Genomic DNA, 134,966 nt, shown 5'->3' on the forward strand with positions numbered 1-134,966 from the left:
GCATGGTCCAAATGAGACAAAGCGTCAGCTTGAGGGCTTCTCATGCGCCGCTTCGAAGCAGTCGGGGGTACGTATGTATGTAAGACGGCACCGTTTTGGCCTTCTGCGTCTTACTCATTTCCCGAAAAGGGGAGAAAGTTAAACCAGCCGGCCTGCGCCAATCCTGGACCGAACCACATCCTAATCGCGTACGCATTGGTGAAAGATGAGAACGGCGAAGCCGTCTGATCAAACCAAAAAGCCCACGGCTATAGGATGGCAAGTCTTTGATCTTTTTTTGGGCATTCGACATCTTCATTGGCCAACCCTATATTATGATAAAGGATAACGACAGTTGAACGTTGTTGGTTTCGGGGATCTGGGCAGAAGGATGTCCCCACCCTAGTTAGAAGAAAGAAAGGATATGCCCGCGCGTAGAAGACCTAAAAAACCTTAAGCCAGAAGAGGCCTTTCTCTTGAAAGGCGTTTATTCGAAAGGAACAACCTCAAGAACCATAGGGAATGGATGCTAATGATATGCCATGAATGCATTGAATGGAGGAAGAGAGGCCACTCGAGGAGCATGGCTACTCTAGAGAGGGAAGCCTAGTTTCTGAATTTTAATCTAATATGTAATGTGATTCATAAACTTTTAATTTATTCAATATGGTTATTCAAGTTTTGATAAATCTTCAAACTACTAGTCCCTAGACTATATAAGATCATTTATATTCAAATTTGAATATAGTCCAGGGACTAGTTTGAATATATACCAAAAGTTTAGGAACCACATTGAATAAATTAAAATTTCAAGGATGATATTACTTGTCGGGCTAAAGTTCGGGACCACGTGGCACGTTGATCCAAAGTTCGAAGACTCTTTGCGTCATTTTTTTTCGTATTATAAATAGCTTGAAATATGTCATGTGCCGTATCTTCATCCCATCTCGAGACCTTTTCTCGGACCGAACCATAAGAGAAGTCCGGCTTGTTGTGCTAGAGTTTCAGTCAAGCCGGCGGTTCGGTTCAACTTTGAAGTAGCTCATATGAACAAATTACGGTCCTATTTAGTTCAAGATTGGGAATGAGCATTGGGGCTCTAAGGTCCCTTTGCAAAATACAAATGATGTTAGGTTCATTTTTTAATTCACTTTGGAGAGATGCAATTGCATCTCAAATGCTCTCCAAAGTCCTTTAATTCAAAGTACCTCTAAAGGTACTTTGAGCTAAAAGACTTTGCGAAATACAACTAATTTTTTTCTTTTAAATTTGTCAACTTAGCTTGCTGCCACCTGTCGCCGCCCATCGCCACCATCCACCAGCCACCGCTTGCCACCCCTTCCACCCATCACCGCCGACCGCAGTAAACCGCCGTCCATCGCCACCGACCGCTGCCGCCATCCGTCGCCGCTAACCGCCGCCTACCATCGACCACCGCTCGCCCGCTGTTGCTTGCCGTTGCCCACCATCGATCATTGTCGCTCGCCGACAATGGCCAGCCGCCCACCACCGATCGCCGCCGACAGCCGCTTGCCGCCATGGCCCCCACCACCATCGATTGCCGCCGATCACGGCTTTTTTTTAAAAAGTAAAAATACTTTACAAAATGCATTTTTCACCAACCAGCATTTACGTCAAAGTTGTTTTTCAATGTGTTTTTAAAATACATTTTATTAAATACTACTTGCATTTTGAAAAAAGCCTTTAGCCCAAAAGTATTTGTATTTTTTTCAAAGTCCCTTGGTTAAATGTTGAACGACACGGCCCTGCGAGGAGGCCATCCAGACCATTCCGGTTAAGAATCGCGAAATCTTGTTCTTCACTTCTTTGAGTTCACTCCCCTTGCACGCACTCTTTCAGCCCAGAGAAAGAACCTGTGCTTGACTTTGGAAGGACACGCAGTTCGATTCTTGTTAGAAAAACTAATATGGGAGTGGGCATATCATTTCTGGGTGGATTGCAGGCCACAGTTTTTTTCCTCTTCTTCGCATTCCTCAGAAGCTTCGGCTTCGCATTGTTGTCCCTACCTTTCTTGTACGCGTCTCTCGTGTCTTTGCTCGTCTCGCTCGCTTCCCACCCATCGATCAACCTCCCTCAGCTTCTGGGCAAGAACCCAGATGGGTCTCTCCCAGTCTGGTCGATCGTCGTCTTCAGTCCTTACTTGTGCTTCGCCTGGGCTTTCTCCGCAATCAGGAGGCTGAGGAGCGGGGAGGATCCATACAGCGAGATCTGCGAGGGCGTGTACGTCGGCGGGTGGCCGTCTTCGCTCGACAAGTCGCCCCCCGGCGACCCGGCGATCGTCGACTGCACCTGCGAGTTCCCGCTAAGGCCCGAGCTGCGCGGGCGCGCGTATTTCTGCGTCCCGACTTGGGACACGCGGTCCCCGGGGCCGGGGGAGATTGAGTCCGCCGTGAAGTGGGCGTGCGGGAAGAGGGCGCGGAACAGGCCTGTGTTCGTTCATTGTGCCCATGGTATGGAAGGGGATACTTCGGTCCTCATTTGGTGTTGTCATTCAACTGTTTGCATCGGCTCGTGAAAAGCCTCTCTTTGAACTCATCTGCAGGTCACGGACGGAGCGTGGCGGTGTCATGTGCTCTGCTGGTGGCTCTTGGGGTTGCAGAAGACTGGAAAACCGCCGAGAGGATCATCAAGGGGAGACGTCCTTACATCCGGATGAACACGCTCCACCGGAAAGCGTTGGAAGAATGGTCGAAGCGCCGGCTTTCTTCTCCCAAGAAGAAACAGTAGCCGCCGGAGATGAGATTCTGCGGCGGCACGAAGTCACCTGAGAAATGTCCTGAGGAAGAATTTTTGTCCTCAGGACATGTACTATTTACTTTGGAAGTTTGGTGAAACGAAACGAACAAAATACGGAGGGAGAACTTATCAAAATGCAAATGCTTTTTGCTTCGGTGTGTGTCTACAAGGCTGCGAGCCGGATAAACTCCTCTTACATTTCGAATTCGTCTATGTATCAAAAGAAGGATCTTTATGTACTAGTCCCACTACCATTTCACCTTACTATATTCAAGGATGGTCTTCTCTTGAATCTATGTCTAAATCGGGAAAACAAGTTATGAGTCACCCTTTCGTTTTTGGCAACAGAAAAAATTTCCCGTTTGGTCGGACAATGGCTGACGATATTAAATGAAGACTGGAAAACCGCCGAGAGGATCATCAAGGGGAGACGTCCTTACATCCGGATGAACATGCTCCACCGGAAGCCGTTGGAAGAATGGTTGAAGCGCCGGCTTTCTTCTCCCAAGAAGAAACAATAGCCGCCGGATGATGAGATTCTGCGACAGCACAAAGTCACCTGAGAAATGTCCTGAGGACGAATTTTTGTCCTCAGGACATGTACTATTTACTTTGGAAGTTTGGTGAAACGAAACGAACAAAATACGGAGGGAGAACTTATCAAAATGCAAATGCTTTTTGCTTCAGTGTGTGTCTACGAGGCTGCGAGCCGGATAAACTTCACTTACATTTCGAATTCGTCTATGTATCAAAAAGAAGGATCTTTATGTACCAGTCACACTACCATTTCACCTTACTATATTCAATAATGGTCTTCTCTTGAATCTATGTCTAAATCGGGAAAACAAGTTATGAGTCACCCTTTCGTTTTTGGCAACAGAAAAAATTTCCCGTTTAGTCGGACAGTGGCTGACGATATTAAATGAAGAAACAAAAGAGAGTCCAGAAAGCAATATTAACCACACAAACGAAAAAGTCAAATAAAACAAACGCCATAAATGCATTTGAAAAATCGAGGCCCACCAAAAAAAAGAGGGTGACAATCGTGGCCTGGCCTTCATTTTCTTCATTCTTCTGCAACAGCTGTCGTTCATTAATTACCAATAGTTATTACTGTCTTACATTGCTATTCACTCAACAGTTTTCTTGTCTGGGTTCCTATTCGTGCGACAGTTTTTCGTAATCCATCCATCAGGACCATCACTGTTCGCACAGAAGAGGCGGATCACAGGAAGATATCAAACCAAAAGGGAGCTCGTGTCAAGAGAAAATCAACTATCCAACACTGTATCTATCCAGATGGGTGCATCTCGCGAACGGTCACCGGCTTCCGGCACGCTGAGGATTACATTCTGATGAATCCAACATCATTAAAGCAATCTATAAATCCAAATCCATTTCCACTTTCCACCTATGTGACTCTCACATTACTAACTTCCGAGGAGGAGGAGGAGGAAGAAAACCATGTCCATCGCTTGCTTAGCCATAGACCAGTTTCTCAAGTCAATCCATGCCCTCAAGCTGTTAGACGCATTAAATCAGACACATCTTGGGCGTAAGTCCACTTCCGTCAATCCATCCCCTATGCTAAAACAGTCGAAGTGTGCACGATTTTTTTGGAAGAAAACTCCCCATTTGACCATATTTTAGAAGCACCTGATGGATGAATGTGAAAGATGGAACACAAAAGAATCGGTTATTTATCTCTATTGCAATCTACTCCCTAGATAGATAATATTTCCTGAGAACTATAGATTAAAGGGCCAAGAAAAGGGCATACAATTGAAAACCATTTCATTTATTTTTTAACAAGAAAAAACAACCTTGATGTCAACTGCAAATCTTTAAGACCGTGAAGGGGAAAAATACAACAACAAATGATTTTTTTTTTTAATGTATTCCGACAACATGGTACTCAATGACGAAGTTGGAACATAGCGCGTTGAACCAGACCCAAAAAAAAAAAAAATCGTGCAGATATTTATGATGAAGTTGGTGATGGAAACAACCCGACCATTCTTGTGAGCACATCAAATATAGCTCGAAATACGTCACCCACCATATGCTAGGGAAAAATAATCACCAACTTTTCAATTTATTCATTTTAGTCCCTCACAAAATCAAACCTGTCATCTGATAATATTCACAAATTTTACAGTTACAGAAGAATGCTATTTTTTATTGAGCTCTCTCTCTCTCTCTCTCTCTCTCTCTCTCTCTCTCTATAAACTTGACGATGGTCCCATTTAAATTTATGTCAGCTTATGTGATCTCTATAACATAGAGTAGTCCTCATTTAGAATTATATCCTGAGTCTGGCAGTGTTGCCATTTTAGAGGTTATCGTTTTCATAAGAACATCTGTAAGTCGTTATTATAATCATGCTCTTATTAATTTATTGTTCCTAAACTTTTACATAGATAAAAGTTTGTAGATTTTGTGTTTCATCTTTTCTTAATTAAATTTAGCTGCGGATGTAAGTTAGGCGATTAAAATTGCAGGAATATTAATCGATACAACTCTAAATAAGGTTCTAGTTTTTTCAATTATAGATATCATAAGCTTAAAATATATATAAAAGGATCTATCAGATCAAATAGAGAAAAAAGGTGATGAAAAGAAATCGGTATTTCTTTATCTATTTATAAATGGATTAAAAGGAAAAGACATTCTAAAATCTCAGTAATAATCTAATTATGAAAACTTAGTATGAAAGGACTGATTTGACTTTTTTTTATCAAAAGTTTAAGGACTATTTTGAATCAATTAAAATTTTAGTAGTCAAATTGAATAATTCAATGATCACATTGAATAGATTAAAGTTAAAAAAATTACATTACATACGAGTGAAAATTTAGAGACAATTTTTTCATCTTGAAACTTTTTTCGAGCCGAACCGTGGAAACTTCTAGCTTGATTTGCAGAAATTTCGGTTGAACCTGCTGTTCGCTTCGACTTCCTAGCTATATAGCATGGACACGCCTATGGAGGAAGTTTTCGCACGTCGGACACGTGTCGCGACCTAAAAAGTTCGAAAAATTTCTAGGCTAATGGATTATCAGGTTAATTATTTAACTAACCTAACTCGGACTCTCCCAAGTCCATACCAAATCGCAACTTGAGGTTCAAGTGATTAACATGCAATGTATTTTAATTTTGGAGCCGCCACTAATCATTTATGGTAGGTCGATTAGAAACCTAAATAAAATAGCGGGAGAACTATTTTATTCCTACGAACTAGAGATTAAGAGTTCGGGGATTTGATTACGCTGGATTACTCTAACGCCCTTTCGGTACCATTTTATTTCATGAAAAATCATTTGAGAAGGCAACATTAATTGATTTTAACCTAAGTCATTAACAAAGGTTATCATGCGGGTGCGCAATCAATTAATGAACATCCAGAAATCAATATAATCAAGGGAGCATGCAAATTAAATTATCTACATGATGCTATTGTTAAAAGATATGCAATTTTTAAATATGGAAAATGGATGAATGCAATTTTTTTAGAATTTTCGAGATTACATCATGCGACGGATATATTGTAAAAAAGATACGACAACCGAGCAATTCAAATCAATTTGGGAAAGTGAATATGCCAATCAATTCAATCAAGAAAGTGGATATATCAATCAAGTTTTGGAATATTCGCGAATATTTGAGTCAATCCTCAATTCGTAATCCTACGATTAATGATTGAACCCAAATCCTTACCTAATCGAGTATTCCATCAATAATCCTAAAGATGGACGTTCTCGATCGTGTGACAAGTTGCGGATTAAGAAAGAAAATTTTCCTAATCAATCTATATTTTGAAAAAATATCCACTTCGATGCAATATTCAGGATATGCAAATAAATTACAAAATAAGCAAGTGAATATATCAAAGTTTAAGATGGGAAATTTACCTTGTCTTGCAAAATTACACTTTCCTAATTTGAATTTCACCAAGGATTGCACTCCACGAACCAATTAGCTAGGGACTTGCTCGAGGTGATTCACGCATGGCTCAGGACTGGACTCGTTGGTGTGCGATGGACTTGCAGATTAGGACCGTCTGAGGTCTACGGACTAGTGGGATTCGTAGCTCTACTTTTGATGTTGAAGTCGTCCACTCACGAATTGAACATGAAGAAGACAAAATTTTCAGAGATCCACATGGCTTTCTTTTGAGTAATAAATATTACCTCTACTTTTCTCAAGTTTCTGTACATGTGTTCTCCAATGCGCAGCACATGTTCCCCTTTTTTTATGACGTGGGAGTAGCAAGCCAGGAGCAACTCAGCACAACCAAGACTAGCAGGATGTCAATGGTTGACTAGGGACTCTTCGTGGACCACAAGTCGCAGACTTCTCAGTTTTGAATTGCTTCTTGGATCCGCAGTTCATGAGTTGCGACTGAAGGAGCTTCTCGAGACTTGTTGTTCTTTGGATCTTCAAGCAGTAGCTGTGTGGGGATTGGACGAGGAAGGCGTCTCGTAGCTCCAGCAAGTGTAAGATCTAGCAGAAAACGTCAGGTTCAGTAGATGGTGTTGACCAGCAGCGAATTCTCTCCATCAATTCTCTCTCAAAATTCTCATGTCCCACTCCAAAAAATTCACCCTCTCTTCAGTCGCTCATGGGTCTCTTTTATAAGCGACAGAGTCTAGGTTAATGAGAAAGAAAGAAGATTTTATTTCCTTTTGTGGCTTTTTTTCTTTCTGCTCAAGCCCATGGACACGTGAAGAGATCTCTTTCCTTTATTTTATTTTTTTTGTGTATTGCAAGTCCATATGCCCTCAAGAAGAACGTGCCATGCTTTCATAAAAGAAATATTGCTCAAATAATAGGGTGAACTATGTCTTTACGTATGAGATTGTCTCTTGTGCAATATTTCTTTCCGTCCTCTCACCCGAAAAATCTGCATTTTCATAAGATCCGAGATCTTTTCACCAATGGGCTTGGACGAATTTTCATCATTATGGGCTTAGTCCTCTTTTTTTTTTTTTTTTTTGTGGCTATATACTGACAATGAAAGCAACCCCCTAATGGCATTGTAAATTTCGAGGATTTCCTCCAATTATTGCTAAAAATTACATGGAAGCTCAGGTCCACTGTTTGTCAATTTAGGCTCCATTTTTCTGTCGTCGATCCAAATAAATGTTAATGCAATGCTTGAGAAAAATTAAATATGTTATGCATGAAAATTATTTTTGGCGAGAACTAAAGTTAATTCTCATTTTTTTTTATGAAAAATGAATAATTTAAGGAAAATTAAAATTTAGGTGTTAACAACACGTGGTCAACACGTGCCCCGACATCGACACGGGGTCAAACTCACGGACATGCGCGAGACTCGCATGTCCGGGGTTAAAAGGGTCAAATTCTAAAAGTCCAAATTGTGACCTAATTTTCGGCCTCCCCAATCTGTCTTTGCTGAGTTTGCTCTTGTTGTCGAGCGTCCCCTCTCCGAGTCCTCTCTGTTTCGCGTTTGTCTCTCGTTGCTCTCGCTCCGTCGCCTCACCTCCCCTTGACGCCGATCTTCACCTCGTGGCTGCCACCCTCTCCTCGGGCCCTTAGCAAGACGTGCAAAAGATTTGGTTTTCATTCATAGCAACTTTCGTGTTCTATCAAGGAAACAACCACAATATTTAGAAGGAGAGACCAAGATGTGAGATATTGGTGGCGATGCATTTGACACGTTTGAAGGTGTTGGAGTGCTTCAAGTTGCAAGTCTTTCACTTGATGAGCCGGATATAGAGTCCGTTGTTTTGTCAGAAGGAGCGGGTAATATAGATAAATGACTTTTTGTTATATTTAATGATGAAATAGGTGTTTTTTTTTTTTTTTGGTTTAGATGTATTGTGTTGCGGCATTCAATCCGAAACTTTTTGGATCCTTTCCCTTCCTTTTGAGATTAGTGTGTGACGAGGAGTTTTGAGTTGAGTCGGATGGTGGTTGCTTTGGGATGGATGTATATGTATTCTCTTATTCGGATTTGTTGCTCTTCTTTTTGTTCACCGCATTTTTCGAGCTTGAGGTGAAAGCTTTTGGTCTGGTGATATTGCTTTTGTGTCGTGAATTAGCATGCGACTATTGGATCTGATTTGTTGACCCATCGCTTACGACATTTTATGCGAAATTGGAGGCCGTTTATATGAATTTGTGTGCTTGTTTAAGCCAAAAAAAGCATACTTCTTTTATGAATGAATTGAGCACGTTCCTTTTTTCTTTTATTGGCGATTATTCACCTTTCTAGTTAATTGGATGTCCACTACCTGCTTTTCGTGGGCGGAGATCTCTCGATTACTACTGACAGAAAAAAAAAAGATCACTCCGTTACTGGGTTTTTATTTTCCAAATTGCTCTTGTTGAGAGGTTTTCTCTCAATTTTGGTCTGCAGAGCTCTCAAAATTGGCTCCAAATGCTTTCTTGACCCAAAGGATCTCTTCTGTGAATGGCAAGTCCTCACTTTGCAAGGCGACTGGGGTAGTTGTTAACTCAAGTGGTTTATGCCGTGGGTAAGGACTCGATAATTGGTCCCAAGTTCCTTAATGCTAGTGTTGGCTCTGGTGACCTATAATATCGTGATGTTTGGAGTTTATAAAAATGATAAATTGTTACGTATATATAAAAATATCTATTTAATATATAATGTGTCTCAGTGTGTTAAAATTTTTAATTTTTAAAAAAATTACATATTGACGTGTTCTTGTCGGGGTCGGTGCTTCCCGATTACAAGAAAGGCATCACACCATCAGAGCATCCCGTCGATTGCGTCGTCTTTCGAAGAACTCCCAACTCTCTTCCGCTCGATTTGCTGTGTTCTTCCAAATTTTTCCTCTCTTCATTTCTTCAAGTTCATTCTCTTATATACACCTTCAGCCCAAAGGAAGAATCCGTGCTTGAATTTGTGAGTACTAGTAGTTCGATTCTTCTTAGAAGACTTATCATGGGAGTGGGCATATCATTCTTGATCGGATTGAAGGCCGCAGCTTTATTCCTGTTCTTCGCGTTCCTCAGGAGCTTCGGCTTCGCATTGTCGTCCCTACCTTTCTTGTACGCGTCTCTCGTGTCTTTGCTCGTCTCGCTCGCTTCCCACCCATCGATCAACCTCCCCCTGCTTCTGGGCAAGACCCCAGATGGGTGTTTCCCCATCTGGTCGATCATCATCTTCAGTCCTTACTTGTACTTCGTCAGGGCTTTCTCCGCAATCAGGAGGCTGAGGAGTGGGGAGGCTCCGTACAGTGAGATCTGCGAGGGCGTGTATGTTGGCGGGTGGCCTTCTTCTCTCGATAAGTTGCCTCCCGGCGACCCCGCGATCGTTGACTGCACTTGCGAGCTCCCGCGGCGGCCGGAGTTGCGCGGGCACCCGTATTTATGCGTCCCGACCTGGGATACTCGGTCGCCGGGGCCAGGGGAGATCGAGTCCGCAGTGAAGTGGGCTTGTAGGAAGAGGGCACAGGACAGGCCTGTGTTCATTCATTGTGCCTATGGTATGGGAAAAAGAAAAGGATATTCTTGTTGAGCAGTCGGTGTTGATCATGGTTTGTTTTCAACTTTGCCAGAAAGATTGTTGTGGATAGTGTAGGATCAATCATCTATCTTTTTATATTCCAGGATATAAATTCCAAAACTAGGCACAATGCTGTTATAGGAGTGTTTTAACTGCATGAAGCTTGATCAACGAGTAATAGCGAAGCACAGCTGATGCGTTCCTATTCTCAATCAATCTCTTTGTTAATTACTCTCCTCAAGTGATTAGGATTATGAAGCGAGTGTGAGATGTATCGAACCTTCAAGCAATTACATGATATCGAGTGGCTATCTCCTCCATTTAGTCTCTTGATACATGAGCTGTCTATTTCTACAATCATATCAAGCACACTTAGGGTCCTATGTATTAGTTCATATTATTGGAGGACGACACCTTTTTCCTAAGCCGCATGTGTTAACCTGTGGTGCTTCTAAGCTCAAGCTGTTCATTTTTTATGATATAAGTTGATAGATGTTTTGTTCAAAACCAGAAAAAGGTCAATACGTATGTCTAATGTCTAGATATCGTGTAAAAACATAGTGGCATAATCAAAAGAAAGAAAAGAAAACATAACAGATGATAGTTGTTCTCAGTCCTATTCCTCTTATTAGTTCAGATTCGAACATTGTTATATTTCATGTTATAGAAGTATTGTCTAAGAAATGCACATAGAATTACTTGAGCAAAAGATGATATCTCCATGTTGAGATCTAACAACTTGTTAGTGGAATTGCTTGCCTTCTGCAGTTCTGCATGTACTCTGTTATGGAAACTGGTTTCATACCTATCTTGCATCATAGATTCATAATGTCATCGGGCGAAGAGATACAGGGATAAGTTTTCTTACTAGTGAGATGAGATGTTATATTCTATTGGTGCTTGAATATATGAGACAACAAATTTAGTGATCTCTCAAAATGTTACATGATCGTTGATAATGTGGTTGAATTAGTGACCTTATGGTGTTAAGCATCCCGTACTATTGTCACTAGAGGAACATCATAGATTTTGCTATTAAGGAGTTGTTGAGATTGTCTTTCATGGGAGAGATTTCTTCCTTGAACTCAGAATTTTGGTTCTTGACATTACCGAGGGAGATGATTTTATCTAGATGTACATTCTATCGTGTGAAGTTTATGTTCATGTTTTTTCCTCTATCGGCACTTATTAAGCTAAAACTATTTGCATCTATCCGTGAAAAGTTTCTCTTTAAACTGATCTCCAGGTCACGGAAGGAGTGTGGCGGTATCATGTGCTCTGCTAGTGGCTCTTGGGGTTGCAGAAGACTGGAAAGTTGCCGAGAGGATAATCAAGGAGAGACGTCCTTATATTCAGATGAATGGGCTCCACAGGAAGGCATTGGAAGAATGGTCAAAGCACCGGTTGTCTACTCCCAAGAACAACAGAAATTGAGACACAAGATCTGCTCTCCTCAGGTGAATCTAATCATTCTTGATCGGACACGTCCGAATACACAGGACAAAATCTTGTTTGGGAGCTTTTTCCAGTTAAATTCGTGCTATCATAGAGTCTCATCTGTGACAGTTAGCGTCTCTCCAATTGCGTTGGAAATATACTCTCCCACCGTTGGAGCGGCTTTGCGATGACATTATCAACCGGCTCTGTGTTTTCACGAGCTGTATGGTGTTTACTGTTTTTCATGTGTGCGATAACAGAGCTTTTTATTTAGCCAATTCTGACTTGATAAACACGGGAAGCAGACGGGTCTTGTAAGTGCCACTGGCATGGCAGCCTAGTGACACGGTGTTGGGGGCAGGAACGAGACCTCTGTTCGAACCACTGGAAGTTCCAAAAAGGAGAAACCTGCTTGTGAAGCGTACATCTGCTCAATAGCAAGGAGAAACTTAATGCTGTAAGTGAGTTGTAACTGCGGATTCTGAAATCCGTTTGCTAAATTTTAGAGGTAGTGGAAAATTTCCGAATGTGCTAGCAATCGGTGCATATAGATACAGATGGTCCAATAGGAGTAAGAATTTTCAGGAGCATTTCGGACATTTTGTTTCTAACCAGATTAGCCATAGCTGGTCCACCTCCCTGGGATTGAGACACGGCCTCGATCCTACGGGAGGCAATGGTGAGAAATTTTCCACGATGGGCAAAACCTGGCAGAGAAATACTGTCCAAGTAGCATTTCCTTATGATAGAAATTTCCATCTTCCCATCACTACCTAAACATGGTAGTAAGTCAAGGATTTGTCCAATCGTCCAAACAAAAGATACATCTGCCAATCACTTGTGGCTGGTTCACATGATAAGGGGCAAAACTATCTGGCCATCTCTTCAGTTGCACTTGTGATTTAGACTTTAAACTCTAGTTTCTTCAAGTTATTGGCATCTACCTACCAATTACGAATTGCATTGCCGTTATTACGCATGGAAGCAATTCCGCTCTCCATTTTGTGCCAGACGGGAAAGCGGAATTAAGACTTCACAAGCAACGCCAATCGTCAAAGCCTGCTATGACAACAAATCTGCGTACTCCTGATTCGGACGAACTGAGTGCTTGTGTGAATCTACGATGTTCTGAATCCCATAGCTTATAATGCGAAAACAACCTGCTTGAATTAGAACACATCTCACTGATCCGTGAAAATGGACCCATGTTCAGGATACCCTACAAGCCAAGTATTGAGGGAAAACCAGACGTAGGAAGGACAAAATTACAAGCTCATGCTAATTACATTAAGAAAACAAAAACACAAATGAGAATATATGGAACTGACCACATAGCAACAACTCTGCCTGTTATTTACGCTGTGGGAAATACACATCTCTTCATGAAGCCAAATATACACAGAAGTTGCCCCAAGACAAAAGATCTTCAAACAAACAAAAGATTTAGCAACCCTCCCCAAGAAAAAAAGGGAGAAAAGAGGAAGCGATGCTATTTATTTCAGTCAGGATCTAACAAACAGTAGTTAGCTGAACATTTTCTGTTGATAGGGACAATAGGTTTTCTCCATGTACTAGTATATGCTTTGGTCATGACGCTCATCTGCGACATCCTCAACTGCCTCCTCGTTTAGCTGCCTCCGAACTACTTGTTGTCATGAAGGACTCTCCACAACCGCATTGCCCTTTAGAATTTGGATTGATGAAGATAAATTCAGACCTGCAGAGAAGCTAGTCAACACTGGGAGGCGAAATACAGGAGTATAAAATCACAAATGATCATTACAGACTGAAATGACCAAAATTTTCTCTCAAAAACTAAACAATCATATCATCAGTCAACCTAGGGACTAAAGTTTGCCCAAGAAAAAAAAACCAGGGACTAAAGCCCTGCAATTAAGGGCATCTTGCAAGCCCTCTATAACTTAATCGACTACACATACAGTTAGACTTTTGCACAAGTATCTGGACACACATCGACTAATACTTTTTCAATGTTTCTTTTCCGTCTAACATTTAAATTAATGTTAGGAATAGAACCTAGAAACAACTTCAACAGACATAGTTGCTGCTAAAGCAATTCCTTTTCGCCGGATAACATTGAATCTAGACTGGAATATAAGTGGTGAATAACAGTGAGTTGAATAAATTTTGGATGCTCAACTCATATATGGACTATGGAGAAAAAATAATACTTGCACATGATAGGGGAATAGATGAGATGCACAGCAGTTACCTGAGCTTGTCATCTACAAAGTCCATCTTGGTTCCAACAACATGCATCAGAGCCTTCGGTTCAACCAAAATCTTTATGCCCTTGTCTTCAACCAACTCGTCGAACTTGCCTTTTGTATCTGAAAATTAGTAAATAAATTTCCTCCAGCAGATGAGTAATCAATACATCACAAAAGGGAAGACAACAAGAGCATCAATCCCTAGCTTGAAACTCACAAGGTATGGTTTATCTACATATTCCTTGTTGTGGGGTCCTGGTACATGGATAGCAATCTGCACTTATTTTTCCTATTAATGTTTGTTCCGTCTCATTACACTTCCTTAATTAAGATGATTAAGAACTTCAGAGGACAATTCTCTGACAGCCCTCTCTTCGTATGAGGCAGTAAGTTTTCAAACCTCTCAGATGTGAACATAGGCATGTGCTAATGGCCAGAAATGACTTGCCTAATAGACGTGACTCAAAAAAGATAAATTAGTTAAAGAATCTAGCCCCTGCTTTTACATGCTATCACAAAACAGGAGCATAACAAAAATACATAGATGCAGATGCCTTCAATCTGGAAAAAATTGTAGATTTGGACTCTTGTATCATAACCACACAATCAACACGAAGCAAAAGTTACACCGAGACATTCTGATTCTTGAGAATATCCTGCGATTCCCTACAGCGTAAAGGTTTCGTTTTCCACACTGAGCAACATTAATTAAGCCTTTCCAGCTTTTGACCCAGAAATTAAGACTGGTCACTGAATTTACCAAAAATCATCACAAATCAAAGCCAACCCCAACTTAAGACCCAGCAAACCGAAAACAACATTAACTGTTTAAATTACTAACCAAAGAATTGACCTTTAGTATTTTCTTCAAACTGGACAGACCATTTTTGTTTCCTTTCCTCATATTTTTTTACATAGCCAAAACCCTTCATCTCACACCTAAAATCTCAAGGATTTACTTCTGGAACAGCAGTATAAGAAATTTGGAAAAGTGAGTAGGAATGCAGTTGCTCCCAGAGGAATCAATTTTACCACAAAAACCCCCACAAAGTGATGTACTCAAGTCCAAGCAAGAACGAAAACCAGGCAAAAATATCACAAAAGAGCAGTCACGAAGCCCACCCGCAGGTGTCAAATCGAATGGTAGAACAGACGGACATTCATATCAGCAATTTGACATTTTATAGAACAATCAAGTAAGTTTCGACCACTTCAAATGAGGTCAAGTGATTTCTCTATGAACTAGCAATCTACCAAGTAAAATATCTTAGCAGCACGCCTATTACCAAAAAATAGAAAGAAATAAGATGCAAATGCGGAAGTTGGATTCAGTTCATCGTCTCACGAAATCCTAATGCACTTTGTTTATCTCTTTTTTATGAGCTAGTAATCCGAGGAAATTTAGCACTCTAATGATGATTTTCCCATGAGAACTTTGTCATCATGTGACAAGGTATTACAGAACAATGTAAACAACCAACAATAATAGTCATAATTAATTGCAGGATACGTCATTTCAAATTTTCATAGACTTCACTTGAAAACTATGAAATTACTGCTACTCTGATTGATGGGTAGATACCTCATCAGTGTCATCAACTGACTTCTATTAAAACCAACTACGTGATGCAGATACACATTAGAAGCATGCTTTGGAGGATGCTAGTTGTTGGATCAGTATGCAAACATCATCAGTTTTACCATGTAATTTAGCAAATTGAAACTTCATGCCATTTAACATATCCAATTTCACGCTACCTGACTGACCCACTCAACATACAGTCGTGCCTCAATTCGCACGATACTCCCAACAGGTAAATATGGTATCTTATGGTGATTTCAAAAAATTAACTCGATCTCGAAACAGGGGCATCTAATGACAGCATCTACGATTATTCAACCGCAGACCCTGCACAAGCATTCTTTCTGATTCATTGAACCGTTCTAACCCATTCCTAAAATTTGTTCTGCCCGTCTCTTTATGCTACAGGTAAACAAGATCATAGGAATCAACAACCCCAGAATTGGCTGGGCATCTTCTTTCATACAATTTGATAGAACACAGCATCCACGAAAATTGAAACCTCTTAAAGTCATCCCCGAAATGCATTACTCAATCCACGAAAAAAAAATTAGAGCAAAAGAATTGCAGTACAAGCAGCCACAAAACTCGTCCTTCGTCGAAACCCAACCTTATCCAGATTTCAACATAAGCAGATCAAAATCGGTAGAAACAATCCAAAAAAAAAAGAAGAACACACAACTTCGGGAAGTAGGAAATTGTTGAAAGGTTACCTGCGTAATTGAGGGTATAGGACAAGCCGTTGCAGCCGCGAGCCTTGACGCCGAGCCGGAGGAAAGGGCGCTGGCGCTGCTGCAGGAGGTGGCGGACCCTGGAGGCGGCGGCGTCCGTCAGGGTGAGGACCTGGCGGCGCGCGGCGGAGCCGACCCTCTCCGCAGCCGCGGCCAGCTTCGAGGCCGAAGGAGCTGTCATTTCCCTGATGCTCGCTCGCTGATGAGAATTTGAGGCAGAGACGACGTACCGTACGACGAGAAACTCGACCGTCTGAATTAACTTCGGGACCGGGGAAAATGTATTCCAGAAGGTGATCAAATCGCACACGAGAACGATCACGTGATTGCCACGTGCTACTCTCCTCCTCTTCTCTTTTTTTCCCTTTTTTTGTGAAATCCTGTTTATGTTGAGCATGAAGGGTGGCAACCTTTTTTTTTTTTTTTTTTGCTTTATGGGTTCCAAATTAGGAGACTAATTCACATGCGATCAATATTTCGCAAAAGCAGAATATTTTTCTTATTAGATTTATCTACTATAAAAAATAATTTTAAATTCCATTCATTTCGTAAAAAAATAATAATATTAATCTTTATATTAGATTGATAATAATCGATCATCTAAAAATATTTTCATTTTCGATAAAAATTTATATTTAAAATTTTTTGGGATCATTTTTCGTTTATTCATGCAAATAATCAAGAGATTTTTGCGATCATCTTTCTTTCATTTATGTAAATAATATTTCGACAAAAAAAATGTAAATAATGTAGTCAATTATTTTCTAAGAAATCAATTTTTGAATAATTTATTTAGGGAGAAACCAAGGGTGATTAGTAAGTAAATCACTCGTTCGCCAGGCAAGGATGTCCGATGATTGTTGCGCGCTCTCGAGGACTGGGAAGCTGCTTGTGTACATCGAGAAGTCGCAGGTTACTCAAAACAACTGATGAATGTCAGTTCGATCCTGCTGCTACCGCTTTGACTGTAATGGCAATCGATCGGAGCGCAGTTCCAAATTGCAATGAGGCGGCGCTGGTTTGCTCAGAACGAGGAGGACAGATCGACTTGTGATGTGATGTCTTGAGACATCAGTTTTCTCTAGCTGCTCTCCAGCTCGCCGATATACTCTCAAATCTGCTCGTATGCTGTTTGGATTGGGAACCCATGTCCCACCAGTTCGATTCTCTTCAGAACTTTGATTGGTCGAGTCATGCGTGGGCGTTGCTGGTACAGACATTTCTGCTCTCATCGACAAGTTCGAGCGAGCAGAAGCAGAGAGCCCGAGTCGTGTTCCTCGAAGGGAACTTCGCCGCCCCGAAAGAACGAGTGGAAGCGACGTCCAACAACTGTAGCAGAAGACGCGGATGTGAGAAAATGGAACATGACTATCACTGCCCACATGCGTGACGGCCAGTGCGAGTCGGCTCTTCTCATCTTTAACTCGATGCCCCATCGGAGTGTCATCTCGTACAATGCGATGATAGCAGGGTACTGGCAGAATGGCGAGTTCGGTCGCGCTATAGAGATGTTCGAAAAAATGCCGGAGAGGGATCTGGTTTCTTGGAATTCTATGATTAGTGGGTACATGAGGAATGGAGATGTTTCTGCTGCTATTGCGTTGTTTCGTCAAATGCCTGCGAGGGATGTTGCTTCTTGGAATGCACTGTTGTCGGGTTACGCGCGAAATGGACTAGTGGATGAGGCGAGAGAGGTCTTTGACGAGATGCCTTGCAAGAATAATATATCTTGGAACTCGTTGCTTACTGCATTTGTAGAGAACGGTAGGATGGATGAAGCACGTAAGCTTTTTGAGTTTAAGACGGATTGGGAGGTAATTCCTTCGAATTATCTGATGGCTGGGTATGTCAAGAGGAGGATGTTGGTTGATGCAAGACAGCTTTTTGATCGGATGCCTTTCAAAGATGACGTTTCCTGGAACACTATGATCGCAGGTTATGCACAGAATGATGACTTGTCAGAAGCAAGAAGATTGTTTGAGGCCTCACCAGCTCGTGATGTATTTGCATGGACAGCTTTGATGTCTGGATATGTGCAAAAGGGGATGATGGATGAAGCAACACGTATTTTTGATGTGATGCCAGAAAAGAATAGTGTCTCTTGGAATGCAATGATTGGGGGTTATGTGCAATCAAAGGAAATAGACAAAGCGAGACAGTTATTTGAGGTGATGCCTTGTCGAGACATCACTTCTTGGAATACAATGATCGCCGGCTTTGCTCAGGCTGGTGACATCTCCAAAGCTAGATGCATGTTTGATCAGATGCCTCTGCGTGATTGCATCTCTTGGGCTGCCATTATTTCGGGGTATGCTCAAACTGGGCATTTTGAAGAGGCTTTGCAGCTGCTTCTAGACATGAACAGATACGGAGAATGGCCAAACAGATCGGCTTTGACTTGTTCTTTTAGCTCATGTGCTGAAATTGGAGCCTTGAAATTGGGACAGCAATTGCATGGATACCTGATAAAAGCAGGATATGAATCTGGATGTTTTGTGGCGAATGCACTTCTGGCAATGTACTGTAAGTGTGGAAATATTGAAGATGCTTACGATGTATTTCATGGTATAGCAGACAAGGATTCTGTCTCGTTGAATACCATGCTTGCTGGTTATGCAAGGCACGGACTTTTAAAGGAGGCTTTGATTATTTTTGAGTCAATGAAGGCAGTGGTTATCAAACCAAATGCTGTCCCACCATAAATGATGCCTTCTTCATTTGAGTTTATAGCTTCATCCTTTATGTCTTCAGATTAAAATGGGTATTACAGTCAATGTTGAATGAACGAGGCTGTTTCTCAAAGTAAACAAGTTAAAGCGAGTTGGTTGACACTACTAGGATTCAAGCTCTTCGGGATACCTAGAATACTTGATGGGGAGCATATAGGGTTGGCTTCTGTTGTGGGCCATATATTGCATATCTAGTTTTGGTTCTTACTTTGTTATCACTTGAACCAGAGCTGTTAAAACACTTAAAACTAGAAAAGAACGACAGATCATCCCCTCGACTCCTGCCATGTTGAATGAGGAGCTGACACGCGCATGATGTCCCTATGCTTGGTCCTCTCAAAAGGATCCTGTTCTTATAGAGGCTACATGGCCTATGAGAGCATATTTCTTGATTTCCTGAAAGATGAATAAATAAGAGGACATTAAGAAAGGGAGGATGTCTTGAAAGGAGGGGAAGATGAGCCATGAGGTAGCAGTCGATATGAACAAGATTTATTCCCTCCATTCAGAAATTTTGGAGTAATTTTGAATCCTTGACTGTTGTATGTCATGGCCAACCTTTTTGATAAGGTACGTGTATCCTATCACACAAGAGACTTCAAGATTTCTTACTTGCTGAATCTCCTATGGTTCATGACTTGGACAATAAAAAGACAGATTGAGGAGAACAGTCTCTGCGGTCTCATTAGCTTAGACTCTTCTGCTGAGGATACAGCGTGAGCTTCCCGTAATCATACTTGTATGTTTGTAAGCAAGCAGGGCGGTTACAGCGACTGTTTATTGCTGTCTTAATCTGGCTGTGGCCTCTATTCACGACCATTCATCAGCATAACTGAGAGTTGGCCCCCCAACCACCCAGAACAGTGCACATGGCTCTTCAGAAGGTGAGGTTCTTGGTAAGGTAACGTTCAATCTTTTACCCATTTTTTTATGAAGACATAAGATAATACGGGCGTATTGATTTCCAGAGTGCAGTATTCTCTTGCCTTTTTTTCTTTCACAATGAGCTCTAGTCGATCAAGGAGTGAATGGAAGTGATTCAGGTCTCTCTTAGGTAACGATTTCTGCAATGTAGACCTAAAGCTAGCTGAAATCAGTTTTGCTTCCAGATAAGACTTCTGGTTTATGAATCTCTCGGTCGGAATGGTGTGGAAGACGACGTTGGGATCTGTTTTAAAATATTTCGCTTCTTATTTTGGGGGAAGTGACGAAAAGTTAGAACTGGATGCAAATTAATGCGGATTTTTGTGGTATCACTGCACACTTCATTGTCTCTGCGAATGTAAATGATGCAACTGCTTACCTCTGTCGACGAACCTGCATTAGGATCTAATATTGTCAACACTGATCTATGACAGGTGGAGGAGGGTATGCACGTCTGCTGTTAATGGTTCATCTGGTTAAGAAAGCTTTATGTTTCGGTGCTACTTGGGGAGAAACATTTGGTATAATCCTTAGTCTTTACAAATCCCGCGACTGACGAGGTCGACCATCTATCTGAATAAGGAAAATGATTTGTCTTCCGACTCTAAAGAGTATCGGAAATGGTTCTGAGTGTGACCCATGTATCAGGAGTGCCATTCAGTGGTATTTGGAAGGAGTTCGACTTGATTGGTCGGAGGACGAATGTTGCTATTTGAATAATCTCAATCTGGCAATACAACATTTGTATGGGTGGGCTTATCTTATGTTTGTTCAGATTGTTTGACTTGCGCTGAGATGCCAATCCACTGCTGCTATGCCGTCTCTACTTTCTCACCGTGCTCTTTTAGGCTGCGTGTTATGGTAACGTTTCTGTTCCCATAATAACTTTTAGAACAGAAACATTTTTTTCTGTTTCTGTTTCTAGCAATGATTTTTGGGAACAGAAACGCGTTTAGTAATTGCAAAAAAAAAAAAATTCCGGAAAAAAAATAGAACAAAAACGCGTTTGGTAACTGCATAAAGTTTCTATTTTCGGAACAAAAAAAAAGCTTTTGGTAATTACAACTACCCTATCATGGGAGAGGGTTGCGACATTAATTAGGTGGAAGTACTTGTACTACCAATCGAATTATTAACATGTAATTAGCTCAATTAACTCTCTTTAGCGGGATTTCACTATTCAGCTGCAACGTTCGAAAGGGGAATTTTGCTTTGATCGAGTTTTACCCCCCAAAAAAAAATATTTTTAGGCTTTGAACATGTTCAGATATCTTTAATTTTGAGCTATTTATTTTGTTTTTCCTTTTCAAGTAGTTGTTTGGAATTTGATTCTTATTGAACATCAAGCATCTTATCTTCCACAATTTGTAAATGTTAACATGTGGCGGATTAGATTTTTCCACTTAATTGTTAAGGTTAAATTAGATGTACAATGTGATATTCCGGTGTCTCGTTACAACGTTGCGCAAAGCGAGGAAGTTGAAGTCACTCCAGAACTTATGCAGAATTCAGATACTTCGTTATAGTTGTGGCGATCCGACAACAGAGTTGAAAGGAACAACATGACGTCGACAACGATTTTTCATGGAACCCGACACATCATATCGGTCATCGCCACTTGTCGCCGCAATTTAGTCTGCGGAATACCAGGCGCTGTCATCCGAATCGACCCGTGATTGTTCGTGCACATGAGTACCCTCCGGTTCCATCTTCGTCCTCACTCTCATCCAAGTACTGAGAGCTCAAGGGATGCGCGGGAATTGCTGGCGCAGACAGTGTCACATCGAATGCTCCCTTCGCTCACGTCAGGCAAGTGCGAAGACGAGCTTAAAGCCATCTTGTTTGAAGCAAACACCACCGTCGTCGTCATATTCATCGCCGGAAAAGAGCAGACCAAAGCGAAGCCCGTGGGTCGTCTCGGAAGTCCCTGCCGTAATCAGATGGAACATGGCCATAACTTCCCATATGCGCAATGGGCAATGCGAGGCCGCTCTGAGGGTCTTCAACTCGATGCCCTGTCGGAGCACCGTCTCTTACAATGCCATGATCTCTGGTTACTTGCAGAATGACAAGTTCAATCTTGCCAGGCAAGTGTTCGATGGAATGCCCGAGACGGGGAGAGATTTGGTTTCGTGGAATCTGATGATCTCTGGGTATGTGAAGAATAGGGACCTTTTTGCTGCTCGGGCGCTGTTTGAGCGAATGCCCGTGAGGGATGTAGTCTCTTGGAATGCGATGTTGTCGGGTTATGCCCAGTATGGGTATGTTGATGAGGCACGGGAGATATTTAATGAGATGCCAACTAAGGATGTGGTGTCGTGGAATGGGTTGCTTGCGGCATACGTACAGAACGGAAGGCTAGAGGAGGCGCGGAGGTTGTTTGAATCGAAGATAGATTGGGAGGTGGTACCTTGGAATTGTTTGATGGCTGGGTATGTGAAGAAGAAGCGGTTTGTTGATGCAAGGGATCTTTTCGATAGGATGCCAGTTAGAGATGAAGTTTCGTGGAATACGATGATTACAGGTTATGCGCAGAATGGTGAGTTGTCTGAAGCAAGGAGACTGTTTGAGGAATCACCGACTAAGGATGTTTTTGCATGGACAGCAATGCTCTCTGGTTATGTGCAGAATGGATTGTTGGATGAAGCAAGAAGGATTTTCAATGAGATGCCAGAAAAGAATACAGTTTCTTGGAATGCAATGATTGCTGGTTATGTTCAATATAACAAAATAGACATGGCAAAGGAGTTATTCAAGGCAATGCCTTGTCGAAATATTGGCTCATGGAATACAATGATCACATGCTATGCTCAGAACGGCAATATTTCCCAAGCTAGAAGTTTGTTTGATGAGATGCCTCAGCGTGACTGCATCTCCTGGGCAGCCATTATTGCTGGCTATGCTCAAACTGGTCATAGTGAGGAGGCTTTACATCAGTTTGTAGATATGAACAGAGCCGGAGAAACATTAAATAGGTCGGCTTTTACATGTTCGTTGAGTGCATGTGCTGATATTGCTGCCTTGGAGTTGGGAAAGCAAATTCATAGCCGAATAGTTAAGGCAGGATATGTGTCTCGGTGGTTTGTGGGGAATGCACTTTTGTCAATGTATTGCAAGTGCGGAAGCATAGAAGAGGCTTATGATGCATTTAAAGATATAACAGACAAGGATATTGTCTCCTGGAATACTATGATTGCTGGTTACGCAAGACATGGATTTGGAAAAGAAGCTTTGGTGATTTTTGAGTCAATGCAGGCAGCAGGCATCAAACCGGACGATGTAACAATGGTAAATGTCTACTTGACCTTTTCTTTCAGCTTAGTTGAGTTGCTTTCTTGTATGAAAATGATCATGTGTTGCGAGTTATGGAAAGCTATTTGCCAATGCAGAGAGGAGGAAAAAAAAAGTTGCGAGTTCTGTAGTTAGCCTCTCCAGTGCTAGTGCTTATTGGAAGTTAGTCCCGATGAGATAATTATAATATATCAGTGCCCTTATGCTTTCATGATCCCAAATGATTTTTTTTTTTTGGGTCAAAATCCCAAATGAATTTGCTAGGTAAGTTTTATATCAAAGACGAAGTTTGGAGGCAAAAGAGAGAGCAAGCAAAAAGGATTCAAAATCAATGTTCTCCATAGTTAGTTTCACCTTCACGATGACGAATCTATATTCAGAGTGAGACTTGTTGAAAACGTGCCTTCAGTCGCAATGGTGAAGTTAAAAGTGAAGTTTCTTCTATTTTGCTACTATGGTTCTGCATTCACTGCGTAATCTTCCCTTATATTCACCTTCAAATCCATGATGAAGGTGGGTTTGACTATGAATTTGACTATGAACTCACACGTTCTTTCTTGAGTAAATTCACTGAAGATTTTCTGATGGTCAATTGGCACCTTCAAATGAGCTTTTACCTAGAGACTTTTACGTCTTCAGATTGTAAGCGTTGTAACTTTAAATTTGATGGTTTTCTAGTTTTATGTTACATTTGAAGCCCATAACTTCTCTACCTAATATCCTAGTGGTTTCTTTCAGGTTGGTGTGTTGTCTGCTTGTGCACATAATGGTTTAGTCGAGAGAGGGATGAAATACTTCCATACGATGTATGAGGATTACGGTATAACAGCAAATGACAAGCATTACACTTGCATGATTGATCTTCTTGGTCGATCTGGACAGCTGGTTGAGGCGGTTAAGTTGATGAAAAACATGCCTTTTGAGCCTGATGCTGCAACATGGGGTGCTCTACTAGGTGCAAGCAGGATTCATGGCAACACTGAACTAGGTGAGAAAGCCGCAGAGATGATTTTTGAGATGCAACCTGAGAATTCTGGCATGTACGTGCTCCTCTCAAACTTATATGCAGCATCTGGTAGATGGGCTGATGTGGGTAGAATGAGATTGACGATGAGAAACAAAGGCGTAAAGAAAGTACCTGGTTATAGTTGGATTGAAGTTCAGAACAAGATCCATACATTTTCTGTTGGTGACGCTTTCCACCCGGAAAAGGATAGAATATATGCCTTTCTAGAAGAGTTAGATTTGAAAATAAAGCTTGCAGGGTATGTTTCATCAACCAAGTTGGTTTTGCACGATGTGGAAGAAGAGGAGAAGGAGCAGATGCTAAAGTATCATAGCGAGAGGTTGGCTGTAGCATTTGGCATCTTGTCGGTTCCTGCTGGTAGACCAATCCGAGTGATCAAGAACTTGAGGGTTTGTGGGGACTGCCACAATGCAATAAAATGCATTTCGAAAATTGTAGACAGATTGATAATCTTAAGAGATAATCACCGTTTTCACCACTTTAGTGGGGGTTCATGTTCTTGTGGGGATTATTGGTGAGTATAAAGAGAAATCTGGTGGAAAGTTAAATATGCCATTAGACATTTTATAAGACGCAACAGATCTGCCTACACTTTTGGGAACTTTGTTGGCTGGAAAAGGGAAAAATAGAAGGACAGGCTATTTTTTCCGAGCAACACTGGGTCTAAGTTGCACTTGTAATTGATCTCTGTTTACGACCAAAAAATATATATATATATATATATATTTTTTTTTATCTCTGTTGGCTTTTTCAGCTGTTGATGGGAAGGAGGATATCCTTAAGTATATTGCGTGCTTCCATTCCTCGGGACTCGTCTTCGCAGCTTGGCCAACAGTTTTGAGAGCAAGTGAGAAGCCTTTGCGCTTCTTAATCATTTCAACATGCTCTGGGATATCATCTGCAGCTTCTATAGTTTCTCCACCTACATGCTGCTTAAACAGTTCGAGTGCCTTTTCTAGGGGCAAAGGCGCACCTTCTGTTTCTTGTTCGCTTTCATCTAAAAGCACACTTAGTCAGATCCGGTCGCGTGGATGAGCTTTGATTCGTTCTCCTACAGCAGAGGAATCCCTATATGCTTACAAGATCAAATCTAATCATATATCATCTAAAAAGAGCACGAACTTTCTCAGTTTGAGCAGCTCTCCGGTTCGAATCCGTTGTTCCCCATGCACCGCTGGCAATCTAAAACTTTTTCCATACAGCTTTCTGGATTTTCTCCGCCGTGGCACCTTCCTCGGACATGAAAGTCCAAACAATGGGATCATAGATGTGGTTGGACTGCAGGAACTGGTTATGGATCTTCATCGGCAGGGTGGACTTCCGACTCCACCCATGGATTGTATCCCAATCATTCTCGTGCTTCCGCTCTCATCTTCCACCCAACTCTAAACCACCTTGAACAGTACTTCGGCCCCACGTAATTCTTCATTGGGTTATCTCCTCCACTGGAGGATGAGCATACTCGCCTGTGACGACATCGAAGCTGTGACCCTTATCCACGAGTTATTTCACTTCATTCTGCTTCGTCTTCAACAGCTTGCCAAGGTTGAAGCTGGACACATGGTTCTTTGGACAGCAACTTCCAATACACTTCCGTCAATTCATTCTTGTCGCCTTAACAATGGGACCTTCTTCATGTGGCGTGGGCTTAATTATTGCACAGGTCGACTAATATCTCTGTGAGACAACTGATCAATCCATCCTATCTATTTCCTCGAACGTCAATCATGGGATCACCTGTTTTTTCTCCATTGTAGAATAGACGAGAAACTAGAGCAATTTTTAGGGGTTTTTGGAAGAAACGGTCACATGATAAGCGACGCAAAATTTTCATATTCCCCCTCCCCCCTACCCCCCTACCCCAATGGTTAGGAAAGTCCTACTCCCTAAGCACCTAGAAGCTTTCTCGCGAGATGAGACTTATCTTGATTTGATTGCATCTTTTCGCACTTAGGAGAGCTATTATATTAAGAGCTTTCTTTCCTACTCAGCTTTGGTCGTAATTTAGCCGGCGGTCCGAGAAGTGCATTATTGGAACCGAGTTCGAATGCCAAGTGGCTCTAGATTCAGGGGTTGCTGCTATAGCCAAATACGAGAGAAAGATCATTTTCAATACAATACTAAGTAGACAGCTATATTAAACCAAATGAACGATAACCATGAATAAAGAACAATGAAGTACCTTATTTTCTTTCAAAATGACGATACTTTACATGAAATGTTGGTTTGGATGGACGGCAACACCATGTCTTAAGTGCCAATGAGGCGTTGGGCGAGTTGATGAGATCCCTAAGCCTTAGACAGTTAAACCGATGAGATTTCAGGTTCGAATCTCCCCGGCCACGTCTTGGGGGACTTAACCGGTAACATTGGCATTCATACCCCCACCACTCCGAGGAATAATCCATTGCACGTGGGAAATCTTGATTACCAAAAGAAAAAAAACATCCTAAGAGATAAGTCTTTCATACTAAATGGGTAGTCAACGTGTTTAAATGAGGGGGGAAAAAGTGGAAGAGAGAGACAAGAATATTATCCTTTGAAAATTGTGACAACATTATCAATTGTTTGAATGTTGGACCACTTATCGACATTTTGTGTGTAAAAGAAATGCGACCACAACACAAAATAGTACGACAAAAGAGACAACGCCAAGGAAGGAAGGGGTGACGGGGAGAGAGAGAGAGTAAAATTCTTCGTAGGTTGTCAAGGCTTGATGTTTACAACAGTTACTTGTTTTTTATCCTCAAATTGAAGTGGAACAACAGAATATTGCCTGGAAAGTTTGCTTGAAGTGGAAGCGGGTATGCTTTTACCGCAAGACACGATGAAGCTACAAGTTTAATAAGCAGTATGGACGTGCGACGAAACAACATTACTATAGAGCAAGCAAACGGTGTTCTCACTTCTCAAGTACAAACATATTTTCCAAAGATCAAATAAATGAAACCAAATGATTCACAGCTCAAATTCATTATTCGCCAATGAATTATATGATAAGATTCGAAACTCAATCGAAGTACTGTCATACAGGATGATTATGAGCTTCGGTAATACGTTAAAACTAATCTTCAACTGTGGACAGATCACACCACCTGAGAAGCTAAAATCAAGTTCATGTTGGTTTGCACCATATAAACGGGAAAAAATGTAGATGTGAGAGTAGAATCCAATCCACCAATCTCTTCAGTACTTGGACATAATTTTCCTGAACAGTTCTTTTGGTGCTGCAGACAGATAGCAAACACATAATGAAGAAAGAAAGCAGAAAGCAAGATGGAAATCCAAGCTCATTCTATAAGTTACATATTGATATGCTTGTAGTGGATAGCTCACCAGGTAGCCCCGTGAACCTCTCATATTGCCCATACGCCTGTCCAATGAACATCTCCATGCCCGAAACAATGGTTGCTCCACATTCTTCAGCTTCCCTCAAAAGTCTGGTCATTTTCGGGGTGTACACAGCATCAAAGACTAGTGAATAATGCTTCAGAGCATGCTGCAGAGAGACAGAGAGCAACTTCAATTTGTTTGACAATATGGAATCGCAGTGTAATGAGAAATCTCACAAGGCAGAACTATTCGAGGGCAAAGGACAGTAAAACATTAAGGGTTGCAAACACATTCAAAGGGTAAAGTACATCAGCTTGTTCTTCTTAGATACCTAAACAAATTATTTAAATTGAATAAAAGGCAGATAAGTTGTGGTCAATGAGCACTTAGACGAGGCCAACCTTGGGAATTGGAGTTTCATCAATTTTAGGTTGCATCCCAATGGATGTTGTGTTTGCAAGAACCATCCCATCTTCTGGTTGGAAATTCTCCAAATCAGCAAGAGATAAGGCATCTCCTCCAATGGTCTCCGCAAGCTCTCTGGCTCGATCTTCAAAAAAGAGAAAAGGGCATAAATCATCATTGTACTGTGTAGAGGATCTATAATGTTCATATATTTCTTCTCTTCCATGTTGGGGTTTGAGAGGATGCTGCCATCATGCACGCCAATTGAAATCATAATATGGTGTCAACACATTGCACAACCCGATTTCAATATACTGTGAATGTGGTATGGCATAATCAAGAAATCAGCATACAGAAGCATAGTAGTCAACATACAACACAGTTAAAAGAGAGAACCAAGGAGAACAGGAACTCGTAGAAGTAAAAGGCAGAAAACATGCTTCTAACATCAGAGCTTAGCATTCTTCAATCAGGTCTCTCCCATATTTGTCAGAATAAAACAGTTGATTTGACATTGCAGAATAATTTATATGACATTTAGACGATAAATTCCTCCAAAAGTTTTGCCGATATGCTGACAAGAAATCCAGTGCTGCCGAAAATAAGACTTATCTAAAATTGTGAACCTTTACCGAGAAATGTGATGACTCGACGAAATAATAGTATAGAATGTTGGGTTATAGAATGCTTATGAGCACATGAACCAGAAGGTTTCAAATTCTAATCCTGTCCAGTCACATAAGTAGATTGCTGAATTATTAATTAGTGTATAATTCAATAAGTCGTATTGGCATAAGACTTAATTTCTCAAGGTCATATGAACCAATTAATTAAGCAAATACATTTACCCCTAGCTCTACATTTACCCCATGCAAAAGTAACTCACCGTAGGTGCGGTTGGCAATTACTACTCTTGCTCCCTTCTCTTTAGCGCCATAAGCGAGTGCCTTCCCAGCACCACCAGCACCAATCACAACAAACAACTTGCCATTTAAAGGTGAAGCACCTGCGCTGCTCCCATTATGTGAATCTGTAATAGTTAAGGGAGATGTCCAATTATGTCGAGAGAACTTGTCATAAGAATATTCTCAACTCATAAATAGACATTAAACCTCGCAGTCCATCCTCAATTGCAGAAATGGCTCCAACATAATCTGTATTGTAACCAAATAGCTTTGCATCGCTCTGCCTCCTTATTATGCAATTAACAGCCCCAATTGACTGTGAAGTTAGAAGAAAACAGAATCAAGAATGGCATGAAGCTTTAAACAGAGTCGTTTTCATATTTAAATAACTCTTCCGACTCCCAATGAAATACGCAGCTTGGTGACTGGGAAAATTGAAGAATTCAAATTTCGAGCCAGGGGTTTAGATGGAATTATTGTTGTGACAACTCAAATACTTCGGCTACGGAACATACATAAATCACTGGTAGCAGCTTAGAATCAATACCTTAGCAACTGGATCAACTTCATCACAGCACTTCACTGCAGCCTCCTTATGAGGAATTGTGCAGCTGTTCATTTTTACCAGGAAGGATCATTGTCTTATAGCAACATTGGATTATCATAGATACAAATCTCGCATGGGAACCCCATGAAGGAAAGAGTATAACTGTTACTCCATGCAAATGCTAGAAATAGAATATAGGATCGACAACATATTTTAATAAAATTCATCCTTTTAAGTAATTAATAACAAACAGCAACGAAAAAGAATTTTCCGCTAAGATGGTCGAAGAAGGTTACTTTCTAAAAGGCTAACAACGGATTGCAACGACGCTATAGCTGTCATACAAAGGACAAACCTGAATCCAGCAAAATCAGTGGATGAATAAGTTTGGAGAAAGCTGGCGACATCATCCACCAATAGATGCAAAAAAACACCATTAAAACCAGCTGATTTGAATGCTTGATTATATAAAAGAGGTGATTTGCTGTGGCCAACTGGCTTCCCGATGATACCAAACACTTTGGTATCAGGCCCTATGCTTCTGAAGTTGTACAAATCCAACAGATCCTTGATTGTTGGTTGACCAGGAGCTGATACTGCTCCTGACTCAAGTGTACCAAAGGTGAGAAAACCACCAAACTTTGCACAAAGAACCCGTGAAATCAAACCCCTTTCGCCCATTACGATGCCTATTACTGGAACCTGAAATTTTACAATATCACTTGGAGGGTTTTGGTATTTAAAACAGAAACTTGCCCATTTACTGTTCAAAGTGAAGAAGAATGATTCTTGGATTAAAAAATAGGACAAGGATGCAATCAGGTGATAATTTAGAAGATGCAGGAGGATATGGAACCCATGAGCTTCGCAAAATAAAGGATATTGCAGTTACAGATATCGTGACCAAGTTGTCAGGTGGTCCATATCATGGACCAGACAAGTTTATTCATAACATCTATTGATACCAAACAGATTCAAAGAACAAAAGGTCCTCTAGTTTCTGCAATTAAGTAAGAATTCTCAATTTCTGACAGTTACTTCCAAGGTTGTCGCAGATTCTTAGGTGCTAGGGAGTGTAATAATATAATGGAAAATCCTTAATCCAAGATACCCTATGGACCGTCACAATATGTTAACTGAAGCCACTGGACATTGTAAGAAAGACAAATTAAGACTGCAACGGATGGTGTCGACTCACTATAACCAACAGATTGAGGTTTGACACCCCATCTGCAATTTATGTGATCTTCAGGACACATAACATACACTAACATTTGACTGAACTATTCAGAATATGATGCTAACCGGGATTCGAAGTTCTCAGATACTTGATTTCGTTTGCCATACTTACGATAGCAAACTTTCAAGGCGTGGATGTGGTTTCCGCATTCCATGGTCAACAGAACTCGTTTAAGGAAAAGATTAAAAGACTATTCCACTCTGTTTATTAAGCCCCACCTGTACATTAGTCATCAACAATGAGCTCGATCATGCTACCTGAAACAGGTGCCTTATCTACCATACTTTACTGATAATCAGCTTGAGAGTACAGACATATTCTTGATTCTCTGTTGTATTCTTGACCTTTCTAGCAGTGGTGAAGGCTTTTCTATCTTTGTTTCTTAGACTAAGACTTGAAAAGCAAGGTAGCCACACATGCAGTTAGTTCTGCTTATGTCAGAGAACATGCACAAATACATAGTTATGTTCTGAGATGGCAGCAGGCATTGAAACTTGCGACAACATGACTCGGAAAAAGGTCAAGATGAAGAAGCATTGGCAGGCCACATACGCTGCTTACTTGGGAATGCACGGTTATGTGGAACATCCGTGCAACATCAGTAATATCCAAGGCAGTTGTAGCAATCTTCACTATGTCTGCACCTGCTGCTTGGATTCTTGCCACAAGATTGCCAAGGTCCTCAATAGATGGAGTGTTCTCATAGTTGTGCGAAGACACTATAACTTTGCACTTCTCCGGCTTACTTCCTTGTATAGATGCATTGAACTCAAACGCAACCTTCACAAAGCGGTCATGTCAGCCCTATAAGGTAAAGTTATCTAGATGGAACTCCGATTAATAACTCAGAAGCGGGTGAATTGATGCAACATGCTTCTTTCCGAGTGGATTTTCTTTCGAAGCAAAGTATAAACACTCAACAATGACGCCAACTCTAGCTAATGGCCTCTTGACCTGATAAACTTTCGTTAACATATTAATCAGGATGATACCTGAAGCTCGACATCAACATAATCAGCCCCCAACTCCATTGCTAATCGAAGGGTATCCAATCGAGACTTGTCGTCACCATCATACTGGCCACCTTCCCATTTTGGTCTAAGAAAGTACAAAAAAAGCATCGGAAGGCTTCAATATTCCCCACAAATTCACACCAGACTATACAGAATCTCCATGAAAAATCCATTCAAAAGGAGCTAACGGCAGACCTGTAAGTGAATAAAGTAGGCAAAGCAGAGGCTTTGATCAGGGTTTTCAAGTCTTCATGGGGACTGAAATTCTTCAGACTGTCCAATCTGATCTCCACAAGTTCAGCCCCACTAGACTTTGCCTCATCCAATTGGGTTACCATCTCTTTGACTGTCCCCGCCATTACAGGAGCACATATCAAAGTTGTATTCTTCTTCACCGCTCCACTATCCATTTCGAGCTGAGCAGAAGAAGTCGCAAGCTGAAACACAATAACCAGAACCAAAAATGGGCAAGAAATACAAAAGCTTTATTCTCAGATAACAAAGTCTACTAACACGGAATATCCACTAGCCTCTATCCAAATGCAATTTGCTTAAGCTGATAGAAAACAATGGATAGAAGCAGAAGTCAAGAAAGGCGCAGATAAATCAATCAATTGAACACCACGCGTCATCAGCAACAAACAAATCCAAAAGCACCCCAAGAAAGAAGAATTGGACGTAGAGAACCACTTTGCAAGTAGAACTAAGCCAATCAGCCAGCTGAAGAAACCGCGAGAAGAGAAAATCGAATATGAAACTCAGGAAGCCAACGAGATATGGAAGTGATGAATCCAGTTCGAGACAATGAACAAATCCCAAGACTGGCAAAAGCCCAAACAAAAGAAAACTGCAAACTTTGTTTCCCCCCTTCTGGAGTCAGAGGAACTAAAAGAGATTCATCATGGGTAAGGCAAGAAAAGTATCTGTCCTTTGTTTCGGTGTAGTGGGTAGGGAGATGATGATTACCATGACGCTACCGGTGGAGGCCATGGAGGCTGTTGGTGAAGTGTTGGCGAGGGTGTAAACAGCAGAAGAAGAAGCGACGACAAGTGTTGTTGCGGTGGCGGGTTGGTGGGGGAGAGGGACGGAGACGATCGAAGGCCGCTTCCTTGTCGGGGCATCGCGTGGATGGGGAGTCAACCCTTTCGGGTCATACTTTGCTTTCCAATTAGGCAAGCCCAGCATTCTCCGTCTCGATCTCGATCTGTCGAATACAGTGTAGACACTGGAGGAGGTTACGACAAGAATACAGGATAAACGAGCATGCTAATGCTGCTACTCTAAAGTTTACCGAGGCTAAGCTAAACCATTTTCCCCCCCGAAAAAAAACTCCTCCATGAAAATATTTTTCTCCCATCTCTCCTGCCTCCTCTCTTTCACATTTTCTTTCTTTTTAATTATTCTTTTAAATTTCTTTTTGTTTTTTATTTACTTTTTAGAATTCGTGATTTTTTTTTCTCTTTCTCTTTTCCTTTTTTCTCTATTTCCTTCTTCTTTGGCCAATCGCCGCCCTCGATCGAGGCTAGATCAAGCGAGGTGAGGCTTCGTCGGCCTCGAGTCAGGCCCGGCAAGGCAACGCCCCCCTAGATTGAGGCCGGGCCGGGCATCGCTTGCCTCAAGCCGGGAGGTGAGGTGAGGTGAGGAGAAAGGACCGAGAAGAAGGTATCACAACAACAGGTCGTCGCCGTCCTCAAACGAGACCAAGCATCGCCGGCGAGCTCGAGCCTCACCAGCCTATGGCGTGTCGCGGGCCGTCGCCAGGGCAAGCAACTGGTAGAAAACGGGAATAGAATAAAATATTAAAAAAATAATTAAGAACTAGATTTTTTAGAAATAAAAGATAAAATAAAAATAAAAAATTACTAAAATGAGTGTACGAATGATTATTTTTCATACCAAATGGCGAAAAATATTTTTTAATGCATTTTAGTTTTTAGCCAAACGCTCAAAAATTTCGTCATTTTCCTTAAAAATGACTTGTTGGAAAATATTTTTCAAAAATACCACATTTTTTGCGAAACAAACAAAGTCCGAATGTTGAAAAAATAAGTAAAGTCCATAATAACTAAAGGTGAGCAACAGAAATCACCCAAACAAAAAATCACTCGGACCGGACCAATCTAATAAGTTATGGACGGTTGTCCGGGGTATCGGTCGGGTGATTTTTGGTTTGGTTTCCAGTTCCAAGGATAGAATCACCCACTCGGACCAAAACCGATCATTTTTTCATTTCCTAAAATCTTTAAAGAAACCCTAATCAAGCATGGCCGAAATTTGGCGAACTCAGCCTTTATATTCTATATTCCAAAGCAAAAATGCTCTTTTGATGGGTGTCGCAATAGCTCTATTATGAAAGATATTCAGTCCATGCCCTTTATGCCATGGGCAACACATATGCTACGTAAAGTCGCCAGCATATGATTAACCTCTGGGTAATCCTTCCTAATTCTCATCTTTATTGAAAGAATGAGAAAATTAAAACTTCCATGGAAGAGAAGCGAACGAAAGGCTTTCACAAAAAAAAAAATTTCCTCCCCTTTGGATTTGTGATTTTTGTCGTCAAACTCAGCCGTCTGCTGGCTATGTACTTTACATAAGAGAGCCCAGATTTCCAATACACCATTTAAACACAAACATGGCCCGAATTCGGCATGAATCAGCTATTGAAAAATCAATTTAACATCAAGCACTTTTAGATTTAGTCTTTTAGATGGGCGATTATGTGTGATTGTTTTCTAGTTTGCAAAATATATTCAAATCCAACGCAATATAGCTAATGAGAGGTAGTCCGATGAATATGTTGTTAACAAAAGATTATAATGATAAATCGCAAAAAAAAAAAATGTATGCAACCAGTTTTATTGAACCACCAAGGAACCGGACAGGACCGCTCAAGAATCAATCACCTCTAATAATAACAAAGTGTGTTCTGCTCTATCATTGGTTTAAAAAAGAAAAAAGGGATAATGACACGAATGGTCCTTAAACTTTGATTCGACATGTAATGCGGTCTCCGAACTTTAACCCAATATGCAACGAAATTCCTGAACTTTAGCCCAATGTGCAATGTAGTCCCCGAACTTTTAATTTGACCAAAATGGTCCTTGAACTTTTAGAACATGTTCAACTTAGTCTTTGAATTATAGGAAGATGTTCAATGTAGTCATTCTATTAATTCAAGCTCGGAGATGACTTTGAACATTTTTTTATAGTTTAGGGACTAAGTTGAATATGCTTCAAAAGTTCAAAAAGCACATTGAACAAATTGAAAGTTTATGGATCACATTGCACATTGAGCTAAATTTCAGGATCATATTGGTCAAATTAAAAATTCATAGATCACATTGCACGTTGGGCCAAAGTTTAGGGATCATTTGTATAAATTACATAAAGACTCTCATGTTTTTCTAAAAATAAAATAGCGAATTCCACATGATTTAGAAGGAGCTGTGATTAGTTTATACATTTTCTTTCTTGGTAAGTCAAGTAAAATGGGAAATAGATTACGCAAAAAAAAAAAAAAAAACAATGAAATGCAAGGAAAATCATTGAATGGAAACTGTAATGTGCTTTTTTCTTCATTGGTTGTGAGTTGAGAAGGAACAAAACAAATTAGTAGAAGAAAAGAACCTTTGACTCATTCATCCCGCATATAGAAAGCAAGGTCATTAGGGAGGCTAACTGAGATTATGCCAACTAATCAAACCTGCATTAGGATAGCTTAAGCTTTTTTTTTTTTATCTTTATGGGTGCAACAACAAAGTAAAATACAAAGAAGAAATAGAATGAAAATCAAAGTAATGAATGATGGACATTTGACCCCCAACAAAAAAAAAGGGATGGACATTTCATGCTCTTCCAACAGTTACCTAAGTTGTTATGGACAGCTAATTTTTTGGACTTGTAAACAAAGTAAATGATAGTTTTTGCCCAGAAAAAGTGTTCCATGGTGGAATTTTTGGCATGTAGAACAGACTAATTAAGGTTAGTAACATAAGCAACAGCCAAAGACAAAGAGTTCTTTTTTGCAGAGTTCTATTTATTTTCACTTTTTTGGCAATTCATAACGCACTTTATGTTGCTACAAAAGTCAACATTTTGGAGGTTGAAAGAACATTATACCTACATGTCAGCATCCAAGCTATCATAATGGCTACTCCGGCAGGCCCTAGGAAGGCATGAACAGAGTTTGAGCGAGTGACGAGCGCTCCTTTATTTTTATTTTTTTTGAGTGAGTGAGTGACGACTGACGAGTGCATTTGTATATAAGGAAAACAAAGGTAACAGAGACAGTCCAAAGCACAAGAAGTAGGTCTTCACCTGTTTTCCTCGGACTTTCCGCTCTCAAATCGCCCTCCCAGTCCGATCGGATCACCTTCTCAAGCCGTAAGATTTCGTCTTTCATTTGATTTCTTTTCACTTGATTTTCCACATGTTATGGCCACATCTTTTACCCTTTTTTGGTGGGTCGATTTTGCTTTTTTGCGAATCTCTTCGTGGTTGGTTTTTCCATCACTTTTAGGACACCATCCCAAGGGAAAGGGAGGAGAAGGGAAAAGGAAAATTCTTAGCTTGATTGATGTGGACTGACCGATGAGTTATGATAGCTGATCATTCTGTTTTCTTGAGCTGATGCAACTTGAAGCATTGCAGCAGACGGTGGTGTTCTGGGCACTCAGCTTAAGCTTGTTGTTTTGGGTGTTGAGGACCTATGCTGTATTTTTGGGTGATGATCTTGTGAAAACATAAAAAAAAAATTGCTTTTTTAATTGATAGTCTGTCTTGGTCTCGTAATTGATTGACAATTTGGGCACCGTTGGCATGGGAACTCATTTTCCCTAGTGAACAATACTTGGTTTTCTTGTTGTCGGTTGACATTTAAAGCACGAGTTTTTCTTTGTTGAATGTATCTTCTGTCCATGTGGAGACTGTAAGAATCGCGGGGGTACGATTGAGGCGTGATGCTCATGCATTTTGGTTGACATGTCGATCATTGACTATCTTTATGTGCATTATATTTGCCTGAAGCATGAAGTTATTATCTTTCGTGTACAAACACGACTGGGTTAGTATTTGAGCTTGAATTGCTTTTGAACTTCAAGTTTTGTCAGATTGCTAGTGGGGCGGAGTTGATGCAGCTACTTGAATTGAGCTCATGAGTCATGACTGACTGTTTGTTTGTCCACCACTTTGTCCATACTTGTTATGCCTTCATTTGCAATCATTAGGCAATCTTATTGGAAGCTAGAGAAGCCCATTCATTTTAGTTGCTTTCTTCTTTGAAATTTGAATTTGGGAGACAAGAATAATGTTGTGAAAGGGGGATATGGTTTTTTCCTAAAGAACTCTTCAACTCATTTCTCTTGCGGAGGAAGATGTGCTAGCCGTTGCTTCTACATAGAAAGAAATATTTAAGCATCGAAGTGTATTAAAAGATTAGTGTGTCCAAACGTCAACCTGTAGAGTAAGGCAGTGTCCTACCCGGTATGGTTATCTTAAAACTTGAAATTCCTGCTTTTAGCTGAAGCTTGGATGGGAATTAGATTTTAACATTCGAAAGTTCGTTGCTTAAACTATGAAGGAACTACTGTTATTCTGATTTTTTTCCCTGTTCATTGGTAATTATTATTTTAAGCTCCTGAGCGAACCTGACAGCCATGAAGGCGTGTTCTTTGCATTTTAATGCTCACTATGTACCTTCTATCACTTGGTTTGTCTTCAGGACCAGATATGTCAACTGTGAGGCTTCCCACATGTTACCCGCTCCAATGCGCGTTGCCAGACAGACCCTCGGCCTTCATTAAGAGCCCGAGCTCCTTAGCTTCCACAAGGAGTGTCACGAAAGCCTTTGGCTTGAAGTCTTCCGCCTCCTTCAGAGTATCTGCAATGGCCGTGCACAAAGTGAAGCTGATCGGACCAAATGGGGAAGAGAACGAGTTCGATGCCCCGGATGACCAGTACATCCTCGACTCCGCCGAGAATGCCGGGCTCGAGCTTCCTTATTCATGCAGAGCCGGGGCGTGCTCCACCTGCGCAGGCCAGATGGTCTCGGGGGAGGTGGACCAGTCGGACGGCTCCTTTCTCGACGAGAAGCAGATGGAGAAGGGCTATGTGCTGACCTGCATCTCGTACCCAAGAGCCGACTGCGTGATTCATACCCACAAGGAGGGTGATCTTTATTGATCAAGTCCGAGAACCGCAATGCTTGTCATTCTTGTCTATTGGAAAGACAGTTTGTGCCTGAATAGGGTCCTGGTCACAAGCTGAGCTTTATTGACTCAGGTGCTTTTTTAGTGTTTATGCAGTTGCAGTGACAACTCTTGTTCCAAATTAGTCTTCCAGCATGTGTAGGACTTGAAATCAGATATTAGTCTTCTTTATGGTTTAGCCCGTGAGTAACGTTCTTAGATAGTAATTTTTCTCGCGGAGTTGATAGTTCTCACGATTTTCGTAGACAAATATTGGACGTAACATCATTACTGATCAGAAAGTCACTCCAGTGCTTTGCCCATCTCATTATCAACATTCAACAGGCAAGCACACTCTAACTATGTTTTCGTGTACGTATCATTGCACTACATATCTTTTCCGTAAAGACCATATTTTCGCAACACGATAGGTTTAGGTCTTGTTTAGTACTAAGCGTGGACATATTTAATTTGAGAAGCAAATGGAGCCTGGAAAAATTTAAACTCAAGGCTTCTAGCTTTGATATCATGTGAGATTTTGTCGCATTACTATCAACTGTTTTAAAAGCTTAAGCTATTAGATAAATGCGTGGTTTAATATTTAATTACTCTAACAGGTCTAATAGTATATGAAAACGAGCGGAGACCTCGAAACGTAATGCCACGTTAAATACTCTAACAGGTCTATTAGTATATGAAAATAAACAGAGACCTCGAAACGTAATACCACGTTAGTCGGAATGGGAAAAGAATGGATTAGGATAAGACTCCAATGGTGCTAGGAAAAAGGCAGCCGCCTTCATGTAAAAAAAAGGCGGCCGCCTTCATGTATAAAAAAGTCATTCGCTTCGCACTATCTTGATCCGATTCTTTGAAGGTATTTGTTAACGAGTGCCCTTGACGAATGCTCGAAAGGTAAAATCAGCACCTTGAAATTCAATTATTCCAAATGAAGTATACTTTACGTGCCCAAGAGGCGCATGATCGCAATGCTCTTTCGGTTGAAAAGTGTGAGCATTTATTGGAGAAGGCATTTTGTTGTGCCCGCGGAAAAGCATTTCAAAGTGCTCTCACCTTCTAGTTTTCAATGGTGGGAAGGCCTATAACCGAGCAACTTCCAAAGATTCTGGTCCCATGAAATCATGGCCATATGTTCTTCTTTTCTCGATTCTGAAGAGATAAGTTCGAAGATGAAAAAGGCGAACATAAAAGTTCGTGTTCCTCTTGTTTCACAAAACTTCCTCTGTTTTCCGGTTACCGTGTACCAAGGTGTGCTTAGTCTTTACTAGGTGGAAGAGGGACATCCTTAGGAGGACATTGGAGGACAATTAGAAGCATTTGTGGAGAAGGTTCATTAGAAAGAGAGAAAAAATGACAGGATTGCTTCTCAAGAGAGAAAAAATGACAGGATTGCTTCTCATTTTCCTCTCCTTCCTGTATATTGTGGCATCTTTCTCTCCTTCAGAGACATCTGCAGCAGGTAATCCTTGTCTTACTCCTGTGTTTGTCCCGGTGCTGTTCTTTTTCTTCTGAAAAAGGCTTTCAATTTCGCGTTTTGAACCTCGAACTATGGTTTTCAGGAGTTCTTGTTTTGATGAACTGTGTGATCACATTTCGATGGTAAAACACGACGGTAAAACACAAAAGGAGGAATTGGATAAATTTTGCTTGGTAGCTTGGATACTTCTGATGAGGTTCTCCTCTTCATCTATAGGGACGTCCCCAAGAAAAACTGAGACCGTAGTTAAGAAACCTTATCCAGAATGTAATAAATGCCCATTGCCAATTGCATATGTAGCTTAAGAGATAGGCTGCTGCTTCGATTGTACGAAAACTTCTTAAGTCGACCCCTCTGTTGTTCGCTTGAAGGCCAAAAGCATGTCAGAATTTTACCTGCTTTGAAGCTTCTAATTGTGATAATCTGTCAATATGCATTGGCAACTCTTATTGCCATTTCCTCACTCAGAAATTCGGTCCTATTTAATAGTGATCTCTGGTTGGATAGATGTCAGCAAATTTAGAAGGATAATATCGTACCCATGGTATCTTCTTCAGAAGAATTACTTTCAAAGGGCTAATTGACGCCCGAAACATCGGAAACTGCTGATAAGAGCATTTAAGAAAACCAACAAATTGAGGGCAGTTCTGATCTATCTTGTTCAGACCCTTCTTTTGTTACTTTTACATTGCTATCTCTTCCATCATCTTGTTCCTTTCTTGTAGCTTCAGCTACGGTACAGTTAGCTTTGTTTATCAAATTTTCCGTAAAACTTTGGAAACTTGAGATAGCAACAAGTGTTTTACCACTTGGAAAGAGAATTTATCCTGAGATATCCCTTGTCTCCCACCTTAAAGGGCATTGGTTCTTGTGAGAGCAATTTTTTTGGTCGGTATACAATGAAACCCGAATCATTTGCAGTGAAGATTCTCGCAAGATTTGACGTAACAAAGCTTGAACAATTGGCTTCACTGGCAAGACAGGTTGCTTTCGACTTCATGGATCCTAATCCTTTCCTTGAGTCCCTTCCGAATAAATGAAACCAGATCCTTTCTATTTCAGCTCAATGAATTAGCAGGACTAAAGAGTTTAGATAAAGAAATCAGTGATGCTCTAGGATAGTTCAACCTTGACATTTTTCCTTAATGAACTCAACCATTATAATAATCAGAGAGTACCTGCACTTTTTTTCTTTTTGTTACTCAAATTGCTTAATAACTTGAAGGTGATGCTCAGCTGACAATAAGTCAGTGAGACGATGCTCGCTTGAATGCATGTTCACTGCTCACTGCTTTTTATCTTTAATGACCCCTCCTGGTCTTTTGAAGACCTGTTGCAGAAACCCGGCTCGCTAGAGAGACGACTGAATGGAAAAGGGAAAAGCGGCATAAAGCACAGCGCCAACTTTGCCCATGGAATACCGCATGGCGGCTACGCTGGAGGCAGCACACATGGAGGGGGCGAGGGCGGGGCTAACGGCGATTCAGGATCGTCATCTCCAAAAGGCGGGGCAGCCGTGATCCCCATATATGCTGGCGCCGGTGCTAACAATAACCACCACCGGAGCATCCACCATGGTTCCGGCGACTGCGTCCGGAGCCACGCGCGACTCCACACTCTCATTGCAGCCATACTGGCCCTCTGCTGTGTGTTCATATAGAATGTTGTGTGCATAGAAACAAACTTAAAAACTCTGCGACAAATGCAAATGGTGTACCTTTTTTTCCACTTTGGTTGGCGTCTTGTTTTCTTGGTGGACGATTGCTTCATGGTGAATGACAAGAACGAAGAAAAAACGTATATTCTGATGAAAAATATGCAAGTGACGTCCCTGCTTGCATCATTTAACGATTGAAAAAGTCAATGTTCGTGTCCGAGTTTGCCATCTCTGCCTCTCCTCCTCTTCTTTTCTTCTTCTCTCTTATTTAGACTGCAAAAATTGAGAGACCCAACAACGTTCAGGAATCCATACATCTCGAGTGAGTCGATCGGAGGGGGACTGTGTGTGTGTTGTGATCATCTTGCGCCAGTATCGTAATGGCGATGCAGGGCCCTTACGACCAGGAAACCAAGAGATACGTCGACGTCCGGCCCCAGTATCCCGACCAGTGGTTCTCCAAGCTCTCTGCTTTGACCTCCCGCCATGCCTTGGCTTGGGATGTCGGCACCGGCAACGGCCAAGCGGCCGTAGCGGTCTCTCTCTCGCTCTCTCTCTCTCTCTCTCTCTCTCTCTCTCTCTCTCTCTCTCTCTCTCTCTCTCTCGTGTGATTGTGCTTCTATACTGCTATACTGCGATGTCAGTCACGATGTCCCGGGGATGTCGATTGATTTCTTCGAATTAGACCGAGTTGGATTCTGTGATTCTGACGTCCCGGACAATGTGAGAGTTCTTGGGGTGAGGACGATACCGATCGGGAGATCGATCCATTCGGTCTGAATTCATTGTGAGCTCTAGCAGGAGACAATACCCACGTGTTAGATTTCCTTCAATTAGCACTGCTAGTAATATTGGCAGATCGGGTACAAATGCGATTGCTCTAGGGATAAACAGCTGCAGATGCAGCGTGCTCATTATCTGCCTGATGCTTACAGCTGAGTTCACCAGCTCTCTGAGCGTGTCTTCCTGGAAGATCCAAAAAAGAGGAGAGATTTCCATGAATCCATGGAAGAGGTAACCCAAATAAGGAATTTTGCGCGAACTGGGTTGCTTGTTCGGGATTGGACATTGTGATTACTCGTGTAGGGTTTATTAGCGGGATATACCATGAGTACCCGTGACCGAAAATATGAAATTTCGGGTAAATTGTGCGGTTGGCCTAGGTTTTTTGACACTGAGGTTAATCAGTAGTTCATACGGACAATAGGCCATGTTCTCTGTTGCTCTAAGCTGCTCTTTCATCGCACTTACCAGGTGAAGGCGGTCAGAAACATCGTTATTAAGGAGGATATATTTCCTGACTGGGTACCACTGGCGAACGGCTTGTCCAACGATCTTGAACTCCTGAAATGACCAAATAAGCTTAGCAATGAGGCATGCCTCTGAATTTGTTCGGACCTTGCTGCCTGTTTTCAATGTCTGGTTGTCTGCATGGAGTCTCCAGACCAATGTCTTTGCTTGTGTCTCCCCGTAGCTTTGGACAGATCTTCCTTTAACCTTTTGCATGCACCATTACAATTTTTGTCTCGAATACACGAACTGTTGTAAAGAGTTAAGTGGAGTTTCTATCTTTTGCAGGTCGCAGAGCATTATGAGCGAGTGGTTGCAACCGACGTAAGCGAACCCATGCTGAAGCAGGGGATCCCGCACCCTCGAGTTCAGTACCTACACACGCCATCATCCTTGTCCGAAGACGAAACAGTGGCAATGCTCGGGGGCGAGAACTCCGTTGATCTGATCACGGTTGCCACTGCCATCCATTGGTTTGACATCCCAAAGTTCTACTCTGTTGCCAAACGGGTCCTCCGCAAGCCTGGGGGCGTGATCGCTGTTTGGACCTACACCGACTTAATCGGAATCAATCCCGAAGTTGAACAGGTGTCAAGACGTCTGCGCGAAGCCTGCAAGTCATATTGGAAGCCAGGAGTGCAGTACGTGTTCGAAGAGTATCGGAACCTTCCGTTTCCGTTTGAGAGCGTAGGTCTAGGTTGTGAAGGACAACCCGTTCAGCTAGATATGCCGAGGGAAATGAGTTTTGAGTCGTTTCTGAGTTGTCAGAGGACCTCGTCGGCATTAGCGAGGGCCAAGCAGAATGGTGTGGACCTGTTGACTGATGATGTTATGAAAGAGTTTGAGACCGCTTGGGGCGGATCTGATTTGGTCAGAACTGTTAATTACAAGGTTTTTATGCTCGCCGGGACCGTGAAAGCTTGAATGATCTTTGTTTCTCAGTGCTCAGGGGAGCTCGTTACTGATGAAACCTTCCTAGATTACAGCTCCATTTAACTAATTTAGCAACACTTCAGTGAGAATAATGTTCCAGAGTTCGGGAATGTGCATCAGCAGCAGGATGTCCTTGTAGATGCTCCTCCTGAGAACAAACTTGATGTAAGGTCAATTTCCCCTGCAACTGCAATGACCTAATGTTTGGATTAATAACATATGCAGCTTACTGTCAAGTGACAAGCTGCCTTTTAAATGATCTTCGGGCATAAGTTTCCAAGAATGTATGTAGAGTTCCTCATTTAGTAGTCTCAGAAAATAATGTACAAGCCAGGGGAAGATGACTACAGGCCACAACCGTTCCAGCAACCCATGAACAAGTAAAGGTCACAGAAACCAGGTGCTTATCGAAGGATGGTATTGAAAATTTCTCGAACTTTTGCACAAAATTGTGAAAGAAAATCCTATAAGTAACAGAGCCTTTGATAGGGTCGCGCATCGGCCAAATGGTTTGTTCTCGGGACTGGAACTTGAAATTAACCCTGTCGAGCTTGACTTCGAAAAGTCCAAATCGAGTATTAAACTGGCATGTTCAAGAATGATCCTCTTTCACTCCATGATCTTGCGACTTTTAAATTTCATTAGTTGGAACCCTATGTTAATGAAGCCTGAATAGGTTGAAAGCCAAACTTCAAAGGTGAACAACCAGCTGGTACCAAATGTAGTAGAAACAATAAGCAAAAACTCGACTAATTCGCCTGAGCGTGTCAAAGTTAGCAGTCAGTAACAGATAAGAAAACACATCGAGTAATATTTGTTAAAAGTTGATCGAGATAGTTTTTACTAAAAAGGGTAGTTCATATTTCATTCTGTTTTAATAGATTTGGATCAACAAAACTGGTTGGAATTACCCTTGGAGTCGGTTTCGAATGAATCTAGTGATTCCACAAATTCCCGAAACCAGTTTACTTGAATCAGACCAGACTGACGTAGTCGAAACCTGTCTAGTTCCAAGTAAAATCAGCTCCGAATGCCCGCCCTAGTTCTATTGTCAAGGAATTTTGGGTCACAACCAGTAATTTGCTTCCATATGAAGCTCATGTCCCGAATTCGTTTCATTATCTCGTGGGTTAAAAATATTAAAGTTCTTTTTGATGTGCCTGCGAAGCTGGTATCGTGCCTTCCATATCATCTTCATCAGCATGATTTTCAAGTTTAAATAACTACCCGCATGTCAAAAGAGACACAAGAAGTACTTGGGGTTCAAATCGCAAGACAACAGACAAGCACAGAGGCAAGGAAGAGGTCTATCCGATAATGCACAAATCTGTTCCTATAGCAATCGCCGATCTTCCAAACTATAAGTCAAGTGATGGACACAAAGCAAGCCTGCTAAAGAGAAATCCTGGCCAACTTATATTCACAGCAGAATAAAAATGGTCGATAAATTTGGGGATGAGTTTCATAAATCCTAGGTGGTAGGCTAGCTCCACATACCAACAAACATATCCAGATACAAAATCATATTGTACCTTCTCTTTTTACAGCCTGAGAACGCCAAAGTTTTTATTTACTTCCCCATTTTGCTATAAGCCACAGCAAGAATATTATTAGGACGACCGCTCCGCCCACCATAACCTTCATTTGGAGATTCTGAAACCACATCTTCCTACGCAGTTGCCTTCCTTGCCTTTGGAAAACGTCGGCCTGAAACAAAGCACATTTTTGTCCAATGAAATGAAAACTACTCGGCACCTCTCATTCATCCAATCATAAACTCCAAGAAAAGCAAGTTTACCTGGAACTGTAGGTTCTCTGTTTTGTCAACCAGAAGTTCAATTCTTTCCCCACGGTCCAACACCTAAAGTCCATGACGAAAGAAGCAATAGCATGAAAATATGGCCCAAAGGTCCAATGAAGACACATAACCATAGAAACACGTGCTATATTTTGCATGTTCTTTTTTTTTTTTTTGGGAACAACGGTTGCATGTGCACTTTAACAAGTAAGATTGCAAGCGTCCATACATCAAGACAGTTCCCACTCAAGGATCATCTGATCCATCACCCATGGAATGTAAGTTAGCTTTCCTCATAACATGAGGAAAAATGATTACCACATTTGATACAAGATCAATATACCTCACCTACCAACTTGATTCCTTTAATTATACCCGAATCCCTTCATAAGTTGCAATAAACCAAAATCCATAAGACTTCTTTTCTTACAAAACTACCATACTCATACTATTTTGCTCTTAATAAGGGCTGCACAAAAAGAGTAAGCTCTCCCCACTCCCAAGGCCGAAACTTACCGTGATTATCCTCTTCCCAAATTCTCTCTATGTGAAAATAGTAATGACAACTTACCGTGATTATCCTCCTCCCAGATTCTCTCTATGTGAAAATAGTAATGACAATTTGGCCAAAAGCAGCTCATATCTACGGAGCCAGCACCCCGTCAAAGGATCGAGTTAATGCATGCCAAGGGAAAAGTTTAATCACCATAACGTGTAATGCCCCCGGAACAAGGACAGCCCCTCTCCAGACAAATCATAAACAAAACTAGTACTTCAAGTAGTCATCTCTGCATTTAGCACATTTAATACTCCTTAATATCCAACCATTTATTGGGTTAGAAGCAAGTAAATGTATACACCGAGATTCTAACACTAAGCATGTTCAATAACTCATCATCGAATTACTCTTTATCCACATTTTTATCAGTTGATTCCGGAGCTTGATGCAACAATTGCATATCCTCAAGATCAGAATGGTTCATAACATTCTTTGATCATACATAAGCAATTCTTAAACCATCAATGGCACCATTAGCACTCTCACATTAATTAACCAAGCAGACCTGCTTTGTCATGTTCTCAATGATGTCGAGCCACTAGAATCACTAAAAAGGCAACATTAAAATCCGACAATGACGAGTATCTCTCTCCAAAACTCTTTCTACTCTCGTCTGCTTCCATAAGTTCCCGTTAGCAGATTCATTTTCTGTGGTTTCCCTGATCAATCTTCATTTTCAGTTTGACTATGCTCTTCTTTGGAGCTTACAATATTTTTCTATTAAAAGGAATGTACCTTTTCAATATTGTCAACCATAATCCCTTTGACCTCTGTTATCTGAGCCTTCAATTTGGATAACTTACTCATCTCCTCTGGATGGCTCATGCAGTACTGCATATGCTCCTTAAGTCTTGGCCTGTTAAACAAAGTGACATGTTAGAGAATAATACGAGATAAAGCAGAGAAAACAAAAAAGAAACATAAGAATCGTGAGTTCATTGTATAATCACCCAAACTCTCGGTCAAGGTTGTATGCAATGCTAAAACGATCTTCAAACAAATCGTCATCCTCATCATCACCATCTGCAAGTGGATGTGGGTCCCCACTTGCAATACTGGCACCATAACGCTGCTTAAAATCATCCTTCACCCGCTCAAGGAACACAAAAGGTACACTTCTTCCGACAGTCTCATCAGCAACAACAAGGAAAACTGCATGGATGAAGAACATTGGTCAACCACACTGCACATGAATCAATCACATGCAAAGATAAGTTAACCAGTAAAGAAAGTATCCATACCAAAACCACCGTCTATCAGGAAGTTAAATGTGTGCCCATCACAGGAGTACGTGTACTTGCTGCTATTAGAAGGAAGCTTCTGCAAGCACTGCACAGCAATAGTACTAAAGTTTCCAGAAAACTGAGTGTGCTCTGCCAGAACAACGGTTCCCTTGGCCACAAAGCTATATATGAGGCCCTGCTGACTCATTTATTAACCAAAATCTGCAGGTCCAGCAACCCACAAGAAGCTTCAACCAATTTGGTGATAGCAAGCTGCGGGAGTAAATAACTTATCGAAATTAGCATAACCCATCAAACGGGACTTCAATAAAATTTCTGCTTTTTTCCCTAATGGACAAAACAAAGGCAATGTAACAAACTAGTGGGGCGGCAACAAACTCAAATAAGCATAGAGTAATGCGTATCAAATAATGCCATGATCGCATGATTCGAAAGGAAACACGGCCAACGAACTTTACTATTTCCCGTGCAAGACTCACTCCCACTCAACAAAGCGAAACGGAAGAGGGAATCACGCTATCAACTTTGCACCATCAGCTCACACACGAATCTCTTCCATCAGGCGACAATCTTGCCTAACACATGCAATCACAACACTTACAAAAACGCCGCCATCATCACAACCCAACAAAAGATGCCATCGCGACAACACTTTCAAGCAAATCTCAACTCGGGGTTTGTTAACCGAGAAAAAACGCAAGAATTCCGCGGTACCCGAGAGCCCTATCTTCCCAATCGCACATAAATTCCCTGACACTGGTGCCCAGAATTTATCAACTTCGAAGAAGAAGGGACTTTCCAAAGACAAGCGAAATCAAGGGCAACCAGATTCAGATAACAGCATAAAGCTTGAGATTAAGATGAACAACATGGTGAAGGTAATTGGAGGGAGCAGAGACAGAACCTGGAGATGCTTCGCGGAGAAGGCGAGAGATAGAGGGAGGAAGTTCCAACGACTTGGTGGAGGAGATATGGATCGTGCTGAAATTTCCGTAGTTCTCAAGCGTTTTTTTTTTCTGTATTTTCTTATTTTTAATTTCTTCTTTCTTCCACTTTGCCTTTTTTTTTTTGCCATTTTTGCCCTCCGTCTCCATCTCTTGTGATGGAATCGAGATCCTGATCCTTAGCTCGACGTAAACGATGGGAGGGCCCTACGGACTTTTTGGTCCGCCCGGGCCTAGATGGGCCAGCATCATGTCAACTCCATCCAATCATCCCTTCTTCTGTTGCATTATCATCGTTATTACCATTATAAGTAATGGTCGGAAATCCACATCATCATTCATGCCAATCGCGACATCCTGTCGGCTTCGCGTCGCCGGGGACCGCCTCCACAGTTGCGCCAGGACGGATGCAAGCCGAGGGTCCTCGGACTCACGCTCGAAAGGCGAGATCAAAGCTGCACCACCGCTGACGGATCGACCCATGGGGCGCCCGTGAGGTGATTTGACTTCCACTTGCCACTTTAGTTTCCAGGCCAAATTTCACAGTGAATGACATTCTTCTCACATAAAACAAGAAGAGTAGAGAGGGTGGCCTGCGTTCCGGAAACATCGCCGGCCTTTCCTCTCCGCGGGGGAGGTTCCAGCAACTCTTCACGGTACCTATGTGTACAGATTTCGCACTCCGAATCATCAGTATTCACGGATCGGCTTAGTAAAGGTGGTTTTTTTTTTTTTAAGGAAAAGGAAAAGAAAAAGAAGGTTGAAAGGATTGCTTTTGCTTGTTATGTTTCTGGAAAATTTGAAAGATATGCTCTTGAAAATACAAATGTGAGAAACTTCAAGCATGACTATTGCAGATGGGGAAAAAAAAAACCAGAAAAACGGCGCCTGCAAACAAATTAATGCAAGAAAAACTCCACATCCCCACCCAAAACCATTTCAGGGGACAACATAGGAGAAAAAAAAATCCAAGAATGCCTCGACAAGTAAGAATTAACAGGGCAGTTCTGGCGAAAGAATACCAACCCATGCTTAAATTTACCAGTTACTACAGAACAACGCAAATCTCAGAGCAGACAAGACACGCCCTGGAGACTCACAGATCAATATCCTCTCATCTCAGTTGCCCATTGTTTCCAAAACTGGCAACACAAATGCAAGATCTCATGCGACCAAGCCGCCCTACTCGGTGACCCAACACCATATTGCGATTGCAACAGAGCTTTCACATGAACAACACACTTCAAGTGCACGTACGAGGTAAATCATCAAAGTTCACAAGCAAGCACATATTGGCAAAAGGAAAGAAGACCCTTTTAAAGTTACATGAAGTCATTGATACACCGGGACACTTCCCTTGGGAACGGCCAAAATGAGAATTTTCTGCCCCCGGGGATCAGAATCCCATGGCTTATCGAACAAGTTTTTCTTATTTCTTCAAAATCAGACGAATTTGAAGAATGGTATAAAACAGGTCATAACATTTGATAAGAGTGGGAGATGGAACGCAAACAACGCCGTACCATCCCCGTCTTGAATAATCTTCAGATTGCACCGAAATAGCCCTGCTGAATCTGCAGAGCCATTTGGTAATCAATAATTAGCTGGCTTAGCCCCATTAATAAACGGGGCCGAGCCTCTATTTGCCCTCACGTACGTGATGTAGTCGCTATAATGCATAGTAAATAGGGTGCTCTGGTAACGGGTTAGCCGAATGCGCTTTCTGAGCGACTCAGTGATGGTGCCATTATAGCCAGCTTTCCTCATCAGGGAATCTATAGCCTCCATTTTTGTCCAACCTGAAACCAAATCACCCCATACAAGGAAAAGTTAGTCCACTAAGCAAAGAAAATATATATCGGACCCATCATGGTTGTAGCTTACCAACGCCAAGTTCACAGTGGTTGTGTATAGATCTTAATTCAATCGAAAACCGAAAAGAAACTCTGATTGTTGAAACATTTGTCAGTTAAAAAAAATGGAATGAAAACTTTGAATAAAAATGATGCAGAAAAGTTTAAAAGGCAAAAAAATAATAAAAATAAAGCAGCAGAAGAGAATAGCAGAAATGAGATAGTAAGGCAGCAATTCAAAATCTTCTGTTGTACCGTGAAGTGAAATATCCGAAAGCAATTAGAAACTATCAGTTTATCATGTGGTTACTTTACTTCTGCTCGAAAAGGAATGAGGGATTGTGAAAAATGAATCCTCAGATTTTTGTATTCAACCATGCAAAAATATTTACAGATGCAGAATTGCCAAACAATGAGCTTTTAGTCCATTAAGATGACCGAACACAGGTTCCATTAAAGAACCTTCGGTCATCTCTCCCACCAAAGTGGGTTTAGGATAACCTGTGAAGTGTAAGTCAAAAGCAAATGTTATTAATATAGATAAACAAACACGAGAAAGGAGAAGAAAGACCGAATTCATGAGGCTTAACATTTTCTACACCTTGTCATCTCACTGAAAGTTTTCATTTTCTCAGGACGACTCTGGCATCTACCTCCACTTAGCTTATCCAAGACTAGAACCCTAACCATTTTTACTGAAAATAAACAGCAATCATATGCCAGTGCATGACATCTGATTGGCTAAAACTCTTCACAGATGTTCAAATCAGTATACACACGGCAATCAGCCGATTAGATGGGGTTTGCGGTTTATTATGTACTTTTATCGTACAACTGAAAAACTTAGCGGCAGACAACTCCAAAAAGAATGTCCTTTCATCTTATTCAATCTAGAAAACGATGTAAAATATCTTATGTTCCCCTACTCATCAACTGGCTGCATATGTCAAAGCGATTATTTTGTCCGTGCAAAATTAAATCTAGTAGGGATGAGTGATTACCTTCATGGGCAGCCACCTCAGGCAAATAGGTAGCACTTCGGCGTGTATTATAATCAGGATCTGTGAATTCAATGATTATACCATGCTTCCCTACCTGCAAAGAACTGAAGAACTTCATAAAATGAATATACTAAAATGTATTACACATAGAGAAACAATTATCCGAGCTAGCTTGCAATATTTTTGGCCGTTCAGAGATATCTACGCATCAATATGCACTGGGAGAGAGAATATTCCTCCATTGTACCCTCTTTGCAAGCTCACTTGAAAAAGAACTCTTTATTTATGGTCATTTTGTGGGGTAATCAAAATAAAGATATGCAGTCAATTATCAACAGACCATTTCAAATAACCCAGGGCGAGAGAGACTACTTAACACTCCGAAGCTGACAGCGAAAGACAAGGCATCTGTCATTTTTTTGTTAGTAGATAAACTTAATAGTGCTTACGTGCTAATCAACACACGCCAGTAAAAGACTTGATGAAAGAAGAACCACTCCACTGAAATTACCAAAATTCAGAAACAATTAATCACTTCTACATACAAAGGTCGGCAAGTATGCTGATTATGACTAGTAACTACAAATAGAAATATATATGAAGTACCTCAAAACCCATTTCTATTTACAATAAATGATATCTAGTTACCTCCCAATCAAGATAGTTGTTAGCGTCTTCATAATCAGCGAGGATGGAAACGGTACATTCGAGAAAAGGCAATTCTTTGGCCTGTATGGGAGGAAACCTTCGGTCCCTCAAAGCACTGCAAAAGAAAGAGAATCACAGGATTTTTTATATGTTACAAGTGAATCCTTACAGAATTAAGATGAACCCAAATCAAAGAAAATGACGCTTGGTTGGCCACATCTTTTTAAAAAGGGAAGACATTCAACTGCACAGACACCCTAGTAAAAACTAGACATGAACTGGGAAGAGAAAAATCCTTCTTCTACATTTGTTCAACATACGGCGCCTACTGGAACCACATAAGAATTAAAGCCTCTATTGGTAACTTGACACCCGGCTGCACCAGCCTCCTCGCTACTCAGTAATTGAAAAACAACAAAAACCTAAACAATCGCGCATTCTCATAATAATAAGTGAAATATATCGACTCTAGAAATAACAGCATAACGAAATCACCAGCGACATAGATCAAAAAAATGATAATTGTTATGGTCTACGATTACATGTGACAGACGCTAAAAGAATTTGGATCCTACCAATTCCTATGATCTATCAGGGTAGTAGAAGCATCCTCACAGCAAGTCAGCCAAGTTGGAATTTAACTACCTAACCTACATGTGCACCAAAAGCCAAAGGGGAAGGAGCCTCATCAATTTGAGTCAATCAACATCAAAACTACCCTTTGGAGAAAAGCTGCCAGATTAAACTTTAGCGAGTTGATCAAGACAGATTTTCATCCATCAACCCAGCAGTTTCAATGTATTCATCAAATAACATGATCTGCTCTCACATGAATCCTTGAGTAGAACTTACATTGATGAATTCTCATGGAAAAAAAGCTACTGTTTACACCATGTCTTTTTCAGGGAAGAAAATTGCATGTACTTGGAGCACCTTAACAAGACAACTGAGATATCGCTGTTTACACCATGTCTTTTTCAGGGAAGAAAATTGCATGTACTTGGAGCACCTTACTTGGAATAATCAATTAAATGCTAGAATGAAATGATGAGTCCAATGTAACCAAAAGTTACTCGAACATACCAGTCCACAACATAAAAGGAATAAATATATAAACTTATCCACGACAGAAGTCCCTACTGCCTAGACCAAAGAGAGGCACTTTCCATAAGTTAAAAAAAAGCTACATAGTGCTCAAATGTGCCTGTAGACAATACCAATAAGGTCAGCTAGCAGTCATCACATTTGGGCACCTTCAAATGAGCATGAAAGGGACAAGTGATTCCAGCAATCAAAATAAAATTAACGAGAAGAAATGTTACAATTACAAAGATGGACAGCCAGTGTACCTGGTTAAGGCATAATCCTTAAAACCATTGATCAAGCAGCGGGCTTCCAGAGTTCCAATACATCCACGAAGACGAGGCTCACTGCCATTGACCACTTTCTTCCAAGTCACAAATAACGGGCTGTATTTATGATGAGAATAATTATAACACTAAAATTGGCTTGAGAAAATATACGCTCTAAGAAGAAGACCACATAAAACTTTTGCTATAAACTTGTCAAGATTGAGTGACAAAAGCACCTTCCCTACACAGTCAAATTCATAATACTAAAGATCAGGACAAATAATCTAAGACCCCCCATACTTCTTGTCCAATGCAATTTGCAAAAGCTACACCATCCCTGAGGGCCATGTCTAGCGCACCATGTTTCATGTTTTTTTTTCTCTCCCAAGGCACCATGAGGACCAGCTAAAGGGGAAGTATTTCATTCCATAATAAAATGTGCTAAGCCACCACAAGTAAATTCACCCAAGAACCATGTAAAGGCTGGTACTTTACAGGTTCCTTGTCTCTAAGACCCTTGATAGCTTGCGGTGGAGTGTAAAAAGAACAATGCCATGGTCATGCTTTTACGTTCATAACTCCTTTTGAAATTAACTCGCACAAATGCACCAAAGCTACATACATCCAGAGAGTATAAGATGGCATTCTTATCACACAGAATTTAGAGGAAAAGTAAATACATTGATAATATGTGCATGCATGCAGGGGTGGTCCATGAGAAGGTTATCTTGATCACTCCCAAAACATAAAAAGATACAACTAATCAGAGCAATGTAACTTTAGCAAACTAAATTTCCGTTGAAAAAACACAATCAGGAAAAGGAAAAGGATGCTCAACAAAACTAAGGCAGTCATAATTTCCCGCTTAAAAAAGCGGAAAAGGAAACAATCAGACAACAGCAATCGTACTAGCACTAAACAACCTTTCTGGTAAATTTGATAATTCGCTCATCACATCTCACGCAACACCAAAAGGAACAACTTTTTGCGAGCTCAGCATGTTCCGATTAAAGTTTCAACCTTTGAGCACCAACCGCATAACACAAACAGAGAGAGGGAGAGGTAGGGAGAGAGAGAGAGAGAGACTGTTGTCCAGCATCGAAGGCAGGAGGAGGAGCTTCCTCGCTGTTGTAATGAGCGACGAGAGTGTCGAAGCAATAGACCACCATTTCCCTGTTCGCCGACACCATCTTCTTCCTACTCCTTCTCCTCCTCTCACACCGCTCGCGAAATCGAGGATGCCTCTACCCCCGCGACGACGACGACCACCCACCGCGACCGACCACCGCCACGACCACCACACCACAGCCCACCGATGATCGCAGTGACGGCACGAATTCGTCAAAGATCGGAATCGGATTGCTTCACCGATTGAAAGAGCAAAGAAAGCGACTTGCTTTTCGGTGGAGCAGGGGCGATAGATTGAGGTTCCGTGCACATGTAATAAAGACAAAAGGAGCTCTTCTCAGGGGGAAAAATTAAAAGAAAAAAGGGGTAATTATCATCCTTAAAACATTTTAAAATGCCGAAAAAAATATGATGGCCCAACAGCAACAGAGATACTAATAAAATTTTTATAGCATCCTCAAATGTTACCGACACGTTTAAAATTTATAGAAAAATAAAGTTATTTAGAAATTATGAACTTGAAATCCTTTCAAGAAACAAAAACCTTATTTGAGTATCATGTAAAGTGATTTTAACTGCGATCTTTATTCATTTTTAAAGATTTTGGTTATTAAAAATTTAATTATATAACATTTTTTGATAAATAATTAAAAATTACTATAGAATTCATTTATTTAAGAATTTCTGACTTATAACATATTATTATTCTTATCATTATTCAAATGCAATTATGCTAAGCAAAGAAATTTCATGTATATTTTAATGTTTAAGAATAAAACGTAAAGGTGAAGGAACAAGAAAAAAAATAGATTTATGTCACAAACATGAACGTCACGGATGGTGCTGTCTCGCTGTGAACGCGATTTGCATGGTCAATGATTGCAATGATGTACATATCAAATCACTGGTTTTTTTCATTTCTCTTTATTGGATACTCTTATAATCTCAAAGGCACCGATACTCTCGTAATCCCTGACTTTCTACTGAAACGCAACAAATCACAGCGTTTAACAAATCTCAATTTGGACGATTATAATTTCTTACTTTTCCATCCAACGATAGTCCGCCGGACCATAGACAGACCCTTTCCTTATCGACCCAAAATAGAAGCAAAAAAAAAAAAAAAGGAAGAAGAAGAAGAAGCTTGAGGGCGACGAATTTGACTTTTCGTCCGTCGTCTTTCGGCTTTGGTGCCGCTTTAGGGGGGTTTCCTCTGACTCTCTTTCATGTTGACAGAGGTAGAATGCAACTCCTGGTGAAGGAAATCTTTACTTGGCTCAAAAGCTTTTAACGGAGAGTCCAAGCAATGATATAAAGGCCAAAAAACAAATGTTGTCGGACCACACTTCAAAGCATCAAATTTCTTCCCAAACGGGATTATAAGACAGTTGTTAAGGAAACTTACGGACAGTTTCACATCTAAGACACTTCGATCCTAGGAAATAGTCAATGAGCATCAAACATCCCACACAAAGCGGTACCCCAGTGGACGAAAGGCCTAGCATGAAACTTACCAGGGTAGAGAAGAAGTATTACATCGAACTACCCCAAGGCACCTGCGCAACCCATGAAGGAAACTGATGACCATGCACGAAGCAGTAAATCCCGACACCAAGGCCAAGGTGCCGGGGACTGGTGAAGATGGGTTGGTGCATCCGAATCGCAGCCCAGATCCATGCAACTATCAGGCCTCAAACCTCGAAAAATTTCGTGATCATGAGACTAAATATAAGGTCAGTGTCCTTCTCCATCCGCTCGCCACACCAATCAATAGTAGTCTCCAACAAAGGTGCACCTTTTACAGTGCCTTCCGAAAACAAGGACTAGAATCTATTGTTATTGCGATGACAAGAGGCGAAAAGAGAGACTTAGTCTGACTCTGAATCATGTCTCTTCTTCCCCTTGTGCTTACGGTGTTTCTTGTCTTCAGAATCACGAGTATGTCTTTTCTCGCGCTTCTCATGCTTTTCGCGCTTCTTCTCCTCCCGCCTCCTCTTCTTCCTGCTACGTTCGTCCTCAGACTCCTCACTGGAATCTGCCTTCCTTGCTGATGAGTCAGGAGCAGGAGCAGGAGCAGGAGCAACAACCTTCTCTATGCCAGCTGAAACTTCCAGTTGACTGGGTTGAACAGAATTTGATTCTTCCCAGGGACGAGGCAGTCTGCAGATGGACACACCGATAGAACTACGGTTAACCAATTATAAAACAAATAGAGTAAAAGGTTGTGATGAACATATTTACATGATGGTAACAACCAACTTCACAGAATAAGTAGAAACATTAGGTCGAGTTGTGGGTCTTCATAACAGGCAAAAAAGGACATCACACAAAATTACAAAATTTCCACCAAAATAAAAGCTATCTCATGTTGTTTGGGTTCTTCGGGGAAAAAAACTGTGTTATCTGGATTCAGACTGCGACATCCTGTCTATAGGCAAAAGCAGGAATCAGGTCCCAACTCCAATCATATCTTTGATCATTATTTCCTGCCAAAGTCTCAGAGTATCAATTGAAAAGATAATCTTAATGGCAAACTATAAATCGGAGTGTGCATCCCCCAAATTTACTGCACCAAACAGATCAGATTCCTTCCAGCACCAAATATGACTATAGATGATTAGGAAGAGACTAGGCTAAGTTGAAGGCTTCTTGAAACTAAGTGAAAAGTTTGCCCAGGCCTCAGTTTAGCCAACTTTTTTCTTTTATGGGGAAAGACAGATGGGATTGGGACCGGCACAATTCACGAATTCTAATGGACACCTACCAGTTTTTTCTTTGCTTCAAATTACTGGAAATCATTTTGAGACCAGCAAAAAAAAAAATACATCAATTTTTACCTTTCATGAAATAATATATGCACATCTCTCTCTCTCTCTCTCTCTCTCTCTCTCCCTCTCCCTCTCCCTCTCCCTCTCCCTCTCCCTCCCTCCCTCTCCCCCTCCCTCTCTCTCTCTCCCCCTCCCTCTCCCTCCCTCCCTCTCTCCCTCCCTCTCCCTCCCTCCCTCTCTCTCCCCCTCCCTCTCCCTCCCTCCCTCTCTCTCTCTCTCTCTCGCTCTCTCCCCCTCCCTCTCTCTCTCTCCCCCTCCCTCTCTGTCTCTCTCCCCCTCCCTCCCTCTCTCCCTGCCCCTCCCTCCCTCTCCCTGCCCCTCCCTCCCCTCTCTCTCCCCCTCCCTCCCTCCCTCCCTCCCTCCCTCCCTCCCTCTCTCTCTCTCTCTCTCTCTCTCTCTCTCTCTCTCTCCCTCCCTCCCTCTCTCTCCCTCCCTCCCTCCCTCCCTCCCTCTCTCTCTCTCTGAGCACGATGAGGATCGCCACTGTCGTGAATTTCGACCTTCGACAGTTTCTATGTGTATCATCTGCAATTATAATGAAAAATTCATGATTATTTAATTCACTAAACATGTACCTAGAGAAACCCAGACCATCTACACGTGCTGCTTCAGCATGACCTCCACCCAAATCCTCTGCGGTCGAACCTCGCTTCACCAGTTCTTTCAGCTCCTGCTTATCAAGTCGACTTCCTAGGTTCTTGTTAGCGCGCTTAGGAGCTAATCCAAGCGCCTCCCTCATTGCCTGCTCCTCTTGTTCTTTGATTCTTTTTATCTCTTCCCTAGCGGCCTCCATATCTGCTGCCTCTGATGTTTTATCCCTGGCATACCAGTGCAGGTCCTTCCCTGTTTGAATTAGTTAAATGAAAGGCAGTGTTATTAAAGATGGCTTAACTTAAACCAACCCAAAGAAAATCCTCTTAGCATGGCATCACTTCAACAGTTAAATTCTTTGATGCCATCCATATGTAGGCCGAAGCTTCTAAAAAATGAGTATATGAAAGGAAGGACTAATCGGAAGAAGCGTAGACTGAGTCTTAGTAGAAACTTGCTCGTTCAGACGGGATTCCAACCAGATAAAAGCACATCTTATTCACTGAACGGCAAGCCATGTTCTTCACTATGTATAGGTTTTCGCTACAAACATGCCTGACGGCACAAACAAAAATTAACATAGCCAATTGAGGCATCCCTCACAATAGAGTATCCAATACAACGGGGAAAAGAACATCTGTATGAAAGTCTACACGGACCAAGCTAGTTACTCCAGTACTGCATTGAAAGATGAGATGACATGCAATCGGAAGTAATGAAACAATCAGCATGAGAAAATTGTATCCTCTTTTTGTTACTCTCGACTGCAAATTACATGCTGATGGGTATCATCAAGCGTATTTTTTCCAAATAGAAAAGAAGCCAAAGTATTGATTTCTTCGGTTATGTAAACCTAACTTGAACCGACACTAAATGCTCTCCTATTTGGTTTGGAAGGGTTACTAAAGGAGAAGAAATCGAGTGAAACCACCAAAACACCATATTGACTTACCTTTCTGCCATCTCCCCACAGGTGCCTTTAAACTGTGACCGATATAGTTCTCTCGATGTTTGTCGGCCTTAACGTCTTCCCAGCTGAATTCTGCAGGTCATGCACAAAAAACACATCATTAAAAAGAAGCATTGAAATCATCCTCTTAAAAGACAAACAGGCTCATTCTGCACAAAATTCCCGCCGTAAAGGGTGACGAGAACGTAATGAGCGAATTTGCAACTACCCATACCACCAATTGGCGCGAGCGTCTACATAATCAGCCGAAAAGCAAGGCGTATCGATTCAAACAATTAGGGTTTTTATGAATCTCAGGCCATCACATTCGCATCCCGCAAGCCAGAACCAAAACAAATCGAAAACCAATAATTCTATGGTTAGGTCACCGCGGGCAGCCAAAAGCTGAAGAGATGATGCAGACACAGAGAGAGAGAGAGAGAGAGAGACAGAGAGAGGGCTTACGATCTCGGCCACCGCGAACGCCGCCTCTGGTGGGATGATACATGGTTCAAACTTCAAAGGAGGTCGTCTGAGTCGAGGAAGATGGGATGCAATCGTGCTCTTCGCCGCTTCTCGTAGACGAGCTTTGAAGAAGTCGGAGGTCAGAACTCAGAACTCGATTGGCCTCTGCCTCGCCGAGTAAATCCTGTTTCAGCTCGGGCTTTTCGTTTCGTCTCTTTCAGCGAGATAAAACGATGGGGGCAAAAGAGAGAAGACGAAGGTGAAAAACTAGAAGGTCACAGCGGAAAATTTAAATAAAGGCACGAAGTTCCGATATTTTTTCAAATAAGAATTTGAAGCAGATATCATTTTAAAGAAAGAGATGACCTAAGATACTTTTATCATTTTATATTTTTTTGATTTTGTTTCCTTTCATTCTTGTTATTTATTTTCTCTACCGGGGCCGATGAGGGCTCGCCAACAATTGACAAGGGCCGACGAGGGCTCGCCGACGGCTGGTGACCTTGCCCGGAATCCTCACCATGACAAAAATATTATTGGTAAAGCTCTTCTTTAAAACAATAAGGTCACTTAATGCTCTTATTTGAAAATTTCCAAAAGATAATGACGTAAATGGTTTTTATACTTTGGCTCGATAGTTAATGTGATCATCGAACTATTAATTTGTTCAATATGATCTCTGAATTTAGGTTTAATGTGCAATGCAATCCTCAAATTTTTAACTTATTTATTATGGTCATATTCAAACTAGTCCCTAGCTTATATGAAGAAGATAACCAATGTCATATTAATTTAAAAATTTAGAGATAATATTATATATTTTCTCATGGTTTAAAAACTAGTGTGAAATTTACCAAAAGTTTAGGAATCACGTCGAATAAATTAAAATTTTAAAGATAACTTTGCATGTTGGATTAAAGTTTAAAAATCATATTGAATAAATTAAAATTTTATAAAAACGTATTACATATTAAATCATAGTAGGAGGATCATTTATGTTTTTCTTTTCAATATTAAACGATAATAAAACTCCGACCAAAAAAAAAAAACGATAATAAAACAAAATCAGCAAAAGAGAGAATCCGTGGACCGGACCGGAGTAAGAACCCGGCCCAACACCCAAACGGCTCCAACCGGACCGAGTTTCCTTATTTTGCTGGTGACCCCACACTCGCCTGCTACTCATTCATCACTCGGTAGTCAGGTCAGGTTCTTCGAATTCGAACGAGAGAATCAGTCGTGGACGGTCGTCGGAGAGGAAGACAGAAATGGCGATGAGATCTGCAGTGAGCAGAGCGAGCGTTAACCGGCTCGCCGAATCAGCTCGTGGAGCGACTCGTTTCTTCAGCGACGGGAAGAAGATCCTCAGCGAAGAGGAACGCGCCGCCGAGAACGTCTACTTTCAGGTCTCAATTTTTTTTCTGTTCGATCTTCGATTTTTCATTCTCGTTGCCTCGATCTCCGGGTAATCCGAGAGCGAATGCGTTTCTGAGATTGGTAACAGCGATCTTTTAGGTCCTCGTTCTGCTTGTTGCCTCCTTTGATGTTGCTAGTGTGTGAAACTACCTCGGACAGCAATATGTGGAACCTGTGGGGTTTTAAGAAGCTATATGTGGATTTTGGTATCGTTTCTTTACTTGATATATTGCGTCTGATTGTTGCTTGAATGTGCTTTGACTTCGTGAAGAAAATGGAGAGGGAGAGGCTGGAAAAGCTGAAGCGTAAGGCCGAGAAAGAGAAGGCGGAGACGGAAAAAGAAGCCGCCGAGAAGGTTAGCTTGGTCGTCACCTTTTCATGAGATTCTCTGCTCCAATGTGAATCCAATTTGCTTTGATTCAGTTATGCATTTATGCATGGAATGGCTTGGAGAAATGGGTAGTTTGAGCTCAGTATAGGCATCATGAATCGTGGCTTTCCTTCCACTTCCTTTCTATCCATTTCCCTCCTAACTTGAATTACCAAACAAAAGTTAAACTTTGGTCTGCGTCATTCCTTTTCCACTCCTGATGACGCCAAGCCCATTTCTGTAGTTTTTTTTTTTTTAAGGGCCGTTCCGACCATAGCTATGGTGGTTGTTGAGTGAATATCTGTAGCAAAAAAAGCTTTAGGTACTGGAAGCAATTTCGGTTGCCTAAGTTACATTGAACAACTCGTCTGCTAAATCTGGCATTATTAGTTTGCTCTAATTGGCATGCACGTCGATCACTAGAGGTGACTCCCCATTAGTTCCCCCTTATGAATGAAAATTAACGTCTGAGAATAGTAGGATTTTGTTTGGAAGAAACACTATATTCTGTGTGCATTCATCTGGTGCTTTTTATTCCTGGAATGATGCATTGGGGTGTATAGCCACATAGAGTTAGTTTCATCTCAACTGCATGGCTATTACGGCTATAAGGAAGAAACGATCGCTAGTGGTGACTACCTATTAATTCCCTCTTATGAATGAAAAGTAATGTCTGAGAATAGTAGGATTTTGTTTGGAAGAAACACTATTTTCTGTGTGCATTCATCTGGTGCTTTCATTCCTGGAACAATGTATTGGGGTATATAGCCACATAGAGCTGGTTTCATCTTGACTGGAACCAGAAGAGCAAGTTGCACTGGGGCATCCCTGTTAGTAGTATGCTGTATGTTGATCTCGCCTGTACGTTGTGAATTTTGTATTTTGTCTTTTGACAGGATGGATCGGAAGCATAGTTACAAGAGTGAGAAGTAGTTGAGAGACTAAGCCAAGAACTATGTGGATTAAGCGTCTCTTACTATCTATTCGGTGGTTTTACAGAACTACGATATGTAAAGCATTCTTAAATAAACTGTAGAAAGATCTTTCTTTCTCCTACTAGGTATCTGACTTGGAAAGGATCCTACCTCTTCCTCTATATAAGTGCGATGTACATGTTTAGTTAAAACAGTGAAATGGAAAAATGATGCAATCCCTCCAATAAAGCAAGAAAAATTGAAATCAACCCCTGTTTTTTCATTTGCCATGTTGCAAATGTCTCCACCGGATGACCATATCGGAGTAGCTGTGTTACTATTATTGGTACTAGTACTACTGCTACTGTGAGCATGTAAGATAATCTTAGGAGCTGAATTCAGTCTGCCTCTTGGGCTGCACATGTCATATATGTTTAGCTGAACATCCTCGTTGTTTGGTTGCCATCCCCTCCATCTTTGTCATTACCTTTATTTGTTTTTGTTCCCCAATCTGCCTGCATCATGTTTGAACCATCATTATCGTTTTCTATTCATCGTTGTCTCTTTTTCTTCCATGGCAGAAACCTGGAGAGAAGTAGTGACTCAAACTCACTTAGAAGGCGAACGTGTCTGAAGTCATCATGGATAATAAATGTGTTGACTCTGGGTGAGAGCTCATCACTTTGTAAATTATTCCCTTATGCGGTAAGAGGGGAACCTCTGCTCATGCATTTGGTATTGAACTTCCGAGATTGCTGTCCAACAATCTTCCTTTAAATTAAAGACTTTGACATTTAACTTGATGGGTCTTTTTGTAGTTTTTCCCCCTAGCTGTTGCATCCATGGATTACGTCACTTAATAAATGAGAAAATGTGATTTCAATTTGAGGCATAACCGTCAATAACCTTATCCATGGGACTGTTAGAAGATAGGGAAGAAGGGTGAGAGATCTCACTTTTGAGTGAAATCAAGAAATTCATGTTGTTGCAGCTTCGAGGTGTCTCCAACTTACTTTCTCATGCATGATGCTGCCATACGCAAACTTACTTCTTCATTCAAAGTGTCTCCAAGCTTACTTTTCACGCTTGATCTCTCGCCACAGCTTACTTGTAAGTGGAGGAAGCTGTTCTGTTACAGATTTACAGCTCGTGGCACAAGTGGCACAGCAACATAGAATTTTCTCCATGTCTAGAGAAAGTCTGCATCGATGTTTTCCGGTCGGAATTCAGCTGGCTTATATCGCTGCATCTTGATTTTTCTGATTTCTGTAATTTTTTATGCAAGCGAGCCAAGGGTCATGCCGCCTTCTGTTAAATTCGAAGAAGCCAATTCTCCCACTATGCTTTCGTATTTTGTATATCTAAAATTTGATAGGGTCGGAGTTATTGCATAAAGAGCAGGATATTGAACCAGAAGTACAGATAGATGTCTTCTGATTCAGGTGCGAAAGAGGAAAAGAAAATGGACGAGAATTGGCAAGACAGCCTTGAAGTGTACCGCATTATGAATCTTCCATGAGAAATTGGGAAACCCAGATGGGGGGCTGATTTCATTACTGAAACTATTCCGCGTCTTCCCTGTCTCTTCTCGGGCCTTCTCTCCTCCTATTCAAGTCAAAATTCTCATTGGCCTCCCTCCTCTTCTCTAGCTCAACCTTCTAGTTCACCTCTCTGGTCCTCTTGGCTCGCTCAACCTACTTCCATTTCTTCTCTCTTTCGCCACCCTCCCTTCGACCTAAGTTACCGAGTCCCCGATCGGACTTCTCTCCCAACCCGATGCCTCTCTCAACAGACTCAAAAATCCTCTCTACCTCTCTGTCCAGTTTCTCTACCTCCATTTCTTCTCTTTCGCTGACCTGACTCGCGCCAGATTTGAAATTTCTAAGCCTGGGAAGGTTCTTAATCTTCCTTGCTCTTTTCACGGATAGACACCTACTTGCCACTCCAGAGTCATTCTTAATCTACATTGGAAAGTGACCACGGCAAATATATTTAATGCTTTAGTCACCAAACCGCCTCATCCTTCCGAGAATTTGGCCGAATGTAAGTAAGTTTTTAACATCAAGAAAGATTCTGATAAAGCTATTGAACACTTTAAAGCTCACTTTGTTGCTTAGGGATTTAAGCAACTGCCCTAACTGGACTATAACAAGACCTCTTGCCATATTGTTAAGCGCATTACAATTTGAGTTATTTTCTCTATTGCGATTTCTTCGAGATGGGCCATATTTCAATTTGATGTTAAATATGCCTTCTTACACGGCATCCTTCGTAAAAAAGTTTACGTGTACAAAATGTCATCATGAGTTTCCGAATCATATGAGCCGTCTACGAAAAGCCATCTATTGTTTAATACACACTCTACATGCATGATTTCACGCTTCAATAGGTTTAGAATCTTTGGCACGCTACGGGAAAAGCTAATCATTTGTTATCCGTTTATGCTTCTTCTCGAAATCATCTATATGTCAATGATATCTTTATCAACGGTGATACTCATTTATTTGGTATTTGAAAACTCGACTCTCCCATGAATTTGATATGAAGAATCTGGGATCACTTCACTCATTTATTAGGTATTTGAAAACTTTGAATCTCACAGGAATTTGATATGAAGAACTTCACTATTTCCTTGGCCTTGATGCCCATCAATGGTACTCTTTTACCTTCGGCCAAGTATGTAGATAGGATTTTACACAAGTTTGATGTCACTAAGGTCAATTTCGACTCTACTCCCTTGGCCTTGAAGACTTCATTGTTCGTTGAGGATGATGAACTTCTCGCTTTTCCGACATTGTATTTACATATGGTTAGTGCACAACAATAGGTGTCAATGACCATGTCCGATTTTAGCTTTTGATGTAAACTCGGTTAGTCAATTCATGCATTAACCACCCTTACATTGACTGCCTCGTCTACAAAGATGTCACGGCCGCTACCTCAATCAGTCGCTTGGCAATGCCCTCAACGCCCCGAGGCTTGTCTTCATCATTGTCCGAATCGCCTCTAATACATTGAAGCTGAGCAAGGACCATGGTTTCGAGATGGAGATGGTGGTTGATTTAACAAAACTGGCGGTGAAGGAGACGAACCGGGAGGATTTTTTCTTTTTGGTCAAAACCGGAGGGAGTTGAAAAGAATGGATTTGAGAGGTTGGTTCGGGAGCTCAAGTGGTGATATTGAATATCACAAAAGATTGCGTTGGGTAAGTGAGATTTTTAAAATATTATTTACCTTATGTTGGATTGCACCAAACATGTACGAGATTTTCTGAAATTCGAAGCATATTGGGAAGATTTTTAATCCCACCTTATCCTATTCAATCTTAATCTAAATTCGGATGGGCAAACTTACCATGAGTGTAATTGGTCACTTTTATAAATAGGTATTCCACAACCCTAATTGATCAAGCCGCCATTAGCACCCTGTTCTTATTCTCTATCCAACTCCAAAGTTTGGCGGTACAATGGCGATGAGACATGCATTAAGCAGAGCGTGCGGGAACCGGCTAGCTCAGCCGGCTCATGGAGCGACTCGTTCCTTCAGTAGCGGGAAGTGGAGCGCTCAGGTCTCTACTATTTCTGTTCAAATTTCGCTTCTACAATCTTCAATTTTGGGCTAATTCCGTAAAAAAAAGTCCAATGGCGATTCTGGTCCAAACTTTTTTTTGTCCCCTGGAAAATTACCAACTTTAACTCGAGTATCAATGAAACCATTAGTTGTCCAAAGTGGTAATTCCATATCATCAATAAATCCATGTGCCTCGCTGAGTCGGCTCGTGGAGCGACTCGTTCCTTCAGTGGCGGGAAGTGGAGCACTCAGGTCTCGACTATTTCTGTTCAAATTCCGCTTCCGCGATCTTCGATTCGTCACTCTCGTGTTCTCGATCTCAGGGTAACTAAATGCGTTCCTGAGGTTTTCCAACAGCGATCATTTTGGTTCCTCGTTCTGCTCGTCGCCTCCTTTGATGTTTCTAGGATGTGAAACTAACCTCGTACAGCGAAATTGCGGAACCTGTGTTGTTTTTTTAGAAGCTGTAGGTGTGGATGTCGGTAGAGATTTTCACTGGATATGTCGTGCCTGATTCTTGCGGTTGAATTTGCTTTTGACTTCTTGAAGGACACGGAGAGGGAGAGGGCAGCGGAAAGGCGGAAGCATGAGGCCGACGGCAAGAAGGCGGAGCAGGATAGAGAAGCTGCCGGGAGGCTTAACTTGTTCGCCACGTTATCGTGAGATTCTCCGCTCCAATGTGAATCCAATTTTTATTTTTATTGTTTTTGGTCCATTTATGCATGGAGTGGCTTGTAGCCAATACGTTGTGTGATTTCATTCCTGGGCATCATGAATCATGGCTTTCCTTCCATTTCCCTGCTAAATTGAATTGCCAAACAAAGTTAGATCAGCCGGGGCCTTGTGAACTTTCGCGGGGTGAGGTAATCGGGGTCGATGCATGAAGATAAAAAATTGTAATACCGACTCGTTTTTGCATCCTCTGCGATGTCGCAAACGTCTCCGCCCCGAGCACCATATCGGAGTAGCTGTGTCGCTATCGACAGTATCTAGTTAGCAGAACATCCTCGTTCGTTGGTTGCCATCCCCCTCCACCATTGTCATTAGACTCATCACCTCCGTTTCTTCTTCCTTCTTGCCAATCTGCCTGCATCATGTACGGAACGTCGTTACCGTCTTCTTCACAGTTCTTATCTTTTTCTTTGACTGCAGAAACAACCTGGGGGGAAGTCGCAAGCGCACTAAGGAAGCGGACGGCTCAGGAGTCGCCGGTCAGGATAGTTCTGGTGACTCCGGGTGAGAGTTCATGGATAGGTTAATCATGCTCTTATGCAGTAAGAGGGGAAGTTCTACTGATGCATTTTGGTATTTAACTTGCCAAGTTGTTATCCCAATAATCACCCTCCTAAACATTAAAAAGACTCTGGCGTTTAACTTAATGGATTACATGATTTGTTAGATGAGAAGATCTGCTTTTAAATTTTTAGGCTTTATCATCAGTTCCCGTGTCCATGCGGCGGCCAAACGACAGAGATGAACGGCAAGAGATCTCGGTTTGTGAATGAAATCAAGCGATTCATGCTATCACATGTTCGAAGAGTTCGCGCTCGTACACAAATCACGGAGAAATTACAGACACTGGTTTGCTAAATAAACAGAAACTTTCAGATGCAGTGTTGTGAACCAGCTCAATACCAGAGGTAAATAGGGATGCAGACCTTCCATGGTTTGTGTCCATTTTGCTTTCGATCGCCAGTACACAACCCCGTGAATGGAGAACTTGAATGCTCTCAAATAAAAGCTGCGCAGCTTAAAAGTCATCCAATTAAATTCATAAAAATTACAGAGAAGATTTTAATTAAAGGCCTCAAGGGAGGTTATTTTCTGAAAAGAAAAAAAGTTGATTTTGTCTCAAATAAGGACATTAACTGACAATTTAGTCTCATTTAAGGGCCTGGCAAAGCATGTGCATCTCACATGCCACCATGATGGGGGCATTTTCGTCCACATATCCCCAAAAGCTACAAAAGGCAGGTTAGCTCGCGCTTGATGCGGTAAATTCTTCACATGGACTATGATTGTTCCGGACAACGCCATTTATAGATGGAAAAGATAGATATGAATAAAATTCAATGTAGTTAACACCATTTGTGCAACAAGCTGTCAATCTGCTACAGAACAGCTTCCTCCAATAATAAGTTGGAAACATCGTCCATGAAAAAGGAAGGGCGCGTTTGGCAACGACTCCGATTCAATTTTTTTTTTTTTATGTTCTGTTTATTGGACGAGCTTTAAAGAACCAAAATGCGTTTTGTAACCGCACGAAATTTCTATTCTCGAAATAAAAATGCGCTTGATAACTACATAAAATTTCCGTTCCCGAAAACAATTTCTCTTCTCAATTTTTTCATTTAAGTCAAATAATTACATCTTGTCACTATAAGATCAACTTATTTAGCATCACGAATACAATGAATACAAATCATGCATAATCCATAATTGTTCTATTTATTTCATGTAGCGGGAAGACATATGTAAGATCATTTAGGAAGAATATGAGTGACAATTGGAAAGATTAGCAAAAACTAAAGGCATGTATGGCAACACTTCTACTTCGTAAATCAACTTCTGACCGTAAATCGATTATTCTACTTCTACTCAGAAGTAGAAGTTGTTTTTTCTACTTTGGTAACGGTTGAAAATTTCTACTTATGAAATATTATTAAGACAAAATATTCCATAAAAAATTATTGCCTGTGGCCGAAAAATTTCTATTTCATTTTTAAAATTTTAAAATTTATTTTAAAAATGATTTTTTATTAAAATATTATTTACCATTTAAAAATAAAAAATTATAACTTATTTTTTATTCCGACGGTCGAAGACGACAACCCGTCGATGGCGAGCTGCGACAATGGTCGTGGTGGTGGTCGACAAGAGTCAACAACTGGCGATGGCAATCAGCAGCGACAGGCAATGATCGATGACTAGCGATTGGCAATGGCCGATGGTCAACAGTTGGTGGGGCGATGATCAGTGGTCGACCGTCGGCAGCGCGGGGTCTGGTAGCAATTGATAGCGCGAGATAAGGCAAAGCGATGGTTGACGATCGGAGATCGGTAGTCGACAGCGTGGGGCAACGATCGGCGGTTGACAGCAAGAGGACGTGGTCAGCGGGACAACGGTCAGCGATAGACATTGGTCAACAACTGGCAACAACCGGTGATGGCAAGTGGCGGTGGTCGTGAGCAACAATGGGCATGGCCAATAGAGATCAGCGGTGGGCGGTGATTGGCAAAGGAGGACAGTAGGCGAGTGGTGGCGATTGCGGCCGACAGTGACCGATCAAAAACCCAGTTTGAAGGCTCATTTTATTACTAAAACAATTCGATGTGTCGTCATCAAGCATGATTTTGATAATGACTTCTAATGTTACATCCACTTAAATTATCAATTCTATGGGGAGAAGATGCATTGGGAATGACCATGCTTTTCATTTGACTATTTAGTGTCCTATAGATGGCAATGATCCACATGTACCTTGGGACTGAATAAGAAGTCCCAATTACAACAAGACAGAAACAATCATTACTACCAAAATTGGTGGACCTTCAAAACCGTCAAGGATTCAAATAGGATTCCCAACCTTCTCTCTGCAATTTTTCCGCTTTTGTCAGGACATCTTCCTTCGTATCTTCTTGGTACTGGCTCATTCTGCGCTAAGCGAAAAATAGGAGATCAACTCAGCACCTATGCATTTCACCCAATTTCACCACAAACACCATTCCGCTAAAGACAACATTAGAGCATCTATTCCTGTTACAATCGCAAACCGCGCATCCTCAAAAGTGAGACAGAAATACCAACCTAGCCAGTAGGTCTGGATCACCAACTCCCAACATTCTAACGGCTAGCAAACCAGCATTTGTGGCATTATTTACTGCCACGGTAGCAACAGGGACACCCCTCGGCATCTGCAATGAAGCATGACAAACACAGGCGTGAGGCTAACAGATTTTCGCTGCTCTAAGAGAACCATGTCACCTCCACCAAAACGCCCATGAGACCGCAAAATGCCATGTATTTCATTGTACTCCACCCAAAAAAATATTTTGTACGCCGTGATCGGGAGAGGGGTCAGAAGACGTTATCCTCCGGGAGGACATAAAACCTTCTCCAAGTTACCATTTTGTAGCATAAAAGGCGGATCTTAAACTAATCAAGGACCACAGCTCCCATCAAAAACCGATTTCGGCAGTGACGAGAACCAATTTTACTGAAATTAGAGAAAGAAGTACCTGCACTATCGATAAAAGTGAGTCAAGACCATCCAATACAGAAGTACGAACAGGCACACCAATAACTGGTAATGGAGTCAGGGAAGCCACCATACCTTGAAACAGAAGGCAGAGTTTCTTAAACGGTAAAACTGCAACTGATACATACAACGTTCTATTGATCAGGACATAAAACAACTAGCCTGGCAAATGAGCTGCACCACCAGCACCAGCAACAATAACCTGAACGCCCCTCTCCTGAGCAGAGGAAGCATATCTGAACATCACATCAGGGGTTCGATGCGCTGAAACTATTCTCACCTGCAAAGTTTTTATTCAAAGTTCAATTCTTGCTAGGCATGTAAGTTCTTTGCTCAATGATGTAATCTTAAGCATATAATCAGAACATAATTAACCTCGTAGGGCACATCGAATGCATCTAGTATCCTTGCTGCATCCTTCATCACAGGAAGGTCAGAGTCCGAGCCCATTATAATCCCAACACGCAGTTGTACTGCATTTAGCTAATGACATTGTCAATAATCATGACAAAGCAATGGCATTAGCTCCATTTAGCACAGAAACAATTTTATATCCAGTGCAAATGTGATCCTTTTTGCTTTGAGAATTTTTCAAATAGGCAGTTTAGTTACTAAAGATGTTGTAATATGGAGCTCGGTTGTTAGTGCAATCACCGGCATTTGTATAGAGATAGATCTACTTTCTTAAGGTGTGTATGGTAACATTTCTAAAAGTAGATTTCTAGAGCTTTTCTTCAAAAGATGGTTAAAAAAAAAAGAATTACCAATTTATGTGATTTTTTAAAAAAGTTACCCATTTAGGGCATGTGTGCCTCTTTGAAGCTGTGCACCTCCATGGGAGGCGCACAGTGCAAGTCGCCCTGCCATAGAGGCGCACACCCATTATTTTTTTTTTTTTTTAATTTTCATAGCCATAAATTTATGTTTTTTAAACTTTTTTCTTCTTTTTATATTTATAATAACGGGGCTTTTTTCAAAAATATGGTTAAAAAAAAAGAAATTACCAATTTATGTGTTTTTTAAAAAAATTTAATGATTTAGGGCATGTGTAGTTGTGCACCTCTATTACAGGCACACATGCCTCTCATACGAGCACACAAGCCATTTAATTTTTTTTACTTCCTTTTTCTTTTTAGCCGCACATTTTATGTTATTTTTTTACTTTTTTTTTTTTTTTACATTCCCCGTGCACAACAAGCTCGCGAGCCCCGTGCCGCCGCCATGCCCGCAAGTTGTCGCCGTGTCGTCGTAGTCGTCGCCAAGTAAAAAAAATAAGTTATTATAAATATTGTAAAAAAAAAGTACAAAAAGGACCCTTGTGTGCCGCAAGCCCGTGAGCCCCATGCCGCCACAACCGCGCCCAAGAGTCTTTTTTGTACTTTTTTTTTATTTGTGTATTTATAATAACGTTTTTTTTTTTACTCAATGACAACTCGGACAACGACTATGACACGGCGGCAACGCCACGGCGACCGCACGGGGCTCGCGGGCTTGCGATGCACAGAGTATAAAAAGAAAAAGAAAAGTAAAAAAATAACATAAAATGTGCGGCTAAAAAAGAAAAAGTAAGAAAAATTAAGATGACTTGTGCGCCCGTATGAAAGGCATGTGGCCTGTTAAGGGGTGAGCATGGTTCCAAGGTAGAACCGAGAACCCGAAACTTTCCGGGTAGAACCGAGAACCTAAAACTGGAACCCGTAGGATCCGGTCCGGTTCCAAGTTTCAAGGTATGTAGGGTAAGTTCCAGGTTCCAAAAATTGAGGAACCTGTTTCAATGGGTAGATTCCAAATTCCACTATCTAGAACCCGGAACCCGGAACCCGAAACTAGGATCCTAAATCTTGAAATAAATTTTTATATTTTTCTTGGTATATGTTTTTGCACAATCTTACAATGTTTTGTAGCGTCCGATAATGAGTGTATAATCCGAAGCCAAACAATTTTTTAGGTTTCACTCTCATTTTGCTTAACTAAAAATGAAAAAATAAAATAAAATAAATTGATAGGTTCTCGGGTACCCTAGAACCCGTGACAGGGTAGGTTATAGGTTTCAAAAAATGAGGAACCTATTCCGACGCATAGGTACTAGGTTTCAAGTGGAACCCGTACGGAACCCGAAACCGCTCACCCATATGGCCTGTAATAGAGGCGCACATGCCCTAAATCGGTAAAAAAATTTTAAAAAACGCTTAAATTGGTAATTTCTTTTTTTTAGCCATATTTTTGATAAAAAAAAAACCCCGTTATCATAAATATAAACAGATAAAAAGTTTAAAAAAGATAAATTTATGACTACAAAAAAAAAAGCAAAAAAAAATAACGGGTGTGCACCTCTACGGGAGGTGCGCCTCCCTAAATGGGTAAATTTTTTTTAAAATCACATAAATTGGTAATTCTCTTTTTTTAACCATATTTTGAAAAAAAGCCTGAATTTATGCTCCAGAAATGCTTCCGGAGTAGAAATCCATTTGATAATGTAACTTCTGAAGCAAAAATCTATTTGGTAAAAACTTTTACTTTTGAAGTGCATATTCACTTTCACTTCTAAAGTTGTTTTTCTCCCAATTTGAGAAGTTAAAAAATGTAGCTTCTCAACTCAAGAAATACTTATTGGACAAAAAAAAAAACTCACAAAGTACTTATTGCTCACATTTTTTTCATTACGCCCTCACCCTCTTTTCGATCGGGCCCGTCTCCGCCAACTTCCGTCACCGCCCATCGCCGACCACCGACACTAGCCGCCGCCGACGACAAACGCCGACCATCGCCATCACCAATCACCGCGGGCCACCACCCATCGTTGCTTGCTACCACCATATCGCCGTCTTCGGCCGTCGAAGTAAAAAATAAATAACAATTTTTTTATTTTTAAAAAGTAAAAGATATTTTTTTAATAATTATTATTATTTTTTAAAGAAATTTAAAAAGTTTAAAAATAAAGTAAAAAATTTTTAGCGGCTGACAATAATTCTTCATAGAAGATTTTTTGTTAGTAATGTTTTAGAAGTAGAAATTTTCAACCGTTACCAAACGAATTTCTATAATCAGAAATCAACTTCTAGAGTAGAAGTAGAAAAATAACTTCTATTCCCGAGTAAAAGTAGAAAAATCAACTTCTAACCATAAGTTGATTTCTCAAGCAGCAGTGTTATCATGAGTGCCCTTAGCTTCCTTAGGGCATGAGACAAAGGAATGCAACTCATAACCGTGAGAAAAGCAAACTTTATTGGTTTTAATGCAAGATCTTGCGTCTCCAAGAACACTATCCTTTATCAAAGTGCTGTTACTATTAAACTTCAAAGCACACCCTGTACCTCTAAGATATTTTTGTGAGCGGGGGTCTGCATGTATTTCTATCACTTTCCATGAAAGAAAGGACCAGCTAGAAGACAATATTTGAGAGATAAATAAAAAAGAGACAAAGAAATTCCCCATGTTCTACCCAACAAAGGGCTATTTCTAGACGAGAAGGACAGAATAAAAAACTAACCTGCTGATTGACAATCGCTGCCTTCTTCACTTAGCAAAGCATTTAGTTGTGCCTCCACAGTGCCCATTGAGGAGCCAACGATAGTAATATGACCCATTTTCCGTTGCTTACGCATTTCTACAGCGCCAATAAGAACGTGTAGTTAATTACTGGCAGAGACTGAGAGAGTAGGAGGGAAGGTTGTGGGGCTCTATTTATTTTTTTCTTCGTGATCATCTGACCTGGCTTATCATACCAATGAATTGCAGCTCCTTTTATGCTCAATGCCCTTCCAATCAACTGATGAGCCAAACGAAAGCCTTGTTCTCCCTAAGCACAATAAATACTTTGTCAAACCTATCACTATTAGCATCTAGAGCGATAGTGAGACAGCATAAAAGCAGTCCTCATATATAATAGCTACATGACACGATAAAAACAGCCACATGTTTATAATTAGAATAGTCCACTGTGTAAGCCCTAATCTCCACAACCAAGCTACAAGTGCAGCACTAAGTGCTTCTTAAGTAAATTGGCAGTAAAATACAGAAGAACTTGTTTGTCATGCTTCTTGCGTGTCTGCAGCGAGTGTATGGTGGTCTGGGATGGACGGCTAAGTCAAGTGCATTTAATGAACTCAACGAAAGAAAGATGAAAGCCAAGTAGTCTAGTTGGCAAAGCAATAATTCCAAAATCAGAAAGGCCTAAAAGTGAACCTCTTCTTCACCAAGTATATTGTACATGATAGCAGCAGGAGTCTTCATTGACGGATCACCAAGTGGAAGACCAATAACAGCTCGCAAATGTTGTTCATACTGAGAAGTGTAGCAAGACTCAATTGTGTGATGGCCGCTATTGTGGGGCCTAGGAGCCACTTCATTTAACAAGACCTAAAAGCCAACTGAAAGCACGTAAGTAGGATAGACATGGCAATTTGCAGTAAGAATAAACAGTGGAGGAAGTTATTGATGACCCCAATCACCTGGCCATCCCTAGTAAGAAACAATTCAACGGCAAAAACACCAGCACCTTCCAGGGAACTAACGGCTTTGTATGCAATATCAGTAGCTTGTTTCCGGATCTTCCACGGAATACTCGCAGGCGCCTTAACAATGTGACATATGTTTTCCCTAAAATTGAAAGAAATGTAGTGAAATGAGTAAATAGTTTCTGCCAAGGGTCAAGCTGTCAAAAGCTTGTATAATACCCACAGTAGCTCAGGTGATCCAGCCTCAAAGGAGACGGTCTACTATTATGATAAACCATCAAAGAAAAATGACCCCGAGCTATAGCAGACAATAAACTTACTTGTGTATAGTCTCAACCACAGGATAGCACAAGACAGAATTGTCTCTTCCTCTTGCTACAATGACAGCAAGCTCCTTCAATAAGATTCAAGATAACACAGTTATTTTTGGTAATGACTTAAAAAAGTAATAAAACACCCCTCTCCCATGGAAGTTGTGTTAGCCATCATTGCCTACAAAAAGTATAATCCCACCACGCCAGTAAGAACATAAGAAATACTGGAGAGACCTAGTGTGAGTTGTCACGTACATAACTTAAGTGCACTAAGACAAAAAGACTATAAACATTGTTTTTCTTAGTGATAAATAACACAAACAATTGTCAAATACAGTAATCCTATGTAAGCGTATACAAACCCCCTTAATTGGCAATGTCTAGGCAATCCATGAATAGTGGATAACTGTTGAATAATTTGTTGATAGGTGGTGGAAAATACACCATAAAATAAGCTATAACAAAAATAAGGATAATGATACTTATGAGACGCAAACCTTTACGAAGGGTGCCCATTTTTCAACATAGAGTCCACGCTCAAAACCTCCAAGAGCTGCAGAATATGAAGATCGAAAGTAAAATTCAACCAGCTACGTGCAGACTGATGAATGCAAGACTACGGTCTGAAATATCAAAGGGTACCATCGCAGTGACGAGATAAGAAAAACAAAAAGAATGTACGGAATTCACAAAATCATTCATCTTGTCACGTCACCAAATGTCCTAAGAAATTGAAAATATCCAGCTAACAAAAAGGCTTTCTATCTTCGAATAAAACTACACAAGAAATGGAGAGTAACTCCAAAATGAGGGAACTCTAAGAATCACAAAAGGAAGAGGTAAGAAAAGAGATGGTATATGATTACCAGCCACAGCAGAAGAAAGCTCCTCAGCTGTTTTTGCAACAGCATTTCCACGCCCATCATAAGCTAGTCGTTTGCTCTTTATCATCAGCGGATAGCCAAATAGGTCACCAGCTCTCTTAGCACCTTCAAGATCATCTATCTGTCTCAGCCAATTCTCATGTCAACACGAGGAATTAGAATGCCAATGTCCAGGTCGCATTGCAGGTCCAAGAAACATCAAGGAAATTGACTAACCTGCATGAACTCTGGAAGTGGAATGCCATGTCTGGAAAAGTGGTCTTTTTGGATATATTTGTCCTGGAAGAGAGCACAAATCTGGGTCAGGGCAAAGCACTTCCACTTAAACTACAACGGAATGTCAGGAAATTGAAAGCCTGCTACGGTCGATGGAACTTCTTATGACAAGGAACTAGCTTGAAAAAGACTCCTTGTTGTAGACCAAAAATCTCTACTCACCTGTGAAGGGATGAATAACAAGCAATTAAAATCAATGATCCAAAGAGAGACTAAAGCAAACCCGAACTTATCTTCTCTGCGATTCAAACAAGTACAATATAACCCATCAACAAATTTGTAGAGTGTCAAAGAACTGCTTTAAAGCACACCTAGAAGTTACCCAGCCCAATAATACAGCATACATCAGTGGACTCTTTTGTTTTACAAGAAGCAACGCTTAAAACCAAAATCTCATATCTTAACGATACACACGTCCGTAGTATTGGTATACAACGATGCACGTATGCAATCATTCACCTACACTACTTGACTCAACTTTTGCCGGAATCGATATTGGAATCCTAAGAGAGAGATTTTTTTAATAATTTCTCACGATTTCATGTCTCATGCAATTGAATTTAACATGCATATAGCTAATCTACAATTGGATGAGGAGCACAGAAAAACCAGTAACCAGTCCTTCCTACCTCATTCTTAAACAACAAAGGTCTTAGCAAAATCTCAATTTCCAATAGGTCCAACAGTAGGAAAAGTCTATGTACCTCAAGAGTCCGAGGGATGTTAAATGTGTTCTCCCTCCCCACAAGCTAATGAAACACAACACACTCCAGAAAACATACGCGGTGATGACAGACCTGGGGGACCACAGTTCTTTCAGTTTTTGTTGCATTGACATGGCACATGAGGTAAAGCCATCCTCAAAAGTTTTTCAAGAAGCACAATATGTTGGTTCTGTCATGCTTATTGACATACTTTTTACTCAGTTGCTGTCTATGCATCGATATAATTTTAATAGCTCCTTTATGTATCCATGTCTAGAATAAACATGAGACATCGTAAGTTTCTCCAATTCTAGTGGAGATACCACAAGATTTTTCAAACATATGTCATGTGACTCCTAGATAAGAGTGCCCATTAAAGAATTCTAGCAGCTCCATAATCTGCATGTTGATCATCGAGGCTACTGAATCTACAGCTGACAGAATCGTAATTGACAAATAAAAGACTTGCGGAAACACAAAACAATGCAGTCTCCTAAATGAAAATTAAATTCACCACATCACTGTAAAATAAAAGTAACCTGGATAATACGAATAGTGGAGGCTTTAGGTTGGCAATCCACTCCATGTTGCTCAAGCTTCTCCAAGGTGGCAGCATCAACATGTTCAATTTCGATAGTCAAAATTCCACATCTGCTACCACGAAGAAAGAGACTACATGAGTAATGCTTTAATCAATCAAGCACTTCTTTTGTAAAAGCATTAAAGCAATTCCATAACTAGTACATAATAAAACCTCTTTGCAAACTCCTCCACTGTCGTGCTGTCGTCAAAGCTGCCAACCACATGATCGTATGCAATTGCACTTGCTGGACAGCTTTCTAGTGGGTCTAACACAGCGACTTTAATGGCCATTTCAGAAGCTGCCTGACATAGCATGCGCCCCAGTTGCCCTCCTCCTAGCACACCAACTATCTTCTCGCATAATCCATGGACGGGTAAGTCGTCCTTCCTTAACCATACAGAAACATACATTCAAGTTAAATATAGAGTCGTATAAGATCTTACTAGAAAGGAGAAAAATTTAAATTGAACACAAAGACTTTAAGTAACCTGTTGGAGAACAACCACATCCAAATCGTAGTAGGGAGAAAAGACTTGGGAAGGATTATGAATTTAGAAAGTGACGAAAAGTATCTTAGAAAGTGATTCCTCTTCTCCAAATAATTCGGAGAGAAGCAGATAGAAGAAAGCTTCATGGAGTAGAAAGAGTTTCCAGAATATAATGGGACCTTCTTTTCCAATAAATTTCCAGTCTACCACATTGAATAAAACAGTATCTGATATAGTTATCTCAGTATCATGATACAATATGCAATGCCAATGGCTCTTTGAGATAGTGCTTAAATTGTTCTCCTAATGGTTCTCGAATGCTTCTGTTTTTAAGCTGAGGGGCAAAAAGGAAGAGGAGTATCTCCTAACTCAAAAAAAAGAGAACTTTTGGCGAACAATATTTCCATCAGCCATGTTGCAGCCAAAGGAGTAAACTAAGATGTGTCATGATGCAGAAAAAACAGGTGTATTGTAACAGTGATAACATGAGGGACGAACAATAACCTGGTTGAAGGCTGATGACCTTCTGATGATGCCAGGCAAGCTAAGCTTTGAGAGGAAGAGGTATGCGTGGAATGAGAAGCAAATAAATTTTCCTTACAACAACCCGGGCGTTCCATCGAGAATCTCACTGCTGTATCAGTCACAGCTGTTGCTCCTCTTGGAAGCACAAAATGGGTAATTCGGTGTCCACTTAGCCCAATGCTCTGATGAAGATGAAGCATTCTATCTCCCGCCCTGCAAAAGAAATACAGGATTGAGCAAAATAAACAGAGAATGACTCATTCGATAAAGATTATAAATGTGGCAAAAGCATGTGGCATCATGAAACCAGCTAGCTAGCTAGATTAAAGAGCTGAATCAAAAGCTCCAAGCAACCTAAAAGAAAATAGAGTAGTAATTCTTTCACTTGCAGAGGTCAGAGAAACACTCTTTTTCAACCCACCCATCCTTGAAGAAGTCGAAGTAAACGCGTTCGAGCAGGTCGACATGGAAGTCAGAGCACGAGTTAAAGTTAAATCCGCCACTTTAGGCCTCTATCTCAACTACTACAATGTTCAATATAGAGGCGAATGAATTACCCTTAGTGAAAACAATAAAACGAGAAAAAGGGCCTCTCGAACAACCTCGCTAGAACCGATGCTAGCGATTGCCGGTGGTTGAGCAGGGATCGACAACGGTGGCGACGTTAATTTGGAAGGGCGGTTGGCGTGCGTGCGCCGATGCCGGTTAGTAAGAGGACTCGGCCAACCATGTCCTGAATCGTAGCCTCTGTTTTTCTTTCTCAATTCTCACCGTACTCTGCAAAGTACAACAAAGAAAAGGGGCTTGGTGCGAGAATCCCATATAAATAGAGCATCAATAGCAGCCACAAGTCGAGCGGCGACACAAGGCCAACAAAGAAAAAGGGCTTCTCGGCGACGACATGGTAGCTGACCTCGCGGTTGTACCACTTCTGCTCGAGTTGCAGAGAGAGAGCTGGAGCTTCACCGATTCACCGATGATAGCAACGGTCGAGTCTGAAAGACCGAAGAAACCTTCAGTAGCTGCAGTCGGGTGAGTCGGAGAAGAGAGGGAACATGAACGGTGTTGTCCAGAGGGAGATAGGGAGAAAGGATTAGGACGTCAAAATCAGACTGAAGGAATCACCGGCGACGGTGGGGCGGAGTTCGGCGGCGAGAGAGAGAGAGAGCGTTTTGATACCCTGAGTGAGCGAAAGGGCAGACTGTGGGTTTTGGATAAATGGGTCAGGCCGGGCCGAGAGCATATCTGGGCTCTATGTCAGATCCGGCCCGTATGACCTCGGTCCAAGCCCCCGACGAAAAAGAGCAAAATGGAGAAGTAATATGTCATTTTTCCATGTTTTGATAGAAAAAGCATCTAGATATTATGTTGTAAGCATTGAATTTCATCATTATAAAAACCTAAATATACCAAACTCAATGAATGTTGAAAAAGTTTATAACTTTTGGTATATGCGTTAAAGACAAAACGCGAGATTGTCCTATGAAATATATGGGAAAAAAAAAAGAAGCGAGCTTTTCAAATGGAGTTTTGTGTTAATCCTTTAAAAGAGAAAGAAATCCTGAGCTGAAAAAATAAAAGATTATTGATAGACACATAACATTTAAAGAGAATTTAAAAACTCGTGAATATATTCAGCAAAAGAAAAAAAGAGAAAAAAAAGGAGGAGGAAAGGGGGAGAGGGTGACATAGGATGAAATTATGGCAAAGAGTTGTGTGTTCTATTGATAAAGTTCATTTTTATTTATATTTTTACGCTATGTAAAACAAGGGATGTGTGCATTACAAGTTCTGAAACTTGTTACAAAAGTGCAACCGAGTCCTAAAACTTTCAGAAAGTGTAATCATGTCCTAAAACTTGTCAAATTGATGCAATGGAGTTCTTCCATTAACTCCATCCAATTAGACTAATGAAAAATACTGACGTGCCATTTTTTATTACTTTCTCTCTCCGACATGACGCTCACGTGGCTAAAGCAAGAAAGATAAGTCTAAAACGTCACTGTTTTAATCCAATTCTTATTTTGAATATGTATTAATTAGATTTAATTAGGAAAAAAAAACACCCAACACCAAAACCAATGAGGCGCTTGCAAGCTCTCGTTGTCGTCATCCTCACCATCGCCGGAAGATTCTGATGATGGTAGGGAGAGGGTCAACCGAAACCCGACTAATGGTCGGTGACACTAGCCGATGGCAAGTGAGGGTTGCAATACTCACCTAGATTAGACGAGGGTAACCGGCCCTCGTCCAAATCTGGTAGCCGCCGGTGGAGTGGGCCACCCAGCGACGACCCTCAATCCAATATAGACAAGGGCCCATGACCCTCGCCCATATCTAGGGGAGGGCCTACGGGCCTTCGCCTACCGCCGGCCAAGGTAACCGGCCGATTCTCACCATATCATCGCCGGCCTTCTAACGATGGTGGGGGCAATGGCAGCGAGGGCTTGTAGGGGCCCTCGCCGGTTTTGTTGTTAGGTGTTTTTTTCTTTATATTTTTTAATTTTTATTTTAATTTTTTACATTTAATTTAACTAATATATATATTAAAAATCAAATTTGGATCAAAATGACATATTTCTTATTTTAGCCATGTCAATGCCATGTAGGAGAGAGAAAGTAATAAAAAATGACATGTCAGCATTTTCTTGTTAGTCTAATTGGATGGAATTAATGGAAGAACTCCATTGCATCAATATCACAAGTTTTAAGACTTAATTACACTTTCATGACAAATTTTAAAACTCGATTGCAGCTCGAAAAGCTGCATTTCTTCGAAAGAATCGAATATGCTTGAGTTGCAGAGAGAGAGTCGGAGCTTCACCGATGATAGTGATGGTCAAGTCCGAAAGACGGAAGAAACCTTATATGGGCCTGTCGGATCTAGCCCATATAAATGGGTTAGGCCAAGCCGAGAACATATCTAAGCTCTGTCATATTCGGCCCATATAAGTCGGTCCAAGCCCCTAACAAAAAAGAGAATATTCGTTTCGTTCGGAGAAATGCAATCATGTATATTCGATTCTTTCCAAGAAATACGGTTTTTCGAACCGCAATTGATTCGTAAAACTTGTCACGAAAGTACAATTGAGTCATAAAACTTTCAGAAAGTGCAATCACATTCTAAAACTTATCAAATTAATGCAATGGAGTTCTTCCGTTAACTCTGTCCAATTAGACTAACGGAAAATGAATGTGTTATTTTTTATTACTTTCTCTCTCCTATATAGCGCTAACCTGGCTAAAAAAAAAAGATAAATGGAAAACGAAGTCGTTTTGATCCAACTTTTATTTTCAATATATATTAATTAAATTTAATAATAATAAAAAGCAACAAAACCCGCAAGGGCCCCCGTAGGCCCTCGCCGCGATCACCCCCACCATCGTCGGAAGGTCGGCGAGGGTCAACCGAGACTAACTAGTGGTTAGCGACCTTGGCCGACGATGGGTGAGGGTTACAACCCTCACCCGGATCAAACGAGGGTCGCTAGCCCTCGCCCAAATTCGGCCGAGGGTCGCCACCGGTTGGGGTGGGGCAACCACGATGCCAATAGCAGCCCTCAATATGATCTAGGCAAGGGTAAAATCTGATTTGGGCCAAGGCCCGTTACCCTCGCCCGGATCTAGGGGAGGGCCTACAAGCCCTCTCCTACCGTTGGCCAGGGTACGACGAGGGCTTATAGGGGACCTCGCTGGTTTTGCTGCTGGGTTTCTTCTCTTTTTCTTTTTCTTTTTCTAAGTTTAGTCTATTTTTAAAATTTTAATTTAATTAATATATTAAAAATCAAATTTAAATTGTTCTTTTGAAATTATCTTTCTTATTTTAATCACGTTTGCGCCACATAGGAGAGAGAATATAATAAAAAAACAAGACATCAGCATTTTTTGTTAGGCTAATTGGACAGAGTTAACGGAAGAACTTGTGTGCATCAATTTGACAAGTTTTAACACTTGATTGCACTTTTTGAAAATTTTAGGAATTAATTGCACTTTAATGACAAATTTTAAGACTTTTAATAAACATATCACATAAAACGACAAAGATCTCAATCGGCATCCTCTGCATTTCAAAACTTTAGTACGTGAAAGTTTCGAAAAGGTTGTAATTTCATGCACACTAGGATAGGAAAAAAGGAGAAAAATGAGCAAAGAAAATTTGTCAAAGACATAGCCATCATCTTACAAGAGACTCCCCGAACACCAGCTATTCAATTCATGCCATCTTTGCTCCATCAGACCACAAATAAAAAAAATCCCAGGATTTTTCAAGCTCGTAAGTTGTAACTCCGTCTTCCTCGAGCCTAAATGCCACCAGCTCGCCGGACTGGCTCGGTCGTCGGTCATTGAGTGCACATGAATTAACTGATCGGATCTTTCCGTGGACAAGATACGAAGACTACGCCACTTGGTGCCGATTGGAGATGAAGGAACAGCAGAGTTGATTACCGATTGGTCACCTCGCTTCCCTTTAGCCTTCGCTCGAGTTTTCGCCGCGTCGAAGATAAGAAATCTCCGACCGCGCTGACGGTACTGTTAAAAGAGACTCATCTACGCGCAGCTGAACCATTCCCAAGACGTTAGAAATGAATCCTGAAACTGCATGAGCAATTGAAGAGAGGGAACACGGTCATAAACGAGCTTTTCAAAAAGGGAAAGAAATCATGAGCAGAAGAAAATAAAAGATTATTGATAGACAAATAACGTCAAAAGAATTCAAAAAATTATAAATTTATTCAGCAAAATAAAAATAGAAAAAGGAGGAGGAAAGTGGGGAGAGGATGGCATGGGATGAAATTATAGCGAGGAATTGTATTCTATTGATAAAAGTTCATTTTCACATATACTTTTAAGCTTTGTAAAACAAGGAAGATCTCAGCCGACATCGTCTGCATTCAAAACTTTTAGTACGTGAAAAGTTCCGAAAAGTGTGTAACACTGGGAAAGAAAAAGGACAATGACGAGTGAAGAAAACTTGTCGAGAAGGACATAGCCATCATCTTACCTGAGACTCCAATCATCAATCCTCAAACAGCAATCAAGCCAGCTTTGCTCCATCAGCTCACAATAAATAAATAAAAAATAATCCTAGGACTTTTTCGAGCTCGTAACTGCATCATCCTCGTGCCGACATGCCTCAAGCTCGCCTAACCGACATGGTTGCCGTCGTTAGGCACATGAATTGTCTGATCTTATCTTCCCGTGGATTAGAAGTTGAAAAATATCATCGGGAATGGGATGAAATGGAATCAGACTTTGAGGCTTGATAACACTCTCTTTAAAAACTTATTTGCTCCATAACGTTGCTAATGATATCCGAAAAATATCCTTCGTAATACAACAAAGTTTCGATGAGAATATGAAAGAGCAATTCCAATATTTCTTTATGATCTCTCAAAGAAAACAGTTCAAAATTTAAAAAATTAAATTAAACTAAAGTAAAAATATTATTGATTAATGCCAAATATTATCCGACACCGTGCAAAGAGCTAAATGTGCCTAATAATTGCACGCACTTATTCATTTGTCTACGTGGAAGACTACAATAGCCTCCTAAATTTCCTATGCTGGACGAAATAAACGCACTTTATTATTTGTTTTGCAAATAAACTTTAACACTAAATGCAAAGGCTGCACCACTTGGTGGCGATTGGAGATGAAGGAACAGCAAAGTCGATTACCGATTGCTTATTCGGCTTCCCTTCAGCCATCGCTCGAGTTTCCGCCATGTCGAAGAAAAGAAATCTCCGACCGTGCCGATGGTCCTATTAAAAGAGATTCATTTACGCACTACTGAACCATTCCCAGGAAGTTCGAAATGAACCCTGAAACTGCATAAGCAATCGAAGCATTTTGACTTCCAAAAATTCCATGAACAAATTTTCTCATCAAGGCCTTCCCTAACTCTAAAAAGCTTGAAGTGCGCGTTGCAGCGATCCTCATCTTGGCCACATTACCGGCCACAACAGCTGGGATGCAGATACCACCATGGATTTCTGACCACTGCCGTGGGCAACTTCTGCACGTACGCCTGCACAAGAGGCCTCATTAGGTAGGACAACCCCCACGACATTCCATGGGACAGAAGGCAAACGTGGCTGAGTTCCCAGCCCTTAACGAGCAGAGCGTCTAGTATGCGATACTCCAGTACCCGGTGGCTCGGTGTCAACCTCCCCACATGCACCCCCGGGGTGGCTGAGCTCCTCTTCATCGTCGGCGGGGCCCTCGAGGTGGGGTTGGTCGACATTCGACACAACGAATAAGCTCATTTTACACAGAAGCTCCAGAAGGGCTACATTCTGGAGTGCAAATGCCGGGACTGTGTCGGCTCCTGCTTCTGTGTTCACCACAGGGCTTGATGATGGCATCTCAGCCAAGTCGTTCCAGACTGACCTCTCCACCATTCAGAAGATCAAGGGAGGACTTGCAACCAAAGCCTGAAACAGAGGCCTCGGAAAGCACGTGATAATCGAATGCAGAGTCCCGCTGTTTTCTCAGGTTACATGAATTTTTCGTGCGAGAGTACAATGGGATGGTGCTTTTTTTTTTTTTTGTGACCGAGGTCAAGGTCTAATCAAGAATGATCCTATTGAATCCACCGCAAGCGTAAGCAATCATTTATACATAATGACATGCATGGTATTCGATTACGTAATCATTTCGAAATACATCTCGATCATCAAACGATGAACGAGTACAAATTTTCTTAAACTTAGCAATGAAACCTAATGATATCATCCCATTTACTTTAGTCAATGACACTGAAATATATAAACCCTCTATAAAAACTAGTTGTAATATAGTCGATGACTCTGAATTTCAGAACAGAACGGCATCCTTTCTCGTACATGGGATTGCTCAGGAATATGAAATATAGAAACAAGAGATCCATACGAGTATTCCACATTATAGGAGAAGCATCCACAAGAAAGAACGAGAACAATTAATAATTTACTAAATAGATTTGATTCCCACTAAATTCACTGCGTTTCAAAAGTGACTCAGAACATGATTCAACATGAACTGAAATAAAGAAAGAGTACGTATACCCCCTTTTCCTCTAAATCTATAATGAATTCCTACTTTATACTGGCTTTAATCTATATACAAAACTTCCATGCTGGCACTTCACAAGAAATAGTTTAAGTTTCCGTATCCTGTCAACCCTCCCCCTTGCTCAGGCAGTTGATTCATGAAAGGCGCTGGCTGAAGAGGTTGCATCTGCTGAAAGTTGCTGGCTTGTGGAAAATCATAACTCGGATCATCTTGCGCATTACCCGCTTGAGAAGGGTTGAAACTTTCATTAACAGATGCCGGTACTGGGGGGGTGTCGACGGTGGTGATGTCGTGAATGCTGGTTCTCTTCCTCTCTTTCTTCCCCATACTCATCTGCCGCATATAGAACTTTTGAGCATGGCTAGCCACCTGAGTCGGTGTTCTTGTGTGGACATAGTGCCTCGAGATGCTCCTCCAGTCACCCTTGCCATATATCTGCAGTCCGCGCAAAAACAACCTGCCGGAGCAACAAACACCAGATCTTATTATAAGGACAGGGATCAAATAAGTGCAAACATTCTTTAACATTGCTACGGCTCTAAGTATCTCCAATTTTCCAGGAGACAATTGGCAACGGATTTGTCTTTCTTATACAAACACCTCGGGCGTAAAAGAAATTTCTAAGTCTAGCAGTGAAACCGGGCAGTGTCCTTGCACCAGAGCTCAAAAATAACAGAAGGACACCAAGGCGCCTGTGGTCATGATCGTTTCACCGCTCAATTCAGTTTCTGAACCTACAGGGGCGCGGAACTAAATTAAGCCAAACCATCAGCCCTGCCCAAAAACAACATTGCACGCTCGCCGGCTGTCAGCTTTTTCATACAACACAATCTATCTTTAGAATTTCTGTTTAGACCGACATAAAACAGATAAATGAAGCAGATCTACCGGTATCGAAACAGTTCCTAGCAAAAGCGTTCGGAACAAAAAAACAAAAATTTTGACAAAGATCATAGGATCCATTGAGCTTGTATTTAGTTCATGTAGTTTCTTCCAAAAATACGCAGATATCAACATATTTCCATCAAATATGCGTGTCGAAGCAAAACTTTGGATTTCAAAAGACGAAATAGACCAAACAAGAACTGTTTACTCCAATTAGCACCCAATTCCAAGAGAAATAGCAAAGGTAAGGGCTTGAATTTCTTCTGTAGGGAAAATAATTGTGAAGGCCTTCACTTCCAAACTTAGACAAAACACACATGAAAATCTAAACACCCATAATTTAATGAACCCCAAACTCCTTAGCTAGGGTTCAACCTTTTTTTCTCCAAATTCTCCCAATTCATTAGCAACTAAAAAAGCACGTCAAGAACAGATGCCCCTTTCGAAGCAACAACAAGGCAAAACATACCAGTCGCTGTTTCCAAAAAACTTAGCCTATTTCCAAGATTTCACAGCAAAGAAGACCAGAAACCAGAAAAGATCAGATTTTGAAGAATTGCATGACTCCAGCAGCTAACCTCCCAAATCAGAAAAGCAATTCAGAGCCCCCCCAAAAAACAAAAAACGCCGCAACAAATAAAAAAGAAAAAAAGATTAATTCAATAGAACAACTAGAGGCATCTCTTAATCACCTGTGTTCATTCTCCGTCCACGGATTGCCCTTCTTCTTCTCCGCCTCTTTGAACCGGGGCTTCGTCTCGAAGTCTATCTGGCGGCAGCCGGCCGGGTCGTCGCTGTAGCTCGGCGGCTCGACAAGCCCCGACTCGATCGCGTCGATGTCCTCCACCAGCCGCTGGTAGTGCTCGAACACCTCCGACGCGGGCCTGTTCAGGCGATCGCCGATCAACTGCCACCGGTGGGGCGAGTCCTCCGGGACCGCCACCAGCGCGTGCTCGAAGAGCTTGTCCTCGTAGCGGCTCCATTCCGCCGGGGGCCGAGCAGCCTCCTGCGCCGACGCGGGCTGGCGATACATGATGCTGGAACGAAGAATCGCGGAAGCCGGAACGGAGAGAGAGAGAGTCTTCGTCTTCTTCTTCTTCTTTCCTCTCTGGAGATTTGGTGGGAGAATTTGGAGGGGTTTGGGTTTATATACGGGAAGTTCGTCTCCGGTTTCGATTCGGTTTTCGGAAATTTCAAAAAAAAAAAAAGAAAAAATTACGGAAATCCCGGGTGATGTGAAATTTTCCAAAACTGTTCAGAAATAAGAGGCGTGCTGAGTTGTCAAGCGGGAGGTTTTTTTTTTTTGTCTTTTAGCGGTTTTTGGACTTTCATGAGTTGTCGTTGTTGGGGGCGTGATTTTTTGAATTTTTTTTTAAAAAAGACTCTGGTACGGTGGGCCCCAGCCCAGAGTGTTTCCTTTTCTCTTTTTTTTTGGGGTCAAATCAGTCTCAGAGTGTTTCGATCCAGCACGTTTTTGATTTTATTGGGCGTAGGATTTTTTTTTTTTTTTTGGTCCCTTTATTTTGTTTTATTTTCTTTATTCGGAGGACACCTGTGATGTTTACGTTACGCCCCCGGGGAAGGATTGTACAGTCAAACTGTCAAAGGGAGTCTTCGGAGATTTCATCGGAACACGTCCATTTTTTTTTTTTTGAACGATGTGCCGAATACTGATCGGAAAAAAAAAAATAAAATTAAGTGGGACCCACTTGTGTTAGGACCGACGATTTTGAATTGTTCGAGCACCCAATCAAATTCAACAGGTCATCTTTTGATAAACTATGTGACGAGTAAGGACTCGGCGTGTTCGATGCCTCACCATATTATTCTTAAAACCTTCATTCGACACACGACACTTTCGACACGATACTTTCGACACTTCTGGAGAGGATAATGCCTAGTATAGCCACAGCTCACGTGTCTATTTGAATGAATATTATATATAACAATCTGACTGGTTACGTTTGAGACGAAATCTACATGAGAAATACTTAAGTAATCATATTGGTGATTTTATAGAACTGGTGTTCGCTTATTGATCACCCATGAAATCTACGTGAGAAATACTTAAGTAATCATATTGGTGATTTTATAGAGTCGGTGTTCGCTTATTCATCACTCACGAGGCCTTGATGTTGGATGTTGGGATATTATAAATGGTCTCGAATGTCCGGTAGCATACGAGGAGTGTAGTCGTGCTTAGATTTGATAGAAGTCAATTCTAAAGAGAGGTCAATAATTTAAACCGTAAAAATCAATGAGCCGAGAAATCCAAACGATTAGAAGTTTATATGTCTAGAAGCAATTGATTAGGTATATCGGTGAGAGTGTTAAGAATGCTTGACCAAGAGGACTCAACCATAGGGCTATCTTGATACGGGGAAATTAACGATGAATAGATTATTACATGCCATGAGGACAAGCATAGTGCGGTTTGTAGAGGCACTAATGCATTAATCGAGGGAGAAAAACATTGAGATATAAATCATAATCATAAGTGCTGATTCTTGAAGATTCTGAATCAAGGCATTAACAACTTTTATAATATGATGATATTTTCACTAATGGTTTGTAACATATTATATGACGAAAATCATCTCAACAACTATACGTTGAGATGAAGAGTCGAATACCTTTGTTCTTTTGATCCCCATGTCCTCGGAGAACACGAGCCAATGTCGGGTGATCGATGCTTTCGAAGGAGACGGACAATGCCAAGTCCACTAGAAAGGGTTAGAAACAAGCTACAATCCCCAATTTTGCCCACTACCTTACCCATTTTGCCTCCACACTACCTTCTGAACGATTGAATGACAAAAATACCCTCGATCCTTCTTTGGTCTTTCGTTCCCTTTTTATTTTTTTTTTTTTTTTGTTGCTCACCCTCCTAACAAGACACACATTCACGACTCTCCCTCCCTCATCGACAGACCCAAACCCACGAACTAACAATCACAAATCACGAACAAAGGGAGCTGCGTCGAGCTGCACCGGATGTCGCCGCCCACCCGCCGATGCGGCCCCGCTAACCCGAGGGTCGAGATGTTGCCCGAGTTGCCATGCTTCCCCGTCGCCCCATCCTCTCTCTACCCAAACTTATGCTTTGGGCTCGCAACGCGGGATCCGAGGTCGCGTGCCTAAGTCCAACGTCATCGGCCTCCGAGTATTCTAGACTTTAGTATATATGCTATAACAACTAAAAAAGATGGACAATCAAATCAATTTCTTGATTCAGTAGCAATTAAAGAGTTGAATATGATTCCTTACCAAAAAAAAAAAAAAAAGAGTTGAATATGATCCCAGATAAGGAGAGTTATTAAAAAAGCGAGTCTTATTACTCCTATTCTCAATTTTGAAAGGAAAGAAACAGTGAATTGATCCATATATAAACATTAACTTATTTGCGATACGGCAAGATAGCGTGAGTATTACGGCCTACTGAACCCCGTACCAAAGCCGTCGCTGACATAATATGATCATTCTATGTACGCAGTCAATAAGGTATGAACACTTTGAGGGGGATTATGCGAGAAAGAGAAAATACAATCTTAACGTCAATAAATTGTCAATACACTAATCATTATGCAAATCATAACATGGGCGGCTAGAAAACAAAAAGGTTATTACAAAGTACGCTTGACAGGTGTCTCGATTCGATTAGTTGATCCCAATAAAACAAATTGGGTCGCTATCGGGCGTCTTCAGGTGCCCCAGGGGCCGTCCGTAGAACCACCTCGTTTTGGTCTTCGGGGGACGGAAGGACGGTACTGTTGATTGGATAATTGATTCCAATTTTGAATTTTACTTTTATCTTTTTAATTCAGCTTAGGGCATTGACTAAATACTATTATCCAATCATGACATATGACTTGCAATGTCGGCAACCGCCCGCGGAATGTCCACTATTTATTATGGAGCCGTCCTTTTCTTGCTTTTTTTTCTTTTCTTGGAAAATAGAACCCGCCTTTCCTCTTCCCAAACTGGGATTCAATGCATTGTCGCACTTACTTATCACTAACTAGTAACTACAGAAAATTCAAAGTTAATGATTACCGCAAAACATAGTTTAACAGATAATTCTAAAGGCTGTTAAAGTGAAATGATTAAAGTATGATTTATCAGTTTGACCCCCGAAAAAAAAAAAAGATAAGATTTATCAAGGGCGAGCAATTTTAGAGGTTCCTTCCACAAACCCGTCAGAACCGGCTCTCAATTTTTCAACGTCACAGGTTTCCGATTGTACTAAAGTTACGGGCGTATTTTTAATTTAACGATTGCCTTGAATTCTAATTACTATAACTTGCTGTTATAATTCACCGATCATAACTCGTATTTAGATATAAGAAGAATATGAAATATTTACAAAATAAAAGTCTTAGTCATGGATATCGCCAAAAATGAAAACTCGAACTAATGCAAGATCGCACGAAAACATAGGGTAAGAAAAAGCACAAAAACAAGTTTCTAAGTTTCGGATTTTACTTTCTGGAACTTAATTCTTGGAATCGATTCTTCAATTTTTAAAATCTCGAATCTATCTCGCATATCTTAGAGCCTACTTGTTTCTATCGATTTGATTCTTGGATATTTCGATTCTATTTCGAAATCATGCCCGCGGCCCGGGTATATTTTTTAATTTTATTTTTAATTTTATTTTTTTTTAGTTATTCGAGTCACTTCCAGAAAGTGTGAGTCACGAGTGTACCCGAAGATCAAGGGTGGTGCTTAGTGCTTTCTGCTCCATGTGGCCCATTGGTGCGCGCACGTGTCGTGTCCCACTAGGAATTTTTTTTTTTAACTTTTCAATTTTTTTGGCTGAAAGCAAGCCCAGCAATGATGTTGTGGATAAGATGGATGTGCCACGTCATCATTTGACGTGGAGGCGCAGATGAAGAGAAAAAAAGGTCAAGACAAGAGGAGGAGGAGGAGGACTCGGTACTAGGCAGCCAATTTCGTTTCAAACGTGTTGAAATTTGGCTATTCTATTTGGCAAAATTATTAGGTCCGATCTGGGAAGGAAGCAATAGAAAGAGCACTAAAGCCGCCAGCCAAGTACGATGTCATCAGTTTCAGTTAGTGAAATTCGAAGCTTTGTCCCACGAACCTGTCGCTTAATGCTCATAATGATTAGGTAAAAGCAGGTGTCATCGGTCATTTTCCTTTCAATTTTGCCCTTGTCGTTTAATAATCATGAAAGTATCTTCGAAATCCCTCCATTTACACAATCTAAACGGCGAAGGCCTCAGCCACCGGCAGCTTGAGTTCCGCCAGTTAATGCTTGACTTAAAAGGTTTGTCGAGAATTGCAATTTTTTCATCTTAGAGCTTGAATGCAGATCCATGTCCCTTTCGTCGAGGAGTAATTTTTTGTTTAATATACAATAAAAAGTTGGTTATTCATTTCGCACATTTACATTTCTAGAATGTCCACTTGTATGTAAATGGTTTAATTTTTCTTTTCACTTTGATTATACGATTTCTTAATTTAATTACTTTCTAACGCAAAACGCGAGTAAGCACCCAATAAACGAGGTTACACTCTAGGTGTGACGAGCTGTATTTCCATGGTGAAGTCTTGGGATTCCTGAGCACTCGATATCGTGATCTTTATATACTCATTTATCATATGCATTTAATAGTAGACCACATTTCAAGTCGCGACAGCAAAAGGTACGAGCCAAATGGTTTTTTGGAAGAAAAAAATTGCATGTACTCGGCCAAAATTGCAACACAAACTAGAAATCGAAAACTGCTTTCGCTCGGTATTCCAATCTACCAGCCAATTCGATCTGTAATTGGGATGAAATGGAAAGGCAATTTCACTCCCAATTTTTTCAGATTGGTGAATGGGGTAACGATTGCCAACTTGACTGGAATTAAGCAATATAACAATGAGTTGACGGTAATTAAGTAGGGCTCTTTGCTTATGCAAAGGGGTTGCGGCCCAAGTACAATGGACATCTCATTGGTCCTTTGGGCTGGGCTTCAAAGCCCGTGCCCGCAAATCTAGTAAAACGAAGTTGAATTTTTGACTTAGCGTTTGCTTGAAGGGATTTCAGGCTTTTTTTTTTTTTGCGAAAAGTAAATGATTTAAGAAATATTTTCTTAAAAATAATTGCTTGTATCATTTAAAATAATTAATCGATGAAAAATATTTTTATTGTCGAGAACAATTTTATGTCTAGACATTTTCATTGATGATGAAAATATTTTTCGTTTAGTCATTTCTGTAAGCTATCATTTTTAGGATAATACTTTTCCGACTTATACATTTTTTTGCGAAACAAAAAAAAGATGTGCTCCAAGTCCTTGGGCTCTTGAATAGAATTCAAACGCCAGAGAAATTTTTGTAGCTAGATTAATGCCGAACGATCGAATAAATGGATAGGTGTGGTCCAGTTGAAGTTGGAGCCCTAGGTTTCTTTCCTTTTTTGGATATCCGATGGAGATTGTTTAAAACCGTCATGTCAACCAAATGAAGATGTTCACAAATACCAATGATGTTAGGAAATGAAACTGAATTGATTATGATATGAAAATTCAGATATGGGTTCGAGGGATTTATAGGATTATATGGAAACGTTGTAGTCAACTTTAATAGGAGACGTGATTTTGTAATGAAATTCATCGGATGAGAGTTTGAAACTGAGATCCCTCCGTTACGTCAAATTTAATTTTCTTTCTCAGCCTATTTTTAATTTTAAATACCCCGTGACATTAATTTGACCAAACGCCGTTATATGCCATGACCTCGTCATCGAGTGTTGCGGTGACACTTGTTGAAAGTGTCTAATGAGGAAAGTAGGAATTAAAGCGGTGTTTCTGAACGAAAATTAGAGATTCGAAAATGAACACACAAACACCAAAAAAAAAAAAAAAAAAAAAAGGGCCATTTGATTGTATAGCGACTTGCGAGTGCTTCAGCGACATTTGTTAACCGAATCCCAAAATAAATTTAACAAATCTACGACGAGAGGGAAAAGGAAACGCCCGACCGACGAAGAGAGAGTTCCTTAGGATGAGAAAGAAAAACAAATTCTCCTTGAAAAAATATTTAATTTGGTAATATTTTTGTCGGTAAGAGGACACTTTGACTATCAATATTTTTGTACGGCGCTCACTTTAATGCAAATATTTTTTTTATCACTTAAGTGCCAAATTGGAGAAAAACGATCTCTTAAGTGCCAATTCCGGCTAAATAGTACACGTGACATTTTTTTTATATTAATTTCTTAATATGATGGGAATTTTTTTTTTTAAAAAAGTTTATCCACATGGCGTCCATGTGGCAATTTTTCCTTTAAAATTCAGTCCATGCGGATGCCACGTGGACTTTTAAACTAAAAATAAATAGAAAAAAAATTTATAAAAAAAACTTACAGTTGTAGCGGCGAGGGATGTCGTCGCCTGCCATCGCCGGGGTCGACGATGAGTGGTGGATCGCCCGCCAGGATCGCCGATCCTTGGTAAGCCTCGTCGAGGCCTCACCTGGGGTGGTGAGGCTTGGCCGTGGCCGACCTTGCCCAGCCATGACCATGCCAAGCGGTGGCTAGGTGATTCTGACCTCACCCAGCCATAATGAGGCTCGACCTTGCCCATATTTGGGTGAGGTAGGCCTTGCCATGGGGTCCGAGAGGCCTCAACTAGCCATGACCGGACCTTGCCGACCCTTGGTGAGGCCTCGACTGGGGTCTCCAAGGTTCGGCGACCCCCCCTAGGCACTCCCCTACCCATCACCGACCGATGATGTGGGGCGGCGCGGCCTCGTTGCTATAACTTTAACTTTTTTAATTATCTTTTGGCTTATTTTTAGTTATTTTTTACTTTTTTTAATATTATGTGGAATTTTTATCGATTTTTTTTTTTCTGAGTGAGATGCTCCGGCGAGCCATGTATATGCCATATAAGCTTACCAGCGATATTCATCGAAGTTGGCATTGAAATAACCGTTTTATAAAAAAATTGACGCTTAAGTGATCTAAAAAAAGACAGTAAAATGAGTGTCGTATACAAAAATTTACACTTTAGGTGTACTTTTGCCCTTTTTTTATCAATTGATAACGTGCAAGCTTAGAAATCGATCTATTTCGTTGAATTTTCTCATTGTTCCACCAAAAAAAAAAAATGCGCCTCGTGTCGGATGCGTAAAGAATCGATCCATCATCCATACGCCACGATTGCACCTCATTTAGGGCGGTGGAAACACCTACCTATACACCCGATATCATAAGATCCTACCTTCCCACATCAAATTTTAGAAAATCGATCGCCAAAAATCCCAACTTTCAATTTAAAAATACAGTTCGTCTCGTCGTTTGACTTTGACCGGTGGGGGAACAGCCTGGTCCAAAAGGGGGGAAACCTTTGTTTAGTCTTCCCGATGCCGAAGCCGAACAGAAAACATGGGACTCCTGTCAGTCCATGTCCGAAAGAGCTCGAGGCCCCTCCCTTTTTTTAACATGTTAGAAAAGTACAATTGGTCTTAAGATTGTGCAGGTTTGAATATTGCACTGGTCTGAAAATGAACGAAGACCATGTGACGTAGAGAATGAGATGGTTCGGTAGCCCCTCCGGCCGTCTCTTTCTCGAGCACGCGCGCACAAAAAAAGGGCGTAACATCGAAAGGTAGTCTCGTGCGCCCTGTGCCACCACGTTCGAGCGCCTGGCCTTTTTTAAGCATAGGATTAAGATATTTTTGTCACGTTTTAGGCATCCCCGGTGGGTCGGATCTTGGTCGGTTATATCGTGGGACGAGGCTGCAAGTTCGATGTGTGTGCCAAACTCAAAGCGTGGTATCTAGAAAATCAGATTGACGGAAGAAAGACGAGAAATATCAATTAGGGCGATATGCTTTCGGGAAACTTTCTTCAAAATAGTCGTCTCCCATTTTAGGTATCATGGTAGGTCGGGTTTTGGTCGGTTATATTGTGGAATAAGGCTGCAAGTTCGATGTGCATGCCAAATTTAAAGTGAAATATGTAGAAAAATAGATTGACAGGAACAAATATCGATTAAAGAGAGATGCTTTCAAGAAACTTTCTTCAAAATAGTTGTTTCCCATTTTAGGTATCATGGTAGGTCGGATTTTGGTTGGTCATATTGTGGAATAAGGCCGCATGTTTGAAATGTATGCCAAACTTAAAGTGAAAAAAAAAACGTGTAGAAAATCAGACCGACGGGAAAAAGTCAAGAAATATCGATTATGGGGAGATGCTTTCGGGAAACTTTCTTCAAAATAGTCGTTTCCCATTTTAGGTATCATGGTAGGTCGGATTTTGGTCTGTTATATTGTGGAATAAGGCCGCAAGTTCGATGTGTATGCCCAACTTAAAGTGAAATATGTAGAAAGCAAGTTCGATGTGTATGCCAAACTTAAAGTGAAATATGTAGCAAATCAGACTGATAGAAAAAAAATAAAGTAAAAAAATATCGATTAGGGCAAGATGCTTGCGGGAAACTTTCTTCGAAACAATTGTTTCCCCGATTTGGTGCAAACGGATTGGATGGAGATATTCACTGTGGAGTTAGTGCCTCGATAAGAACAGAACCATGAACTCGAATCCATGAATTGAAGAGAAATAGTATGGCGAGAAATAAGAAGAAAGTAAAAAAAAAATTGCGGACTTGACATTGTATTTCTTCGGTCTACATTTGGTCTATTTAAAGATCCACCGATGTGAATTGGTTTGTTAATTTTGGTGCATTACACACTTCGAAAAACAAAATTGATTTTTACATCGGTGATGTCATTTTTGTTTTGGAACCAATTGAGTCATTGGCCTAAGTTTGAACTATCCATTTTTGCTTCTCACCTTTTTCATTTCTTATAAAATAAACTGTATATAAACGAAGAGTAAAATTACAATGAACATTCTTTTATTTTATAAACTCTATATAATAGACTGATCTATAGACCTTATCGAATCGATCGATATGGAATCCCATTTTAGAGAGAGCCTGAGATTGTCGGCATGTTTTTTTTTTTTTTATAAAAAAAGAGTCGCGTTTTCATCCAAACAAAGTTAAGAGAATCTCTAACATCACCACTTTTGATAACGTCAATTGAAGTTGTGAGATTATGCGTGAACACCGCCAACTGTTCAAAAAGTTTAAACTATTATATAAAGGAACGATTTAATATTTAAGTATCTTATCGAAAGTCATGCGGGAGTGAACTTAAAAACAAGGCCTTTGAAATCATGTGAAAAGCTAACAGAACACTTCCTTTACTTCCCTGTCTATGTTTACATGTTTAATATCCAGCAAATCAACATTTTCCAGAAACTTGTTAGGATGGCGCAAGCAAACACTAAAAGTCGAGGGAAAGAATAGTAAGGTCAAGCATCACGGGACATCGAAATAATCAAATCTATATTAAAAATTCTAACTCGAAAGTTTAAGTTCATACGTTGAAAAATATCATATGTATATTTTTCAATAATACATAAATCCGTAAATAAGGGTGAGATATTTTGACGACTTGTATTTTCGTTTATGAGAGAAAAAAGTTGAAAGGGGGTTCGCATAAATATGTGGAAAACAACAAAAAATGAGGTGGGAAGCATTTAAGAAACGGGCTAAAAAAGAGTAATGGTCTCCGACAAATTTGACTTTGTCTTTTTTCTGTTTGTTTTTTGCACTCGACTCCGCTTTAGTAATGTGTGGTTGGAGATTCGCTTTGAGTTCCTGGCGACCAGTACTAATAAAAAAATAATAAAGTTTTGTAAGATTTCAGAAAATATACAAAATAAAAATTACAAAAATTATCTCATTATTGCCGATCATTTCACATAGGACGGCGACATTCACGTCAGCAATTATCTACTAAAATTGGTTAGAAATACTGTATAAAATTGACTCAAAATTGGACAGCGAGCTGAATTAATATTCGTATAATAAATATAATTTTATTTTGGGTAAATTTTCCCATCGCTTTAATAACGTGCAGTTGGAGATGGGTTTTGAGTTCCCTGTGAAAAGTAGCAATAAAGTCCCAGCAAAGGTGAAATTCACGAAATTGAAAAAGCCCTACAAATTAAATAAAAAAACATTGGAAACATCTATGATTCTATGTGATTATTTATGCCCATACGTAGCACTCAGTCTGAATCTGTCTGCGCGAGGAAGAGATTGAAGGATTCAGTGGGATGTTGATTGGTCATGGACTGTGGAGACACTATACCATTTCCTCTGCCATTATTATTAGCAGCTAAATATCCTAAAAAAACCTCTAACTTTAACTTTCATCTTAATTTTACTTTTTATCTCATAAAAATTCTCAAATTTTAGATTCAATCTTAATTCTATCATAATATTTTTTCCCCTATAAAAAACCTTTAACTTTAGGTGTTATTTCATTTTTTCCCAGTCCAGTCCTAATTTTACTTTAAAATTTTTACAGTTTCATAAAAAAACACAAACTTTTACTTGGATCACAAATTTGCCCCCATTAACTCCTTGTCCAAAATTTTTCATTGACAATCAAGAAATGAAAAACTCACAATCACGAGTTATTTGAGCGTCTTAAGCGCGAGCTCTCCAATTGCAAGAGATGGATCATTCCTAATCACGAGAGATTGAAGATCAAGCACAAGATGTCTACAGGCGATTTTGAAGGAGAATTAAATGAAAGCAGACTTAAGACTCAAGTAAAAATTGGTGATCTTTTATGAGACAAAAAAACTAGAGTAGAATTGAAATTACACCTAAAGCTGTGATTTTTTTTAGATAAAAAAATTATGGTAGAATTGGTACTGGATCTAAGGTCGAGGGTTAAAGTTCACGGCAAAATTGAGATTAGACCTAAAGTTTGAGGTTTTTATAGGACAAAAAAGTTCATGGTAGACTTGGGACTACACCTAAAATTGGATGATTTTTAGGAGACAAAAGCTAAAGTTAAGGTTTTTTTAGGGCATTTGGCCTATTATTAACACTAGCAAGAGGGTGTGCATAGACTAAAATTAGTAATTAAAAAGACTTCAGAAATTACCTTATTAAAATTTTATTAATGAACAAAAAAAAAAAGATCGTTGACTCCGTATGAAGATTATACACATATATGTTGGAAAGAGGAAAACATTCCGATATTTGAAGATTTTATGGTAGGGCTGTTTGTAAGATAGAAAAGATTCGAATTTAAAAATCGAAATACACAAGAGATAAAATAGAGTTATCGATGTGCGTAATTATCCATCGATAAAATGTTTATAAAGTAGCTAATAGAAAGAATAGTTTCGAAAAATAGGTAATTATCGATTCCTCAATAATATGAAGTTCTGTTGCTTTATATTGTGGCATGGACAATACGGACGAGCAATAAGGGCATGTTAGTCTTGGGGAAAATTTCACTATAAAGGAAAATATTTTTCGAAAATTTAATTTTTTAGAAAATAATTTCCCACTTTTGGGTCAGGAATTTACTTTCTCAACATTTTTTTTTTGTGTATTCTATTTCACCTTAAATGGATGTCCGTTGACCAATTATTTTCAGTAAATTAAATGCTTGAAATTCTAAAAAATTAATTAAAGAAAAAAAATTATCACTCAAATAAATACACCCTAAATTACGAGTAATTATCGGAATGCTCTCTCAAGATATTACGTGCACTTGAATTTTCATGATAGATAAATAATTTTGAGATCCTTTATGTGCACATAAGTGAATAGTTGCGTAATAAAGATGTTTTATGTAATTTTTTTTTGTCGTTCTTTTTAAGAAATTAAACGTTTTATGCAAAATAAGAAAGGGCCAAAGGGATAAAAAAAGAAAAGAAAAAAACAATATCGACACATGCATGTCTTTTCTCCCGTTGGTCCACCGGCTTCAGTTTCGGCACTGACTTGACCGGACTTTACATGGCAGGCGCGACAAGTCGTTTCCTTTCCTCGTCACGGTCGGACTTTTTTTTTTTTTCCTCCCTTTTTGGTCGAACGTCCCGGTCGGATTAAAAACCCCGAATTTCCCTCCGACAAGTTTATCCGTTTACTTTTATCAACCCAAAACGACCCTCCGTTTTCCCTCTTCCACCTGTCCTCCACTCCCTGTTCTTCTCCCCCGTCGTTTCGCTCTCCCGAAGACGAAAACTAACCTCTCCCACGTGTCGTCGCCGCAGCACACGTGTATGCCCCGACAAGAAGTGAAAAATCATCCCACGACAACTAAGAGCTGTTTCGACAAAAAAAAACTTAGAGCTGGAGCGGGTTGATAGTTGTTACTGTTCATAAAAATGGAAAAATTCTCAATTAGGATATGAAATTATCTCCGTTTTCTCAAATAAGATCTTGAAATGAATTTTATTTTAAATAAAATCATGAAGTGTCATTATTTTCTTAAAGAATACATGAAGTGAATTTTATTTTAAATAAAGACGTAAAGTTACCATAAAGTCTAAAAAAAAAGCTCGATCTCAAGGGCATTTTCTTCATTTCCCTTTATTTGATTTTTTTTTCTTTTTCTATTTTTAATTAAAAATTTTAAGAAAAACACACACATAGGGCCACCACCCCACCGCCGTTGGGGGTCATTGACACCTCCGTGAGGGCCACCGCCCCTCCCGAGTCCTCGTCGGATTTTATCGAATGGCTAGCGTGCCTCCACCATTTTTCTATGGTCACTTCAGGCCTTAGTTTATTTGAAATAATATTCACATCATGCCCTTATTTGTAAAAATGAGTGCACTCGAGCCCCTTATTTGAAATTTTTCTTAAAAAAAAATTGTCACTCTTTATCGTCTTCTTTGCTTACAAAATTAAGAAAAAAATATATGTATTATTCGAAAAAATGTTTAGTCATATATTGTTGTTGACAATGAACACACGTTTCACTAACCAATTCTTTTAAACAATACTATCAATCATTTTAACAAAAGAATTTTTTTTTCCTGCTAAATAAATGGAACCTTAATTAATAAACGGTCGTTATGAAAATGGGTGTCCGAAATTTAGAGATTGTGGAGATAATGCAGGCCCCAAATTAGAACTAGATATAGAAAGAAAAAAAAAAGTAAAAAAGCAGGCATTTGAGAAGCCTCATCATGGTCTACTCATTCATTATCATTGCGTAAACGTGGATTCGAGATTCACATGTCATTATGATATGATTAGGACAAACGTAGATTCGAGATGCATATCTCACGGCCCCATTAGCATCATTTTGATTAACTTGCTAGACCGCCGAAAGTTAAAAAGTTCGACGTGATCCCATTTTAAGTCCTAGATTCGAACATTCTCGCCCGGGAAATTTGCCTTTACTAGTTCTTCCTTCCTTTCTTTTTTTAAGTTCTTTTATAATTTAGGGGCACGAGCTCGAGACTCGGTTGTTCAAATGCTCACGAAATTCCCTGTAACATCGTGAACTGATAAAGTTTATTCCTTTGGCATATACAGGTGATCCGGACTCGGAACAATTCGTGCGTAATTTATAAGAATCGAATATGACAATGGTAATTCCTTAACCGGAACCTACTATTCATTTTTGTACCGTGCATATAAGTTAAAAAGTTTGGTTTAGAGGGAAAGAGAATGCAAATGATTGGCCGTGACGACCACATAAAAAAAAATTAATTCTTACACTTATTCGTGAAAATGAATTTCGTACTTTTTACTTTTTGTTTTCGTTTCGGCTAGTTTAGTTTCGTCGGGCGATGCTAAATATTTCAAATGTTCGAAGCTCCTCCACATACTAATGTTTTAATGAGATAATGTTTAATCTCGTTAAAGATCATTGAGAACCTTTTTCCCAATTTTGCTAATATTTCTCAACTAAGTTGCCTCAATTAGGCCTTTACAATAAAGTGAGTAATGAAAGTGGTCCAATCATTATCTCATTGCTGGTAGAGGAAACCCTAATAGGTGGTGACTAATCTCGACAACAAAAGATGGTGGCGATTAAGGTCAACGACTATGGATGATGGTGTCCACAAGTAATGCAGTTTCTCAGATTTTTAGTAGCCACTTTAATTAGTCGAAAAGATCTTTTTTCCTTTTTAAATCGTCCCAGATATCAAATTTTTAATAAACAATGCAACACTTCTTTGTTTTTTTCACGAAATAATTAAAAAAAAAAAAGCATTACAGAGTAGTTCTCTTCCTTGATCATTCCGAGCGGAAAGAAGTTCGATCGGGAAGACGACGATTCACACGGAACCATTTGATCAGAGCAGTTTTGAAATCCCGAACGACCCGTGAAAGAAACAGAGTTTGCATTAGTCAATCTTCTCCCTAAGTCTCGACGTACATTCGAACTTTCCATCTCGTCTTATCGTCACGTATGAATTAGCAAGTTAAGATCGCAACTAAATGTCTTAGAGCTTGTCATGGTCCCAACTCTCGCTGTGCCTTTTTGTTTTTCCCTTTTCCCCAATGTTGTAATCTTATTGTAATTGATACACATGCTAAGTCCAAGGCAAGTAGACAATAGAACAGCCAAGGCCTTATCATCAAAAGAGCCAAGTGGCCAATGCAACAGTAGATCGGAGAATCGTGAAGAGTTCATGGGCAAGGGGGTCCATTCGGGAAAGCAGTACCCCCATTCCACTTTGACTTTGTAACACCACAAAAACGTACTAACGGAACCCTCCTTTTGTCATAGTTATCTTCAGCTTCTGAACTAAATAAACACATAAATAAATAAAAGCCTTTAGCATCAAATCAGATTACATGATAGCGTATTTTCTCGTACAAAAAAAAGTAGGGATGGAATTAAGACTTTACTCGCTGGCGGTTAAAATATTTCTTTTAAGGTACCAATGAAACACCGACTGCCCATTAGGTGAACCCGCCACCGGAACCCTAACAAGTAAGAGCGAGGAAGTTCGCAATTTGCGGTACGCGTGAGTTTGGATACCTCCTTTGCAGACTGACTTGGGTTATATGAGATCAAGGGTAAATCGAGCAATCGAACTTGTAACCTTTGACTTATGTACCAAGTTTCGAATCGCTCAACAAATAGTTCAATTGGATTTTAACGCTTAGTTGACTCTTATTGAATGCCAAATAAATCTTTCGCTAAATAACACTTAGTTCACCCTCCGAAGTTAGGAAAAATTTCAAATAACGATATGAAGTGTCATCATTTTCATAAATAAATATATGAAGTGGGTATCGTTTCAAATAAAGACCTGAAATGCCCTAATTATTTTCAAAAAGGGCTTAACCAAAGGCATTTTTATCATTTCCTTTTTTCTTTCTTTCTTTCTTTCTTTTTCTTCTTACCGTTTCATTTTTTTCTTTTTCCTTTTTTTTTTCCTAGCTCCTCGCCGGTGGCCGGCCCCAAGCGGAGAGCGGCCACCAGAAACGGCCGAGCTCGCCCGGGCATGGGGAGGGTCGCTTTGGGGCCGGCCTCGCCTAACCCTTGCTAGTGATTTTGCAGCTTCATTTTTTTACTTCTGAAGTATTTTTTTTTTTTTTTTTTTTTAGAAGTGATTTTGGATAAATTTGAAGAAGTAAAAATGAAAATTACTTCTCTCCAAAAGTAGAAAAATCAAAATTTGCTCTAAAGTAGAAACATAAAAATTAGCTTTTCATCAAAAGTTAATTTCTAGATCTGAAGTGTTGCCATACGCACCAAGCGGGGTTAAGAAAATTATACCGTATAGTAAAGCATAGCACTGAAATTCTTCATGTCGTAATTTCTTGTAATAACGATTTACTGTAAATAACATTTACTGTACAAATCAGACTTTGTACCCCCACCGTCGCCAGACTCTGCCAAGCTCCATGGCATCCCATCGCTTTGCATTTTCCTTTTTCGCTTTTCTTTTATAATATCTAATTAAATCTATTGTCGTTCCAATTTTTTTTTTTTTCATTTTCTATATAAATCGCCTCTTCCTCTGTCTTCATCCTCACCAGAGAGAGCAGTTACAGAGAGGAAGAGAGAGAGACAGGAAATGGAAAGCCGCAGTAACAACTCCTCTTTCTCGAGCCCCCGAGCCTACCTCCGAGCTCTGGCCCAGACGCCGGCTCGCCTGGCCCGCCGGGCCGGGTCGGTCTCCACGTCCTACGAGGAGATGAGCCGGGTCCGGTGCCGGTCCGGGCCGGAGATGGCCAAGACCCTCCGCTGGTTCGACCTCGTCGGTTTCGGCATCGGCGGCATGGTGGGCGCCGGCGTCTTCGTGACCACCGGCAAGGCCAGCCGCGGCTACGCAGGCCCCGCCGTCGTCCTGTCCTACGCCATTGCCGGCCTCTGCGCCCTCCTCTCCGCCTTTTGCTACACCGAGTTCGCCGTCGACATGCCCGTCGCCGGCGGCGCGTTCAGCTATATCCGCGTCTCCTTCGGTACCTCATTTTACTCTTGCTTTCGGACAGGTCCTCGGTACTCATTTCGTCTTCACCTTAAAAAGGGCAAACTCTAATAACAATAATTTGACCTTTTAGCTCTGTTTTCTCGGTGCATTCCTGTCTTTTTCCCCTGAATTTTTGGTGCATTTTCCGCCGAATCTATGTGCATTACTTTGGCGCCGCTCGAACAAAAATTCATTCATGCTTTAAATAAATCAAACATATAATTCTTAAATCGATTTACAAGTCCGACGTAACGGACTGTTGGTGAATTTATATGTCCACTGAAAAAAAAAAGCAATTTTTTTTTTACTGTTTCTTCACCTACTTTAGGAGAGCTCGCGGCATTCTTGACCGGTGCAAATCTCGTGGCGGAGTACGTGATGTCGAACGCCGCCGTCGCCAGGAGCTTCACGGCCTATTTCGGTTCCGCGATCGGCATATCGCACACTAAGTGGCGGCTCACCGTCACCGGACTCCCGAAAGGCTTCAACGAGATCGACCTCGTCGCCGTCGCCGTCGTCTTGATCCTAACCCTCGTTATCTGCTACAGGTAAAAATTAAACCGAACACCCAAAAAGGGAAAATAAGTGGCACATATATTTCCATATATATATATGTGCAGATTTTTTTTTTTAAGTGACGATAATATCTTTTTTTTTTCTTTTTGCCTTTTCAGTACACGTGAGAGTTCGGTGGTGAACATGACGTTGACGGCGCTTCACATCCTGTTCATAGCATTCGTGATCCTCATCGGGTTCTCCAGGGGCGAGTGGAGGAACTTCACCGAGCCGGGCGACCCGAGTAGCCCGGGCGGGTTCTTCCCGCACGGCGCCTCGGGCGTGTTCAACGGGGCGGCGATGGTCTACGTGAGCTACATTGGGTACGACGCCGTCTCGACCATGGCGGAGGAGGTGAAGAACCCCGTCAAGGACATCCCCATCGGGGTGTCGGGCTCCGTCGGCATCGTCACCGTCCTCTACTGCTTGATGGCCGCTTCCATGTCCATGTTGCTCCCTTACGACATGGTAAAGAATCGCCAAAATTTGCCCATCGTTTTTCCGCTAAAAAATAAATCTGGACAGTTAGATTTTGTGGGACCTAAATAAGAGAAATCTAGGACGCACCCACGACAATTTCCATCTAGTGGGGCCCCGTTTGCATCGGTGCCTAAAACTTATCTGATAAATCCGAGTCGGGCACGAGCACAATCATCACGATTTTCTGGTCCATCCACGTGTTACTCTTGATTGACGACGGTTGCTGTGTGGTTTCGGTGGCGGCAGATCGACGTGGATGCGCCGTTCGCGGGGGCGTTCCGAGGGAGCGGAGGGTGGAGGTGGGTGTCGAACGTGATCGGGGCCGGGGCGAGCTTCGGGATCCTGACGTCGCTGATAGTGGCGATGCTGGGGCAGGCGCGGTACATGTGCGTGATCGGGCGGTCCGGCGTGGCCCCCGCCTGGTTCGCCCGGGTCCACCCCAGGACATCCACGCCCGTCAACGCTTCCGCTTTTCTGGGTAACGTTCCGTCCCCGTTCGCCCCATCGTTCTAATTTTTTTTTATTTCTTTCTTCTGCAATCTAATTAATAATTAATAGTTAATTCTCACTTTTTTTAATGGGTAATTTAATGACGAAGTTGTCGTGACGAGTCCTTCACTGGGCTCCAAGTCGCGCATGTCGTGTCTGCGTGCTGTGGTGTGAGTCTCGAGTGCTTTTCGAGGACGAGTCCTTTTTAATGTCTTTCTTTCTTTCTTTTTGAGGATTTTTTTGGGTGGTGGGCTTGGAGTTTGGGGGTTTGTTCTGGTTCTGGTTCTGGTTCTTGTTCTTGGTTTCATGGCTGCTTGCTGTCTGTGTGCTGTTGGGAGGGACCCGCTCCGAACCGTTTCTGTTTTGGTGGTGGGGGTTGGATTGGGATTTTACTTTACAGGAAAAAAAATTAAAAACTTGGAGGTAACACTGTTTCCAGATAAGCTTCGAGCGTACTTGGTTCTTCTCAAGGGTCGGCTAGAGATCAGACCATTTCCTGTCTTCACGGGTCTAGTTTCGCATGAGTTTTAAGGGTTAGCCCTTAGGATGAAGACGACTCCTCGTCACTTGGTGCGCATCATTAGATGCGTGAATCTTCATAGCCATCCCCCATCGTCCCCCAAAAAGGAAGTTAGCTTTGTGGTTTTGAGTGGGGAATGAATCGCTCATGACCCTAAGCCTCTAGCACGTAACCATGGTGGCTCGAGCCTAATCTAGCTTGCCTTAGTCCTACCACTTCACTTCCGCTAAAGGGGTTTTTCATTGGCTCCATCGTTCCATTTCGAGCCAATGAAAGTAGATGGAAATGAGATGATGATGAAGTTTGTTTTGGATGGTCTTGAGTCTCTCTTATTTCAAAAACTAGTTCGAAGTCAAAAATTAGCTTGAAGGACGAGTCTTTCCTTCATATTTATAAACTGACTACTAGCTCTTTCTTCAACTGATGTGGAACAAACTTCAACAGTTTTGAAAGGACACAAGTTGGATCTTAGGTGGGAGTGGATTTTGTTAAGGTTTTCGAGAATTGGTTTGTCATACATAATTAAAAAATATAATAATACGACAGATGATCTTTGTTTTTTTTTTTTGGGGTCGGAATAGACAATCTTTGTTTATTTAGGTGTTTTAAGTGCAATGTTTACCCTAAATCCGCAAATTCCACAAGAAAAAGACCAATTGCAACACCTAGGAGGCTAGGACACACAAGTGGGTCTAAAATGGTCCAAACAGGCCCTCTGTGCTTCCCATAAAGATTTGAGGCATGGACCGACAATGACTTCTCCTTACCCTAGGATTGTACTGGAAAAAGTTTCCTCCTCAATCAATGACAAAGCAAGTGAAGTGGACCTCACCGGGTTTAGAGAGAGAGAGAGAGAGAGAGAGAGAGAGAGGAGTCAACTCTCTACCCGCTCTATTAAAATGTCCAATTCTTATCAATATCGAAATCAGTCGAGTGGATAGTTATCTTTGGAAGTGGAATTGAAAGCAAGTTTTGCCTAGTGCCGTCTTAATCCTGAAATTTTTGATTTGCTCGTTACATAGATGTCTCCTATACATATTAGTCCGAAACTCACTGTCGAATGGATCCATCGAACGTGGGTTATGTGTGATTTCGAGATTGGTTCTTTGTGATCACTAAAGATTTTAGTTTAGCAGCGTAACGGCGCACATCATTGCCATCATCGACCGAGTCATGAAGATATGAAAATTTTGAGCTATGAACTTATGGTTGGTTCATACAACTCAGTGATCTTTACTCCAAGACAGCATGTGATCTTTCCAAAGATTTTTTTTGCAACAACACATTGTGATTCTTTTCCTCGCTCTCTGACAGATTGTGCTATGCTTTTCAGGAATCTTAACGGCAGCCATTGCGCTCTTCACGGACCTAGACGTCCTCCTCAGCCTCGTCTCCATTGGCACCCTCTTCGTCTTCTACATGGTGGCCAATGCGGTCGTGTACCGACGCTATGTGGTGGTTGGGACCACCGACCCGTGCCCCACCTTATCGTTCCTATCCGCCTTCTCCCTCACGTCCATCATCTTCGTCCTCATATGGCACCTGGCGCCTCCGGGCAAGCCCAAGTACTTAATGCTCGCCTCGTGCGCGCTCGTGGCCCTCGTTGTCGTGCAGCTTTTCCATTCCACCGTCCCCCAGGCCCGCAAGCCCGAGCTATGGGGCGTGCCTCTCATGCCGTGGATCCCTTGCGTTTCCATTTTCTTGAACATTTTCCTGCTCGGGTCGCTCGACGGCCTGTCCTACGCGCGGTTCGGGGTCTTCTCGGGCGTCGTGGGGCTCATCTATGTCTTCTACGGGGTTCATGCTAGCTTCGACGCCGAAGGGTTCCCGTCGATCGGGGAAAAATACGGAGAACTAGCGAAGGAACCGGAGGGTGTTGTCAATTATAGTCTCAAAGTGTAGATTACAGTTATCTTTTCAATTAGGTAAACTTTAGACTTTGGTTAATCTTTTCTCGTATTGGTCAAAAGGGTGAAAGCAAAGTGCAGACCCCCATGTATCTTTTTCTATGAAAACGTAAGCTGTACAGCTTTTAAAGCTTTCGTTTTCTCCAAATGTCCCAATTTTTTTTTAGATTCGTCGTGTTTCCTTTTCAAACGTTATTATTGCGAATCAATGGAGGATCAAGAAGGCTGTCCACTAGCCGCCTTGTGAAGAGAGGATGATGATTTGACGCCATTGAAGATGGTCGCAACTGAATTGTCAATGGGACAGTACAAATCAAGGGAGCCACATTCTTGAAAAACGTATCAAAATTTTTAAATTTATTATATTCATGTTAATTTAATTTTAAAAATTTTAATTAAATGATTTAGTTTTAACTTTTCAATATTTACATTGATATTGGCCATGCTATGTATAATAACCGGTATTTACGTTAATAATTTTAATTGATATAAATGTTAAAGATTTAAAATTAAAATTGAGTGGTTCGAAGATTTAGCACGATATGATAGATTTAAAAAAAAATTGGTTTGTTTTTTCTTATATTCCCTCACCTTTCTATCCTCTCGTCCTTTATTTTTTTCCCTTGTCATTTCATGACGTCAAATCTCATTACTTTTGCAAATGGACCAACGGGTTGACTTGTGATATCTGATTGTTTTATCCTAGATTATGATTGCCCTATAAGTCCATCATAACATTTACCACATCATATATTATTTATATAATCAATGGAGTGGAGTGTCGGTAGCTTTGTAAAGTACTTATTCAAATGATTAACCAAACAATCCTGCTTACACGGTCAATAAAGTCTGGGGAATTGCTGTTGAATTTTTACTCTTGAAGGTAATAATTAACCCTACCAAACAAGCCAACAAAAAAAAGTAACAGAAATCTCAAATTTATGCTCGAGGAGATACCATAATTACACATCTAAGCTCAAGGATATACTAGAATTGCAAATTTAAGCTCTATTTATTTCGCGAAAAGATAAATAATTTGAAAAATATTTTTTTAGAAAAGATCACTTATATCAAAAGTTGGGGAAGAATAAGCTATGGTCGAGGAGATACTAGAATGGCATAGTTAAGCTTCATTTGTTTCGCGAAAAACTAAATGATTTGAAAACTATTTTCTTAGAAAAATCACTTATGTCGATTGAAATAACTAGTTAATGAAAAAAATTATTATTGACAACAATTTACATCTAAAAACTTTCGTGAGCGATAAAAATATTTTTCGATCATTCATTTTCATAAGTGGTACGTGCAGTTTAGGAAAATCCCTTATAAGCCGATCGTGGGAATGAAAATGACCTTGCTTTTCTTAGTAAGCAACTCTCTTTAGCTCTTTCTTTTGTAGCGGATCTATCGGTGTCCACAAAAGCCTATGACGAAAGGGGAATGTGAATGTGAATTTGAATGTTAGTAGCGAGTTTTCCATGTCTCTAATTTGCTTTTGTAGACTTTGGATTGGGTCAGTGTATTGAGATTTGTTGAACTAATCATGCCTTTACGCGTGTGCCCGAAAACATAGGCTGATTGTCGAGCCCACTCTGGCTCAGCCGCGCCAACCTCGGTGCGAGCTGCCCTAGAAGAGCAAGCTATTACAACTAGCAGCCGGAGCTGTAGGGAGCCGAGGAGCAAGGCGAGTAAAAAAGATAGAGGAAGGGCCCAAGATTCCTTGGAGTCATGGAAAAATGCCTTTCATTTCTCTTTTTTTCGAGGCACTTCTTTGTAATATAGTATCAGTCCTTCAGTCTATCGAAATATTTTTCAAATCATTCATTTTAAATATTTTTCGAAAAGCAAAAGGAGCTTATATTGCTATTTTATTCTTACATATTCTATCTCCTAAAGCAAAAATCGAAGCACTATTCTACATGTAGCTCTCTAAAGCCCACCCCCCGCACAAAAAAAGTGCACTTGCAAAAGAAGAAAGAAGAAAAGGTCGTGATATGCTGGATTTGATCCGATTCCAGATTATCCTGCGGGATGATATCCAAGACCGAACAAGTTTCAGGGCTGATGCATTAAACTATCTTTCCCAAATGCAACGCAATTTTATTTTTGCAAAAAATGAACGGATTTAGAAAATATTTTCCTATAATGATTGATTATATCGCTTGAAATAATTAACTATAACAGAAAATATTTTCATTGTCGATGACGATTTATGTCTAGACATTTTCACAGATAACGGATATATTCTTGGTTAAATTCATTCTGTAGGCGATATTGGAGACCATTTTAGTCAAATATTTTCCAAACGCAAGTTTTTCACGAAATAAACGGACCCGTTAAATCAATTTCCCGCCCTTTGGATTTGGCCGAGAAATTATTACCTTAATTACGGCTGATTTATTGCAATACAGTAAAGCACCATTTTGGTCCCTATCATTTCCTATAAAAGTCATGGCCTTCCACATATTCAAAACATCACCTTGTAGAAAATGCCCCTCTTGCTTTCGACATCGAAGCTAACTTTCGGTTCTTCGCTTTATGCTTTTATCATCGTGGCGAGGAATAATTCTCCCAAGCGATTAATTTAACTAATTCTATTTTTCGTTTTGAAAAAGGGTAAAGTATCCGAGTTACCAGTCAAGATAATTATTGATTAATAATGGAAACAACAGGGATTATTCATTAGGAAAAAAAAATGGAGATTAAAGAGTCTAGAAATTACATCAAGAAAAAACAAAGTGGCTTTTCCAATTTAGCTGAAAAGCAAAGTGATCTACCCCTTCTTGACAAAAATCAATGCCAAGACAAGAAATCATGGGCCAGCATGTTGGATTTGCTGTCTTCTTGCCGATTTGAGCTCAATCTCTTTTGTCCCCTGCAAGGGCCCTCTTAGTAAGAATAATAATAATAATAATAATTATTATTATTATTGTTATTTGTGTTATTATTTATTGTAGATATAATTACTAAAAACGAAGATATTTCATGATTTTCCTCTTGAGATCTCCACTGTCACTGATACATAGCTCTCTACTGCAGAAGACTTACAATAATTATTCGTGAATGTTGACTCGTTTTCTAACGGGGGAACGGGGCCGAAAGGAAGAATCCATCGTCGAAGCGAGTTCTTCCATCGCCGTCATTGCCGTAAGAAACAGTACCTCCTTTCCGAAGTGTCGAGAGAATTTTATTGGGTAGGAATTATTGGCGGATGATGATGGGGAAGAACAGTTAGAACTTCGTTTTCAGGAATCTTGAACTTGAGTTGAGTCCTATCAACTAAGTCCCACTTTAGAAAGGCCAAGACTTTCTTCTGTAGTCTCTCTCCATTTTTTAATCTTTGTGCAAGTGGGATGATGAAGCATTCCCCAAAAACTTTCAAAGAAACCCTTGAAAAATGTCTAGGATTTTGTTTGTAAACTCGTTGATCGACTTAATCTTTGTTCACCCTTGACGACTCTTTTCTGCGGTACTCTTGCTCGTATAAAATTTTTAGAGTCATGTAGTGAGAATTACACTCGAGGGCGATCGCATAAGCTGAAAAAAAGAAAAGAAAAGAAAAATAATCGCTCTTTAACATATGTAAAAGTCTTCCTATTTGGTGCAAATATAATGCACGCCAGTGATTGTGCAGAAGAATCTGGGAGAGGATTTGCAATTGGTGTTTGCACTGCAAATTGATTCCAAGTCAAAATAGGATATAAGAAAGGTGGACAGATCACAGAGAAAAATATGAAATATCATTTCAAGAATGTCAAAATGGGATTGAATATATTACTCAAATTTGCTTATTCGCTTACGAGTTTTGGCACATCATCTTGATAAGGAGGTGACATTCTGAGGCTCAATTTTGCCCCCATCAGAATTGGAGGAAATCAGTCTTGTCTCATCAGACTTTTTATATGGAATCGTTTTCTTTTTTTAATTTTAATTTCTTCTGGGGGCCGTAGTATTAAGAAAAAAAGACAAATAAAATCGAAAATCAAAGCAAAGTTCGGTCGAGTAATTTACGCCGGTTCTCGGGCCTTGGACCCGCAATTGCGAATCAATCGGGACGCTAATTTTATCGAGTCGGGACACAGAGTGGGTCGATGCATCGCGAACCAATTCTTTTCCCACCTCCTAATTTATTTGATTTTCGTTACAATTTTCAAGTATTTGTTTTTTCCCCTTTAAATAGGAATTTAAGTGGTCGGCAGATTAATTTGCAGTCACTTGGTGTTGATGCCTGTTGAATAAATGCGGTGTAGCTGTCTGTTTTCATTTGACAGCATGAATTATAGTATTGACCCAAATATGTGGATTGGTCTGATTATCTAGTTACGTCTGTCTGAGCATAATTAGATTTTGACTTGGGCATTATGTGCTTTTCCTATTTCTTAACTTCTTTTTTCCTTGCAATTTTCTCTATTTCAGTTCTGTTTTTAACCTTTCATTCCTTTCTCTTCCCCCAGCCAACCACCGTGAGTGGCCACCGCTCGCCACTTGCTGCCGCCGCCGCCGCCCACACTGTCCTGTTGCCTTAGTCGTTCCCATCTCGACAACACGACTATCGCCGCAATTGTTGCAAACCCTCTATAGCTCGCTGCGTCCATCACCGTTGGCAAGGACGTATGTGAGAGTGAGGAGGCGGCGGAAGCGTCGTCTCAGCTGGCAGTGACCGGAGGCAGAGCAGACGAAGACAGTGCCGGCGGCCGGCAAGCCGGGTCTCCTATTTGAGCTGGCCAGTTGGCTATGGATGATAGTGTGACCGATGGGCTATGAATTCTGGGCTGCAAATTTGAACTTCAGGCCCAGCAGACAACCCAAAAACATAGAGCCCATCAATACGTTAGGCCAATCAAAACAGGAGTTTATCCAAATTTGAAATATTAATTTGCGGTTTTGTTTTCTGTTATGCTGTATAAATTATGTGTTTACGAGTAGAATGAGATGTACATAAGGGGGGATACATAAAATTCTAATGTTTCCTTGATATTCGATCTGAGTAGTACCTGATGATAAAAGAACATAATCGCATAACTCAAAAATAATACGAGTCTCCTTCTAATAAAATTACCCAAATGGCATGAGAAAAAAAGAAAAAGGAAAATCAAACATGTAAAAAAGGGGATTAATGTGCGAGATTAGTCTATCTTGAAAAAGCAGTATTCAAATTGTGAAAGATGAGAAATACTCAAATTTGAATTTAGACGGTTGAAATTTAAAAGAACCAGGTTGTAATCTTGGTTATCATAGAGTTAAAAATGATTAAATCAACTAGTCAATGACGTTTCGACCCAAAAAATAAAATTTAGTTAATGATGTGGTATTAAAATTTATGTCAATAATGTACGGGAGTTCTCTTTATTTATATTTTTAATAAAAGTGTAAGTTTGAATTCTTTTTTAGATTTGTTTGCTAAAATTATCTTATGCTGAATAGTTGCCCCATGCTACCCTAGTCAAACGTCAAATCCTCCTTCACATTTCCAAGGGATAAGTGTATTAAAAGTCTTAAAATTTATCATTAAGCTGCAATTGAGTCTTGAAATTTGCAAATAGTACAATCAAGTTCTAAAACTTATCAAATTAGTGTAATTAAGTCATTCCATTGTATACGTCCAATTTAATCAACTGAAAATGCTGACGTGATTTTTTTATCACTATTTTCTCTCTCTTACGTAGCACTAACGTGACAAAAAAATATGCAGGCTAATGGTAAAATGACATTTGTTTTAGTCAAAATAATTATTTGTTAATAAATGTTATTTAAACTAGACTAATAAATAAATAAGTAAATAAAAAGATTGAGAAAGGTAAAACGGGCAAGGGTCGCCGGCTCTCGCTTGTTGTCGGTAAGGGTTGCCGACCACTAGCTAGGCCCGGGGGCCGCACCAACCACTTCTCATCATCCCCTTTTTGGCGATGGTGTGGCGGCAGCGGCGAGGGTCCAGCAAACCCTCATTGTTTTGCCTTCTTCCTTTTTTTTTATTATAAAAAATATGATTTGAACAACCTTTAGATTAACAGTTATATTAGAACGAAAACGACAACGTTTTATCTTTACCTAGTTGTTTTAGTTGTGTCAGCACCACATAAGAGAGAAAAATGATAATAATAACCCTATTCAGTATTTTTCGTTAATCAAATTAGACGGAGTTAACGAAATGGTTTGGTTGCACCATTTTAACAAGCTTTAGGACTTGATTGCATTTAAAATAAGTTTTAGGAATCAATTACACTTTCGTGACATACTTTAGGTCTTTTACTTTTAGCGCACTTATCTTTATATCTAAATGACTAAATTAAGTTATATAGCAAAGTGCAATATATAAATCCTTTCTTATATAAAGTTAAAGAATATGAAAACTTTTATCAAAATTATAAGTGAAAAAACTTTTTGACTCAATTACTATGTTTGCTGTTCATGGGCTGAGGATTGCTGAATACGAGCCTCGAAAATAAACCAGTGTCAGGCAGGATCTACCATTTGCATTCAACCATTTTATGAACACTTTGATTCGTCGCCGGAGAAATTGTCGCTGTTTTCTCTATTTCAGACACCTCTCAGCCATCGCCGATGCTAAATCAGACGCACCATCCATCGAAATTCCTGGTCCGGGGGTCCCTAATGTTGACAAGGTGGCAATTTTGCACGACAACTTGCGCTCATGTGCAAGAACGGGTTCGATTATGGAGGCGGGTGCCTGCCACGCGCAGGTTATCCGTTTGGGGTTGGAATCCGACGTTCTAGTTTCGAACATGGTCATCAATACGTACTCAAAGTGCGGGGTGACGAGTCTTGCCCGGAAGATGTTTGAGGAAATGCCTCACAGGAACTTGGTTTCCTGGAATACCATGATTAGCTCTCACAGCAGGGATGGGGAAGAGCAAGAAGCTCTTGTTCTTTTCATGTGGATGCAGAGGGAAGGCACGCAATTTGGTGAATTTACTGTTTCTAGTGTTCTCTGTGCTTGTGCTGCTACGTGTGCTGTGCTCGAGTGTAAACAGCTGCATGCTTTTGCCATGAAGAGTGCTACGGATTCTAACGTTTTTGTTGCGACGGCGTTGCTTGATGTTTATGCGAAATGTGGTTTGATAGGTGATGCAAGTTTGGTTTTTGAGTTTATGCAAGAGAGGAGCGATGTAACATGGAGTTCAATGATGGCGGGATTTGTGCAAAACGACATGAATGAGGAAGCCTTGTCGCTGTTTCATAGGGCTCAAGCGGTGGGGCTAAAATATGACCACTTTATAGTTTCTTCCGCAATTTCTGCTTGTGCAGGTCTGGTGGCTCTTATTCAAGGAAAACAGTTTCATGCCATTATATGTAAATCTGGGTTTGGTTCCAATATTTTTGTGTGCACCTCTCTCATTGACATGTATGCTAAATGTGGCACCATTAGAGAGGCTTATCTTGTGTTTTCAGGTGTAGAAGAGAAGAGCGTTGCTTTGATGAATGCAATGATATCGGGTTTTGCGAAACATGCACGGTCCTTGGAAGCAATGATTTTATATGAGAAGATGCGGCAGATGGGTATATATCCAAATGAAGCGACCTATGTTTCTATGTTATCTGCTTGCAGTCACGTGGGTTTGGTTGAAAATGGAAGGAAGTACTTTGATTTAATGACCAGAGATCGTAACGTCTTTCCAAATGTCCTTCATTATTCATGCATGGTTGACATTCTTGGTCGGGCTGGGTTGGTTGATGAAGCATACGATCTGATCATTGGAATGCCCTTTGATGCCACTCCTTCGATTTGGGGATCACTGCTGGCCTCTTGCAGGATAAGTGGAAATCTGGGCATCGCCGAGGTTGCAGCCAAGAAATTATTTGAGCTTGAGCCTCATAATGCCGGAAATCATATCTTGCTATCTAATACATATGCAGTGAATAAGATGTGGGATGGGGTTTCTACAGCTAGGAAACTCCTAAAAGATAGTGAGGTGAAGAAAGAGAAGGGTAAGAGTTGGATTGAACTCAAGGATCAGGTCCATTCTTTTGTGGTTGGGGACAGATTACATCCCAAGATCGCTGATGTTTATCTGAAGTTGGATGATTTGTTTAAAGAGGTGGAGAGACGGGGTTATAGAGCTGAAACTGAACACGACCTTCATGACTTGGAGGTGATAAAAAAACAAGAGCTTTTAAGGCATCACAGTGAGAAGCTAGCTCTTGCTTTTGGCTTGTTGTGCTTACCTCCAAGTGCACCTATTAGAATTATGAAGAATCTCAGAATTTGTGGAGATTGTCATTCCTTTATGAAGATTGCATCAGGCGTCACAAACAGAGAGATTATCGTGAGAGATACAAACAGATTTCACCACTTTAGTGATGGGTATTGTTCTTGTGAAGATTTTTGGTGAAAATGCCAGTAAGTTTCATTTTTATGTGGGGTTAGTACGCTTTATCTTGTGCCGGGGGTTCATTTGGCTTCTGCCTTGTGGTTGGGGCATATTATTGTTCAATTTCTTCACCAGCGATCGATGTTTCTCCAAGATCTCAATTAATTGTATGCTCACACAGTAGAGATTCCTAGATACACTTTGCCCAGGAATAAACTCAGATTTTTTGCAGATGGAGCTCAGAACTATCCAACTGGGTGGAAGGACCTTTTATTAGGGAAAAGGAATAACAGGACTTTGGGTGCCTACTCTGGGAGAAAAGCTAGCATTGCATTATGATACTTCTCAAGGTGTTACACAGCAAACTGTATTTGCTAGCTTCTTCGTACTTTTCCTTCGGTGCTTATAAGAACCACAATATGTGCTCTTCTCTTTCTCCCCATTTGGTGAGTACAATGTCATCATCATTGATTAAGTTGGAAAGTCATACTAAACAGTAGACTATTTGCATGATTTGGGGCAGCAATCTTTCAGATCAAGCAATATCTGGAGCTGCAAAACGTGTTTCATCGACTTTCTCTTTTCAAAAGAACCCCATGTTGCTGGAGTTGATCAATACTGGGAACTGTAGAACATCTTTTCTGTGATGCCGATCCGGATGAGTTGTTCTGTGGAGTTAGTTATCTCAATGATGTCACATTTACAAAAGATGATCGTCATTAATAGAAGATATTAAAGAGTGATGGTTAATATCGTCGGCTAGCCTATGTTGTGTTGCCTTGAGGACTTGGCTTAAGACCTCCGGTGGTGTAGAGAAAGTCATTTGAGCGCCATTTATGATGATATGAAAAGAGGTTATGTGGGCGTCTGGTCTGTCCATCTCACTAGAAAAGAGTTTTCTACAATATTTTAATGTTCTTTTTGTGTTGAGATCACCATTATTCACCCTTTAAGCTTGACATGGTTTTGTATAGCAATCTTCAAAAGTTAAGCTTAAGTTCATTTTTGCTCTCTATCCTGCATTTGGTCATCGGAGTGTTTTCTGTTACAATCAACAAATATTAGCCTTGTCTCATTTAGTTTACTCGAGTATGTATCTATCATTCTAGTAGATTTCTTTTTTTTTTTTTTTGGTAAAGGTAAATTTAGTAGATTTCTTTGTACCTTGGAATATTAAGATGAAAATGAATATTGGAGGCATGGGGACAAAGAAATTAACTAGAAAATTTTCAAATAGGAGTGGGTAGTGAGCTTGAATACATTCCTGGTTGGAAAGAGCGTATTGCCTTTATAGTTGTAGGAATGATGTGAAATAGATATATATCAGGAAAAAGATAGGTGTTGCTTTGAGGTAGTTTGGTCATACTGTAACCTTCGGATGCTCTAGGGAGGAGATGTAATCAAGGGCTGCAGACGCAGGTTAGAAGGGGTGCAGTAAAGATTTAGAAGGATTTGAAAGGAGACAATAGGGAAAGGTATGGAGGTTTTGGAGCTCCTGGATAAGGTGATATATAATCAAACTCAATAGCATGTTAGGATTCATATAGCCAGCCTCTTTTGGTGGGATAAGGCTTGCTCGTCGTTATTGTATTTGTCGTGTTGTTTATTGTAAATTTTTCATTCATAGAGTCTTTTCCATTACATGACTATTTTTTCCAGTCTATACTCCTTTTAGTCCATTGAAAACAATGTGGAGCACAATTTACATATCCAACCACATCATTCGTGTAATTGTAGTGCTTATTTAGTCCCACTTATGATTAAAACCTCATTTTGTTGGGTCTTTAGAAGGTAAATGCACGATACAACCATATTTGCAATAAAAATTGTTTTCTTGCGCCTTTTTCCTCTCTTCACTATTATAATACGACTAAACTCTTTTGGCACTGTCTACATTAACTACATCGGCAAAAATCCTCCTGAAACAATTCCAAGTGTTCTGACATGGGTTTTTGGTCTCTTTATTTAACTTAGCTGTTATCTGAAAATGATTGTTGAGGTGTGACTTTAAATTCATGATTGCCAGAATTTTTCTGGTGGTGCTTACATTAGTGTAAGGTATCTTGATTTCTAGTCATGTCTATCTATCGCGTCGCGATTATGTGAAAACAATTTAAGGAAGTATAATGATTTCTAGATCCTCATTAATGATCTTGTCGCCTTTACATTCAATGTTGGTCTATTACCTGACATAATTTTTGAGGGGAAAAAATTGCAATTGTTGGTGTTGCTATGTTGTCTTGTGCACTGTGGGGATGCGCTCAAGCCAACTCTCATATAAATAAGACGAGTTCAGGTAATTTTTTGTAATATAATATCAGATCGAGTCTGCGTCTCTCGATGGAAGGGAATCCTCACTCCTCCACTGTGGTTCCCCCCACTATGTTTCATGCATGCAAGCGCCGCTTTATCGGCAATACCTCCAGAGAAGGCATTAATGTCAATGATCAACCTGACAACAACACGGGATTTTCTCGTAGGGCGATTCATGGATCTCTTGATCTTAATCAGCCAATATCTGATTCGACATTGATTTGGCTTGATGATCCATCACAAATCCCCCGTCCTGTGGAAGAGAGTGCTGTGCACAAGGTAGACCGTGCCTTTTCTCCCAGTATGGACTGGATATAGATTTGAATTTTTCAAGCTATGAGAAGTCTTGATTTTCTTTTCCTCATATTTTTGTGGTTTGTAGCTTCCCTGAAGGACCATGCTCATGTATAATTACCTTTCCTTGTAGACTGGATTGGGACAACTTTTGAAGGGCACAAATAAGAGAGGCTTTACAGAATTGGGGACAAATGGGAAATCCATTGACCTAGACTTAACTCTTAGGCTATCAACCCAGGTGGGCAATCAAGCAGGTCAAGTTTCACCTCAGTTAGGGTCATCTTCAGGCATGCATTCAGATCCTAAGTCAAAGAATGTTCATGCTGATGGTGGTGAGCCTAGAGAGCTTTCGTTAATTACAATGGGATGTACTCATTGCCGGATGTATGTGATGGCCAGCGAAATAGATGCAAAATGCCCAATTTGTGACAGTTTGGCCTTGCTTGACCAGTTTCGTGGGGACCCAGCTAAGAGCATGAGGAAGATGTAGCCTCATTCATATTTCTTAATTTCAAGTCAAGGAAGCTCTTGGTGCCAAATAACTTCCTTTGGTGTTTCTTGTTTCAACATTATCATCCTTTTCTTGTCATCGTTGTTCTTCCTTATGTGAACTGCTGCGTACATTTTGTTATGCATTTACTTTGTGTGATTGAAGCACCTAATAATACAATATGTGGTTTATTTTGAAGTGAGTTCAATAGTTTGGCTACTACTTTGAACTCCCAATGTTTCTACCCTTAAGCATGTCATGACAACTGAATGAGAGATCCTGGTTCCAATAGCTGCATGGACTGCGCCAAAAGTTAAGCCTTGAACTCAGTTTGAGTGGGAGTTTTTAAATTACTTTTTCCCCACTCGACTGTGGCCCATCATTTCTCTGTTAAATGATGCACTATCTTTTTCGACCAATGTCTGACAGTCTAGTGTGCCTCTAATTTCTTGATGTCTTCTTCAGGGATCTATCAATAAATTTCAGGCAGATAGTTCATTAATTCTTCACAATACTAATCCATCTCCTTTATTGTATTGTCTATCATTACCTTGTTCGGATATTTAATGTTTAATGGTAAGCAGGCTATCATGTAGTCTCAGCTCATTCCCTTTTAAGAGGTTCAAGATGTGTACCATAGAGTTTAGAGAACTGATTGTCTATCAGAAGAGAATGAATCATTAAGTGTTAGCGTGATGACTAGTTTGGAGAGAATCTTTTTTCCTCTCCTCTTATTAATGAACGTATCTAGCACTTTGTAGGTGCTAGATTACTAGAATCATTTCCTGCTGAGTAATTTATGTGATGATCCTCACTTGAACTTTTAACTATGATGACCTTTGAAACTGCCTCAATTTTCTGTTTTTATCAGGGGTGATTCATCATAGTTAGTTTGTCCATATCTGTTTATCTGACAGTTCTACTTGTTTTTATGCCCTATTGCTTTTCCTTTGGTGTTTGAGGATCTGAAGTTTGGCTGATGTGAATTTGGGCACTATAAATATCTAGTGTTCATTTGATTTGTAGAAGAATTTTAAGTGTGGTAGAAATGTGATGGATGTGTATTGTACCTCCTTGACGATTGATTCCAAAAGGACTTGACAAAATGTTCCATGGGTGGAAGTAGCAGAGATTCTTTATTGGGTAGCTGTCCATATTTGAGATTGACTCAGGCTACTTATTCACTAGGATATATTTCAAAACTTGAATTCGTTATAGTTTACTAATTGTTCCTGTTGAAATAAATACTGATCTATGTAATTGCTAGGAAAATGTGTACTAGGGCTTTTTACTTTTGATGTCTACAGATGATAGCCAAACTTGATGGATTAGCTTGGCTGGTAGAGTCCTTTTGTAGCTGTGGTAAGCTTGGATGTCAAAACTCATCTTTATCAGTGTTTGTACTCTGGACAAGGGGGCTGCCATATCGTGTTGCCTACACAGTGTAGACTAGCAAGAATGAAAAAGAGACTGCCGACCTTTTCTTGAATCAGGCGTAACATCATTAATTGCAAGACTAAGAGGAGAGGATGGACCATGATAGTCCATTGGTTATCAACTTTCTTTGTTCTGTCTGGAGGATGTTTCTTTTTTTCTAGGATGTTTGTTCCTTTCTGTGTTGTCATCTGTTCATTTTCTTACTTGTTTCCTTCTTGAATCGAATTAGTTCTGAGTAAGCAATCCTAAAGTAACTAGTCACTAATTCAGCTCTAAGGTTTCTCTCTCTCCTGCATCAGTTCGTGACAAGCAGGCTTCCCTGCACCAGTCTAACTTTTCCTATCTAGATTACTCTGCATCAAAATGCATATGTATTTCCATTCGTACCAATCAATTGGTATCAATAACCGGTCCTAGTGCAGATGGACTTTGAATACACAACAGATTACAGTCTGATGATTATGTCTTACTTGATGCAGTGCGCGTCACTTTAGGACTGTTGACTCCATGTTTGCAATTGCATGCCTTGTTTGGCATAGTTGGCCCTTATCATTTTCTAGTGTTCATCTTTCATCTTAAGCTAAGAAGGTTTAGATTTGCTAAATGATTTGGGGGAATCAATGAGGGAATTGTTGCTTTTCGAGATTACAATCTTCCCCCCTTTATGTTCTCTTGTTACAAATCCTAATTCCTACATAATGGCTGCATATTGATCTTAGCTCTTGTTCTGTATATCCTAGAGATGCTCTTCAGCTTATCAGCCTATGCTGACTACATTTTCAGCTTTCCCAGAAGCCTTGATATGTTGTTTTAATTGTCTCATTTTCATTGCTTTCGTGAAATTGAACCATCCCAAAAGAGCAATTCCATGGTTCTCTCAAAATTGGGTCTTGATCTCATTTCAACCCCCGAAAAATTGTCCCATTTTCCCCCTCGAAACTTCTCTGTTTTTGTTGCTTTGACCCCTTCGAATTTCATCAAGTTGAGTTGCTATTATTATCTTGCTATTTGATAGGATTGGTCACAAATCTGTGATGCCCTGTTGATACCTTCCATTAAGAGTCGTGATTTTCTCTTCTTCCTTCATTCCCCTTCTTTTAGCTACCAAATGAAAGTGGTTCTCTCTTGCAAGTCTGCAGTGATGCCAAATATGTTACTTTTCCTCTCTTCCTCTCTACTCTTCTCTTCTGAATGTCTTTCCATTTGATTGATGGTTGGCCTGGGTACTTAAATAGGACTGGCACAAGGATGAAATGAGAAATGAGCATGTATCCCGATGAACTACTTGATTTCATCGGTATGTTTTTGAGGAACATATGAGGGGTGATAGGTGTGTTATGGAAAAGGTCGAATGAGCTGTTGTGTGGATGATTGTAGCCATGGCTGTTGCTTGGTGTGGAATTTAGGTAAAGTTCTGATGAGATTAGTCAAAGAGTTTTCTACAGTGTAGGTAGGGTTTGTAAATGGGAGTTGTGACAACCTCATGCCTCAAGAATTAGAAAAACCAAACAATGCTGGTGTGCTTTTTTAAAATGTCATCTGGCAGTGTTGATCTTTTTGGTTATTTCTTGCACATCCACCAAACAGCCTAGTGATTCTTCCACTCTCTTTCCATGTTGTCCGCCTTTAATTATCATATGGTTGGGTCGCTCCATCTGTACCTGATGTGGAGACTTATCTTTATGGATGTGGATTCCTTCTGCCTCTCAATAGTTCTTAATAGCCTTCAGATGCAATAATTCCGTGTCTTCTCATTTTACTCTCTTGAAAATTCGATGAATCTGGTCTTTGGAATGTCTCCAATCGCCTCTACGTGCTCGAGCATCTTTATACCAAACGTTATCTCCTTGACAGTTCGTCCCCAAGACCAATAGTTTTCTCTTCCAACTTCTGTATCTCGGTATTCATTTAACTCTAGAAAATGATGCATTTTATATATACACATGGTAATATCTAGATTTCAGGTGCATCGAGAACACACTACTTGGTAGTGAAGGCTTGATTCCTTGTTAACTCACCTCAGGCAAAGTAGGTCGATGTCCTCGCTTTGTTTCTGATCTACACGAGTTTGGCCGAGCGTAATTATGTTGACTGAACAGTTCATGCCATGTGTATCCATCTACATTTTCCTCCTCCTTTTTCCATCCCATGAAAAACTAGTTCAAGTTCCCACCTCTAGAAATCAAACACAACAGTAATGCCATCGTTCTCCCATATAATTTCTTGCTTGTCTTGTCTGCACTTGATACTTGATAGAGCTGTTCTTGAACCAATAGGACCCGAATGACGGGTTGTTATGCTTCATAATCCCCTTACAATCCTTCATTATTGGACCAAAAATTCGGATTGGAACCAGGATTGAGGAGGCAATGACAGAGGGTCAACGAGGCATGTGCATGAACAGATGCTTTTGAAGCCAAATCATGAACTTAGTGGGCAGGGAACAAACCAGTTCACTCCCAACTATTTTCTTCTCCAATTGTTCGAATTAAAATGGAAGTTGCAACGACATGTTGGCTTCGACAACGAGATCTCTCCATCGCCCGACCACAAGGATTACGGTTGGTGGTTAATTGTTTTCTTTTCTGATAATTATGTGCACAAGCTTGGACCTCATGGTCCTTAACTGGGTTTTGGGGAATTAATTAGTCTTGAGATGTGGGACTTCCCTTATTTTATTAGTGTTTGATTCCTACATAATGAGAGCTGTCTGGTTCTGTACTCTCGTTCAGTTAACAAAGTCACTTCTCTGGAACCTTTTGGGAATTGATTCTTGTGCTTATTCAATTAAAAGATTACAAATTTTTTTCTCAGACAAGTTTGTTTCTGGAATGTGCTTATACCAAAACGATAATGCAAGGATCATGTCTTCTAAAAAGCCACTTGCCCTACAAACAAGTCTTACTCTGTTCTTGCTGGTTAGATCTGTCTTGTGGCAGTGAATTCATTCGATCTGAATAATTCACAGTCAGTCTAGATGAGCACATATTAGCCGTCATACGTCATAAACTGTGCCGATGACTATGTATTAGCTACTCGTTGATTGATCTATGCCATGTAATTAGCAAACGAAGCAATCAAATGAGATGGGCAGTAAAAAGTTGTTCCTATCAATACGTTTTTTTTTTTTATGATCGAGGTTCCGCGCGGTCGGCGAGCTTCCGCTCAAACCAGCGATGAAACACGACTAGTCCTCGAGGAGGCCGCAGGACCCCACCACCACGGCACCGGCGAGCTTGCGCTTAAACCACGGTTCGAACGTGTGACCACCAGGTCACGGTGTTCTTACCAACTAGGCCACCAGCCGGTGGGTTGTTCCTATCAATACGTTCAGGACTATGTAATCCAAAAATTCACAACGATCTTGTAACTCTAATAATTTGCGTACTTATGTGACCAAGGATATATACACGGAATCGCTAGATGCTTTGACATGTTTACTTTGTTAAAAAGATAGTTGCATACTCTGCGGTGACATACAGGATGAAATATAAGCCGAAGTACCAAGTTACACGCAAACACACGAACGATGTGACTTCTTAAGAGGCAGACGTACTGATTCCGTGAAAAGAAGGAAGGATTCATAGGAATATGCACATGCGTGTTTGTCTGCAAGTTGAAAACAGACCCTGTGCTCATCAATACCACCAATTCGACTCCCCATCGTTTGCTGTCTATGGCCTTTGTCTCTGACTTGTATATAATGTTTCATCCAAGCCTTCATTTTTTTTCCCTGAAACTATCTCTCTCTCCTTCTCTCTCTCAGAGGTACCTTCATCACCATGATGAGACCTAGTATTAAGACAAGGACCCACAGCTAGTGTCATCTTCTGGGTACAATTGACACAGCTCGTGTAGAGGGACCATCTGACATTCCTCAGGAAACTTAGAACAATGGTTGAATCACTCCTACTGAACTGCGAAGCAAACACATCCCTCCTAAGCAACTTCACCATTCCGATAAACCTCTTGGGGGATGTGAGCAACTGAGCTGAATGGATCTGATGATGAAGGCACAAACATGTTTCAAATCTCTCTCTGATTATTTTGGCCTATAATTGTTCGGCAAAATTGCACAAGAGCAAGCGCTTCGAATCAGGTTTTCATTGTTCGAGATGGTAGTCTCTTCGCGGAGCATTTTTTCATGTCAGCGCGGTGTATAAGATGCACAGGGCTATCTCTCTCTCGACCCATGGGAAAGTTCTAAAAATCCCGTCCTGTTGACTGAAATCAGAGAGTTTCGGTTGGTGGTTGATGATTTTTAACATGAGATGGCATTCTCTCCAACATGTTAGTAAATTCCAAGTCAGCACCTTTCATCTTTTGTGCCGCCGACTTCTTAATGCTCGTAGATAAAACACGGATTAGGAAATCAACCCCGTAGATCAGTGTTATTCATTTGTGATTCGAGATACAAGAGGTGTACAGACAACTTAGCTGCATGACTCTTCTGTTTACAGAGTGTACGACCATGAGTCTTCACTGATGCGTGTTCTTGCCTCCCTGAAGCTTCAGTGAATGCTTCGCTATGCTGTTGTGGGCACATGCTTATGCTTCTAAAATGCAAAAAAAAAATATTTACATGCGCCTGCGATCGTACACGTGTACATGTTGAAGTGTACAAGTTGGGGAATGTACAATGATAATGGGAGAGGATCAAACTGTAGAAAGGAGAAAGCAAATGAAATGATGTCAAATGTCACGAACATATCAAAGCATAGTTAGTTCTATATCGAAAGCAGAGTAGCCTCACGAGATTTGTTCAAGAGACGTGCATGTGGGTGGATAAGGCACATGTCGTAAGCTCGATTCTTCAAAATACCAAAGATAAGCACTTTGATGTTTAGGCGTTCATTCGGGTTTCGACCAAGTCTTACATAGTCAAAAGGAATGATGCCATACGTCCATCCCGACTAAGGGTGGGTTTGGTTCGACATTTGGAAAGAGCTTTGGGGGAATGCAAATGCTGAAAGCTAATGCTGGGGCTTCTAGCATTGGGCTTTCAGCCTTCCCAAGAGGAATATTTGGCCAAATGCTCCTTCGAAATGCTTGCCAAACTGTTCAACATTTTTCAAAGGAGCATTTGGGGCCAAATGCTACTTCTAAATGTCGAACCAAACTCACCCTAAGTAAGTGAGTTTTCTGATGATGAGAAATCTTAGAGTTTGGTTTTCTTGCTTTCCCCAGCTCAACTTCTGAACCTTGACAGGGTTCACGCCATGTCAATGTAAGGGGGAAAGCTTTCAAAAATTGGGTAAATTAGAGGAACAAATTAAAAGGAAAAAAAAGAAAAAAAAAAGGACAGTTCGTTGGATGGGTGGTTCTTAGAGGAAGGAAAAACAGAGGTGCACGATGTTGTGGTAGGGGGCAATGTTGGAACTTTCTTTGAACACCAATAAATGGACATCGATGCTGAACAGGGGAAAGAAACAATGAGAGCAAAGTGCCAATGAATAGGATGTCTTGTCGTTGATGTCCCAATCTCCCGCCCATAAATTCATGGGCAAGGACAAGTGTGCGTGATTCCAACTGTACCCGCTTAAATAAATCACATGAAAGTCCCCTCCTTTTGTATTTCTTTTAACTCCCCTGTTTTTCAGACATCGTTTTCTTGGGGTAACTAATGTGTCCCTTTCGATTACTGTAAAGAACAGAACAGGGTCATAACTGCATATGTCTCTGCTGATGGGTGACAATCAAAGCAACCCTCGAAGAGGAAATCCAATTTAGCAGCTACAAAAGATAGTTTTAAGTAAAGCAACTGGTCAAAGCACCTGGTCAAACCCTGTCATTTCATTTGGAAAATCTACCATGTGAAACTTGCAATGTGATGTGAGCCTCTATCTAAGATTTTAGGGGATCACTGTTTGTTGTCAAGAAGAAAGATGGAAAACTAGATGAGGCTCAAGAGACTCTGCTTCTGCTATTAGAATAGCCACGCTCCCATTTAGCAGAAGGTCAATATCATGTGGAGACATGCACTCTTTTCTGAAACTCTTGTTTTATGTTAAGAGGATAAGAAAACTGTTGTTATGTGAGGCGATTGCAGCCGCAATTTTGGCTAATCAACTTCGATATGCGTAAAGCATGCCTTTTGAGGTAATGCTGATGGACAAGAACTTAACAGAGTGGTTGAACACCATGTTTGATAAATAAACTAATATAAAGTCAAAAGGGCAAACTGAAAGTATGATGCGATACCCAGGAAGGTGCCCACCCTTTTATTGTAGTTAATACAGAAAAGAGACCGGCATTCTGCATCTAATCAAAGGCATTAGATGATCACAAGAATACAAAATTAATTCCTGCTTAATGAAAGTACTGTTTCATTTCAGTTGTTATGAAGAGAGGAGAGGGGTGTGTGTGTGTTCATTCAATGGCACATTGAATTATTCGAGACAACCAAAATTAAATACCCATCATAAAGGACTCTACTGAACCTCGATTTTCTTGCCATCTTCCTTCTCTTCCCCTCTCTCTCTTCTCTCTCTTCTTTAAATATATCTCTCCTTCAACTCTCTCTGGTCACATTGATACCAAAGCTCAAAAGGAAACGATCACAGAGCCACACGCTCAGAAATTCTCTCCATTCCTTGAATTCCACTTTGCCTAATCTGTTTCAGAGACACACCAAATGGGCAAGGCCAAGAAGATGAACCTAACATCTCTCCTCTTCAAGAAAGACAAAGAAACACCAAGAAGCAACCAACCCTGGCCATTGCAATGGCCTTCTTGCAAGTACCCCAAGACCCTCTCCTTCAGGGCTGCTGGTCATCATGACCAGATCTTCAAGACGGTCAACTCCGTGTTCCTCGACTCCGAGACGCCGGAGTCCCTCTTCACCACCACATCAGAGGAGCCAGAGGAGTCGGCGAGCCTCTCAACCGAGTCCGATGTGGCAGTCGACGCGGCCGAGGTGTCGGTTGAGGTGTTGGTGAGGGGCGCCAGGTCGGAGAGGCTCTTCTTTGAGCCGGACGACACGAGCTCGATCCTGGAGGAGGCGAAGACAGTTAGCTTCCCCTTCAAGGAAAGTGTGGTTCTTGCAATGGATTCGGAGAATCCGTACGTTGACTTTAGGAGGTCGATGGAGGAGATGGTGGAGTCGCACGGGCTCAAGGACTGGGAGTGCCTTGAGGCATTGTTGGGTTGGTACTTGAGGGTCAATGGGAAAAAGAATCATGGGTTCATAGTGGAGGCATTCGTTGACCTGCTCATGAGCCTTACTTCTGATGAGAGCAATGCTTCAGATTCAGTCACTTGTTATTCATCTGCTGCTTCTTGTTTCTCTGCTTCTAGCCCTTCATGTTCATTGAAAGGAGGGAATGAGATCAGTGAAGAGGATGGTGGTGATGATGTCCTAGGGAAAAGATAGATTTCTGATCTTGTCATCGTCAAACTTTTTGTGTATATTACCAGGTAAAGGAACTGGGGCCAAAAGGATACTTCCAGCCTTTTCGGTTTCAGATCTCTCTCTCTCTCTCTCTCTCTCTGCTACTGCTCAAAATCTTTTCTTTCAGCTAGGATGAAAATGCAGAGACTTGTATATAAATTGAAGGTGATAAGAATTAGTTTGGGTTGTGACATTGTGTGAAACTGCATCTTGTCTATTCAACCATGTCCTGGTAAAATTTGGTCTAAACTTCTCGTGAAAATAGCACCTTGTGACGTTAGCGACATGAACATCGATTTACATAGCGATAAGATGAAACCACACCGGCTATTAAATACTGGATAAAGTTTGCTAAATCGATCTTCATGGTTGCGAGACTAAGTTTCGTAAACCGGATGTTTCAATCCAACAGAATGATAAGGCTTATAAATCGAAAAGAAAACAGATTTATGCATATTCAGCTTTTCCTACTGTAGGACTTTAGACCAAGTTCGCCAATGTACCTGGTATTGAAAGAATTGACCATGTGCCTTAAATAGCATGTTCAAAGTTCAGATTTCCGCTTATTGCCGAGAGAAGCAGGCTCATTTTCTCTCTAGCCCAACCATACACGTACATACTGCTTAATTAAACATTAGATGATTCGACATTCAATCAGTCAGGCCCTCCTCTGCAGATTATGAAAACTCTCCAACCATCAACTGATAAAAGCCTGAGTAAGGTTAGGATCTGGCAGGATTTTCACTTTACCACTTAAAGGGTGCCTTAAATTGATTGTTGGACGGTGCCTAACCCTCATCTTCATTCCACCAGGAAACTGAAGCCACAGCTTCAAGTTTTCTGGGCTAAACAACAAATATGTGTTGAAGTGGATGGGACTGCAAACACAATGACAGTTTGACCAGGTTCCTGTTTTTTTTCTTTCAAAAGTTCGGTTTTGTTGGTCCACGGAGAAATTAGTATTGATTAAGAGACATGGGTATCTGTATTCTGTCCTTGAGCCAGCAAAAATACTGATTTAGATAAGACATCCCCGCCTATGCAATACACTGAATCGATGGAGTTACATCATGGGGCCTGCATGCTTCGTGGGTTCAACACGATGTGGCGGACCGGATCGGATCGGGTCGATCGTGACAGGGACAACCTAGTGCAACTGCACTAATTTGGAGAAGACGATTTGTGTTAATTGATTTCGAGTCAAAATGGACAGTTTTTACGTCACGTTAAAATTTTCTTTTTATTATATCCTGAATTGCGTTCAAATCGTGCTTTAAAGTATAGTCGAATCGACCACTCATAGGAAAAAGTGTCAAAGAAAAAAAGAAGGGTAATAGGATTCCGAGAAAGCTGCTGCATCTGATCCAGAGCTAGGGCAAAATCTCACAATTTTTCTCTGCCCTGGCAATAAATGAAATATGGTGATACAGAGCCTGTGGCCAGCCAACCGTTACATGACTTTTTCATATGACAAAGACCTTTAACTTCAAAATTGCACCTGACCCTCGTCATTATTTCTCAAGGAAAAATCCAACACATAAGACTGACACACAAGTACGAAAATCCAGGACCACCTGGTTTCAGAAGTGAAAATTTAAGACATCCTGGGATTGTTATGTGATGCAGCACTGGAACAACAGGGCCAGGTGGGTGTGTGCCCTATACACATCAATTTGCTAATAAAGTCAGAACCCAAAGACATTCTCCACTTTTCTCTAGATTTGCACAAAAATGGCACCTTCCTCAGGAAAGTGGTCAATGTTTTCCTTTCTCTAGTGACTGTCAAACCTGTTTCTTTGTTCTAAGAGCTAAGCTTATCACCACCGATCAGTACTCCCATGTCAGTTTTGTGAAACAGTAAGGCTTGCAATAATCAGTAAAGATCAAGAACAAGCAGACAATGCAGAAACAAAAATAAACCAGAAGAAACAAATAGGAACTCATAAGGCAAGGCATCGGCAATTTTACCGAGACACTGATTGAGGATGTGCTCAACTCATTCTGATTCATCCCATCTCCAGTCATGCTGATTCTAATTCTAATCACAACAATTTGCACGAAAGTCTCTAATCTTTGCTTGGGAAATTTCTAAAACCCCAAATGCATTTGCACCTCTAATCGAACGATGAAAATGCATAGATAGTCGGGGGTGGCGAAGCAGTGGAAGATTTCCCCCACCAAGGGTTCAAAAGGGAGAAGATGAACAGTTGCTTCACGAGGACAAGACTGGAATTTGAATATACTAGTGAGGGTACAGTTATAAGAAGAAAAATCATTAATAGTTGAAGTAACTTTCGGCTGCTTTTACTCAATATTGTCCAAATTTTTTTAACCAAATGTTTTAATTTTCACTCAAAGAACTTTAGTGGCCTAGAATCCCTTAGGAAATTTGAACCAAACGCACCATCGATGTTCTACGTACCTTTATTTAAATTTAAGCCAACCCCCTTTAAAAAAAAGATAAAAAAGTATGCTTTTGGCTTGTTTGGCGAACTTTTAGTTAGTTTTTTTTTTTCTTATGTTAAATATCTTACAGTGGAAGCACTTTGATTTTTTTTTTATAGCTCAAAACACCCGAAAAAATTTGCAAATACAAATGTTGGCCCATAGATTCATGTCTAAATTTTTTAGATAATTTTTGAAACTTGAGTAATATTTCAAATTTTGGTGGGTGCTTTTTGACAAGTATAAACAAACAGGGCTTGTAAACCAATACTTTCCACAAATAGTAGAGATGGCAGTCACAACTGAGGTAGTTGGACTTGCAAGAACGAAAAATTAAAGACCAATTAAAAAATAAATACTTTTTTTATCGGATAAAAAAAAAGAATACTTAAAGATTATAAAATATGTCTCACCAATAGCTTAGGCTCCGTTTGTTTCACGAAAAATATGATGTTTATGAAAAATCATTTTCCAGAAAAATGACCATCTTTTCTAGTGTTTGGCTGAGACTTAAAAATGAATGGGAAAACGATTTCCGTTGTTTGGCAAGAAATCGATTTTCATAAAAAAAAATTATTAAATGTCAATAATACATATCATGAATTTTTCACCGAGTTAAAGGTAGAAGAACGAAATTGGGAACATCCTGTCGTGAATAATTCCTGCGAAACTTGATGAAAGAGAAACAGGGAAGGAAAGGGCATCCTCAAAACTGTACAACCATGGCGAGCAGCGATTTGCCGGCAAAGCTCTCTCACATTTTCCTTTAAGCCCCAATCTATGGACGGAATCGAATGAATCTTTTTGCGTCTCGTCTTCACTACCCAAAATTTTCCCTTCAATTTTTTACACGCAATACACAGCCAAATCTCCCACTCTCTCGATCACGTTGTTCGTTCGCCAAGATCAAAAGGGCATGATGTGGGTCGGCTTGGTATCGTAGCTAGACAAGCATGGAGGCCTGGAGCTCCCCTTACAGGTCCTAAGCAAATCCCCCGCCATCTGCCTCACTGGAGCCTGGAAGCAAGCCTTGATGTCGCCAGCCTCGAGCGAGGACGAGTCAGATCCGGTGACGCCAAGGCTTCTCTTGGGCTGGCAAGGCCAAGCCTCGCCTATGGCCAACGACCATGAAATAAAAGAAGAAAGAAGAAAAAAAAAAAGAAGAGAAAAAAAATTATTCAAAAAAAAAATAAAAAAATGAAAATTTCTAACTTTGAAAAAATAAAATAAAAAATGGAAATAAAGTAATAAAATAATTAAAAAGAAAGAAGATGTGAAAGAGAGGGGGAATGAAAGATGAGTAAAATGTTTTCCTCTCCTCGAAAAGAGGAAAACATTTTCCCCACATTTGAAGAATTTTTTTCCACGGGGGAAAATGTTTTTCCGGGACTAGCTTATTTTCTATCCCCCAAATGCTAGAAAATTCGAAAAAAAATTTCCAAAAAAAGGTTTTTCGCGAAACAAATGGAGCCTTAAAACCAATTGGAATTGCCCGGTTCTAGGGTAATTAAGTAAAAAGTTAAATTTCCTAAATTTTGGGTGGGCCAGGCGGGCCAAGAAGCCAAGAGCTTGCTTGGGCCCCCTTGTTTATTCCTCGGCCTCGGCGATCCCGAGTTGGTTTGGGCAAGCCGGCGGGCCTTCTAGGCCATGATCACCACACAAGTAGAGATCGAGACCATGCGTAACAACTAACAAATAGATCTTGCCGGAATTGCGAACGGAGAAGAAGACGCAAAAATATTGGAACGAAAAAATATCATTTGATTCGTCGATCCTTAGAAAAAGAAATAAGCTTTAACAAAAAGAAATATATTACGTATATGGTAATCTTTTTTTTACAAAACATATATGGCAATCTAATCTTTGTAATACATTAAAGTGGGTGGGGTTAAAAAAAAAAGTGGGTAGGGTTGATAATTTTGTTGACTACATATGAGGGATAGTAGATTTTCAATGCTACTCTCACGAGATAAGAACGGTACAAGTGTGTAACTTTTGTACATCGCTCACTTAAATGCCATGGCTTTTTTTTTTTTGGGTCATTTGAGTGTCATATCGGTGTAAAATCGTTCACTTGAGTATCTATTATGAAAATTCGTCACACGTGGCTTTTTAAGTCACGTTTTCTAATCCAACTTGGCTTTTTAAGTAAAAACTGAAGTTTCACTTGCAAAAACAAAAGATGATATTTGTTCGGAAGAATAACTCTCTCTCTCTCTCTCTCACTTACTTCTTCCTCTTTGAAAATCGTAGACTCCATGCAAAAAATTACGAAACCTTTTCTCTATCTCCCTCTATTGCTCGCTCTCGCTCCATTTTCACTTGCTTTGGCTTTGAAAGCATAGCTCGACGACTTCGAGGATGCTCCTCCTCCGTCGTCCACCGCCGGTCTATCTTCTCCGTCATTGAGCTTCCTTTAAGAGCCCAAAAGCCGTTGGTGGAGGAGATGAAGAAACGGTGATGGGGGACTCCTAAGAGAGGATGTGTAAGAGAATCTCTTTTTGAGTTAGGGTTCTTCACCAAGGGATGCTCCTCTCCCTCGCTTGCTCCGCGCACACCAATCTCGAGTTGGAAACAGAGTTAGGGTTCTTCGCCTACTTTGTCAACTTGGATAGAATTTTGCCCCGATTTTCTTATATTGAATAAGCGATGTCGTTTAACTTTTTATTTGCTGATTTCATTTTGCCGGCGAGTTACGTTGGACTTATATAATCAATCCATGCCACGTCGGATTTTTCAGCAAGACAAATTGTCGATGGCCCTCGAATAAGTGAAACAAAAGTTATGATGCTCGAGTGAGTGTCGTACAAAATTTATGATATTTATAATGTTCTTATCATATACTTTCACTTACTCCTACTTTTTATTCATACACTCAATTTTTTTTTTTAAACTTCAATATAATTTTTCCTTATTTTTATGCATCTACAATTTTAATTTTTATGTGCTTGGTGGTAATTGGCAAGACAACGTACAATATAACCATATTCAAGGACAATTGTAAAAAAACCTCCTAAATCTTTTGCACTTTTACCAATTTAATCATTAACCTTTTAAATTTGTTGATTTAGTCCTAAACTTTTTTACATTTTGCCAATTCAGTCATATTGGCCGAAATTCGCCGATGCCGATGCCGGTTATCTTACGTGAAACTGCCGGCGATGAAGTGAACAATTTTAAATATTATTATAATATTTTTTTGTATATATTTATTTATTTATTTATTACTTTTTTTTTCCTTGTTCCTTTCTTTTTTCCCTTAGGCCCGGCCTCGACCTCCGCCAGCTTCAAGGGAAGGCTGCCCTCGCTGGCCTTCGGCAAGGGCAATCCTCACCCGATCTGTGTTGATTGTGAATATGGGTTTGGGTTTTGTGTTTTTCTCGTTTTCTTCGTTTCTCAATTTCGATGGTTGAAAGAAGGGCTCAAATTTGTTGTTTTTTTGGGCTTTGCAGGTGTAGACCTTGGTCAAGACCCTCACCGGAAAGACCATCACCCTCGAGGTCGAGAGCTCCGATACCATCAACAACGTCAAGGCCAGGATCCAGGACAAGGGGGCCATCCCACTGGACCATTAGCGTCCGATCTTCACCGACAAGTGGCTCGAGGACGGCCCTGCCCTCGCTGACTACAATATCCAGAAGCAGTCCACCCTTCACCTTGTGCTTAGGCTCAGGGGAAGCATGTGGATCGGGCAAGGGTTGCCCTCACCTAACGCCGGCAGAGGTTGAGACTGGGGTGGGCTGAAGGGGAAAAAAGGAAAAAAAAAAAAAAAAAATATTTTAAAAAAATTAAAGCATTATTAAAAAATGTTCATGTAAGCGTCGGCAGTGTCACGTAGGATGACCGACATCCATGTTAGCAATTCTAGCCGGTAGGACTGAATTGACAAAATGTAAAAAGGTTTAAAATTGATTCGGTAAACTTAAAAGATTTAAGACTGAATTGGCAAAAATAGAAAAGGTTTAGTACTTTTTTGACAATCTTCCCACCAAATTCATGTACAAATATGTGTGTGTGTGTGTCTATATATATATTTTGCTTCTAATTTAACTTTTGCCATATGTACAAGCGTTGTTAACTTCTCGACGTGAAATTAACAGTGTCGGTGACGTTGTTCCAATGTTAATATGTTGTCTTTCAAGTCATTGTGTACGATTGTTGCGTGTCAAAATTCTTCGACATGGCTTTCTTGGTTATGGGTTCTGGGCCCAAAATGACTATAGCCTAAAAAGAGTTGCCGACGCGAGAATCTTTTATCGAACTTAATCCGTTCGTTTTCCGAAAAGGAGTTCTGGGTCGATTTTGGAGAGAGAGTGTCAAATGCAATAGATTAACACAAGAGGCACGTTACGCTTTTTCGACAGCTCAGTATGTAGCAAATTTCGACACGATTCTGGAATTAAATCGACAGGATCGGAGCAATGATGTAGGACACAATGCTGGAATTTAATTAACAGCACTTGGACGGGGATTATAGGACACAATACCGGAATTGAATCAACGGTCTTGGACAAAATGGATGAAGGGTGTAACACCGGAATTTAATCGACGATCTTGGACCTGGTGAGCAGATGTCGGAATTTAATCGACGACACCTAACTCTGGATATGATACTCGCTGGAATTGAATTAACGACGGGAATCTAAAAAAACTATAGCTAGGCTAGGCTAAAGGCTAAGAGCTAGTTGAAAATGCAAGTGTTTTGGGTTTGTTGTTGTTTGTGTTGTATCTTGCCACCGCGAGGTATTTATAGGTAAGCTCTTTGGTAACCGCCGAGCGGTTTCTTCCTTTGGCCCCACGCTTTGCCCTTTTCCATAAGCCACGTGAATGACGGTTTCCCGGTCTTCGCGCCTTTTCTTTTTACCTCGTGAGGGTTACCGCCAATCTTTTAGCAACCGCTTCGATCGTGGCCCTCCTCCGCGCGCTTTTCTTGTTCCGGAAGGAAGTGACGCTAGAATTTACCCCGACACATGGCACCCTTACCGATCGGCACGTACCTTGCTTGAGTGTTCCTTCCCGTAGCTGATTATCGCCTCCTCACGTGCTTGTCACGAGCTCTCTTCGATTGTTTTAGGTGTCAACAACTTCCAAACTTCATCACATAAGAATCCATTTTTTTTCCCCATGAAAAGTAGGTTTATTTGCTAGCTCCATCTGACATGTAGATTATCAAATTATATAAGTTGGATGTTAAACTTTCTTGATGATGTCTCACATGCTAGAAAATATCGTTCAAAATAAAAATTAAGGCTATGTGCTCGATGTATATTCATTCACTCCGGGTAATATCGATAAGAAGTGTGTTCTAAGGATGAGTTGTTGCAAAATACCAAATATATTCGGACAGAATTCCTTGAATTATGAGTTCGTCACATTCCTACTGTTTTTTTTTTCCCTTGCTAGATATTTGTTGAAAGGTATTTCATAATACAAGTTCACTAAAATTCTAGTATACATAATTTTGAAGGAAAAGATAAACGATCGACACCCAGAGGACTACATGGGCCAGGTTGTTGGGCTTTCTATGAAAGAGCGTGGGCCAAGTCTCTCAAATCAGCTCAACCTTTCCAACGCCACATCATCATAGAAAGTTGGTCGTTTTATAAATAAGAACACATAAATGAGACCCCATACTAAATATGTATAAACCCTTTTTACTAAAAAATGATTGCTTACATCGAACTCTAATGTGATATTTTAAAAGAGGAGTTCATGCACGAAACGATTGATTAATTGCGCATACGCGAATCATCACAATAGCTTGAAGATAAATTTTA

At 40.6% G+C, this 134,966-nt stretch overlaps 17 protein-coding genes and 1 long non-coding RNA gene across 30 annotated transcripts; 10 read left to right on the top strand and 8 right to left on the bottom strand.

Moving 5' to 3' along the window:
* The first annotated feature begins 1,906 nt into the window (after positions 1-1,906).
* Positions 1,907-2,727, top strand: LOC115755728 (uncharacterized protein YnbD-like). The gene is made up of 2 exons (XM_048284337.1): positions 1,907-2,450; positions 2,543-2,727. The coding sequence occupies exons 1-2, from the start codon at positions 1,907-1,909 to the stop codon at positions 2,725-2,727; spliced, it is 729 nt and encodes a 242-aa protein (XP_048140294.1).
* Positions 2,728-9,478: 6,751 nt separating this feature from the next.
* On the top strand, positions 9,479-11,871 carry LOC115755726 (uncharacterized protein YnbD-like). The gene is made up of 2 exons (XM_030695240.2): positions 9,479-10,214; positions 11,481-11,871. Exons 1-2 carry the CDS (start codon positions 9,671-9,673, stop codon positions 11,666-11,668), a joined length of 732 nt encoding a protein of 243 aa, XP_030551100.1. The 5' UTR covers positions 9,479-9,670; the 3' UTR covers positions 11,669-11,871.
* A 1,067-nt stretch (positions 11,872-12,938) lies between these two features.
* LOC115755727 (iron-sulfur assembly protein IscA-like 1, mitochondrial) lies at positions 12,939-16,503 on the bottom strand. Its single transcript, XM_030695241.2, has 3 exons — positions 16,198-16,503; positions 13,905-14,022; positions 12,939-13,388 (listed from the first exon to the last, which is right to left on the bottom strand). Exons 1-3 carry the CDS (start codon positions 16,394-16,396, stop codon positions 13,283-13,285), a joined length of 423 nt encoding a protein of 140 aa, XP_030551101.1. The 5' UTR covers positions 16,397-16,503; the 3' UTR covers positions 12,939-13,282.
* A 524-nt stretch (positions 16,504-17,027) lies between these two features.
* Positions 17,028-24,760, top strand: LOC115755741 (pentatricopeptide repeat-containing protein At4g02750). The gene is made up of 5 exons (XM_048284338.1): positions 17,028-18,909; positions 20,303-20,389; positions 20,644-20,729; positions 21,561-23,156; positions 23,898-24,760. The coding sequence occupies exons 1-5, from the start codon at positions 17,409-17,411 to the stop codon at positions 24,702-24,704; spliced, it is 4,077 nt and encodes a 1,358-aa protein (XP_048140295.1). The 5' UTR covers positions 17,028-17,408; the 3' UTR covers positions 24,705-24,760.
* Positions 24,761-27,143: 2,383 nt separating this feature from the next.
* LOC115755744 (bifunctional 3-dehydroquinate dehydratase/shikimate dehydrogenase, chloroplastic) lies at positions 27,144-32,829 on the bottom strand. 3 transcript variants are annotated; one of them, XM_030695272.2, is made up of 11 exons: positions 32,596-32,829; positions 31,825-32,066; positions 31,609-31,714; positions 31,178-31,396; positions 29,732-30,078; positions 29,377-29,440; positions 29,037-29,145; positions 28,811-28,954; positions 27,921-28,069; positions 27,523-27,685; positions 27,144-27,413 (listed from the first exon to the last, which is right to left on the bottom strand). In XM_030695272.2, the coding sequence occupies exons 1-11, from the start codon at positions 32,812-32,814 to the stop codon at positions 27,373-27,375; spliced, it is 1,803 nt and encodes a 600-aa protein (XP_030551132.1). In that variant the 5' UTR covers positions 32,815-32,829; the 3' UTR covers positions 27,144-27,372. The 3 variants fall into 3 exon arrangements, with proteins under 3 accessions (XP_030551132.1, XP_030551131.1, XP_030551133.1); XM_030695271.2 differs by having other exon boundaries at positions 31,169-31,396; XM_030695273.2 differs by lacking the exon at positions 32,596-32,829 and adding an exon at positions 32,388-32,545 and having other exon boundaries at positions 31,169-31,396.
* On the top strand, positions 32,679-43,339 carry LOC115755747 (putative methyltransferase DDB_G0268948). Its single transcript, XM_030695277.2, has 3 exons — positions 32,679-32,700; positions 41,346-41,508; positions 42,551-43,339. The coding sequence occupies exons 2-3, from the start codon at positions 41,353-41,355 to the stop codon at positions 43,184-43,186; spliced, it is 792 nt and encodes a 263-aa protein (XP_030551137.1). The 5' UTR covers positions 32,679-32,700; positions 41,346-41,352; the 3' UTR covers positions 43,187-43,339.
* Positions 35,863-38,016, top strand: LOC115755752 (ferredoxin, root R-B2-like). Of its 2 annotated transcripts, none has more exons than XM_030695284.2 (2): positions 35,863-36,015; positions 37,352-38,016. In XM_030695284.2, exon 2 carries the CDS (start codon positions 37,360-37,362, stop codon positions 37,810-37,812), a length of 453 nt encoding a protein of 150 aa, XP_030551144.1. In that variant the 5' UTR covers positions 35,863-36,015; positions 37,352-37,359; the 3' UTR covers positions 37,813-38,016. The 2 variants fall into 2 exon arrangements, with proteins under 2 accessions (XP_030551144.1, XP_030551146.1); XM_030695286.2 differs by having other exon boundaries at positions 35,868-36,015; positions 37,358-38,016.
* Positions 39,213-40,999, top strand: LOC115755754. Its single transcript, XM_030695287.2, has 2 exons — positions 39,213-39,297; positions 40,644-40,999. Exons 1-2 carry the CDS (start codon positions 39,219-39,221, stop codon positions 40,973-40,975), a joined length of 411 nt encoding a protein of 136 aa, XP_030551147.1. The 5' UTR covers positions 39,213-39,218; the 3' UTR covers positions 40,976-40,999.
* A 1,251-nt stretch (positions 43,340-44,590) lies between the features above and the next one.
* Positions 44,591-47,849, bottom strand: LOC115755749 (vesicle-associated membrane protein 727). Of its 2 annotated transcripts, none has more exons than XM_030695280.2 (6): positions 47,701-47,849; positions 46,794-47,048; positions 46,503-46,704; positions 46,288-46,408; positions 44,994-45,056; positions 44,591-44,902 (listed from the first exon to the last, which is right to left on the bottom strand). In XM_030695280.2, the coding sequence occupies exons 2-6, from the start codon at positions 46,981-46,983 to the stop codon at positions 44,762-44,764; spliced, it is 717 nt and encodes a 238-aa protein (XP_030551140.1). In that variant the 5' UTR covers positions 46,984-47,048; positions 47,701-47,849; the 3' UTR covers positions 44,591-44,761. The 2 variants fall into 2 exon arrangements, with proteins under 2 accessions (XP_030551140.1, XP_048140187.1); XM_048284230.1 differs by lacking the exon at positions 47,701-47,849 and adding an exon at positions 47,511-47,659.
* On the bottom strand, positions 45,172-46,172 carry LOC115755756. The gene is made up of 2 exons (XR_004017155.1): positions 45,558-46,172; positions 45,172-45,504 (listed from the first exon to the last, which is right to left on the bottom strand). It is a non-coding gene; the product is annotated as an uncharacterized LOC115755756 (long non-coding RNA).
* A 1,181-nt stretch (positions 47,850-49,030) lies between the features above and the next one.
* LOC115755751 (uncharacterized protein At2g38710) lies at positions 49,031-54,008 on the bottom strand. Its single transcript, XM_030695283.2, has 5 exons — positions 53,681-54,008; positions 52,592-52,711; positions 51,243-51,357; positions 50,595-50,688; positions 49,031-49,539 (listed from the first exon to the last, which is right to left on the bottom strand). The coding sequence occupies exons 1-5, from the start codon at positions 53,782-53,784 to the stop codon at positions 49,334-49,336; spliced, it is 639 nt and encodes a 212-aa protein (XP_030551143.1). The 5' UTR covers positions 53,785-54,008; the 3' UTR covers positions 49,031-49,333.
* Positions 54,009-55,420: 1,412 nt separating this feature from the next.
* Positions 55,421-58,818, bottom strand: LOC115755750 (multiple myeloma tumor-associated protein 2 homolog). The gene is made up of 4 exons (XM_030695282.2): positions 58,556-58,818; positions 58,094-58,183; positions 57,126-57,393; positions 55,421-55,882 (listed from the first exon to the last, which is right to left on the bottom strand). Exons 1-4 carry the CDS (start codon positions 58,596-58,598, stop codon positions 55,591-55,593), a joined length of 693 nt encoding a protein of 230 aa, XP_030551142.1. The 5' UTR covers positions 58,599-58,818; the 3' UTR covers positions 55,421-55,590.
* A 911-nt stretch (positions 58,819-59,729) lies between these two features.
* Positions 59,730-62,058, top strand: LOC115755755 (uncharacterized protein At2g27730, mitochondrial-like). Its single transcript, XM_030695288.2, has 3 exons — positions 59,730-59,961; positions 60,243-60,326; positions 61,837-62,058. The coding sequence occupies exons 1-3, from the start codon at positions 59,824-59,826 to the stop codon at positions 61,852-61,854; spliced, it is 240 nt and encodes a 79-aa protein (XP_030551148.1). The 5' UTR covers positions 59,730-59,823; the 3' UTR covers positions 61,855-62,058.
* Positions 62,059-68,237: 6,179 nt separating this feature from the next.
* LOC115755742 (phosphoribosylaminoimidazole carboxylase, chloroplastic-like) lies at positions 68,238-78,456 on the bottom strand. The gene is made up of 17 exons (XM_048284422.1): positions 78,289-78,456; positions 77,294-77,527; positions 76,473-76,688; positions 76,258-76,369; positions 74,955-75,017; positions 74,721-74,859; positions 74,352-74,407; positions 73,861-73,934; positions 73,535-73,682; positions 73,269-73,442; positions 72,795-72,882; positions 72,574-72,690; positions 69,459-69,556; positions 69,246-69,363; positions 69,064-69,158; positions 68,633-68,739; positions 68,238-68,479 (listed from the first exon to the last, which is right to left on the bottom strand). The coding sequence occupies exons 2-17, from the start codon at positions 77,512-77,514 to the stop codon at positions 68,386-68,388; spliced, it is 1,920 nt and encodes a 639-aa protein (XP_048140379.1). The 5' UTR covers positions 77,515-77,527; positions 78,289-78,456; the 3' UTR covers positions 68,238-68,385.
* A 5,729-nt stretch (positions 78,457-84,185) lies between these two features.
* Positions 84,186-86,374, bottom strand: LOC115755748 (transcription factor DIVARICATA). The gene is made up of 2 exons (XM_030695279.2): positions 85,945-86,374; positions 84,186-84,824 (listed from the first exon to the last, which is right to left on the bottom strand). The coding sequence occupies exons 1-2, from the start codon at positions 86,283-86,285 to the stop codon at positions 84,440-84,442; spliced, it is 726 nt and encodes a 241-aa protein (XP_030551139.1). The 5' UTR covers positions 86,286-86,374; the 3' UTR covers positions 84,186-84,439.
* A 15,731-nt stretch (positions 86,375-102,105) lies between these two features.
* Positions 102,106-106,618, top strand: LOC115755745 (cationic amino acid transporter 7, chloroplastic). Of its 2 annotated transcripts, XM_030695275.2 has the most exons (6): positions 102,106-102,528; positions 102,865-103,084; positions 103,211-103,559; positions 103,818-104,049; positions 105,914-106,403; positions 106,439-106,618. In XM_030695275.2, exons 1-6 carry the CDS (start codon positions 102,141-102,143, stop codon positions 106,467-106,469), a joined length of 1,710 nt encoding a protein of 569 aa, XP_030551135.1. In that variant the 5' UTR covers positions 102,106-102,140; the 3' UTR covers positions 106,470-106,618. The 2 variants fall into 2 exon arrangements, with proteins under 2 accessions (XP_030551135.1, XP_030551134.1); XM_030695274.2 differs by having other exon boundaries at positions 105,914-106,618.
* Positions 106,619-112,871: 6,253 nt separating this feature from the next.
* LOC115755743 (pentatricopeptide repeat-containing protein At5g04780, mitochondrial) lies at positions 112,872-118,132 on the top strand. 8 transcript variants are annotated; one of them, XM_030695260.2, is made up of 4 exons: positions 112,872-114,846; positions 115,050-115,263; positions 117,139-117,409; positions 117,558-118,132. In XM_030695260.2, exon 1 carries the CDS (start codon positions 112,976-112,978, stop codon positions 114,836-114,838), a length of 1,863 nt encoding a protein of 620 aa, XP_030551120.1. In that variant the 5' UTR covers positions 112,872-112,975; the 3' UTR covers positions 114,839-114,846; positions 115,050-115,263; positions 117,139-117,409; positions 117,558-118,132. The 8 variants fall into 8 exon arrangements, with proteins under 8 accessions (XP_030551120.1, XP_030551122.1, XP_030551121.1 ...); XM_030695262.2 differs by having other exon boundaries at positions 115,050-115,184; positions 117,114-117,409; XM_030695261.2 differs by having other exon boundaries at positions 115,050-115,184.
* Positions 118,133-125,863: 7,731 nt separating this feature from the next.
* LOC115755735 (transcription repressor OFP13) lies at positions 125,864-127,004 on the top strand. The gene has a single exon (XM_030695250.2). The coding sequence runs from the start codon at positions 125,989-125,991 to the stop codon at positions 126,724-126,726; it is 738 nt and encodes a 245-aa protein (XP_030551110.1). The 5' UTR covers positions 125,864-125,988; the 3' UTR covers positions 126,727-127,004.
* The last annotated feature ends 7,962 nt before the right edge of the window (positions 127,005-134,966 follow it).

This window comes from Rhodamnia argentea, chromosome 8, assembly GCF_020921035.1.
Source record: "Rhodamnia argentea isolate NSW1041297 chromosome 8, ASM2092103v1, whole genome shotgun sequence".
NCBI lineage: Eukaryota > Viridiplantae > Streptophyta > Magnoliopsida > Myrtales > Myrtaceae > Rhodamnia > Rhodamnia argentea.

What these genes read in the sequence shown, in the direction of transcription:
- LOC115755745 (XM_030695274.2), top strand. Translation starts at nt 102,141, where the DNA reads ATGGAAAGCCGCAGTAACAACTCCTCTTTCTCGAGCCCCCGAGCCTAC. An exon ending in ACCCTCGTTATCTGCTACAG is followed by an intron (nt 103,085 to 103,210) that starts GTAAAAATTAAA and finishes TTGCCTTTTCAG; the next exon opens with TACACGTGAGAGTTCGGTGG. An exon ending in CAACGCTTCCGCTTTTCTGG is followed by an intron (nt 104,050 to 105,913) that starts GTAACGTTCCGT and finishes TATGCTTTTCAG; the next exon opens with GAATCTTAACGGCAGCCATT.
- LOC115755741 (XM_048284338.1), top strand. Translation starts at nt 17,409, where the DNA reads ATGCGTGGGCGTTGCTGGTACAGACATTTCTGCTCTCATCGACAAGTT. An exon ending in TATCAAACCAAATGCTGTCC is followed by an intron (nt 18,910 to 20,302) that starts CACCATAAATGA and finishes GATCTATGACAG; the next exon opens with GTGGAGGAGGGTATGCACGT. An exon ending in CTTTTAGGCTGCGTGTTATG is followed by an intron (nt 20,730 to 21,560) that starts GTAACGTTTCTG and finishes TCGTGCACATGA; the next exon opens with GTACCCTCCGGTTCCATCTT.
- LOC115755747 (XM_030695277.2), top strand. Translation starts at nt 41,353, where the DNA reads ATGGCGATGCAGGGCCCTTACGACCAGGAAACCAAGAGATACGTCGAC. An exon ending in ACGGCCAAGCGGCCGTAGCG is followed by an intron (nt 41,509 to 42,550) that starts GTCTCTCTCTCG and finishes TATCTTTTGCAG; the next exon opens with GTCGCAGAGCATTATGAGCG.
- LOC115755749 (XM_030695280.2), bottom strand. Translation starts at nt 46,983, where the DNA reads ATGAGTCAGCAGGGCCTCATATATAGCTTTGTGGCCAAGGGAACCGTT. An exon ending in CCTGATAGACGGTGGTTTTG is followed by an intron (nt 46,705 to 46,793) that starts GTATGGATACTT and finishes TCATCCATGCAG; the next exon opens with TTTTCCTTGTTGTTGCTGAT. An exon ending in CAGAGAACCTACAGTTCCAG is followed by an intron (nt 44,903 to 44,993) that starts GTAAACTTGCTT and finishes GCTTTGTTTCAG; the next exon opens with GCCGACGTTTTCCAAAGGCA.
- LOC115755735 (XM_030695250.2), top strand. Translation starts at nt 125,989, where the DNA reads ATGGGCAAGGCCAAGAAGATGAACCTAACATCTCTCCTCTTCAAGAAA.
- LOC115755727 (XM_030695241.2), bottom strand. Translation starts at nt 16,396, where the DNA reads ATGACAGCTCCTTCGGCCTCGAAGCTGGCCGCGGCTGCGGAGAGGGTC. An exon ending in CTATACCCTCAATTACGCAG is followed by an intron (nt 14,023 to 16,197) that starts GTAACCTTTCAA and finishes ACTAATTTTCAG; the next exon opens with ATACAAAAGGCAAGTTCGAC. An exon ending in TTTGTAGATGACAAGCTCAG is followed by an intron (nt 13,389 to 13,904) that starts GTAACTGCTGTG and finishes GCTTCTCTGCAG; the next exon opens with GTCTGAATTTATCTTCATCA.
- LOC115755728 (XM_048284337.1), top strand. Translation starts at nt 1,907, where the DNA reads ATGGGAGTGGGCATATCATTTCTGGGTGGATTGCAGGCCACAGTTTTT. An exon ending in GTTCGTTCATTGTGCCCATG is followed by an intron (nt 2,451 to 2,542) that starts GTATGGAAGGGG and finishes ACTCATCTGCAG; the next exon opens with GTCACGGACGGAGCGTGGCG.
- LOC115755752 (XM_030695284.2), top strand. Translation starts at nt 37,360, where the DNA reads ATGTCAACTGTGAGGCTTCCCACATGTTACCCGCTCCAATGCGCGTTG.
- LOC115755744 (XM_030695271.2), bottom strand. Translation starts at nt 32,814, where the DNA reads ATGCTGGGCTTGCCTAATTGGAAAGCAAAGTATGACCCGAAAGGGTTG. An exon ending in CCTACTTTATTCACTTACAG is followed by an intron (nt 31,715 to 31,824) that starts GTCTGCCGTTAG and finishes GTACTTTCTTAG; the next exon opens with ACCAAAATGGGAAGGTGGCC. An exon ending in ACTGATTTTGCTGGATTCAG is followed by an intron (nt 29,441 to 29,731) that starts GTTTGTCCTTTG and finishes AAAAATGAACAG; the next exon opens with CTGCACAATTCCTCATAAGG.
- LOC115755742 (XM_048284422.1), bottom strand. Translation starts at nt 77,514, where the DNA reads ATGCTTCATCTTCATCAGAGCATTGGGCTAAGTGGACACCGAATTACC. An exon ending in GGTCATCAGCCTTCAACCAG is followed by an intron (nt 76,689 to 77,293) that starts GTTATTGTTCGT and finishes TGTATGGTTAAG; the next exon opens with GAAGGACGACTTACCCGTCC. An exon ending in GTGGAGGAGTTTGCAAAGAG is followed by an intron (nt 76,370 to 76,472) that starts GTTTTATTATGT and finishes TCGTGGTAGCAG; the next exon opens with ATGTGGAATTTTGACTATCG.
- LOC115755754 (XM_030695287.2), top strand. Translation starts at nt 39,219, where the DNA reads ATGACAGGATTGCTTCTCATTTTCCTCTCCTTCCTGTATATTGTGGCA. An exon ending in TTCAGAGACATCTGCAGCAG is followed by an intron (nt 39,298 to 40,643) that starts GTAATCCTTGTC and finishes GGTCTTTTGAAG; the next exon opens with ACCTGTTGCAGAAACCCGGC.
- LOC115755751 (XM_030695283.2), bottom strand. Translation starts at nt 53,784, where the DNA reads ATGGTGTCGGCGAACAGGGAAATGGTGGTCTATTGCTTCGACACTCTC. An exon ending in AAGGATTATGCCTTAACCAG is followed by an intron (nt 51,358 to 52,591) that starts GTACACTGGCTG and finishes TTTCTTTTGCAG; the next exon opens with TGCTTTGAGGGACCGAAGGT. An exon ending in ACAACTATCTTGATTGGGAG is followed by an intron (nt 50,689 to 51,242) that starts GTAACTAGATAT and finishes AGTTCTTTGCAG; the next exon opens with GTAGGGAAGCATGGTATAAT.
- LOC115755748 (XM_030695279.2), bottom strand. Translation starts at nt 86,285, where the DNA reads ATGTATCGCCAGCCCGCGTCGGCGCAGGAGGCTGCTCGGCCCCCGGCG. An exon ending in TGGACGGAGAATGAACACAG is followed by an intron (nt 84,825 to 85,944) that starts GTGATTAAGAGA and finishes TTGCTCCGGCAG; the next exon opens with GTTGTTTTTGCGCGGACTGC.
- LOC115755743 (XM_048283799.1), top strand. Translation starts at nt 112,976, where the DNA reads ATGAACACTTTGATTCGTCGCCGGAGAAATTGTCGCTGTTTTCTCTAT.
- LOC115755755 (XM_030695288.2), top strand. Translation starts at nt 59,824, where the DNA reads ATGGCGATGAGATCTGCAGTGAGCAGAGCGAGCGTTAACCGGCTCGCC. An exon ending in CCGAGAACGTCTACTTTCAG is followed by an intron (nt 59,962 to 60,242) that starts GTCTCAATTTTT and finishes GACTTCGTGAAG; the next exon opens with AAAATGGAGAGGGAGAGGCT.
- LOC115755750 (XM_030695282.2), bottom strand. Translation starts at nt 58,598, where the DNA reads ATGTATCATCCCACCAGAGGCGGCGTTCGCGGTGGCCGAGATC. An exon ending in CGTTCGCGGTGGCCGAGATC is followed by an intron (nt 58,184 to 58,555) that starts GTAAGCCCTCTC and finishes CATGACCTGCAG; the next exon opens with AATTCAGCTGGGAAGACGTT. An exon ending in GATGGTCTGGGTTTCTCTAG is followed by an intron (nt 55,883 to 57,125) that starts GTACATGTTTAG and finishes GTCCATCTGCAG; the next exon opens with ACTGCCTCGTCCCTGGGAAG.
- LOC115755726 (XM_030695240.2), top strand. Translation starts at nt 9,671, where the DNA reads ATGGGAGTGGGCATATCATTCTTGATCGGATTGAAGGCCGCAGCTTTA. An exon ending in GTTCATTCATTGTGCCTATG is followed by an intron (nt 10,215 to 11,480) that starts GTATGGGAAAAA and finishes ACTGATCTCCAG; the next exon opens with GTCACGGAAGGAGTGTGGCG.